At 36.7% G+C, this 144,179-nt stretch overlaps 1 protein-coding gene across 2 annotated transcripts; it reads right to left on the reverse strand.

Annotated features, from left to right (window-relative positions):
* Positions 1 to 44,951: 44,951 nt before the first annotated feature.
* LOC145664412 (uncharacterized) lies at positions 44,952 to 118,202 on the reverse strand. Of its 2 annotated transcripts, none has more exons than XM_081731093.1 (5): positions 117,821 to 118,202; positions 106,002 to 106,415; positions 93,701 to 94,132; positions 60,066 to 60,506; positions 44,952 to 46,615 (listed from the first exon to the last, which is right to left on the reverse strand). In XM_081731093.1, the coding sequence occupies exons 1-5, from the start codon at positions 117,849 to 117,851 to the stop codon at positions 45,582 to 45,584; spliced, it is 2,352 nt and encodes a 783-aa protein (XP_081587219.1). In that variant the 5' UTR covers positions 117,852 to 118,202; the 3' UTR covers positions 44,952 to 45,581. The 2 variants fall into 2 exon arrangements, with proteins under 2 accessions (XP_081587219.1, XP_081587218.1); XM_081731092.1 differs by having other exon boundaries at positions 106,002 to 106,418; positions 117,821 to 118,201.
* Between the last annotated feature and the right edge of the window lie 25,977 nt (positions 118,203 to 144,179).

The following is a 144,179-nucleotide window of genomic DNA, read 5'->3' on the forward strand; positions in this document are numbered from 1 at the left end:
ATCGCACGCATATGAATGTAGGACTGGAGGGGGGGGGTAAATGTGATTTCCAGATTCCATTTCGGGACCCGATTTTTTTTTTTTTTTTTTTTTTAATGAAAGTATATTCTTTCTCTAGATTTAAATTAAATACGCACCTCCGATTTGGATGTGTGGCGGTGTTATGATTCACTAGTCACTGCAATACATCAGATGCACTGTCTTGCACAGTACTTGCACAAAAGAAAATATTGTATCGACGATGACATTCATTTTAACGAAAGAGTGTACAATTTGCCCTAATCATTTATATTTTGAATAATAATTGCGGGACAGCAGTTGAAAGAAAAAACGACAGACTCGGTCTACGCAAAAATAATGTAAAATAAAGTAGATAAAAAAAAGTATACATGCATGAAGAATAATACAAAATGTCAACAAATAACAAAAGACATTATTATATTTCTATGTACATTTCTTGGTAGCTTAAAAATAATACAATAATTAATTATGAAGTTATGTTTAATAGTAGGGTCTATACGGCACACTTTGTTCCAAATGGGCCAAAATATAGGGAAGCAATCTTTACATATAGCTTTCATTTTTGTTTATATCAGGATATAATTTAGCAAATGGAAAATTGAAAAGAAAAAATATAATATTCAAACAGAACTCCAAAGATGTTTTAGTCGTTCCGTGATTATTCCCCGTGGTAGTGATTGCCTGAACATGACTTTCCCCCGAAATAACAATGTTATGGTTTTTACCTTAAAAGAACTGGCCTGCTCACTCAAAGGCACAGATCAAGTACTGGAGAATGAAATGGATACACTTCCTAATATATAATACTAATTCTCACTACATTTAAACCTTGTACTGTACTACTGACAGTAACCCAGAGCGACGGTTTGAAGTTAAACTACAGCAGTAACATATAAAGAAATGAATTGTGAATATAAATCCTATATAAATACCTATTGCAGTATTCCTTAAACATATAAATCACTACGAAGGTAAATGCACAATTTATTCAATAAAATACAGCAAATAATGTAATAACAAAAATATCAATACTAAACTTTCTCCTATCCAAAACTCAACAGAAATTTTGTCGGATCTAGCACGAAATGTGTATAAATTTTACAGGAATTAAAATATGAATTAAAATTATATAGAATCACAATATAAGCCATTATAATGTATAACTAGTTAAAAAAAAGTTACAAAGCCTACAACAAATGAACGAAAGATCAGAAAAGTAAAACCAAAGTGATGAGTCCATTCATTACTGCACACAAACTATATTTCCTTTAACATACTGACTGGAGATATTTGACAATATCAGATACTTAAAAAAAATGAAAATTAAAATTTAATTTTGGAAAATTCTCACCTTTAAACGAAATTACCAATGGAGAATAAAGTACGTATAACTTGTTTTTCTTTCATTTCAGATACAATATGGACCCCGTTTGGTATGATTAACACGCTTACCTTTGGTGCACGTGATCCCGGAAATTGAAATATTTGAGATTTATGTCCCACGGTTATGCCGGCTAGGCCAAAGGAGACAGTGATGATGAAAAATGAATGAAATGGTGGAATGAAGAAAATGGGAGGAAACGGAGAGAACCCCGAGAAGACCCACGCACACGGTGTTTGTCCACCACAGAGTTCACTTGGCGGGAGCAGGGTTTGAACCCGGGACCCTCTGAACCAGAGGTGAACGCTCTGCGTGGTCTCCGGTTCAATTTCCGGTGGGGATATAGTTGAACGAAAAAAGTGGTTCGGATTCCACTATAATCAGTAGGTCCACGCCTCCTTTAGCTGTTCTGGCACAAACATGGACGTTAAACAAATATCATATGTATAATATATAACTGTTTATTAAAAATATAATATAGCCTACATACCGTTACACATTTTTTACGATTGTAGTTGTTCCTTTTTGTTTAAGTTAAAGATTTTTAAAAAGCAATTTCAAAAACATTTTCGAGTTCGTTCATCTTTCTTGATTTTGTTTGCGATTCAGATACATCCAAGGAGTTCAACTTTAGACTCAGACTCATAACGTTTTGAGGAAAACCCACGAGTTGAAAATAATTACGGGCAAAAACCACGACGGGCGGAAACCACACAATGACCTTAGTTACCTGCAGTCTATCTTTGTGAAAGTTACAGTTAAAGTTGTGAAAGTACACAAACTCAAATCTACGTCCTTTCTTGTTCCTGGCAAATCTGTCGATGACACGATCGTGATTTACGTTTGTCTCGGTGTGTGTATAGTAGTGTCAGGTCGCTAAGTCGATCTGCACCCATCCGGGACCGTACCCATGTCTTCAACCTTTTTAGTGTTGAAAATGTCCTTACGTCTGATACTCTATATAGGGTATTTTGTCCGTATACATCTCTTTTGCAGTGGTATGATTGAGTATGTAAAGTTAAAAAAGCATTAGATCAGACTAGGAATAGGGGGTTGGAAATATGCTCTATTAGGCAATTTCTTAAATCCAGTTGTTAGAAACATAGTATAATTATAGCTATGCTTATAACAACAATAAAATTATACTATACAAGCCTTCGCCTTGGTGGGGCTTCGTCCCCAGACCCCCAATTTGCTCGGTATATGGCCTCGCACAATATAGCAAATGCTCCTACGTTCTATTGTGGCACAATATTTTGCGTTTTTCCTTCTGTCTCTTTCATATAGAATTGGACTTAGCTTCCCTTCTACGTTAAGTGGCAAAAAACGCTGAAATACATGTTTAATTATTTTAAATGACACTTAAACTAACAACTTTCATGTCTCTAACCGTAAGGGATCCCGAGATATGGGCATCTTATAATTTCCATCAATAATAATAATTTCCATCCCTTTTCTTCCTTTTAAGTAAAATATCAAAAACGCTTAAATACGTATTAAATTATTTTGAGTGAGAAGTCCATACAGCAAATTTCATGTTTCTAACCTTCAAAAATTCTTAGATTTTGATATCTTATTATAATAATTGCAATCCTCGTTTCCTTTTCTTTTCACTTTTTTTTTCCATTTTACTCAAGTATCAAAAATCGTTGAAACGCATGCCAAATTATTTAAAATGAGAAATCAAAATACCAAATTTCAAATCTGCATCCTTAGGGTATTCGGAGAGAAGGCCACTCCCTTCCGTTCTTCGAATTCCCAAGAAATCCTTCCTTAGTGATATCTACGTCACAAATCTTATCTACTGTCCGAATTCCAAGTTTCTAGCTTGAGCGGTTTGGCCTCTGTGAAAATCAGTTATCCACTGAGGACTTCGTCTTTTATGTAACAGCTTCTTCTGTTATTTCCCAGGAAAACATGAAATGCCATTAAAAGTCACAATGATCCCTGGTCCCTTCCTAATATTACCGTGTTCGAACCCCAAAAGTCACGGCTCTCTTTATTGATCTAGTAGCTAGCGAACGTATCTTTGATCTTTCATGCATGAGGTTCTGTGGTTTGATTCCCGGTGAGTTAGCATCGAACGCACTACAGTGGTTCAAATCCAACTTTAAACACTAGTTCTCGTTCTGTAAAGCATCGCATTTGACAAACGAAGTAGATACATATCAATCAACCACACGAAAAGTCTCAGAGAGCGCTCAAGATTCTATATTTCTTTTTATTCAAGGTAAAGGTACATGAAGTTTCGGGACTCGAATTCCATTTCCATATCCTTTTTCTAGGACACAATTTTAAAATATTCCTTTTTAGTTCCAAGTTTTACCCTAGTTCCTACAGTTGTTTGTCACACAGAATTAATCGGTCGGGAAAAGACCATATTTGTATTTTCCAACGATAAATGCTGGAAGTTAAAAAACATACCTTTGGGGGGCGGTCGCCACCTCCGCCCTCCCCCTTGAATCCGCCAATGGCCCCCATCAACTTGAAAATTTCAAATGGGAATATAGGTCGAGTGATACATTGTTTAATAGATCATGGAAAACCAAACATCTTAGTACAAAATTTGTTTTGATTACAGGAAAGCCTGTTTCAAAATGGCCGCTGAAAATGGTCGCTGAAAAAGTTTAATCCTCTTCGTGCATGTCTACAATTTTATATAACAGTTACAGTTATTAAGAAAGAAATTTACATTACACTTGCTCGATCGTCACCTACTGATATTCTCGTACTGACAGACCCATTACATTCATAAATTTATATTACAATTTAGTTTGAAAGTGAGATATTTACGAAATACATAAAAGAAACCAACTAAATTTCGATTTATTAAAATTTAAGCATCGATATCTACTTAGTAACATTCGTGGACACTTGGGATGTTCACAATATCACCAAATAAATTTGATGTTAATCATTCATACGGGGCGTTATTGACCGAACTGGAATTAGTGATAGGATTTACATTTAATTGCCTTGAAATACACCACCATTACGTAGAATGTCAATGTGTATTTGCATAGAAGTAGGTGGGCCACATATTATTATTATTTAATGTGGGTTGCCGTAACAACAAGTTTGAGAACCACTAGTATACAGTATATAAATGAGATACTGCACAAAATTATAATCAACTATTAAACTTTTAATTTAACTATGATATGTTCAAAGATAAGACACATCAATCGACAGATCACATCGAGATTAACAAAATGACATGCTTGAAACTGAATTATCATATGAAATTTTAGAAAAAACTGAAACTAATTTTTATAGCGTTAAAATGTAAGTCAGCTAATATTTTTATTCTGGTAAAAAAAAGTTTCCTTTTTTACGAATATTATTAATTAATTTTGATTAAGAGTTCAGAAAAAGACTCATAAAGTGCTTCATGCGGAGTATTGTGCCGTATGGAAACATGGACATTACGCAAAAATGATGAAAAACTACTGGAAGCTTTCGAAATATGTGCAGAAGAATGGAGAGAATTAACTGCGGAAAACGAATGAGAGGATGTTAGAAATGGTGGGCGAGAAAAGAACAATTTTAGATATTATAATATTAAGAAAAGGTAGAGAAATTCGTTGGGACATCCGCTAAGAATGAATAGTATCATGAGGACGTTTTAGAGTATTGTGGCAGGAAAGAGAGGAAGGGGCCGAAGGAGACTACAATTAATGGACGATATCAAAACAAAGAAATCGTACGTGAAGACGAAGAGATTACCGGAAGACCGTGAAGAATGGAAGTTTCTCAATTGCAGTAAGTGACTTCCCAATAAATGGCAAAATACCTATAATGATGATGATTAATTTATATCCTGTATAAGAAAAATAATACGAACTAATAAATAGTAGATGTTATCTATTGTTTCTCTTAACAATGAAGCAGATACTACTTGAAAGAAACTAACTGAGACTTTTCAGCTTCATACCCTAAAATCTTCATTTCGTGGAGAATGATTTTGAAAAAAATGGTGGAATATCAATATTTATGGCAATGCTGATCATTACTGGAAATACTACTTACCTCGTTGAATATCTAATCCAATAAAATACCTTACTCGCCTACCCACAAGGTCAGTTGCTTCATATGGATATGATGAAAGGGCTTCCCATAACATTAAGCTGTTTTGGTTCTTCCCGTAAACGAAATTTATATGCATGACTAATAGGAATAGAGAAAGCAACGTTGTCATTATTTACTTTTCCATATATCCTACAAGAAGTTTGTATTTATATTGATATAGTAAGGACTCCTTAATAATTTAAAATGTAGGCTATATTGATCGCAGCTTCCTAATTTATGCTTTAAGTGGATTCACGCAGTAACTGCACTAATTTCAGCAAAATTTCAATACAAAAATGTAAAAATAAAGTTATGTTAAAAATGACAAAGAATTACTTGATAATTAGGGCCTTTTCGTAATCACTTTTATTCATGATTGCTTCCCTAGTTTTCTATCAGAAAATCAGAAGTTGTGTACAAAGAAAAAGTAATCAAAATTGTGTTTGCTTAACATTTCACACATATATTTCAAACATAACATTTCACTAAAAGTGAGATGTTAATAACTATAATTTTTATAATGACTTCGTTTATCAATAATTTCCGATCTGAGAAGCTGCACTCTACAAAATAGTTTTTCATGCCTTTAGAATGAGTTTTATGATATTTGTTTTCTTTTCAGTTTCGAAAGAAGAAAATAGAATTATATTCAAATACCACTCTTTGATTTATTAAAGAATAATAATTTCTAATTCAGCATATTAAGTTAATTTCTTTTCTTATTCAATACAAAATAGTAGACTACAGATGTTTGTACGTAATGTTATTCTGAGCTCATTCGTGGCTAAGCGGTTAGCGTACGCGCCTTGGCGCGGGAGACCCGGGTTCGATTCCCGGCGGGAGCTCATGTGGTTTGGATTCCACGTTAATCAGTAGGTCCCGTCTCATATAGCATCGCTGTTGAAAGAAACGATAAACTCAAAATCAACTCAACTCAGTAATGCCATTTTGATGGCTACGTTGATCCCTTCGACTTCAATCAAGTTTACCTTTTTTGATTGAAAATCTATTTCTGTTTGTAACCCATTTTTGCAATTTTATATGTAATAAAATTGTTTATGTTTTTTTATGTACATCCAGATAGACAGTAATTATAATAATAATAATAATAATAATAATAATAATAATAATAATAATAATAATAATAATAATAATAATAATAATAATATGTGAAAAAAGAAGTTACCAATAAATTTTGTATTACTACGATCCCTAATATGATGTAACACTTTTTCTTATAGGAAAAGAAGTTTTCCAGGACAAAAACAAAAATTTCCAAATGGGGATCATGGCAGTTAACAAGTGGAGTTCATATTTAAAGTAAGGCCTATCCTTATTAGTAGCACCTAATTTAGGGTGCCTATCTTTCGTTGAACACAATCAACGTTATAATTGTCCGTGCAAGAATTTCTTTCATTTTGAATGTGGGTTTCCTTACCATGTTTATCATTATATTCTATATATTAAAATGCTAAGTTTATATGTTTGTCTCCAAAGAAAAGTTTATATGTTTGTCACCAATCCTTTGGACAATAAGATCTCGAAAACCACAAGTGCTAGAAACGTGTCGTTTTTGGTGTTTGATTTAAAAATTTTGAGTGGTTTGTCCAATTCTTATTTAATATTTGCAAAAAAAAAAAAAAACGTGGCCGTTATTTCTTTATTACTTTTAGGGGTACACTGGAAGTGTTGAAATTTTTTTTAAAACAAACTGTAAATTATGCGCTGTGTAGATGGCGCAGGTTCAGCTAGTCTATCTATTAAAATGCCATGATAGCAACAAAAGCGCCTGAGCTCAAACCTTTGATTTATGGTTATTTGTGATTACACGTTTAATAAAGACAAATATTTTAAAGTATGTGTACTTTAAATAAATTATTTAAATAGATCCGTTTTTCATAAAGTTTATCCATTTTAAATTATTGTTCAAAGCCTTTGTATTTTAATAAATTTTCAACAAAATCAATGCAAATGAATTGTGCTGCCACCTTTGGAGTTCTCTTAAAGTATACGTTTGTGGACGTTTATATGTTTGTGGCCAATCCTTTCGACAATGAGATTTCGGAAACTACAGGTTCTAGAAAGATGACATTTTCGCTGATCGATTGCAAATTTTATGTAGATTGTCCAGTTCTAATTGAATATTTAAAAAACATGACCATTATTTCTTTATTACATTTTTACGGGTACACTGGAAGTGTTGCAATTAGAAAAAAACTAAAGCATCATATCCTACGCATTATACACTCCAACACCACATAATTGTATAGGGGGTTACATACCTCTCAGGAGTTTGTTTAATGGCCAAATTATAATGAAAAAGGAAGGATAACTATTTCTCCAGTCTAAGATGAATGTTTGGAGAGTTTTGCCCTATGAACACTGTTTATCACTGACATTATAATTAATTGTGTATGTAATGTATTTGCTTATTACATACTGCATGCACGAAGAAAGAAAACACTGATCATACCTGAATTAGAAACTCCAACACGAAGTAGGCTCAAATCTTGCAAACGGTGCGAGAAATTGAAGAAGTCTACCCTTTATGGTACCCCTTGCCGATTTTTATCAAGATGACTTTCACTTGTGGCTGTAAAGGGACATGTACAGATGTTGTAAGGAATAACAAGGAGGTCCATGCTTGTATGTGAATGATGGGCTGTGTAGAGACCACAAGTTCAGCTAGTCTATATATTAAAATGCTAGGTTTATATGTTTGTCTCCAATCTTTCGACAATGAGATCTCGGAAACCACAAATGCTAGAAATGTGCCGTTTTCCCTGGTCGATTTCCAAATTTTGTGTAGATTGTCCAGTGCTCATTCAAATTTTCAAAAATCGTGTCGCTATTGTTCTATTCAACATTTTAGAGGCCATTTTGAGCCCGTAAGATTAACAGTGTTGCAGGCTGAAACTAAGGGTGTTAGGCAACCAGTAGAGAAGTTACGTATGGCGGGTTGACGGACATTGCAGGCGTTTCACTTAAATCTGAATGACAAAACCTTAAATCTGAATGCTGGCAACTCCAACGGCCTCAAGAGACGCAATGAGGCGTACTTGGACGGATATGGATTTATGAGGAAAAATCCGCTTGATATCGTGTTACAGTACTCCTACAAATTTGCTACAAACTCACTCCAACATCTATACGTAGCAATTCACTTCCTTTGTGAGTCTCCTATCCTTTACTTGACTGATTAAGAAGACATGCACAATGGGAAGGAGATTTATGGTCATAAAAGAACGATGCGCTGTGTAGACAGCGCAGGTTCAGCTAGTCTATATATTAAAATGCTTGCTTTATGTGTTTGTGATCAAGAAAAGTTTATATGTTTGGGGCCAATCTTTTCGACAATGAGATCTCGAAAACCACAAATGCTGGAAACGTGCTGTTTTCGCTGGTGGATTCCAAATTTTGTGTAATTTGCCAGTTCTCATTCAAATTTTCAAAAAACGTATCTTTATTTTTCTATTCCACATTTTAGGCTTAATTTTGGCCCTGTTAGTTTAATACAGGGTGGCCCAAAAGTAGGTATACACCCCTGCATTGATCAAGTGTAACATTCTAGTTTATGGGTCTATTTGCTTCGGCTCTTCAGAGCTTAAGATGTAAGTAACAACACATTAAGAGCAAATAATAAGAAAAGATATAAAATGCAATGAGCTGACCAGTACGGCAGGGGCGTCATTTCAGACTTCGCTTGAGGGGGGCAAGAGCACCACAGACATAAGACTTTCATGTTTTGTACTAGCATGTGTAGACAATCGATTAAAGTATATGTATTCATCAAGCTCTTGGTGGGGGGGCAATTGCCCCTTCCTTCCCCCCTAAATGATGCCTCTGTAGTACGGTACTGTACACCTACTTTTGGGCCAACCTGTATTACAACTAGTTGATACCCTTGTGAAAATCAATCAGTACAGGAACTACGTATAGCGGGTTGATGAACATTTCAGGTGCTTTGCTTTAATCTGAATGACAAAAGCCATTGCAAGCTGGCTACTTCGAAGGCTTTGGACTCAAAAGAGGCGTACTTGGATATGGAATTATAAGAAAAAAATATCTGCATTTTGTATTATCTATCACTTATCTAAGTTTGCCAAGACTCGCCCCAACATTCTATATATTAAAATAGTACATTTATAAGTTTGTCTATGGCAATTTGCTCCCTTTGAGAGTCTTCCTCTTCTTTACTTGTATCTGTAAAGGGACTTGCACAGATATAGTGAGAAGTGGGAAGTAGATTTACCTCATACTAGAACTGTGCAAGTGTAAATAGCGCAGATTCAGCTAGTCTTCACTTAAAAGTGTCAATCACTCTGTTTTAACGCGAAAAATTCAAACATTTAAGGGAATTAATTCAAGCCCGTATTTATATATTGTTCACCTCTGTGCTCTAGATAACACTAGTCAACAAGATTTTGGCACAGAAATGAAAATACCTGATTCTAATCTATAGAACTTTTCACGTAGAATTCGAATCTGCAATCAGTTTTTCTCCATCACCCTCAGTTTCCCCGTGACAGAGGGATTTTCGGAAAATTTTCCCTCAAATTTCCTTTTTTCTGGTTTTTTTTTTTTTTTTTTTTTTTTTTACAATTTTTGTACCTGTAGCTCGGGTACCCTTAGGTATGTAAACACACAAATTGTATTTATGTTAGCTTGATTTATACTTAGTAAGCCCTCTAAGTTTCATAAGAATCACATTATTCTTTCTAGAGAAATAAACATATTTATATAAAAATATGCTATGTGTACTGTTCATTTTACCATATTCATTAGTGCAGATAAAATCACATATAACTTCCACGAAAATTACATTATAAGCACGGTTTATACCTCATTGGACTTCCAATAAAACATATTTTCAATTATGTGTACACCATGTCTCCATTTTTGTATGAGGGAATTTCTAGAGGGATTTTGTGGGAAATTCCCTCCAAAAAGTAGTTTACAAGTTTTTTTGTCACAACTTGCTATTTGTATATAGCGATACAGAAACAGGAACTGCACTAAAACATAGTTTTATGTCTATTTAATAAATAATGTTAATTTCATGTGAATCCCATTATTCTGTCTAGAGATATAAACTATTGTATCTATTTATAGGTAATAAAGAATATACTATGCAAGACTTTTACCAAACACAAAAATCTAACGTTGACGTATTATTGTCGGCACATAGATGGATACTCAAATACAAGCACAAATACACGCATTCTTTCTGTGGAAAATAAGTCACTTTTTAATATTTTGATCTGGCGACATTGCATAAAAAAATTGATGACTCACGTAGCCTGATGACTGTTAGTAGCGTTGAGTGACGGTCCAAGCTGGACGTGTTTCAGATGTGGCCGCGTGTAAGTTGAAGTGTTTGTGCATTGTGGAGTTCGAATAGATTGTGTTGTGTGGTGATGCACTGAGTTAGTTTACGTTTGTGCTGCTTCATGATTGATGGAGTGTAGATTCGTATGTGTATGTGTGTGTGATATCTTGATACAGGATACAAGATGCCGAGGAAGTGTGTAAATCACCCGGACAATTTCTGTTATGTATGTGGGGAGCTGACATTTAAATCGCAACGTCAATGTTTTACTCCACTTATGAGGAAGTGTTATCAGTTATATTTTGGTTACTATGTAAGAGACTAAGATAATTGGGATCTTCACTACATTTGTTGTACTTGAATGAAACGTCTGACTAGGTGGGCAAATGGTGAACGAAACATGAACTTCGCAGTACCGATGATCTGAAGGGAACCAAAAGATCATTCTTCAGACTGCTACTTTTGTATGACACCAAGGAATAAAAGGAATAACCTGTAAATCTAAGCACACAATACAGTATCCTAATTTGCTATCAGCAATTAGGACAGCTCCACACAGTGCAAAATTACCTGTACCAGTACCTTCTGCTCATCTTACGGTAAATGAGGATTACGTACTTGAGGCAACTACTGAAGTTCCAAGTGAAGAAGGTGATCCTTCTTATGTAGGAAGCACATCTACATTGGATCCCCATCTGATAACTCAGGGTGAACTAAATGACCTCGTACGGGATTTAAAACTCTTCAAGATACAGGCAGAACTTCTTGCTTCTAGACTTAAAGGCTGGAATCTGCTCCATCGTGACACTAAAGTGTGTATTTTTCGAAACCGTCATACTATTCTCAAAGTAGAGTTTCAAAACTACTATGCTCAAGAAAATGATTTAGTGTATTGTAATAATGCCTGTGCTGTGATGGATACACTCGGACATGCACATATAAGTACAGGGTGGAGATTGTATATTGAGTCTTCCAAAACTAGTTTGAAGGCTGTCCTTTTGCACAATGGCAACAATTTCCTTCAGTGCCTTTGGCTTATGCAACTAATATGAAGGATTCCTATGAAAACATCAAAATACTGTTAGAAAGAATTCAGTATGAGAAATACAAGTGGACCGTTTGCTGTTATTTAAAAGTTATTTCTTTGTTAATGGTTTTGCAGCTTGGTTATACGAAATATTGTTGTTTCCTCTGCGAATGGGACAGCAGGAACAAAGCGGAACATTACGTCAAGAAGGAATGGCCAAAGCGTGTATTAACTCCTGGACAGAAGAATGTTGTTTATTCCTCACTGGTGAGCCTGATAAGATTATTCTACCTTCTCTTCACATAAAGTTAAGGCTCTTCAAAAACTTTGTTAAGGCAATGGACAAAAGTAGTGCAGGATTTTGTTACCTCAAGGAAAAATGTCCTCGGGTTAGTGACGCTAAAATCAAGGAAGGTATTTTTGTAGGACCCAAATAAAATGTTTGATTCGTGACGAAAAATTTGAGGATCTCTTAACTCCGGTTGAGAAAGCAGCTTGGTGTTCATTTAAATGCTTAACAGAGATTGTTTTTAGGAAACCAGACAGCCCCAAATTACCGTGAAATTGTGAGTGATTTCCTGCAATCATTCAAAGAAATGGGCTGCAACATGTCCCTTAAGGTTCACTTTCTAGACTCCCACCTGGATTTATTTCCTGAAAACCTTGATGCTGTTAGTGATGAGCATGGGGAACGTTTTCATCAGGACATTTCCTCCATGGAGTAGAGATACCAGGGACAGTGGAGTTCACAAATGCTAGTTGATTACTGTTGGACACTCAAAAGAGATGTTCCAGAAGCCAAACACAGAAGAAAGTCGACAACTAAAACTTTTTAGTTAAGGTAAGTAAGTGTTCATTTATTGAGAAAATACCACTCACTTCCTTTTTATTATTTATTAAGTAGACATAAAATTATGTTTTAGTGCAGTTCCTTTTTCTGTAACACTATATACAAATAGCAAGTTAAGACCAAAAAATCTTATAAGCTACTTTTTGGAGGGAATTTCCCACAAAATCCCTCTAGAAATTCCCTCATACAAAAAATGGTGACACGATGTATACATCATTGAAAATATGTTTTATTGGAAGTCCAATGAGGTATAAATCGTGCTTATATTGTAATTTTCGTGGAAGTTATATGTGATTTTACCTGCACAAATGAATATGGTAAAATGAACAGTACACATAGCATATTTTTATATAAATATGTTTATTTCTCTAGAAATAATAATGCGATTCTTATGAAACTTAGAGGGGTTACTAAGTATAAATCAAGCTAACATATATTATAATTTGTGTGTTTATATACTTAAGGGTACCCGAGCTACAGGTATGAAAATGGTAAAAAAAAAAAAAAAAAAAAAGAAAGAAAGGAAAGAAAAGAAAGAAATTTGAGGGGAAATTTCCCGAAAATCCCTCTGTCAGGGGAAAACTGAGGGTGATGGAGAAAAACTTATTGCAGATTCGAATTTTAGATGAAAAGTTCTACTAGAATCAGGTATTTTCTTCCGTGTGCCAGAGAGAAAGTATGTTTTTGTCGACTAGTGTAATTTGCCGCCCCCCGCACAAATTCCCTCCTCCCCCCAAAAGACGAATATTGAATTCATAATTTTGGGAGTCACTGAGATAAATATTGACAGTTTCAATCCAATTCAACTTCAAGGTCATACTCCACTCCTCAGGGAGGGAGCAAGATTTTAAAAGTAATCGAAGACGACAGATATTAGTGTTGAATTCATAGTTTTCGAGGTCGCTAAGTTCAAAGATAACAGTTTTCATGATATTCAAGTTCATCCTCACTACTTGGGGTGGGAGTAGGAAAGAATGACATTTTTAAAAATAATCAGATAAGTTAGCTAATTAGTAACTACTGTAATTAGAGCCAATTAAACACATTAACGTATTTTCTTGTCCTTGGAGGGACTTTGCGGGTTGCTAGTTTTAAATATTACTTTGTTTGAATCCTTAAAAAAATCAAAATTTTGCCGCCCTGTGCTCGAGCACAGAATAGCACTTACCTAAATACGGGCCTGAGTCAAATACATTCTTGATTTGTGCTACTCGTAGTGATAACATTATATGGATATCGTATGACAACAGTATTAATAATTAATTCAGTTTCAAAATTCATCAGAACAACATTGCTTCTGATAAATTATGTGTAAACAAAAAGTAATTTGAACCGTAAAAATTTGGAATTCAGTTGAAATAAAGCACGTAGTTGTGCCATTACATTTCTCTGATCAATTTGATTTGAAGAAATGAACATACCCAATTGTCAAAGATCCTATCATGTTATTCACTGAGGAAAACCAACTTGTGTACTACCAGTGTATTTCTGGTTCTTTTCAAAATAAAATGCGGTTTCGGTCAAAAATTATATAAAAAAGCAATACTTCTCACGTAAGACAATACCTGAGAGTCGACGCAGGAAATCAACAAGCCTTCAGAAGTAGTCCGAAGATATAGTCTGCTAACTGTCTACCAGAAATCTCGTACGCCAGGTAACGATGCAGCTGGAAGATGACGTGCTTCCATTCCTTTTTCCACAGTGTTCTAGATGAATTCAATGGGATTTAACTACAACCTTCTTGGTGGCCATTTCAGCAAGAAGGCATTGCAACATTTCTCGAACCAGATGGTAACGAACTCGGGTCTGTGACAGGAGCAGTTGTCGTAGAAGTGTTAAAATTTGCTCTAAAGCTAACGGACAGCAGTCACCAAACTGAACGAAAAATTACAATCGTAATTCTCAAACAAAACTACAGGGACAAATTGAATTATCCCAAAAGGAGAATAAGGAGCTTACGGAAACCTTCACCGAAAATTTATTGGCCGTCCAGTTATTACCGAAAAACATAAGGAAATCGAATTCATAAAAGATCAAAGAAAAAATACATTCCTTGTGTGACCAAAGGACAAAAAGAAGGAAAATATTAGATATAAGGGTAGTCCCAAAAGTATCCAACCTAACAAAGAAAAAACAAAAAAATTGAAAAAAAACTATCTCTATTTCTCAACATAGTCTGTTTTTAGCTCGATACTTTTCACAGCGATATTCAATAACTTCGTTACCCTGTTTATGGTGTAAACTGTCAAGCTTCTCAAAATAGCCATTAACCGGACTCCATCTCTTCATTGTTGGCAAATGTTTTACCACTAAGCCATTTTTTCATGTTTGCGAAGAGGAACCAATCCAAGGAGGCTAACTCTGGCATATATGGTGCGTGAGGAAGTAATTCGAACTTTACCTCATTGATTTTTGCCTTCGCAATAATGGATGTGTGCATTGTCTTCATGACACACTTTCTTTTTCACCAAATGCGGTCGCTTTTCTTGATTTGATCACTCAAACGCTACAATATTTTTTCATAATGCCCGCCGTTGATTCTTTTTCCTTTTTGAAGATAATGAATGAAACTTATCCCCCGCGCTTCCCAAAAAATTGTCACCATGACCTTGTCAGTAGATGGTACTGTTTGCCGATTTTCTTTGGAGCTATTCTCCCCTTTCAGTCCATTGTTTTAACCGTTCCATTGTCTTAGGTGTGAAGTGATGGACCCATGTTTCATCCACGGTTTATGAATTGACGCAAGAACTCAGCTTTATTGCTGTGAAATACCACCAAACACTCGATTCAAACATCCTCACGACGCTGTTTTTGTTCCATTGTGAGCAAACGCAGCAACCATATTGCGCACAGCTTCTCATGTCGAAATTTTCAGTCAATATGCGACGCACAGCAATGTTTGAAGTGCCTACCATGACTGCTAACTCGTGTAATTTCAATCAATTGTCATCCAACACCATTTGTGGATTTTATTCATCATATTTGACGTGGTCACATTGTTTGATCGATCATTGTGATGTTCGTCTTTGTAGCTAGTACGGCCTCGTTACTCTATGTGTTGAGTGTTTAGTGTTTCATTTTCCTACTTATGTGTGTAAACTATAATGCGACTACAAAAAAGAGAAGAATAAAATCAAAAGATTAAGAAGCAACAGTAATTAAGAAGAAACCTAAAAAGAAATAACTATTCACTACGCCTTTCGTCCTAAATTACATTATTATTAATTTTTTATTAGCTTAAAGGAGAAGTTCGACTTAGAAATGCATTTTTTACAAATTATTTCCATTTATAGAGTCGAAAATTCTAAAAGGAATAGTGTTTCTTTGATCGCAATACGTTCAGTCGTTAGCGAGTAACAAAAGAAAAAGATTTTGTGATGACGTCATACGTGGGCAAGCTGCGAGAGCAGACTTCCATACACACAATGCCAAGTATTTTGTTTGTGAGTGGTGCGGTGGCATGATCTAAAGTGCGATTTCCTTTTCCAGAACTGATTGCAAAAACTTAGAAATGTCATCTTCATGTAGAAAATAATAATATCTCTTGGTGGGCTACACAAAACTTTTTATAATATTATAAAACGTAGTTTTTCCTACAAAGCATAAGTTCGGCGTTTTACAAAAGAAACTAAAAATTTCGAAACCAATACCATTTAAATGGATGGCAGTCGAGATTATTACAACACCCAAGTACCTTTTCTTTAATTATGGTTCCGATTCCCAAATATAAGTATGTTCATTTTCATGTTTTGTTGCAATTTTATAATGGTGACCTTATAATTTTGTGCTTCAAGGTATGTACAGGAGCGTGGCATATGCATATGCGGCAAAAATGAAATAACATCTTTACAGTTTCAACGAATTCAAAGAATACTTTACCGGTTAAATTTGTTTTATTTGCATTGCTCTCTGCGGAACAACTCTCGTAACCCGTTTCATCATTGTCACTTGGTACAGAAAAATTGAGCGATGAATCAATGTCCTGAGGAACACTGTCATCGTCATTAATTCGTTCTACAAGCCGGTATATTTCACTCCCTAATTCACATTATATAGCAATTGTATTTACATTTATTTCTAAAACAGTGCCTTTGGAATCATGAGTGATACCGTCGCTATTAATCTCTAATGCCCCATAATGACGGTCTTGCCTACAAACCGTTAATTGCGTCTTGTACTATTTTTTACGTAGGTAATTGGATATACATCGACGCTTGTTCGATGGCTCGGATTCTAAACCTTTCATTAATATACTTGGAACAGCATTCTTTCTCAGTTTGCGGGTAAATGATTCTGGCATTAGTTTTTCTTTCGGTAAACATGACTGCTCGAAGTCAGACTCTTCAAGATGTTTGGAACAAACACGAGTGTTTTTATTTGGCACACATTTTTCCTATTGATTTTCTTGAGCTATAATTTATATCGATCTGGTGATTTCTCAGGATTTGGAAACGAAAAAAAAAAGATACTTTATGTCCCTGAGCTTTTATCACATGACGCACGAGAATAATAACCGAAAACACAGCACGCGTTAGGCATTTTTACGTCACTTCACAGACACAGCACGTGCCGTACTAGCACGTGTTTTCTATTTAGCACCAGTGTGTATTTCAGAAAAAATGTTCCCCGAGGCACACTTAGTATTCGGAGGAGTACATATTATTTTCACATGGTACTATTCTATTTATTATTATATTATAGGCGTATTATTTTGATCTCCTCCGCTGAGGTACTCTCCGAGCTCCGGGAGACAGTGCCCCACCCGAAAACAAGTATGGAAGAAACACTGCTTCGCACAACACTACGAAATCACGGCTCTCTCTCTTTTCTAAAAAAAATCCTAATGCTGTAGGGAAAACAAGTAACAAAAACGTCCCTCAAGAGTTCAACACAAAGAACGACAGCTAACGAACCCAAAACAATCTATTTAAACACACTGCATTAAATTTATCAGCTGCTCAGAAGTGAGTGGTGCTGACTCACATTGAATTCCTAATAGACCACGTGTGACGTCAGCATTTGCGATTCATCGAAAACAAACGCCTATAGAACCTGAATGAATTGACCTATCAAGATTTTTAGAAATACATGTCTCTTATTTTTTTAAACTCTTTCTATTGCACCAAACTTGTTTTTAACTCGAACTGTTCCTTTAATTTCAGCTGATGGTAAAGAAAGGAATCCTGAAGAATTCAACCAATGACAACATTATTGGATAACAAATAAAGGAGAGTTTATTTTATGTATTGTTTTACACGGTTTTTGTAAAACGGTGGATATCCCAATCACGGAGATCATGGATACCTACCGTTTTGAATCATGGATATCCCAATCACGGAGATTATTAACTTCCACTGTGCAAAAACATAGGCGGAGCTAGGAATTGTCTGCTGCGGGGGCAATGGGGAGCAGACCTTTTGGTCGATCTCGGAGGTCTTGGTAGTGAATAGTGCATACAAAATTTATATTTATATATTTTCAATATCAAATTTTGCTCATTTGCATATAGGGAAATGATCTAATTTGCCAGTATCAATATTTTATATATATATATATATATATATATATATATATATATATATATATATATATATATATATATATATATATATATATATATATATATATATATATATATATATATATACAGGGTGACCGCGTAACTATGTTACAAAATTTAAGGGATGATTCCTGACACGGAAACAAGAAAAAAAGTTCAAATAAACTTTTGTCCAACGTACATAATTTCGAAGCTACAAGGTGCCGAAAGCGTGGGAAAATGACATTCAAAGCTCTATAGGTCGACTATGGTGAATGATAGAACTAATGCGGCATGGTCACGTCAAAGACACCGAAGCTGCTGTATTCAAAAATGCTTAGGTCGAGATCGTGCAATTCGTGCACAAGGGATTCCCCAAAGGAGCGTAGGGATTCCCGGATAATCTGTCAAGAAAGATGGGTCGAAAAGGATACGGATGAATAGCTGTCAAAACTGCTAGCAATAATGCGTCTGTACTAAGTCGATATCTCGCACAAACACAAAATGGTGAACAGTTTTATACGTGCCATGTGTGGTTGCATAACGCGCACTAAATAAGACATGAAAGGAAACATGAATGGAAAATGTGAATAATTTGGTACAAATGGTAAATACATGATAGTACACTGTCCTGTTCATTGTACTTACAGACGCGTTTAATAAAGGGAATAATCATGAAACGTACTAAAATGTTGTACAAACATCACACTAACAATGTTTTCTTACATGTAGTTTTGTCATTGAAAGCAAGTAAAACTAAGGGGAAAAACCGGGGGATATGGGTGCTTTCATTCAGGCAGAAATCTTATTTTATTTGATGATACGAGCCGAGGATTTACAAGAGGATTTTTCCGCCATCCCATGTTAATTTGACCACTGCCAGAGAACAACAGTAAAATATCTGTTTCTTATCATTAGCCGTAATGTGCGTTACCCGAACATTGAAAAAGAACAAGGAGAAACAATTTATCAGCACGTTTGTTTTAGACGCTGCTTCCGATCTTTTGCAGGACTGATTCCGAGATTTTGTCTAGAATGCTTATCATTTCGTCATATTGTTATCGTTTAGAAGATATTTTGTTTTCACAGACGCTGTTATCACCCGAAGTACGCCAGAGTTTGCAGGTTCGATCACAAGCATTTGTTCTTCCTTCTGTCGTAGAAAACAATCGAAGGTAAGGAAAGTACTGTATAAGACAACCCTACTAGAAGGCGTTGTGGAAGGTGGAAGGTCATTCTTCATGTGGTTTGTTCGTAGCGTACGAGTTCCTTAGTGCAGTTTGTGCTTTGCTTGTTCGAATGTGAGATCAAATGGAGTATTCGATAGCAGAACTTGCGGACATGATATTTGTATACGGTCAAGCAAATGGCAACAGTCGAGTAGCTGATAGGTTATATCGACTGAAGTATCCACAAAGAAGACGTCCAGCCCATACTATGTTTGCCAGACTTTTTCAACGCTTACGAGACACGGGGAATTTACAACCTCAATACTACGACCAAGGAAAACGAAGAATCACAAGGACTCCGGACTTTGAAGAACAAGTGCTTGATGGTTTGCCCAAGACCCAACAGTAAGTACCCGGAAAGTAGCACGTGAAAGGGGAGTAGCATAAGATACTGTTTCGAAAGTAGTACACGAGCAACAGTTACATCCCTATAACCCGCAGAGGGTTCAGGCCTTACGTCCAACTGACTTTCAACCTCGCGTTCGGTTTTGTGAGTGGTTTCTCCAACGCTCTGTAATTGATCCGCAGTTTGCTTCCTACTTGCTTTTCACCGACGAAGCTTGTTTTACGAAAGACGGGATATTTATTAGTCACAATAGTCATGTATGGGCAGACGAAAATCCTTATGTAATTGTGGAAAGGGGCCACCAAGACCGATTCGCCACAAATATGTGGGCGGGTATTATCAGTGATCATATAATAGGTCCATATTTACTACCACCACGATTAACTGCACCAGTGTATACGAGATTCCTGCGAGACATACTTCCAGAGTTATTAAAGGATGTCCCTCTCGGTGTTCGTCAACGGATGTGGTTTCAACATGATGGCGCCCCAGTTCACTTTTCAGCTAGTACGCGAGAGTATTTGAATCAAACGTTTCGTGACAGATGGATTGGAAGAGGCGGTCCTTGTAATTGGCCTGCACGTTCCCCAAATTTGGCTCCACTTGATTTTTTCTTGTGGGGTCATGTCAAAACACTTGTCTATGAAACGCCTATAAACAACGCAGAAGAACTATTAGCACGAATACTCGCTGCCTGTGATACTATAAGAACATATCCTGGGTTGTTACAGCGGATGCGTCAGAACTTACTGCGACGCTGTAACGCCTTTGTTGAAGTAGAGGGACGCCATGTCCATCACCTATTGTAGGATAATTGGGAGATTTGTCTCGTTTACAGGTAATTGATGATGTTCTTGGCTGCATTCAATCCTGCTGAAAAATGTTGATTGAAGACATTATTCCCATTCTTGTGACTTTTTTTTAGGAAACAACCTCTTTTGCATTATGGTTGTTTCGCTCAGTTTTGTTTATTTGTTTTCAATGACAACAATACATGGAAGAAAGACTTTAATAGTGTGATCCTTTTACAACATTTTAGTACGTTTCATGACTATTATCTTTTATTAAAACCGATTGTTCAATGATAGGACAGCTTAATATCATGTATTTACCATTTGTACCAAATTATTCACATTTTCCATTCATGTTTCCTTTCATGTCTTATTTAGTGTGCGTTATGCAACCACACATGGCACGTATAAAACTGTTCACCATTTTGTGTTTGTGCGAGATATCGACTTAGTACAGACGCATTATTGCTAGCAGTTTTGACAGCTATTCATCCGTATCCTTTTCGACCCATCTTTCTTGACAGATTATCCGGGAATCCCTACGCTCCTTTGGGGAATCCCTTGTGCACGAATTGCACGATCTCGACCTAACCATTTTTGAATACAGCAGCTTCGGTGTCTTTGACGTGACCATGCCGCATTAGTTCTATCATTCACCATAGTCGACCTATAGAGCTTTGAATGTCATTTTCCCACGCTTTCGGCACCTTGTAGCTTCGAAATTATGTACGTTGGACAAAAATATATTTGAACTTTTTTTTTCTTGTTTCTGTGTCAGGAATCATCCCTTAAATTTTGTAACATAGTTACGCGGTCACCCTGTATATACATATATATATATTTAAAAAAGAGTTAGTTGTGAAAGTATTATTCTATATTTAGGTAGTTTTCATATATGTGTAATTTTGTATATATTTTGTAATTGGGGAAGGACTTAAATATGTTATTGTTAAATCAATCAAATATCTCAATATCAAATATATCAAATACCGCAATATAGATAGAATATTAGAAAATTACTGTATTTATTAATTATTATATTGAATCATATTAAAATGTATAGAGCTTCAAATTCTCTCAGAAAGCCACAGCGTAGGAGCTGAGTTTTCAAAAAAAAAAAAAAAAAAAAGTTTCAAAGACAGAGTCTGTTTTCTAAGGCAGCTGTACTCTTGCATTGGAGCCAGGGCCTAAAATTGAGTGGAGTACTCCACACTTTGTGGAACTGTAGGAAGGGAGTGTGGAACTGTAATTCTTAAAGTGTGGAGTGGTGTTAATGTGAGTACCTTACTTTTCTCGGATTATGCATTTAAACGCGTTTAGTGTGTCAAACTATGTCTTACTGATTCAATACATTCATTATGCAATGGGTTACTCAATTTCATATAACTGCCAGTATATGACATTAAGCCAGAGTTATACGTATAGGTGTCTCCTAGATGGCAGAGAAAATCATTGCCAATTTTGAGCTGAAGGAACTTTTTAACTATATTTAGTTTTCAAACGTTTTCGGTTGCATTCATATAGTTTTAAAATATGCAACTAACTGCACGTTTATCTGTTGTTTCAATAGGACATTACACTTTTCCGATATAATGAAATGTGTTGTTTTGTAGATAAAAATTACACGATTCTTTGAACCCGTTATAGAAATATGTACTACCAGATATAACATACATCAATAACCGCCAAAAATTTAGCCGAAGCACAGCGTTACGAAAATCAGTAGAAAGAGTAATGTTTCCCAGAGTGACTTCGATAGTTACTGATGGTGAAAACATGAATACAGGAGAACACAAAGGAATATGGAAATTGTTAACTGATGAAAGAGTTGCTTCAGGTGAAACGTTACCTCTGTTGAAAATTTGGTGTGCTGCCCATCGCATTAATTTAGCATGGAAAGATGTCACCACGAGTGTCCAAGAAGTTTCATCTCTCATATAAGCAGCATCTGGACTGTGTGCTTTCTATCACTCTTCAGAGCAGCGAACGAAAAGTTTGACGATGGTAGCTTCAGAAAATAACTTAGAAGTTTTGCACTACCCAGATTATTTTGACGTCAGGTGGACAAAATTTTCATTCAGTATGCTCACTATTCTCCTAAAAAATTGGTATCCAAGCTGCCTTTACTTGAAAAGGGAAAGTCATGTATGTAATGAAGCCAATGGTCATCTGCGTAAATGGATAGAAGTAGATCGCCTTCATCTTCTGTGTCTTGTAACAGACGCTCTATATGTTTTCAAGAACTGCCAGCAGAAGTTCGAGAGTGATGAAATGTTTCTTTTGAACAGAAAACAAATAGAAATAGAACTGTAGCACAATTGGAGAGTGTGGAAGAGAAACCTCTGTTAAGCGAGTGGGAAAAAACGTTTTTAACACTCTCAGCCCTAACCCTGTTTGAGTAAATTTCATCCCGGGACCAGACTGCAGTTTGCTATGAACACTGTCAGCCCATGTGTATCTATTTGATACACGTGGTCCATCAGTAAACCCTCACTGTGTATCAAAAAGATACACATGGGGCTGAAAGTGTTAAACGAACGTGTGCAAGAGAATGTCAACGGAGAAATATGGTACTCATTACATGGTATTCAACTTCATCGTAACACACGTCGCAATAAAATCCCATAACAAGTATGTCAGTGAGAAAAAAGATTTTACTGTAGTACGCTACGAAGTCCTGGATTCCATAATTAACTTTGTTAGTCAGCGTTTGCTGTATGAAGACAGTATTGTTGCTTTGGAGCCTTTGCGTGTCTTGCAAGAGGATGTAACTGATGATGCCCTAAGAGAATGCCACAAAGTCTTGATACAGATCTTTTGCAGTTCGCAATGCAATATAGAAAGGCATCATCGTGCAGTATGTTGAAAGGTCTGGACGCTAAAGGCCCTCTCATGAAAATCTGTGGAAATCAGTCATTTCATGCTCTGTCAACAAGTCTAGCCCGAGTTGTTGCTTCGATACCATCTTCTTCCGATGTTGAAAGACTTATAAGTGACTATATACATATTGAAAACAAATAACAGACTGTCTTTAGCTCCCACTACTGTGAAAAATTACCTTCACGTTAATATAAATATGGGTCCGTTGCAAGATTTTAGCCCAACCCCTGCTGTTACGAAAAAGCTGACCAGAAAGGAAAGGCGTTTTGAAGTTGGTAGGAAGTCAAAGGAATAGCCCTGGTATAACGGTGTATTTGCTGCGGCAGAAAACAGAATGAGACAGAGTGATGATCATGGAAAAATGACAGTGAAATTCTTATGTAAGTGACTTTTTTCTTCCAGTGTGACTATTTTTCTTGCCGGCTTGTTTCCTGTATTTTATGGTTTAATACAATACAATTAAATATGTATTCTAATGTGCCTTTAATTTTTTTTTTTTTTTGCTCTGGATGCCAAAATTTTCCTTAATAATAATAATAATAATAATAATAATAATAATAATAATAATATTTTTTTTTTTTTTTTGGTCGCAGGTAAACATGATGTACTGGACAGAACACTGATTATATGTCTAAACAAATGCTGACTAAACTAGTTTTTCTATACTATATAAATTTTTTGCCAGTGTGGAGCTGTGATTTCGTTGAATTTTAGGCCCTGATTGGAGCATATGGAGCAGAGTTACTATCCGTAATGAGCAACTTATAAGTACTTGTTTCTGCATCCTGTGTACATAGGTAACTTAGAAAAATATAGCTGATAATATTACTATAGGAGAATACAATGGGAAAAGTCTTCGTGTCGCATATAGCTATTGTTGGAAAGGTACCAAAAAAAAGTTCAGAGCTACATGCGAAAACACCGAAAACAATGAAGTGTGATTTTTTAAGGAAATGACCAGTTTTCGGATGGACGAAGGGGATAGTGTTACTTGGCAACGATTTTAACCGCCAAGAAAAACGAGCCTCTAAATTTAAACGACACGGATCCTTGGTTTAGAAACATGAGAGAGGGAAAAGTATTCTCAGATACCTTCATCCCTGTAATGTAAATAAGCTTCCACAAGTAATTGATATTTGTAAAAAAAAAAAAAATCTTGAAATTGTCGTATTTATAGTATATAGCGTAGGTTAGGCCGTATCTTGTAGTATATTTATATTTCAAATAAAAAGGCTTATTTCAAAATAGTGGTAGTAATCTCCAGCAGTTTCCATGGGGAGGTTACATGCTACAAGGAATAGCGGAAATATGGCCGAGCTTACTAGAGGTGTTGTGAAAAGCAAACACAACATAACAAAATTTTATTTAAATTCATTGATATACACATTGACAGTTCTCCATCTCTTAACTATGTGTGTAAACATGTATATAGTTAATTTTAGTAATGTGTTATAAGTTACCTGCTACTTAGTTTACCATTAAACAGCAAAAACTGTCACAATTACCCATGGCCGGCGCTAGCAGTTTTGCCGCCCTGGGCGGTACTTTCATATGCCGCCCCTTTAATCCGCAAACTTTAATTGGACAGAAGACGTTCAAGTGTCACGAAAAAGTAATATGCCCCATCTAAAAACATGTACAAAATGGAAAAGTAAATAAAAAATGAACTATTTCTCTCGAATGCTTACATAATATTTAAACGACTCCATACATGACACAATATTCAGTATGCTCGATTTCGCTGTATATTGGTCATGTACAGCAGCGCATACAGAAAATAAAATAAAAGAAGTATGCTTTAGTCACGACTAAGAATTTTAATTTTTAAGTTTATTTTATACCAAAGGGTGTTCCCAATAGAGTATGCAGCATGAAGATAATATAGTAAATAAGATATTAAGGCAAAACTAAATGATTAGACTAAATCTTATAATGTACTAGAACAGAATAGACAGATATAAATTTAACACACCTTAATTGAAAGAAACTTTTCTTGTTTGTTATGAGCAAATTCCTTTATCACATTCACGTAGTCCAATGTTGCAGCCAATTCGTGTACTGTTGATATCATCGCTAGACAACTCAAGCATGTTTCAGACATGAAAGAACGTGGTTTTTAATAAGCTTAAGTTTCGAAAAACTTCTTTCTCCACTTGCCACTGTTACCGGTAAGGTTAACAAAATCCTAAGTGCAACACTGACAATTGGAGCAAAGTCATGTTCCTTAATTAATTTTAAAGTCTCTTTTGGTGAACATTTAGGCTTAATTATAGCGGATAACTCTTCTTTCAGTTCGTCTTTCAAATCACTGGGGTTAATATCGTTAGATTATTCGGGTGTTAAAATGTTGGCAAGTTTAGTACACTTTTCAGACAAAAGTTCAGGTGGCATATCTTTAAGATTACTTATATCGTAAAGAAAATCTAAGTACTCGCTGTGATCTTTAAGTTACTCAAACCTTTCTCTTAAAGCTAACACAATCACGTCTAGAACTTTGTAATAAAAATCGATCTTGTATCTTATTTGTATATCTTCAATAGCTTCATCCTCTGTCTCACTGAAACTGTCCCTTCTTCTTTCGACTTCGAGCATGCACTGTATTACCTACTCGTGGATCATCCATATCTAATGCTGATACCAACACCATCGCATCAACTAAGTAAGATTGAAACTTTGGATCATTTCTTCTCCTCTCAAAGTGCTCAAATACTTTTTCAAGAAACCCGACTGCATCCAACACATGAGAATCAATGCTTTGGAAACTTTTGCTTGCTATGTTTATGTGGAGTAAAAAGACATACCAGATAACGAGTGAACAAAGGAAAGTAGCCACGCAGCTGGTTTGCTATACACAGCATCGTGAGTGACCATTCTATCTGTTCTATTGTCGTTACTTATTTGAAGTAAGGCACCATAAATTTCCCCTATTTGATATCTAAGTTGAGTCAGAGCACCAATTCGGCTCTACCACCCTATGGTGCTTAATGGTTTTAAAGTGAGACTGCTAATATGTTCCTAAGTAGTCATAAACTTTTTTAACTATACAAGAAATGAAACGGTGTAATGAGATGCTCTGGCTGCATCACTGAGACAAGATGTAGTGAATGACTGCAGCAACGAGCATAGAAGGCTCGAGAATTTACTTCTAAAATTCTCTTCTGAATATCTGAATGTTTGCCTTTCATATTGGAACCATTTTCGTATCCTTGGCCCCTCATTTCTTCGATAGGAATGTTCATTTCCTTTAGCTGTTTTAATTATTACTTCTTTGAGTTCTAGACTAGTGATGTCTGTTACCGGTACGAAACCAAGAAAGTGTTTACAAATTTTTACAAGGTATTCTCCATTGCTGTATGTAATTTGTTCAAAACGAACGATTATTGTCAATTGCTCAGTAAATTGATTAATAACTCGCTGCTAGAACCTAAATATCCCTAGAAGCTGTAGTCCAGAACGGCCTCAAGTGGGAATGTACCTTTTGAATACTTGAAGTGAAGCGTTAGAACATTGCTGAATAGAAAAAATATAAAAGAAACTTTGAGTGTCTTATCCACCCTAGCTGTAAATCTTATCTACGCCACTGCAAGGGAAATATTGAACGAAATACCTGTGGATAGTAGTTTGATAATTGAAAATAAAGGAAAATGCTCCGAATTTCCTAAGAATTTCCGAATGTGAGTGAAGTAAGTTCAATTACATTCTCAGGTGAACACAATTTTATTTCTCCATGTGGGTCTATTACGAAGCATTATATTTTGATAGTATACTTTCCCTTTTCAAATTTTGCCGCCCATTAGACTTGCCGCCCTGGGCGATGGTACGGCTCGACCCCCCCTCGCGCCGGCCCTGCACCAAAGAAAAGCAGACACTCATGCATTTGGAAACCTTCTGTATACCCACACCAGGAGGCAGCACTGTATGGAACAAGGAAATTACGTGCTGGAACTAAAATTTAAAAATGTATGTGTAGTGTTTTAATATTATCAGTGTTTTATTAAAAAGTTATAGATCCTAATATACATCGTTAAAAAGCTCAAACTTGTGTGAAAACAGTAAAAGTGTCAATTTTTAAATCAAATCCCACATAGAAGTTTGATTAGTTAAAAAAAAAAATAGTGAGTGTTGTAATTAGGTCACGCAGGGCAAGGACCTGTGGTTACAAACCCCCTCTCACCTGATCTTCCCCGCCATAAAAATTAACAAAGCTTTGAGGCGAGCCCAAGAATTTCAAACAACAAGGGTGCGTCTTAAATACAAGGACTGGGAAGGAGTGAGGAAATTCTACTTTTAAACGTAAAACGGTGAACTTCGAGTGGCGTTTTGAACGAGTTGTGCCTGTGGAAACAGCCATTATGCGCTGTGTGTATATACGAGTACAGCTAGATACATTAACTTTATCTGTTGTACGTCTGTACACCAGTTCGACTACGAAGAAAGAGTCATCTTCCTTTGTATTATAAAGGGGATAAAGTTAGCTAGTCGTAATAAGGCCACCTAACGCAGGCTGCATCGCGATAGTTAGAAAAGCTCGCGATCTCTTGAAAACGGCACAAATTAAAAAGATGTCCGCCGAAGTATGAAGTGTGGGAACGCAAACACATTCCCAAATCCATAGTCTCTTGCTGCAAGAAAGACTTGTTAGCGCAGCAAGACGGCTGAGTAGTAGCAGTTTGTATTCGAAATCTTAGTGATATATGACTACAATCAACAGGCAGCCATCTCGCCGAACGGAAGAGGCGTGACCTCCGTGGGAGCAACAGAACATGGAATCATCGCAGGAACGCTAAGGACCAAACCTAGGACCAGGAATTGCATTAGTGGAAGTTTATAAAATAACGTGCACAAACATTATAGCAAGAAAAAAGGCTTAACGAAGTAAAAATTTTAATAATTTAAAATATTTTTTGTAAACAATCAATTGTATCGCATTCTTTCGTGTGTGAGTATATTAAAGTTTATTTATCCCAATGGAATTGCTGTTACGTTTTTCTCCAGGGGGTCCTCTGAAGTACGTAATAACATTTTCAATATCATGTTTTCTTTCCAACTGTCTGGAGTTGCAGCAAGCCAACAAGGCATGATAACCGCTAACACATGTGTTGGTATGTGAGTAATAATACTGTCCAAAACCTTAAGTTAAAACCACATAGCGCCTAAAATCTAAAATTTCTATTCACTTTATCAAAATTATAATAAATTCATTTTATTCAATTAATCACTTTATCAATTTTGCTCTACCAACTACTTTTGCTCTACCAAATTTGTCTAATTAATTAAATTTATTTCCATAATATTTAAATTAATTATTTTGCATATGCTTTCATATGTAAATTATTTGGCCTTCAGCCATTCATAACTCTCTCCCTTAAAACGAGCCATTACTCACCCCTTTTACAGTAGGTGTTTTTTTTTTTTTTTTTTTTTTTTTTTTTGTAGGTGGCATTTTTATTTTTTGTCAAAAAGTTGGGGACACTGGCCTCATAACTCCACCCATGTGCAAAGGTTATACTAAGCTCAGAGGTAGTGAATCATCACTCATGTAACAGCGAGGAAATGTCAATCCCAAATGGTGATTTTACGTGTACTATATGCTCCGCTCCGGGATGGAGTACAGGATTACGTTGATGTTTTCGCGATACCTCTGTACAAGTTGATAGATTGGGCTGGAACGCAAGGCTGGTTTCCAGGAGTTCCCAAGTTGGATTTGCTTTTGCCGGGCTGTCTTCATAGCCTATGATTTGGAAACATGGATTTAATCCTAAATGGAAGGTGAGCTTACCTTATAACACTCGAATGCCAACATTGCTTGCACTGTAAGATATCTGGCTTGCTAGGGGAGTCCTTTCAAACAGTAGATATAACTAATAGATACTCAGAACTTGGCCCAATCGCGAAATGGGTGTATCCCATTACCTACTTGTGATAAAGGTTTAAATACTTTGTTCAGCAGAAAGTTGGGTATGAATGATGGTAATAGAACCCAACTTATCGGTCCCGTCAGAGTTTTCGTTTGGGATCTGGCCTCAGTGCCCCGTGAATCAGCCCCCCCTGATCAACCATCTCATCTCACAGTGCCTGAGTTTCACCTTGAAGAAATTCTACAGCTTAGGTAACGAAGGTGTAACTAACAGGTTGCAATGAAGTCATAACCTAACAAGGTAGTCACCGACAATACAGACCGTAGGCAAGCAGAAAGAAGAAATAATACTCGGTATCCCTTCATAATTTCCTCCCTTATAACGGAAATTAACTTTGGTGAGAGGAGAGAAAGTCTTTAATTGTCCGATATCCCTCTACTTGCATTGCAATTACGTCTTACAAAGTGAACATTACAACCTACCGAGGAAAAGTATGTATCTTCTCCCAATTGGGAGACAAATACGTGTCATTGTGTCTGAAAATGTACTTGGTACCTCAGAATATAAATTAGGGGTGTGCAGGATGCTTGCCGACTCTACCAGGAGAGGTAAGTTCTATCTCCCAAACGGGCAACTAGAACATGTCATTGAGTCTGCGAGTGTAGTAGTACCTCAGCAAGGAATTTTGAACATGATCGAAGTGGGGAGAGCTGGGACTGGAAGTTTCCTTTTGAAATTCTAGTGGTGTATCTCAGAAATTATTTGCACTCTGTCGGAACGTGCTCATCGTGTGTGATTCAGTACCTGACGATAACTTTGAGCGTAAGAAGAGGGATGTGGGTTTGCCTTAATGCTTCCGAGATTGAAGAACCTTAACACTGGAGACATCTGTAAACTTCCCCTTGCTAGTAAAGTTTCATCCGCCAGTCGGTATTACTGGGAGACTGACTTCAGCATTTCACGCAATGATTGCATCCCATTACCTTACTTGTGGAACAGGTTTACAACGACTCACCTACGCGGATGATCAGAAATTGAGCTAGTTAGAGAGCTCAACACTGGTTGGTACGACCAGGACAGGCTAACATAAGGTTTGCAGAGTCCTTCGTGTACCAGGCTTATCATGATATATCTCATTGTCCAGTGCTGGAAATTCAACATTGAAAAACTTCAAGGTTTATAAGCTATCAGGTACCCACCGAGGTAAATACTTGTGCTCAATACAGAAGAGTTCTATCTTGTTCACCCGGCTAGTACGTCCGACATGGCACTGAACATACCCCACCGCTAGAGAGGCTTGTTGAGTCTCACAAATGGACGGCTAGCACGTTTCGTTCGGTCCAGTAGTGCACGTGATACCCCAGGACGTAATTTGAGACAGGCAAGATTGACATTAAAGTCCCTCCGGAATTCCAGGGCCTCCCAGAAACAGTGGTCTCTGTCGGTTTGTGATCGCACCGTGCAAGCCGGTACTTTGCAGTGCCTGGACGTCTCTTAGCATCTAAAAGGGTGTGAGAGTTGTTTGTCTTAACGCTCCGGAGCCGGTGTTAGAGATGTTCCTAGACTCCCAGTCACTAGGGAAATTCCTTCAACCAACAGTGTATAACAATGAGACTAGGTCACGGATTAGTCCCGCAATGGGCGTATCCCATTGCCATACTATTGACGTGTTTGTGAATGCCCTTGAAATCGTAGGAGATTGGTAATTAGCTTTGGTATTGGGTTCATTAGTTGTGTATCCTGCCAGTGAGAAACTGGAAACAGTTATCCTCACCATTTCACTTCTGTTGAGTTCTGTCAAGTGTTTAAAGATCGTTGAAGAAACCAGAATACTTAACTAGAAACAGATTTACACCCGACGTGATGATATTTCAATGTGAAGGAGGTCAAGGCAAAGATGAGGAAAGGCCGAAGTAGGTTTTTGCCCAGTGTTTGACATCAAGATTGTTGTCTTTTGGTTCGGGACGACCCAGAAAATGAAATGAAATGTTTGATTTTTACGTTTCACTGTTATGTCGCGCAGGCTAAAGGAAAGTGGTGATAAGAATGCATAAAATGGTAGAATAAAGAAAGTGGGAAGAAACAAGAGAACCCAAAGAAAACCCACGCACACGGTGTTTGTCCAGTATTATAAACGTTGCAATAAAGATGCGTTAAATTAAATATCGTACGAACTATTGAGTAAGAACTGTGGTTTCGTAAAGACCAATAATAATAATAATAATAATAATAATAATAATAATAATAATAATAATAATAATAATAATAATAATACTGGACTACAATGGTATGCAGAAGTCTTGGGAACATATAAACTCATGAGAATAGGATATTATTAGTAGTAGTATAGTATTAGTATCAATGTTATTGAAAATTTGAAAATTCAGAACTGTATCTAAAGTTGCTGTTAAGAGTCAGACAGAAACTCGTATGACCAACGAGCAAAAAGAAGGGGGAGGTGGGCCGTGAATTATGCAAGATTTATGAAGAGGGCGACAGATAATATTGGGAACGAAACTGAAGATGCATATGGCTTTTAAGATCACTGAAACACATTGAATCATATCTTTATTGTTTCCAAGATGCATATTGTTTTAAGTCGGAACCTATTTCTACTTCAAACGTGTAGTACTAACTTTATTTGAAAATATTTTTTTCTCGCCTCAATTACGGAGGTAATTATAATACCATAACAGGATGATAAACTTGGTCAGCTCCAGCTTCTGATATCATTGTAGTTCTAACTTTTCTCAGTTCTGCTATCGATAGCAAAGTGCGCATCGAAGCAGCAAGAAAATTAAAACGTTTATTTCATTAAGTTTTCCCAACTAATTTTAGTGAAAAGGACGCTAGTTGGAAACAGTGAGATCCGTCTTATCATCAACCCCGACTTGGAGACGGCAAAATTAACTTTATTTTTATATGTGTGTGCGTAAAAGAATAACTCTATGATCGGAAAGTTGCTGAGAGACTTTTTCTACCTCAATTCCCATGAGAACGAAAATTGACAAGCCACCTCATTTGCCTAAGTGACATCTAAACTAATTTTTGATTGAACAATTTTTGGACATCGACCAATAGTGGACAATGTTATATTGGGTGAGTGGTTGTTAGTCACGGGACCGAGGGTGACCAGGAAAAGCACAAGTCAGTCGGTCGGCGAACATCGAAACCTCCGTCACGGAGGGAACTCAGGAGAAGCGATTGGGACAACGAACATTGAAACCTCCACAACGGAGAAGATGTGTAGAGCCCGACAAACGAATAGTGGACGATTAATTTAAGTGGTTTAGCCGAACGACAAGTTAAGACGAACATTATTTTGGTGGTTTTAAATATAAGTTATTTGTGATTGTACGAAAGGAAAAGTATCTCTCTTGGTTATCAGGTAGTATCTCTCTTGGTCATCAGGTTGAAGACACTTGTCAGTGGTCTTAGAGTGCAAAGAATTTTTGTTGGAAGAATACCAAATCGTCAGAGGACCATTTCATCATACATCTCAACAGGACACGTTATTCTAGGGAATTTTACCTGGATGAAGCTGTAAGTAAAGTGACAATTTTCTTCTGAGACAGGAATATTCAGTAAATTATCTCTCGCGAGAGCTATGTTTCTTCAATTGTGTTAAAATCTAAGATAATTCAAATAGCCAGCACGCCTACTACGAATTTGTTAAAAAAAAAAAAAGTAAAATGTAAAATTTATTACACATATTATTTTGTGAATAAGCCACTTGAGCCGAAAGTTAAATTTACATATTTTGTTTAATCGATCTTTAAGTAAAGAAAAGGAAAAGATTTTAGTTAGGACACCGGAGGTTATTTAATATTTTCACGGCCGTATAATTAAGTAGTTCCTGTTGTAAAATGTCAATGTATTTCTTATTGTGTTCTGATCGAGATTACTTAACTAAAGCAGTTATAGAAATATGTAATTTAGATAATTTTGAGATTGAAATATGAACATTTAAATGTATATGTTACCGGCGTAATCATTTAACATTTAATCTGACAATCCTTCGTATCGCGAGGACTAGGTTGTGGTACGTGCTTCTGATAATTTGCAGGAGCAGTGAGCTATCCCTCGCACCAAGTCCAAAAGGTAAAAAGAGGACTTATAGTGTTAATTATTACACACAGATAGCTCGAACACGACTGACCACGTTGCGTACCAACTCACAAATTCTCTCAAGTTCGAGTGACAGTTGGCAAAGCATGTTATGTATCTTGGTGAAGGGAGATGATTAGGAGATTTACACGTTAATGCATATTGGTTATTGAGTGCAAGGATAAATAGAAGCGACCTTCCACACCAGCGATAACAGTTCTTTTCTGTATACACTTCTCACGGTGTTGTTTTTATAGCTGTTTCTTTGCTTGCATCTGGTTCTATTTGACTTTAATATCTTTATCAAACGTGCGTAGACACCCTCTCTTTTGCTCTTACCACAGTATTTCCTTGCTCATCACTACCCACAAATACGGTTTACTTTCATAGATTTTAATACATTCTTCCAAACACGAAAGCAACATTGCTATTCCCTAGAAAGACAATGGGAAATACTCGCAACCACACACACGCTTCGGCCGGTGCTGTACAGTTAAAACTGCAGTTATTCAGAATCGAATTTCGCTTCCATCAAATCGGCCTAGAAGAGGAAAGATTGCGTAGTTTTCGCCACGCAAGTTTCGGAAATCCAGAAAGGAATAACTGTTCCGGCCGGAACGTCTGTAGCGACCTGCAAAGAGGAAAAATTATGCAAATTTTGCCCACACACGTTTAGGGAAGCCGGAGAGGACTAACTGCACAGTTATTCCTTTCTGGATTTACTGAACGTGTGTGAGCAAGATCCTTTTTTCCGATCGAATTCAGAAATCCTCAAGGGAATAACTATACAGTTATTCCTTTCTGGATTTCCAGAATGTGTGGCTACCTTAAATCCTGATCGGGAAGGAAAAAAACTCACACCTCAACTGGTAGTGAGAAATTAGGCTTATGGAATATACCTGATACACTGGTGGCAACGTCACCAACATCTCAACCACCAGTGTGTTTATCATCACTATCAAGCACATAAAATGATAAAAGGAAAGACTATGTCGGCAGAAAGTGAATATTCTCCAAGTAGATATTAATTGGTGAGCGGTCACACAATTGCTTCAATTCCTCAATGTTAAGAGCTTATACCATTAATGTTCCATTAAAGCAGCATCATAATGGAAAGATTACTGTTTAAGCCTGACTTTGCCACTTAAGCTAATTACCGTTCACTTACTATTCATCAGTTCATCTTTCAGCATATACCAGTAAAATGGAATGTTATGTGAACTGATTAAGATTTTGATTTCCTATGAGAGAGGGTAGTCACTGACGGCGATCTGTATGACGAGTGGCGATGAGATGACATCAGCTTTAGACCACCTGTAGTGTACGCAAATTCGCAAATTATTCTTTGCTTTTTCTTTTTTCGCATTTTTAAACTGCAACAGAATTAGTATTTCATTTACTTCTTTTAAAATACAAATCCGTGTTAAATGTTTTTGTTCTCTGTTAGTCAGAAGAAAGGACTCCTCCTCTTCCCATGTCTCGCTTCTTATCTCCCCTACTTGACCTTCGGATTCAACTCTGGTAGATTATAACATCCCCCTGTAACAGGGAGATGTCTGCCTCTGTGTCTAGTATATGTGTAATCTTTGTATTAGTTATATTATTATTATTATAATTATTAAACTTTTAACGAAGTCCATATAATCTGTGTGTTTAAAATCTTTTCGTTTTTGCTTCTAAAAAGGTTCTTTTTCTGTCCTCAAACTGCAGATGATTATATATGTTATCTTAACAGGATCTAAAGATAAATTACAGGAAGATCCTTGGTTCAAACATATATAAAATATTTTTTGTTTAATACTTAAAACCTTTTACGTTTTACATTTTTAAATGAAATTATGTATGATTATTGTATATCTCGATGTATACCACTCTTCCAGAGTTTGGGGACAACACATACAATTACACGGAGTACATATACACGGATGCGCACCAACATAATTTTATTTTCTCATTTAGCGCCGCCCAGGCACCCTGTTGTAAACTAATCTTGGTGTTAGGAGCATGACGTGTTCCAATCGCTATTTTCTCCGCCCCACGGAGAAGCACTTTTCTCAGCTGACTTTGCTCTGTGTCGTGCGCACACCAATCAGCTTTCTTTTCACGCTTCGGAAACTTTCATACTACCACGCATGTTTAATCTCTGACCTCACGGTCTGAGTGCAATGTCTGCACACGACACAATGATGTACCCGACACGTAAATTGGTGCCGTTTGCAAATCCGATCGAGCCCCTTAAAAGCTCGCGTTTTTGGGTCGATCGTCGGATAACGTCCCTGTCCTGGTCCCTCAAAGTCGTGCTATGTAGACGGAGTCAGCAATGTCTTAGGTACGATAGCCCAGGATTTCCGAGCAAGTTCCTAGTTGTCCTCGCCGTCACTCTGCCTCACACTCTCGGCTTCTCCGGAAGTCTCCCTACTCTCTTGGTTACCATCCATACCTTATCCCAGTGGCTAACTTGGCACTCTTGTTTCTGAAAGCTTGACACCCAGGGGTCTGGCCATAATTGCTGGTCGGCTTAGGAAACTGACAGTCAAAGTTACCTCCTTCGAACTTGGCAATCTACTTCTGCAAGCTTAGCTCCAGCCGGGGCCTGTGCACCCAGAAACTGCTGGCGAGCTGAGGAAGTTGAAGGTCGAAGTTCTGTCACTCCCCTATTTGATGTGCGTTTTGACAGACTCTAGGTTCATTGCCTAGCTGGCCTAAACACACTGATACGATCGAATAGTAACACCTGTACACCTACACCCTCTCTGGTAAGCTCCCCTATTTGATGTTTGTTTAGATAGACTCTAGGTTCATTGCCTAGCTGGATAAACAGACCGGTAGATCAAATAGTTACACCTGTGCACCTACCCTTCCACTAGGACTGACTCGTGCCCTCCCAGTCTAGTGAAGTTTTGTTTTATCTTTTGAGTTTTTCTCTGTGCAAGTATTTATCGATTGGAACAAGTCATGTAAGTCTTATAAAAACTTTCTATAGACACATAGTTACACTTAATGCCCCAGCTCGTGGATTTGTAATATAATTAGGGCCAATAAACTGCAGGCTTACTGCAAGGAACTTTATTTTTTAGTTTTGCTTTCAAGTGATATCCCAAGGGTTGGTAACTATCAAGTTTTCGTCGAGATAACGAATTGCACCGTTCTCTATTAGAAGTTAAGTCTGGGCCGAGGCCAACGCCACCTTGTAAAACTAGAATCTTCAGATTGGTTGTTAGCTGAGTTCCTGTTCCAGTATAACTTTGCCGCTCGAGTTATAATTTGTGATTTTGCAGAAACTTTGTTGACCAATTAAGAATATTTTGGTTAATTACTAAAGTCTCTTGTGTGGGTGCCGGTCTACGCAAACACATACAGCCGGCCTACCACACACCACTGTGAATGATTCGCGCGTTCAGAGCACAAGAGAAGTAACTTCTTCTTTTTTTATTTTGGATATATTTTATCTTTAAGATCTCTATCTGAAGCTCCTTTCCGAGCTTAAAATGTTCATATCCAGGTATTATAAATTTAACTCTTCCAATGTAAAAAATAGTGTTAACTTCTCTATGTATCTAAGAGTTTCGTACAAACTTTGTCTCTTCCCTCACAACTTTGGTAACTAGATTTAATTTCCTTAAACAAACGAACCAATTGTGTGCTGAATGAAATTGTGAGTGGAGTTTTCGGTTCTGCAATCTTAGATTCTGCAAACGCTGCCCGGTGGAACTTCAGTTGCCTGGGTTGAAACAAATTTCCGCGAAGCTGCAACTACAGATCCAAACAGAACGGGAGGTCGGCTTGGAATATTGTCCTTAGAGCGATATTTCACACCAGCAGCAGAATTCTTTTCCATTACCATGACTTCTCGCATTTGTTTCTCTTAAAGACTGGAGAGATCTTAGGCAAAGCAGAATGATCGCCCTTACACTTTACACAACGGGACTTGGTCGTTATACATAGCTCCACACCATGATATCCTTGGCCAAAATTATATTTTTTTTTTTTTAAAAAGTAGCAATTCAGGACATGCTTTATTCCCATAGCGCTAATGCTTAAAACAACGAAGAAGACTCGGTATTAGTTGAACTTTCAAATAATAACAATCAGCCTTCATGAATTCCAGGAACATAGAACGGAAATAAAAATTAGTGACTATATTGAAAGCAGTTCACCTGTGCTTTTACTTTTAATTTGACACACTTCGAGGTGATGTTTGTCTTAGGCCATGTATTTCTAATCCTATGAAAAATGAATCAACGAAGGCAGTACACGGTTCAGTTCAGTATAGAATGTGAAATATTAAGAAGCTGAGGAAGGACATGAGCATATTCAATGAATTTGAATCAGCAAATATGAATAATAAGAATAATATCAAGGTCTATCTCTATGGTCTATGAAACCAGGAGGTTCAATGTCGCGTTCACTAAAGCTCTCAGCTGAATTTGGTCCTTAGCCAACTGGATATTCCACTTTGTATTACTATTTCTATAAGATACATCTTAACACTGTCCTTGCATCTGCGCCTAGGTCTTCATAAGGGTCGTTTTCGGATTGGATTTCCAGTAAACCTTGAAAGTGTTCTACTTTCTTCCATTCTGGCTACATGACCTGCCCACCTCAGCCTCCTAGACTTGATGACATTAACAATGTTTAGTAAACGATATACAAAATTAAGTTCTGCTATTCCCGATTTCCATTCCTCTTGAATCCGAATATTCGTTCCAGGATTTTATTCTCAAATACTTTCAGGCTGAGTTTTTTCCTTAGAGTAAGCGACTATGTTTCGCAATCATACAGCACAACATGCATTATTATTGTTTTGTATATTTTAAGCTTCAAATTCCTCGATAGAATTCACAACGACAGAAGATTTTGAACTAAATAATAATAACGAATTCCCTGCTTTCAGTTGACATTTAATTTCTTTGTGGATATGGTTTTGGTCTGTTAATATTGATCCGGTCTGCTAGATATTTGAAAGTATGCACTTTGCCGAAAGTATTATTTGATATTTTGACGCGTCCAAAATTTGCAGCACTACGATCCCGGAGAACTTCCATGTATTTAGTTTTCTCTGCAGTCACTTCTAAACCCATGTACCTGCAAATCATCTCTGTATTTCTTTCTATTGTGAACGTCTAAATAAAAGTAATAAAATCGTTCCGTAAAAAATAAAAAACAGTCACATTTGTTCCTTTTCCTTTTAAGCTTATAGTTTTAACATCTTTCGGCGCAGCACAAGCTTGTTTCTAAAGATACGGAAAAGGCTGAGAAAAGATAATTATTTCTTCTTTTGGAATCTGGCTTGATTCTTTCAGGTATCTTCATATCTTTTGTTGATAGCTATTTAAAAAAAAGAAAGAAAAACTGACTTTCTGTGAAATATAGCAATTTCCCTGGCTTTCGGCATATTTTCAAGCATTCCCTGACATTTCAAGATTCATTTTAATTTCTGTAATTTTCAAGGTCAGTGTGTGCTCTGTAATTTTCAAGGCCAGAGTGAACCATAACATCACAACAAAATTATTGTACAAGTTTCCTACAGCTGATAGTAATTGTTTATGAGGAGAGTAATTGTTGATGTTTTTACCTGAATCATTAAGCTTAAGACAGATATATTGCCTACGTGTATCATAATAGTACGTAAAATTGAAAGAAACTAGCTCAGTTCCTTCCCATACATCCCATAGAAAATGCACAAAGTGTTTCTATCAGAGCATACATTCAACTCCTACACTAAAAACCAAAGATCTCTCTAAGACAGAAAGCAATGAGTTACAGCTCAAAGGGAACGTTTCTTTCAGAACGCATACTGTATCGATAAAAATAAGCCATTTCTTTCTTAATTTTAAGAAAAAAAGAAAGAGAAAACGGAAGAGAAGCGCTAGAATAAAGTGCACCTATTTGAAAAAAAAATTACATTCTTACCTATATGCCGGTAACAATAAAATAATAATAAAAAACGGAAACAAAACGTTCATAAAGCACGAATAATAATAATAATAATAATAATAATAATAATAATAATAATAATAATAATAATAATAATAATAATAATAATAATAATAATAATAAGAAGAAGAAGAAGAAGAAGAAGAAGAAGAAGAAGAAGATGATGATGATGATGATGATGATGATGATGATGATGATGATGATGATGATGATGATGATGATGATGATGATGATGATGATGATGATGATGATGATGATGATGATGATGATGATGATGATGATGATGTTGATGTTGATGTTGATGTTGATGTTGATGTTGTTGTTGTTGTTGTTGTTGTTGTTGTTGTTACGATACTCAAGCACATAAAATTAGATCGCGTCTGCCGAAACATACCATATCCTGAAAACTAGTGAAAAATATGCATATGCCTACTGATCAAGCTTTATTTCCTTGATAAGTACTGGCATAGATAGCTTCTATTACTTCTCGAATTACATTTAGAATGAGCCGAATAAATATATAAAGAAGAAAATGAAGGAAAAAGGGTACAATAATACACTGCAGCGCACTTATTACATAGCACTAACAATCCAAACAACAAACGTATTTCCATGTTAAGAGCCTGACATACTGAAAATAATACAAAATTTACTACTTTTGTTGTTGTTTATTCATAGGTGAAAGGAGATAATGAAATACAACTTAACACAATCATAGATAATGTTATTCTACAACACAGAAAATATGAACCTGAAGAATTCTCAGTGTTGCTATCCACAGAAATTACAGTGTTGACAGAATAACGATTCCCCCAAAATCTAAGTTAAAACAGTTAAAAGAACTCAACTTAGTATCCTATGAACTACTTCTTAAATAACATTATTATTTAATTTTAATCACTGTATGTTAAAAACTATTTTGTTTATTACAAACTTAAATGCAACTATTGTTTAAAAAGTAGCTCACAGGACCAAAATAACATGATACGCAATCAAATGTATCGTTCCTTTTGTCGCTGACTTAACTTAGATTTTGGGGGAATTGCTATTCTGGCAACACTGTAATTTCTATGGATGCCAACACTGAAAATCCTTCAGGTTCCTATTTTCTGTTGTAGAGTAACATTATCTATGATTGTGTTAAGTTGCATTTCATTATCTCCTTTCACTTATGAAAAACAAGCAAAAGAAAAATGGTGAATTTTGTACAGGGTGCGGCACCGGCCCGTCGTAATATTCTGGTATATTGTGTTTTTGGCAACACTTAAATAATCTACCTTCCTACCAAGAGATGGCGTGTCGAGGTCGGGTCGACTTACGTGACCTGCAGCAGTCACGTGCAGCCGCAGCCAGTGAAACTTGTCGAAACCAGTTGAGAAAAAGGCCTCGTTGCGTTAAGCCGGGTGAGTGTCAGTGTGTGATAATGCCGTATTCGATACCCGAGCGTGTTGCCATTGTTGAAGGGTTCATTCTCACTGGATCTTTTGTGAAAACAAAGAATTTGTTTCGGGAGAAATTTCCAGGACGTTCTGTGCCAGCAAAAAGCACCATTCAGGAATTGATTGAAAAATGGCGGCGTACAGGATCGGTTCAAAATGCTCCCAGGAACAGACGACCATCTGTCTGCACACCTGAATTAAAGATGCAGGTGGAGGAGATAATGACAAGAAGTCCTCGAAAGTCAACCAGGAGATTGAGTCAACAGGTTCATGCGAGTGAGAGAAGTTGCAGACGTGTTTTAAGGAGACTGAAGTTAAAACCGTACCGGATAAGTGTTGTGCAAGAACTGAAGGAGCCTGACCTGCAGAAGAGGGTGCATTTCTGTTCATGGCTGTTGAGCAATGTTGCCAGTGGTTTCTTGGATCCACTAATACTCATCATGAGTGACGAGGCGTGGTTCCACCTGTCTGGGTACGTAAATTCCCAAAACAACCGGTATTGGTCGACAGAAAATCCACACGTAATCCATCAGGTACCCTTGCATGATGAGAAGATTGGTGTTTGGTGTGCCATTTCCGCCACACGCGTTATTGGGCACATATTCTTTGAGACGACAGTGAACAGTGACGTGTATATGGGAATCCTGGAGGAGTTTTATACACACTTGACCGAAGTGGAGCGTCAGTTATGTTACTTTCAGCAGGACGGTGCAACATGCCACACATCAGCTGCATCATTGTCCCTTGTGCATGAGATGTTTACACCAGAGAGAACAATCAGCAAAGGCTTGTGGCCTCCTCGGTCACCAGACTTGTCCACGTGTGACTTTTACTTATGGGGACTGTTAAAGGGAAGAGTATACGAAACAAATCCACATACAATTGAAGAACTCAAGACCAGGATCCAGGATGTCACCAATAGCATTACAACACAAGAACTGACAAGGGTATATATGAATCTCCTCAATCGTGCTCACGTGTGTGTTGAAGTGGGCGGAGGACACTTACAGCACCTGTTGTGAAGGCTGCTGTGAAGGTGAGTAGTCATATTCAATACATTACATTTCATTTATGTGTTGTAGTTAATCATATTCAATACATTACATTTCATTTTATGTGTTCACTTTACGGGCCGGTTTTACGTGCCGCACCCTGTATTACTTTCAGTGTCAGGCTCTTAAAAATTAGAACGACTTTGTTCTGAATTACCGTCGAGTGTATACGGTCCTTAGAGCACAAAAGATCTAATGTTCAATTTCACAAATTTATAATAAAGCGAAAATGAAGTTCATATTTTCTGAAAATTCAATTTGGAAGTATATATATATATATATACGAGGGTCTCTACGAAAGTTTTGAGATGTGAAATAACTTACATACTTAAAATCAATTTAACACTTACATTTTCTCAAAGTATTCACCATTACACTGTAGACACTTTTGCATCCTCGAAAACCACTTTTGGAAGCAGTGTTGCCAGTCTTTTTCTTCAAGTGTTGAAAGTTCTTTCTCGTAAGCCACTACAACTTCTTTAGGGCTGCAAAATCTCTTCCCACGCATGCGATCTTTCATCCTGGGGAACAGAAAAAAATCACACGGGACCAGGTCAGAGCTATACGGCGGATGAGTCATAAGTTTGACCTCCGTAGATTCTAAAAACTGAATTGTGATGTTGGCCGTGTGTACGGACGCGTTGTCATGATGAAGCAGGATCCCACGCAATCCAGTTCTTGGACGCCGTTCCCGAAGCTTCTGGAACACTTTTGTTAGGCAAACAGTGGTGTACCACTGAGCAGTAACAGTCCTTTGTTCTTCGTGGAACAGTTGCAACATGGCCAGATTTGGAGAAGAAAGCTGCGACCATCTCCTTCCCCACACTTCGCGGTCGCTTCACTTTCGTGGGTGGATTTTCGTCTGGAAAGATCCAAACTGTAGACTGGCGTTTATTTTCAGGGTCAAATTGATAGATCCAAGTCTCATCACCAGTAACAATGTCAAAGACACGTCGAGAACTGCCTCCATCAAATCTTGCAAACATTTCTTCACACCATTCCACACGCATGCGCTTCTGCTGTTCGGTCAAAGTGTGAGGCATCCAACGAGATGAAACCTTCCTGAGCCGAAGATGATCATGAAGAATTTTTGTTACTGCTGGTGATCCAATGTTCACTGTAGATTCAATGTCCTTCAAAGTTGTTCGAGGATTTTCTCGAATCATTTGTTCCACAGCGGCAATGTTTTCATCTGACACAGCTGTTGCCGGACGTCCAGCTCTCTCTTCATCTCTAAGCAATGTCCGGCCTCTTCTGAATTCACCAAACCACCGAAAAATTGTAGCACGGGAAGGAGCAAGGTTCCCAAATGCCCCCTGCAAACGGCCAAGATTTTGTGTCTCGTTCAAACCACTTCTGAAATCGTAAAGGATCATTGCCCGAAAATGTTCCCTTTCGAGCTCCATTCTAGACAGCCGAATACTGCTCACATCAACAAACAAGTGAAGGCGATACGGCCACGCCGATAAGCGAGGGGAGTTGAAACTTGCTTCGCTTCTTCGCTCTGGATACCACTACCGAATGCAATTGTTGGAATTCAAATACTGTGCCACAACAATGCGCACAATATATATATACATAAACTATGTCGTAAAAAATTGAACACTGAATCTTTGTGCTCTTAGGACAAATACTATTTATGCTTTGATCCCAAAGTCTTCAATGTAATTTTATTTTTAACAAGGATTTACACAATCTTTGTGAAACTATAAACAAGTATTTACTTATATATTTATTTACTTCTGAATACATAAACAGATGCTATAGGCATTGCTGTAAATATACACACTGGTATTTATAAAAACTAATATAATAACGTCTCTCAAACTGATATGAAGAGAAGACAAAATAAAATCAATTTACACAATTTTCGGAATGTTTCAATTTACACAAGTAAGACTTATTTAATTAATTTCTTTTCTAAATAAACGATATCACCTCTTGCTCAAATTATTATAATTATTTACTAACGATATTTATCATCAAGTTATAAAAAAATAGGAATATATTTGGATCTTCTCATTAATCTACTGCTCTTCGACAAGACACTTAAAACGGGAACAAACTCGAGCAATTTTATTCTCCGCACAGAATTATCAGGAAAAGCATTTTCCAGCATACAAAACTGCAAGAAAAATCTTAAGTTTTTCACTGTTTATCACAATGTCACAGACCTTAGTGTTTATCTAAAAATTTCAATATCACAATCCCATTTGCAGCACAGGAATCATATGCCTATTCTTGCAAAGAATACTATAAAACTAAACTTGAGCAAGGCACGGTATTTAATCGATGATTATATCAAATGTAACAACACTGTGTTGTTCGTTATTCATAACGAGTAAGTTTATGTGATAACAAGGTGAAAGCAAAAGTCATTAGTATCAATAAAATGAGTACGATAAAAACACTAAATTAACAAGAATTTTCATCATTATGCTTGCGAGGAGTGCTTTCACACACATTCATGGAAATATTCAAATGGTTGCGTTGTTTCAACGAAACACTAGGAACATTAAACGAGGGTCAACTGACGAAACATTCACTCTTTTTTTTTTCCTAACTTCTATGAGTTGATGGTACTCTTTGCACTCGGCAAGCACCCTTTGTTCTTGACATATAGCCATGTTCATATCTGCCAGAGATTCTACTACTACATAAATATCTGGAGGGCCACAAGGCCATAAATTTGAATAAATAGATATGCAAAAATCTTGAATTTTAACTCTCTGTGTTTAAACTTCAAGCTATTTGGTTGTAACAACATAACCATTTTAAAATCCATGGTGTTGTGAGTACACAGCATTCACTAAATCTGACAAACAAATAATTTCGGTGATACGAAAATACAAACATTGTCCAAACTAAACAATACTACGCAACTCGTAAAGTCAAAAGACAGTAAATTTTATTTCACTTCTATATAATAATTTGTAGAAATATAATATAAAAACAAATTATTTATCCACATCTTACCATATGTATTAGAAACAGCACGTTATGTATATTAATATACGATCTTTCTTTAAAGTGGACTTTCCTGTAGACTCGTAGCTCGTTCCTTTGTGCTTACATTTGAAGGTTGGTCTCGACAGGATTTACTGCATATGCTACTTTCATAACTACTGATTATGTAACAAGCTCATCGCCATGGAAAAATATTTTGTCACGATTATAACTATTTATGGTAAATTTTAACTATAACTATTCTTATAAAAGTCAACATCATAATTACTTTCCATCCAATTTGAAAGATACTTTAAATATAGAAGTTTAACGGATAAAACAGTAACAACTATCACATCTATGCAAAAATATTCTGTATATTTCAAATAGCACCTTAATATTTTTGGAATCTGAACACAATTCCAACAACAAAAATGAACATGATTAGTAAGATTTCAACTTCTATAAGCAAACAAATTTTCTCCATCTCTCTTTTATATTTCCTATATTATATATTAACAGTAATATTATATTTCAATTGAAAGTATATTTGGTAACGTTTTCATTTAATTGCAGAAGCAAAGATATGTAAGAAAATTGTTAAGAAAACACATTGTGCATCAGGATCCTTTAGCAAAACATAGAACGAGAAATCAGATTTCCCTATATAATCACATATTACGCACAAGTTAACTCATTTTATTACACTGACAAAAAATTGATCTTGAAAATCAAAATATCTGCAAGATTAATTTTAATGGTTAAATTTAAACTTGAAAAATTACCAATACACAGTTTCTATGCTCGTTATTGACCTTCTACAATAAGGACATTCATTATTGACATTTTGCAATTTTTCAGTACACTCTTTACAGCAGACGAAGTGACTGCAAGGTATAAACAAACGACATCGCTCTCTTTCTAAACAGATCACACACATTTGTCGCTGCTTAATATTGTTATCTTCTTCTAGACGCTCATTTTCAGACTGAGTTAATATTTCATCTAAAAATTGGGCGCATCCTACCCTTATCGCTTCTACATTTTCTGTTTCAGATTCGGATATAAACTCCTCTGAAACATCTGCACACTCATCCTGAACGAGAATTACATTTTCAACCGTTTCTTGTTCTACTTGAGTAGTAAGTGCACCCTCTTCATTACTAGGCTCACTATTAGTTTGTACTACACTTACTTCTTCTGTTTGCGTCATACTGTCAACCAAATTTCTTCCACTAAAATGTGCTTCATGCTCACTGTTATCGGATTGTTGTTCTTCTATCCATGCGTTCCATATTGCTGGACTTGGTCTACTCACATCTGGCACCTTACAGCTTTCAACATCTTGATCGTCGGTATCAGTTCTACTCGTACTAGCACACACACTACTTGCTTCGGCACTCGCAGTCTCTGAAGATGAGTTGCTAATATTGAAATCCTCTTTACCACTATCACAAGTAGCTCTACTAGTTCCTTCACCTAAATTAGCTGCAGCAGACTCAACCCATGCTTCCTGTGCAGTTGTTAAACCCTCTTCGGAATCTTCACTGACTCGTAAGTGAATAAGGTCCCTATCTACATTCCTTAGGACTTCTGTCGCTCCTTCATTTAATCTACTGGAATTCTGATCGTTCTGGCTTGCTTCTCCTTCTCTTACCAAATTGCTTAATTGTTCCTCTGAACCAACCAGTTCATTTGTTGTATTATTCACTTCAGCAGTACCTTCACAAGGATATCCTACTTGAGAGCTTGCAGTACTCCACGTATCAGGAGTCTGGTCCAAGGTCTCCACCAAATCCTGGAACTCTCCCTGCTCTGAAAGGACGAAAACAACTCTAAATTAGCATATAATTAATTATTCCATATTGCATCGTAGTATTTTTTCAAAGGTAACTGAAATATAAAGATATCTTACAAAATAAAGCCATATACTTAATCTTTTTTAATTATATACTAATGAACGGAACGAAATCAAATAACTTTTAACTATTGCGTTTATACATCAGCGTTTTTAAGAGGTATCGCAGTTTGCTACAAAAAAATCATAAAAATTTTATGCAAACGAAAAAAAAAAACTGAATAGCAAAATGCGATGCATGATCATAACTTACTACTGAATGTATTTTTGCAACAAAAAACAGTAAATCATTTATACACATTTCCGAGAATAGTTCTCTTTAGCTGAAGTTCAGTGATAAATGTCTTCTCAAAAATCTGACACTTTCTTTCAGGTTTGCAATAACGCGAACTAATCCACTACAAACCACATTACTGGCGTCTGGCGAACTGACGACAAACAGCACATATGCACTTCGACATTTTATCGCATCTGGAAATAAAGCATCTCAATGAGCTTCACTTACCCCACATTTAGGGATGCAAAATCCCAGAAACTACACTATCAACAGAAACACGGAACTTCAGCTGTAGCTATTCTTTTTTACTGTTCTACGTCTTCAGAGCTGTTTTAAACTCTGGTGTGGGTGTGTGGTTCACAAAAGAGAGAAAAAGTCGTTTCATAGCATTTGCCTAGAAATATCTATTGACATGGGGAAAATGTAATATTCCGAAAGAAATTTAAAAAAAAAAAATCAAAACGAGACACATTTGGCTACAATGTCAATTAGAAAACGAACATTTATATAAAATTATTTTGTTTCTGTCACCAAAATTCTTGGTAGAATTCATAATTTCATATCTCCGTTTCTTGACTGCATTATAAATTCAGTACTTGTATGGACACGCGCAAAATCAGTTACCAGCTTTGACAATCTGTAGAATGACAAAGTTAGTACTTTTTTTGTAAAAACTGATTGTCATTATTTCTTCTTTACTTTGCTCGTCACTATTACACTTGTTTGTGATATGCAAAAATTGTTTATTTTTATTAGTCTATAGTAAAAATAAATAAATAATTACAATATTTTCTTTCATTTCCGAAGAAGCTAACTTCATAAAGTGTTATGCAAATTTATAAGCATGTAACCTAATCTCAATACAATTGGATATATATATATATATATATATATATATATATATATATATATATATATATATATATATATATATGTGTGTGTGTGTGTGTGTGTGCGCGTTTATTCATATTTTATAAAATAGTAATAGAAGCAATTACACAATATTTACTGGTCGCTCAACGCATACATAAATTCACTTAAAACCAATAAAATGTGAAAATTCGCATATAAATACTATGAAATTCAAAAATGTTTGAAAACATCCTTTAGTAATTGTTTTCTAAAGGTTTCACCAATGTATATATTTCTTCAATATTTAAGTTTGCGAAAGTATATTCAACACAGCAAACAAAAAATGCTTTGGCTGAGAATGGATTTACTTGGGGTGTGGAAATTTCTTTCTGTGCTGCTCTACAACTTGGAGAGAAATTAGGCCTGATCTTCTTGATTGGTCAGTTTTCAATTGTAGTTTCCAATCAATGCAATTCCTCGTTTTGCTAGATCATTTACAACAAGCAGAGCTTTCATACGCTCTCGAACCTGAAGGAAAGTATCGCTCGTTTTACATGTTTCAAAGTTTTCTAATAATAATAATTTTAAAAAAAATCCGTGGAGATCTCGCGCGCTTTAAACAGCTTTCTGGTGTTCCTGGAAATGAACCGCTAACGGCTTTATTCTTCGTGGTCTCATATCTTAAACGAATGAGTTTTTCTCCTTCACATCTATCCTTAAATAACGCTACGATTATATCTTCTTCGCTGCTGCGGGAACTCCAGGATTAAAAAAAAAAAATTAAAAAAAAAATTACCAATAAGTGGTTTGCTCAAATAACACAGATGTCGTGAGAAACTGTGTTTTGCTGCTTCTGCAATTTGTGCATTAACCTTCTTGTAGGAATGAATGTGTTTTAGGAGATTCAGGTCATTCTTTGAAGCTGAAACTGCATGAGGAGAGGCATACCATACCATCAAATACATTGGCTGTTGAAGTCGCGAAGCCCGTTCAGCTCACGAGATGTAAGGTGAAACTGTGACCAGAAAAGATATATCTCAGGCAATAAATCAATTTCGCCATTAATAGTTCACAATCGTAGGCTCCAGGAACGTAGATTGCGATACCTCCTGGAAGAACTTCGGCAAAAAATACGAAAGCAAGTTGAAAAAGTTCTGTTATCATCTCTGGGTTGGTAGTGAGTCGGTTGCCGCTTGAAGAAAGATATTAGTTCATACTTTACTGCGGTCAAAACCTCTGCGACAACCTCGTTCTGGATTCCGATGTCGAACTTCAGCTTGTCAACTGACGGCCATGCCTCAGAGAAACGTTGAAAGAGTTTTATGTGTGAACCCATTGAAGCACCGAAAATCATGTCGAACACTCTCACCACGATTAGTTCCATTATGTGATGCCTGCATGGGACTCTGATCAGATCCTTCTACATTTTCTGTTCCAGCAGGATACAAGCTCTATTTTGTGACCCCGAGCACACATGTGGTTAAGTTTCATCCTCCAGCAATTTAAAAACAGCTTCCGAGTGGGTGGCACCACTTCCATTTGGAATAGCAGCACTCTTAAGTTTCGTGTCACCATTCCCAGAAACGAGAACTCAATTGCAAATATAGTTCAAAGAATTCAGGACGATGATATTTGCTTTTATAATACATGTTGGACAGTTGGTAATAATTGTTGGGTAACAGGTTTCGTACGCATTTTCCGTCGATCCTCTCCAAAATGTATTTCAAGAAAATAACCTCCTCTAAGATATAGCGTCCCTCAGCAAGTTCTCCTTGGAAGGAACAGAAATATAGCGATAAGAATCTTAATAGAATTTCACATTGTATCTTGTTTTCAAATGTCAAATAATTGTAATAAATACTAGATTTGAGAAGAAATCTCAAGTAAAATGAGAAAGTCAAATGACGTCATAAGCGCCCAGTGTAATACACACGTCACGCACCCTATAATAATAATAATAATAATAATAATAATAAGAAGAAGAAGAAGAAGAAGAAGAATTTTATTGTCGTTAAGCTATATATAGCAATAGACAGTCAAAATGTGATACAATATTGATACGTAAGTATAAATAAATAATGATCTATAACTAAATTAATGATGAAATGACATTACAAAATAAACTACAATAACAATATGCATTTTAAATACAAGCTCAATACGAGATTACAAAATACGTTACACTTCTATTGAACAATTAAAATACTCCTGTAAAGAATAAAAGGGCGTTGCAACTAACCAATTATATAACTTACTTTTAAATCTATCTATATGTTCATCTTTTAGTGATGCAGGCAAATTGTTATACAGTTTTATTCCAATTGTCTCATAACTATTTAATGATTTGGAAAGTCGTTGATATGGGACATTTATGAATTTACTGCTTCTAGTATTATACGAATGGATGTCTTGCCTGAGTTGTAAATTTTGGTGATTAGTTTTTATATAGAGGAGTACTGTGTAAATGTATAGATTGATTATTGTCATAATTTTAATATTGATAAACAAAGGTCTGCAATGAGCTAATTTGTCTACAATTAAAATAATTCTGATGGCCTTTTTCTGTATTAAAAGAATGCTATTTACATGATAATTGTTACCCCAAAATAATATACCATACAAAATTATACTCTGAAAGAAAAAAAAAAAAAAAAAAACAAAGTAAGCCGATCTGACATAGTTATCAGGAACAGGATTTTTTAATTGTTTTAGCAGATATATTACTCTTGAGAGTCTTCCAGAAATATAATTAATATGCTGTTCCGACGATAACTTGTCAGTATATATATACCTAGAAACTTCACACATGTTGAGTTATTCTCGACAGGCACTTCTTTTAGACTAAAAGTCATATGTTGAGTTTTATTCTCGTTAAGTAAAAAACCATTAGCCTTAAACCAAATCACAACCTGATCCCATGTATTTTCAGTTATAGAATTAAGTATACTAAGATCAGGACTAGTATTTAGGAAGGTTGTATCGTCAGCATATAATATAGAGTAAGCAGATAAAAAGTAAGGCAGATCATTTATCATTAGTAAAAATAAAATTGACCCAAGTACTGAACCTTGGGGTACTCCGTATTTAACTGATGCAATACCAGATTTATTGTTATTTACAAAAACAACTTGTTTACGGTTTTCTAAGTAAGACTTGAATAATCTAAAACTTAAATCCTTGATACAGTAGTACGCTAATTTTTTAAGGAGAATTGTGTGTTCAACACAATCAAAGGCTTTACCTAAATCACAAAATGTTGCCTGAACAAAATCCTTGTTTTCAAAGCCACTAATAACCTTCTTTACTAACGAATCGATCGCTCCAACAGTAGATCTACCCTATACAAATTCAAACTGTGAATCACTAATTACGTTATAGTTATCAAGATAATCACATAACTGTATATGTATCACAGTTTCAAGAATTTTTGAAAAAAGTGGTACCAGAGAAATTGATCGATAACTAGATGGACAATTTTCGGGTCCCTTTTTATATACAGGCACAACTCGTGATAATTTTAAAAGAGACTTCTAAACCTTACCTCACGAGATATATATAAGACCTCTAAACATATCACCACCAAACTTTATAATATGTCGTTAATACATCCGGAGGTCATATGCTGTAAGTGTGAAAACTGTACATCAAAGAGATAAAGTTGGGCTGATCCAAGATAACATATGCTGAGTTTCGCATGTAATGCTTAAGTAACGTAAATGTAGCTATAAGTTTGAGTGCGTTGAGCGATCTTTAAATATCAAAATATTTTCATGAAATTTTGCATTCATGCTTAAATAACCAAAAGGAATAAATTTAGGGGGTGAGACTCTGTTAAAATAAATTTCGAAATTTTCCCATATAACTGCTTGTCACCCTAATATATATTTATTGGCATTTTGGTGGAATCATTTTATATTTTGGTGGCAGGAAAGTACACCGTTATACAAGAAGTGAAGTGTTATACAAAAGTGTCTCCGTAAACTGCGAAGATATATATCTTTGCAGTTTGGGGAGAGCCTTTTTATAACACTCCACTTCTTGTATACTTTCCTGCCACCAAAATATAAAATGATTCCACCAAAATGCCAATAAATATATATTAGGGTGACAAGCAGTTATATGGGAAAATTTCGAAATTTATTTTAACAGAGTCTCACCCCCTAAATTTATTCCTTTTGGTTATTTAAGCATGAATGCAAAATTTCATGAAAATATTTTGATATTTAAAGATCGCTCAACGCACTCAAACTTATAGCTACATTTTCAAGATTTTTTTTTCTACGTCCATACTTCTCAGTTATTCTACACCAATCGATTGAAAGAAGAAAAATCAAGCTTTAAGATCAAATCTAAAAATGAGAGAGGTATATAAAGAAAGAAAAAATATATATATAGATCAAAAGGAAACCTTTTTCTGCGCAACCAGCTTTTATCTGATATCCATAGCATCTAACTATTTTCAATTTAATTTGAACTATAAGCATGTGGTACGATTCCAATAACGAAACTTCTGTTTATGTGCAGAAAATTTTCTATGTCATTTGATGGATTTATCTTAGCTTAGTTACTAAATTTATTAATTGTGGCAAATAACAAGTTTCTAACCCATGAGTGAAGAATAATTGAAAGAATTAGTTGGGTCGAGCGGAAAACGAATGAGAGGGTGTTAGAAATGGCGGGTGAGAAAAGAAAATGAAATGAAATGAAATCTTTAAGTTTAACGTCCCACGGCTATGCCGGTTAGGCTAAAGGAGACGGTGATGATGAGTAATGAATGAAAATGGTGGAATGAAGAAAGTGGGAGGAAACGGGAGAACCCCGGGAAAACCCACGCACACGGTGTTTGTCCACCACAAAGTTCACTTGGCGGGGGCTGGGATCGAACCCGGGACCCCAAACACCAGAGGTGAACGCTCTACCACTGAGCCACCGCAATGAAAATTTTATCCGTTTAATCTGCCTCAAAACCGAAATCCGGGATTGTTTACATTTTGCAAAAATCGAACATAGCCCTAGTATTTTTCACGTATTTCTGTTCTTAATACTTCTTACACGGAATTTTACTTGTTATGGCTTCTATTGTTATCTGAAGTAGGTTATTATACTCATAATGAACCATAGCATATTCGATAATAGTTTATATTTACGTAATATTACAGTATGATATCGGTATATAGTTATTTACAATTATCACTACATGGCCATACAACCCTAACAGGTTACTTAAACATATTCACACATTATTACATACGTACAGGATAACTGTACAGAATGATCAAAACGAAAACGGTTGCTTTATCAGTATGCATACTTCTACATATGAATCTCGATTTGTGCAAAGAGTACAAAGATCACCAAAAATACCAAAGTGCAAGAATATATCGGGTTAGTGCATCTACGTTTAAATAAGTAGTTCAATTTTCCGAGTTGAGAAATGCCCGTCGTAAAATTCTTCTCAGCATGTCAGGGAAAAAAAAAATTGTTAATGTTAAAAGAAGTGAAAGGATTCTTTTCTTATTTAAAATTCCGTCATAGGTCTGCTCTCTTTTCATCCGAACAATCAAACAGTTTCGTACAGGATAAATCGCGGCTCACAACTTCTCTCCCATTTAAATCTAAACAAATGGAATTTCTATGTACTCTAGTAACGACATATGATCCACTATACACCGGCATATATTTCTGAGTGACCTGTTTATAAGAATTCGAGACAGGAAATGTGTTCGAACCATTACCAAATTACATTTATGAATTTGTACTGCTCTTATGTCTTTTGAGTGCAACTTTGGTTTACTCTTCTTCAACATTCGAGGAACTAGTTACGTCTTTTAGATTAAATATTCCGTCTAGATTTCAGCCTCATAAGTAATAAGCACAAGATGTATTGACGATCCAAACAGATAAAGCTAGTGCAGCCATAAGAGCCAGAAGGGAGTTGGACTCTATAGTAGCCCATGGTTGTCCATTGAACTAAAAACGTTGGCACCAGCGATCCCAGTTAAGTATCTCATTAATCGGATCCACTTTAATTTTAGGTCAGATAACTGTTATTAAGTAACCTCAAACTGATCACTGGTCTAATACCACTGGACGACTTCCATACATAGCGTATCGATTCCGATAACGTTTTGGGCCTGAATGTGTCTGGAAAACTTGGCACGTCTGTTGTTTTTGAACCGGTTTCTAACAGTGCGTCAGATCCATGATAAATTTGCTGAAGAAACCGGTGATGCGGCTTGAGAAGAAGAATGGGCTTCGAAGTAATTTGACGTAAAGTGCGGCCAAGAATTTAAATACCTGGTATGGTTTATAGATAATTGGTTTATATGTAGTATATTACATAAGATTAGCAGAAATACACGTCAAGAAAATCCCTAAACGTTGTATTTCCTATGCATTCCTAAGTTAACTTTACAGGTTCATAACTCACGAACTCATTGGCAACTGACGCTGGAAATCGATATGCATCTTCTTTAGGACTGGCTCTTTCAGGACATGTGTTGCATTCCGCCATTAGGGATTCAAATGACCGAAGTGTCAAACTTGTGAAAATAACTGACAGAGCATTCAGAAGAATGTATACATAATATGTTTCCGCTTTCCTGAGAATATGAAGTTAAGTGAACGTTGGATTCACGCTATCCATGATCAAATTGTACCATTTCAGGAGTCACACGAAATATGATAAAGAGCGTGGGAAGAATAAAGATGGTAATTTCCGTGAATATATAAATGGGAACAGATCATTTAGTTTGAAAATTTTTCCAAGTCTTTCATCTTATGTGGGACACGAATTACTTTTTTAAAAAATCGAAAGGGGAAACGATATTAATAATCTCCGAAGAAAATAACGAAAGGCAAGATAAGTACGACGATGAAATCAAAGATATAAAAAGAAAAAAACTTTGTATACTATAAGTAAAGTGAACAAAACGAACTGTTTCCTTGCAAAATGATCTACATTATTTTTGTGCAAATTGCTTTTTACGAATGAGCCAAAAACTAATTACTGTATTAGAAAATTCAAATTGTTATATGGAAGAGATTTATGTGTGTGTATTAGTAATTGAGCTTTCCACTTTTCAATTTACATTTAATTTTGTTTTAAAATGGAGGTACCGCGAAATCCGAATTTTAAATTTAAAAAAAATATTAGTCAGCAGCTCTGTGATGCTTTGCTGTTTATTTATTTGCTCAAGAAAACAGCACAAATTTTATGAACTCCATAAAAACAATGTACAGACAGGAATGTTGTTCTGCTTGTAAAACAAGACTCTATTCGCGTAGCGCTCGCAATGGACACACGGAAGTACGGGAATGGTCAGAGCCTTCCTATAAGAAAACTATGGATGAGCTCCAACACATTTCACTAACATTAGTTACGCCTCCTTCATCAATTTCAATTACTGTAAGGTTGGTTCGTCGACTAGGTACTAAATGACGTATTACATTCCGTGAAATGACCTTAATCGATTTTCAAGGTGGCAAAAGTCCTCCAATCAAAATATTAACAAAGAATTGTGCAAACTAAAATATTGAAAAATACACAAAAATATTATGAAATTATAATATACAATAAATTATAATTAGGACCACTTTCAGTTTTTACAATTAATATTCAACGTCTAGCCATCATTGTTTGTAAAGTCTTTCAACTTATACATGGAGGTATAAACTAGTTTGAATCGCAAGCAATAAAAATTTTAATTACAAGAGAGAATGCGGACACTCTCAGGATTATACATGATCAAAATATATTAGTGAGACGAAACAATAGAGCTTTGTATAAAATACACGATGGCACTTCCTTTACATGATTAGAGTAAAAGTGATGACAGAGGAAAGTGTACTTGAAAAAAGGATGATGTGTATGTTGCTCCTTATCAACTCGGTTTAATGTATGTTAGAGAGAAATACTAAAGAACAGTTTAATGTTGTACGAAGGTAAAAAGAAGGTGTTTTGACAGGAAGTAGTCTTTGCAGGAAGTGTAGCTTTTTCTTGCGGAATCTAAACGGAAAATTTACATTATCTTAAAAAACTGTAACGAAAAGTTGTGAAGAATATGGATGAAAATAAATACTAAAAAGATGGAAGCAATGGGATTCGAAGTGGATGAAAGTAGAACAGATAAACTTGGTAGTATTGATGGTTAAAATCTGAAATGTAAACGGGAAATATGAAAGGATTAGTTGAAAATCTCCTCTCCTGATAGGAAACAGGATGTGTGTCTAGCTAGTATTTCATGTGTGTTCAACACAGTCCTCTTGCACTTAAATATACTCTTCTTAGTACGCTCTAATATTCTTACCGGGCGCCTTACCATTCAGATACATCATCAACAACAACATTGTCACTGGGAAAATCATTGCCCTTCAGGTGTGCCTTTACGGCAGGAAAGAGACAGTAATCTAAAGGAACCAAGGAGAGCAAATAAGGAGAATGTTGAACAAGCTCGATGCCTGTTATGAAGCTGACTCAGTGCATGGTGAGTAGTGTGGCAAGGTACCCTAGTTTGAAAAAAAAAAAAAAAAAAAAAATTCAATATGGCTGAATTTGTTTTGTCACGTTGTCATACCTACAACAGATGCAAGTACTAGTTGGCATTAACGGTTTCTCCTTGAAAAGAATCGACCAGGAGAATGTTTTAGTCTTGGAAAATCGATCGTATAGCTTTCCCGACGCAAGGCTTGCAACGAACTGTCTTGACCGCTGCTTTATCGAAATAATGGCGATATTTACTCTCTGGCTCAAACCTAATCAAAAATCCTCTCAATCTACATGCATAGTTACCCATTTTGCGCATGCTGAGGTACTCGTAAATGATGCCACGCATACCTAGAAGTGCTGCAACAGTTTCCTGTTATACAGCAATATTCTATCGGCGTCTCGTAAGCTTCTGCGATGTTTTTGTTTGTGGAAGTACAGGGCGCCCTTCACGCAGCTACTCACTAAAGGACCGTCATCCACCTTTAAATTCATTCATCTATCATTTCAAGACAGTTTTTATTTTATTTTTTAGTTAAGGCGAATCACCACCCGAAAGTCAGTACATATTGTAGCTCATTCCCTTAACTACTGCGCAATCAAACATTACATATTATAATTATTGTACTATAAGATAAAGTTATGTTTCAGCTACAACACAAGACACTGATTCATTTGGTTGTGTCTTCTGATATCGAAAAAGGTAACAAATAAAATAAAATATTTGATTCGTTTTACAATGAGCACACAAGATGGCACTTGCTGTTAGATCTTACTAGAAGTGCTCAATTTTATGAAGTGTTTATTTGAATCTGTAAAATCTTTAAAGTAACGATCTTATTACGAAATAGATATATTGTTTGACCGTTTTTCGTGTTATATTTCACATTTCATTTAAATAATAATATACATTTAAGGAAATAGATTTTGAGAAGAAACTTGAGCAGAACGTCATAATGCGTTGTTGCCAAATTTCTACGTTTAATTCCTGGATTCTAGCGTTGCAGTTTGAGAAGCGGGACTGTGAATTCCGGTAAGGGTCGAAAACTAATTTCTCCAGTAAGTATCTACGCAGAATTCCATGATAACTTCCTTTATTATCTGGCATAAGTAAACACTCGACACTATCTGGCAACGCCACATTATACAAGCAGCGTTTGGCATAGCACCGAGAACACCTAGTGATCCACCTTAACATCTTACAGGTCTGTGCTTTAAGCTAATAATGACAATGAAATATGATAAAACAACACACAACATCCGAGTGGGATTCGAATCATGTGAGAAGTATTGAAACTACTAGTACATTGGCTTACACCGCTCGATCACGCAAAATAGCGATCTCTCAATCAAATATGTCGGAGTAGAATCCCTATTTTACAACCACATAAAGCTATCTGGCCGTGAAGTCTTTTATGGAACACGTAACGAATCACTACACTATCAGGAGGCATTGCTTACTTATGATTAACTTTTTAATCATGCCCTACAATTCCATGGTCAAAGATTGATCTATATATTACAACGTAACATACGAGAGCCAATACATATAAAGGTTGCTCTTTGTCATACATAATTACTCATACTACAGAGGCTGTTCAGTCTACATTTGGCCAATTTCAACTTACCTAAAAATTTAGAAGAATCCATGGCGCCAGGTCCGTAAATGGTCGATGTGTTTCCCTTGGTTCCTAACAATAGCCCGACAGCGTAATTTCCACTGTAATAGGCTTCTCTGAAGAACTGGGAGGGAAATCTTGTCACATTCCTTTGCACAGCTTTCCAAAGACCTTCCACACTGCCGTGTCGTGACAAAACGCTGTAACTTTGGCGCAGCAGTTTTGCGAAAAAGAGCCGTAAAGTTTTCATCCGAAAATGTGATCTGTATCGTGTAGAACCAGTGTAACTAGGCAATAATGGTCAACCAATCAATTTTAACCAAATTTAATCACACAACATGCATTTACGTAACATTACATGTAACCACGTGTTTCCAAAGTCAAGATACACTGGTTCTACACGGTACAGATCACATTTTCGGATGAAAACTTTACGGCTCTTTTTCGCAAAACTGCTCCGCCAAAGTTACAGCGTTTTGTCCCGACACGGCAGCACAGTTGTCACACGCTGTTTTCCCAAAGCCCGCTTCAGCAATCCAAATCCATAATAGTTCATACGACTTGCATCTGGAGATTTAACGGGTATCTCATTGAAAGGTATCACGTGTATTCCAATTGCCTCATGCATCTCCCTGTAGAATGCGAGGAATGATCGTGAGGTATGTAATGAGGCCTTCTCCATGTGAATGCGCACCAGATTGGCGTCATTTCCGTACATTGTTGGAATCTCATGCTCGTAGATCGGCCGCATGATCTGCTCCTGAAAATACTGCTAATTTATTTTACAGTTCTTCGCCACCCTACGAATCTTCAGTTTACCTCGGTCGACCATGAGCCCTTTTGGGAAGGATTCTTTACAGACACGGACCCACCTTCTTAAGTTCTTGGCGTCTTTCTCTCGGTACATGATGGCTTTCGGTTTGCCGCAGTCGAAAGCCGCGGTTTGCGCTTCATTGAGCGTTACGACATACATCCACCTTTGTTTTGCCAGATGCCGTTCGTACAGCTTCCGGGCGTTACACTTTCGTTCCTTTTGGTGGGCATCCGTGAGAAGATGGCCGCGAGCTTTCATGGCTTTTTCCAGCTTGAGTTGATGGTGTAACGTCCAGCTCACAGTCCTCAAAGACACTCAAGACGATTAGCCATACACCTTTGTGTAGGCGGATTTTCTTGCATTGCCATTTTGCGAAGTTTCCTCTGCATGGTAGAGGTGGCCTTGGTGCATTCCCGCTTCCTAGATAACTTCGTTGATGATCCCAATGGTGAAGTTTCGTTGCCCTTGTACTTTTTAATAACATTTTTTATTCCACTTAAACTGATGCTGCAACCATTCTTCTTACACTGTTTTCTAATGAGAGAAACACTAAAGTGGGCGTCATAAAGAGCCGCAACATAGCCTTTCCAAAACCGGCTTAGTTTGGGCGGCATTTTGGTCACAGAGCAGAAACCCACACACTTGGAAACAAATTTAACACAACACTCACAACAATGGTTCTGTTTAATGCGTTATTGTCGTCCGCGCGGAAAAACAACTCCGTTCCCAGGAAGACACTGCACAACACTGCAGGACGCCACGAGCCAGGTCGGGCGAGTCCATTCTGCCCGAGAGGGGGAAGGAACGAAATCGGCCAGACCGGCTGAACAACCTCTGTACTCCCTTCCCAGTCACGACAGAAATCATCCAACTGATTTAAGAAAAACCCAGAATAGGAGTGGTGATGTATTATAGGGAGTAGGGACGTGGAAACTGCCACAAACGATTAAAGGCCTCTGAATGTGGATATAGAGATGAATGGAAAAGATCCAAGTTAAATTTTCAACTGCCCCATACCTTTTCATCCTTAAATTTCAAGCACTACTCAGTATCGCAAATCAAAGCTAAGGGGATAGCGTACCCACCTTTGGCGTGGGAGACCCGGGTTCGATTCCCGGCGGCAGCTCATGTGGTTCGGATTCCATGTTAATCAGTAGGTCCCGTCTTATATAACCCCGCTTCTGAAAGAGACGTTAAACTCAAAATCAACTCAACTCAGTATCGCATATTCTGGCATAGCTTATACGAGCAAAAATAGATAGTTGGCGTTGGAAATAGATAGTCTATATATCATAAACAGCTATTGCCATTATTCTTATTAATAATAATGAGAAGAAAAGTAATAACACCGGAATATTACCTGTACGTATTTCCTCGAATTTCATCTCATCACTAATTTGAACTAGTCCTCTAACGGTGAAATACTTAACAGGGATTGGATTAGGATCTTGATACTGTAGAACTGGATCGAAGTTTCCTTCTAATCCAAGATTAATCAAGCCATCCATTGCAGTCAACCAGATTCCTCGGTAACCTTCTTCGTTCAGCATATATTCTATATTCATCCAATTTCCCTCATCGCGATCTTCACTCCGGTGAATTGAAGATAATGACAATGGTTGTCCACCTATCACTATCTCATAATGTGGTTCATTCACAGAAACAGTTTCATTCTCTGATAATATTAACAAAATATCACTTTCAGTCTTGAACTTCATATCAACGTAATATCCACTACGCTTTAATAGTCTGAAATACTTCTGAACATCAAAATTGCTCGTCTTCACGATTCTTTCTGGAGCTGAAAATGAAATAATGTACTATACAGAACTTCAGTAATGAATTTACTTTAAAAACAAAAATCTTAATAATATATCACAAAATCTAAAAAAATAAAACTGTAAGTAATAATAATAAAACAGCTCAATTCTATGACAAGGTTAATCTTGAAAACACATGCAATAAATGATGGCAGTAACGTATATAAAGATGATCACTTATCGAGTGTATATCCTTAGGGCATGACTTAAATTGGTTTTTACAATTTTCATTTTCTTTCCTGAGTGATAATTTAATAATATTACGTAAATTTTTCCGGTACTTACGGTTACCAATATGTTATAGGCTGTGCTTACTATCTTACTCTATAAGTAATATACAAGGTTGTTCGCTGTATATCCAACAATTTTCGATTCAGTGTTGCCACCTAGCGTATCATGCTCGAACTACGGGTTTGCAGTGTTGTGTCTGACCTTGTAGGTACATGAGTGTTATCAAATGGTGCCGAAAATCAACCGGTATTGGAAGGGTTACGAACAGCCCTTTTCCATGTTAAGTTTTCGTACGTTGTGAAACAGTGTCTCGAGAATGGGTTAACATTCGGGGTGACGAATGCGAAAGTTATTGTGGTCCGTTACACAGAACCACATTCCCCTCGCAAAACACTCACCCTCGAAAACCACCAAAAGAAGGGCTGCAAGCAAAGTAAGACCCGCAGTGCTAAGGGGATCCGTCGATTGGTGTGCCAAGAAAATCCTCCGACTCAACGTGATATGGGTCACAGTCACAGACTCCACCTCGCACTGTCAACTATGAGCAAAACAATTCGCAAGTGTGTGCGGAAGGCCCGTGTATACCACCTGCTAGTGCGTCACATTGCTGAATGTACGACGAACTGCAGGAAACTGTATGAAAAGTACATGGCGGGTTCCAAATAGAAGAAAGTTACCACAATAGATGAATCATATATGTCCTCTCACTGCTGGTGGTCAATTCGGGCGATCACATACCGTGACATTGCCGGCAAGGGGCGCAGCAACTTTGCTCGTCAGCGCAGTAAGTTTGTCTCGTGGGCTTATGGTTGTTACGGGATTCGGCTCTGAGAATTAAGTTGATAATACACAAGGTGGACAAAAACGTGAAGGTGAATGCAATATATTTCCAAGAATCTGTCTTGACACCTATCTATCACAGAGATATACCACAATTGTATTGAATGGACGAGAACCAGGTGATGATACATATGACAAGGCTTCGAGCCATACCGTCAGAACATCACTGCGTTTTTATCAGAAAATGGCAGAGGAATTAGAAATTCGTGTCATTTTATTTGAAGACATTCCTGTGAAAAGCTCAAATGCTAGTCCATTGGATTTTTTCGCATTTTGAACTGTTGAAACGACATGTTCAACATCGCCGCCCGCGCACCCTGGATGGTCTATGAAAAGCCTGCAGGGAGGAGTGAGACAGAACTCGAATGCCTGAATGCCTGTCCTGTGCCTGAGCTTGCTGCAATGGAAAAAGCTAGACCGTGTGAAGTCCACAATGCTGAGGTCCAACAGAATATGATCGATGGTGCCAGTATGGTATTGTTTAAAAGTCGGATATAAAGGAACATACATACATACATACATATTATATATATAAATACAAACTAAAATTTTAATTCATGTAATTCAAACGTATTATATCTTATCCAAACATGTATATGTACCTTTTATACAACTGGTAATAATGCCGTCCTAATTCTCATCAAAATTTTCTTTATCGATATTCAGTAATGGATTTTTTGCCTATGTCGTAAGCTTCAAATATATCTATCTATCTATATATATATATCTATCTATCTATCTATCTATCTATCTATATATATATATATATATATATATATATATATATATATATATATATATATGGCGAGAGAGAGAAGTAGCACATATGTGTTTGGTAATTTGAAAGTGCTTTGATAAACCTGATATAGCCTCTTTGTCCTCTTAAGGTTTCTTTGTGTGATATTTAGGTGATATTTAGTCTAGTGCTAATATTTCTTTTTATTGTTCTTGGTTATAGCCTCACGCCTCTGAAAATATGGAAACCACATACTTAGGAGCTAGAATAATGGAGAAAGTCGGACACAAAGCCTTTTAGTGAGTTTCTTCTCACTCGCTTCTAGCTAATCTTTCAGATATCGTAAAACACCCCCTCCCCCATAAAAAAAAGCGTAACCTAAAAGTGAGTCTAAAAATCCCCTAAGAATATGGAAAGGTCATTAATATAAAGTTATTTTGCACAGGAAGATACTTCAAACTAAACTAAAAGAACACATAAGCAGGGTTTGTACAAAATAACTTTTATCTTTTCACTCTCTTCCCTAATTTTCAGGTGCCAAACCAGTGTTGGGCAAAATCAATTGAAATCAATTGCAATTGATCAATCAATTGAAAATAATTGCTCTGAAAATTAATTGCAATTGATTTCAATTTGCAATTGACAATTAATTTCAATTGCAATTGAATTCAATCATAAAATTTGCAATTAAATTTTCGTCAATTGTTAATTGGTCACCAGGCAATTGAAACTTTTAATTGTTAATTGTCAATTGCAAAGAATGAAATTGAAACATTTAATTGTTAATCACAATTGACAATTGAAACTTGTAATTGTTAATTGCAATTGAAGTCAGCAATTAAAAATGGACATGAGAAGATTTAGCCTTCGGCGAGCACACTATCCGATGAAAGGGAAGGAAGAAAGGATTGGGAAAGGAAGGAAACGGCCTGTGACCAGGTACCATTCCGACATTTTCTTGGTATGAATGAGAGAAACCCAGGAAAGACCTCACTCACGATGGCTGGCGTGAACAAGCTGTTATACTATTTTGACCGAGTGTCCGCACCGGGAATCGAACCCGGGACAGCTCGCACTAAAGGCGAGATCGTTGGAGACTACTCTACCCGCGGCCACACAGATTTGAAATAAGATACGTATATGAAAGCTTAATACTGACCAACCCTTTTCCTCCTGGAAAGAAAGCCAGAAAGGGCGACCGTCACACACTATGATATGCTTAAGGTTCAATCCCCCTCGACAGGCCGCTGTCATACATACAGTTTAGCGACAAAATATTGACTACTAAAACAGCGTCCGATAAAAGCAGCGACCAAGCTTGATTAGCAAAACACACTTTCAATACGAAAGGTTTTTAAATTAGGGTATAATTTAATTTCACAGGTGAGTTTCCTCTGAATAGTTGTAATGTTCCCTCCCAGATATATGACCTACGATTATAAATGTCTTACCATTTCTGAATAGTGCACAGTGAAATTTATCAATTGTTTCTTGTAACTAATATGGAAGTCTGATACCAATATTGAAAAACAGCAAGTGAGTTTCATATCAGTGTGAAACTATGGTAGACATCCAAACTATGCTAATGCAATATTCACACTTGAAGTAGCATATTTGTAACTACAGGTTTCAATCTATCTTCTAATATAAATAAAATAAAGAGTTTGTTTTGTGTCTGTCTGTATATGTGCGGCCTGGGGACCAGACGAGTGAACCGAAAGTTGCCAAAATTTGGTCACGGGTACCTTGGTCCAGGCCGCAGATCAAGACGAAGAGGTTTTTTTTTTCAAATTTCGAACCAGGGGGTCTCAGGATGGACGTTTACCGGGACCGGCCTGGGGACCATTCAAGTTGACCGAGAGTTACCAAATTTTAGTCATGGATACCTTGGTCCAGGCCCCAGACTAAACCGAAGCGGTTTTCTTTTTTTTAATTCGAACCAGGGGGTCTCAGGGGGGCGTTTACCGTGACATGTAAAAGTAGTAGAAAATGGCCGATATTAGCGTTGAATTCATAGTTTTCGCGGTTGCAGAGATCAATGGTGAAACTCCGATCGCATTAACTTCCAAATTCACCCTATTCGGCTGCGGGCCGGAGGTCATCGTGGGAGGGATACCGTAACATGTAAAAGTAATCCAAAATGACATATATTAGTGTCAAATCCATAGTTTTCGCGGTCGCTGAGATCAATGGTGATATTTCCATTAGCGATGACTGAAATTCAGCCACCATTGTATGCGGGCCGGAGGTCACCTGCCGGGGGGTGGGGGTACCGAAACATGTAAAAATAATGGAAAATGAACGATATTTGTGAAATCTATAGTTTCCAGGGTCGTTGAGCTCAATGATGAAATTCTATATCGCGTTTACTTTCAAATTGAGCTCTATTAGCTAAGAAACGGGGGCCATAATAGAGGGGTTATCGAGAATTGTAAAAATAATATAAAATAACCGATATTAGTGTCAAATCCATAGTTTTCTCGGTCACTGAGATAAACGGTGATACTCGTACGGACGTTGACTTCCAAGTACAACCCCCATCGGCTGGGGAACAGAGGCGTTGTCTTTTTTCAAAATTGAAATAAAGAGATCTCAGGGTGCGTTTAACGGGATATGTAAGGGTAGTAGAAAATGACAGATTTTTTTCTTTCGTTGTTCAGTTTGTTTACATAGATGTTGTATGCGGGCCGCGGGTCACCTGCGGGGGTTACCAAGACATGTAAAAATATTCGAAACTGACAGGCATTAATGTGAAATGTATAGTTTTCGGGGTAGCTGAGCTCAATGGTGAAACTCAAGATCGTGTTTACTTTCAAATTTAGCTCTATCAGCTAAGGAAGGGGGCCATAATACAGGAGTAATGAGACATGTAAAAATAACCCAAACTAACTGATATTAGTGTCAAATCCATAGTTTTCACAGTTGCTGAGATGAATGATGATACTTTCACATACGTTGACTTTCAAATACAGTCCCCGTTGTCTGGCTGCCAGAGGCGTTGTTTTAAAAAAATGGAACCAGGGGATCTCAGAGGGCGTTTACCGGGAAATGTAAAAGTAGTAGAAAATGACAGATATTAATGTCGCATTCATAGTTTCCGCGATATCAGCTGGGGCTCAGAGGCGATTTTTTCAAAATTCGAACCAGGGGGTCTCAGGGAGGTGTTTACCTCGACATGTAAAAGTAGTAGAAAATGACCAATATTTGTGTCGAATCCATATGTATCGGGATTGCTCAGATGTATAGTGACACCCCGATAGTGTTTACGTTCAAACTCAGCCTCCATCCGTTAAGGAGAAAATTCTTTTCTTTAAGCATACCCATAACTGGATTTATCACTTGTTTCTTTGGTTAATAGTTATTTGGTAGGTTTTATTTGATGTTATTCATATTATTTTGTTCTGCAACCGTATAATTTATCTGCACTTGCAAGCAGAAATTGACTTGGTCAAATGTCCAGACTTTTGTTCTTTAGTTATGCCAGACCTGATCACAAGAATATCTATGCATAACTTTAGTGCTTGCTCTCACAAAATAGATCCAATTTTAGAAATGTTTCTTAATTGTCCTTTCGTTGTTCAGTTTGTTTACATAGATATTATTTTATCTGAGCCGTGTGCTAGTAAATAAGATAATGAAGTTGTACAGATGTGGTACTTGAATCATTCCATTGTAGTAATGATAGATTTTTATTGGTACGAATATCACTCTTTCATGTTTTAGAAACAATTGAAATAAGCCAGGGGCGGATCCAGGATGGACTTCTGGGGGGGGGCGGTGGGTTGTAATACTGGTAGTTAGAGCTACTTTTAAGAGTATCAAACTCGGGGATGAGTTTTATTTATATCTAAAATAAAAAAAGTTTCCTCTTCTGGAGGGGCGATCGCCCCCGAAATAAGCACAGTAACACCATTTATATCTACACAACCACACAAACATCCAAATTGTTTATATAATCTGCAAGCAATCCTACAACAATGATGAACAAGGATTAATCTCCCGTTTTCGATTATTTATCTTAATCCGCTGATTTATCGAAATAATCTTGAGATCAGTGTTGGCGCAACACATTATCCTCACTTTGATGATTAACTTTAGGTTTATCCCTATCCACAGATTAATCCTCGGTTGGTGCAACTGAGCATGAATCGATCGCAACAAAAAGACTTTTCGCTATATTACCGCTTATTTCTATGTGGATCAACATTAAAACCGGAAATGGTTGATTTGTACCACTTCTGATTTGAATAGAGGGTAAGCAGAGGAGATGGAACTTATTCTAGGGACGCTGAATCGATTGCACAACGCGCAAAACGCCCATATATAACGACTATCCTTCTGTCTGTTGACACGTATCAGAGCAAAAACGGTAAGAGACATCGAGAAACCTGTTTTGCAATCGATTCAGCGTCCCTAGAATAAGCTCCATCTCCTCTGCTTAACACCATCGATTGCAAAACAGGTTTCTCGATGTCTCTTACCGTTTTTGCTCTGATACGTGTCAACAGACAGGATAGTCGTTATATATGGGCGTTTTGCGCGTTGTGCAATCGATTCAGCGTCCCTAGAATAAGTTCCATCTCCTCTGCTTACCCTCTATTCAAATCAGAAGTGGTACAAATCAACCATTTCCGGTTTCAACGTTGATAGGATAGTTCGGCAGTCCAATAAGACGAAACGTTTTTTCGTGCAAAAGAATGCTTTATTGTGAAAAGGACAAGCATCTAGTAATAATAGTATAACAAGCACAGTATAAGATACATGAGAAAAGAATAAATGACAAACTGATATAATGTATACGTGTAGAACAGAAAGATGCAAATCGACTGTCTCTCACATGTTTACATAAAAGTAAAGGAAATAGCACCTGCAATCGCCAGTTGTATATTCCTGATTATGACAAGTAGAAAAACATAATAAAACTGAAACAAACAATGAGTAATGATACAAATTATCATAAAGTTATGGACATTCTAATCCCTGCGCAGCTCTTGTTAAATTTGCTTTAAGTACCACACGTTGTTCAAACAATTGGTCCGAAAGTTTATGCGACTTTGGAAGATTTAGCACTGTGGCATATGAGAACATTCTTTCCACAGGAGCAGAAGAAGGTAAAGGTGTATTGTACTTCGAGAAGATATTCTTTATTTCCGGATATCTCTGTATTAATTCTACGGCCTGAGATTCTTCAGCAAAAAGTGAAGTATTAAAAGCTCCGCTTTTGATCTTGGTGAAAGTGTGCATGTATTATCATTGTCTGAATCAGAGTCGAAAACGAAGAATTCCTGCTCCTTCTTCTTGCATTTTTGTTGCTCGCTTCTTGTGTTCGTAATAGGATCAGAAGTAATGTCTTTTGCTATTACGGAGGTAAGTAGCTCCTTACATTTAGCCTGTAATGATGGTGAAAGACATGATAACCATCTATTCTTGAATCTTGGTAAGCAAAACGCAGCAATTGCAGCATTTTCTGCTTGCACAGAGGATATTTGGAAGAATTCGCTAAAGCGTTCCTTAACAAAGTTACAAAGAGCTGTGGCGATGGAAGTACTTTTTTTTTTTTTTTTTTTTTTTAAGTTTACGTTGTAGAGCAAGAAGACATGGTAAAAGAAGGCCATAAAATAAGTCATTTTCACCTTGTAAAATATCTAATGCTTCTGCTACGGGACCAGTACACAAAATAAATTCTTTAATGTATTGAAACTCGCATTCCCTGATTGGATTTGTAGGGCACTGCTGTTTTCCTTAATCCCTTCTATTTGTCGTAGGGCAACAAAGAGACTATTCCATCGCGTAGCTCCTGGACGACTAAGATTATGTCCCAACAAAAGTTGTATTTGCTCAGCTGTTTTTGGACGATTAGCCAGCTTCCATAATATATTGCATTTCTTCATAACGTTGTCATCCATATCAGATAAAGTCTTGTAAGTAAGGTTTTGGAAAACTCTATTAATATCGGTTGTAGTACACAAACTTAATGTATGCGCAGCACATCTTAAAAGAAGAGGTAACTCAATATTTGGAGGCATTGTCGCCAAAGAAGAGATATCAAGCATTTCGTTGGTATCATTTGTATCATAACTTTCAGTGTCACTTCCCGTACATTGGGTATCTGCAGAGTCACTCTCATCTGTCACTTGTACACAATCTGGATGGATGCCAAATTCTTTGAACGCTTTGACAAAATTGCTGGCATTGTCTGTGATTATTGCAACAAGTTTGTTTTTGGTGAGTCCAAATTCATCATGAATTTCATTCATTAATGTCGCGATCCTGTCGTAGCTATGCGTGCCCTTAAACCGAACAAAAGATACAGCCAGTGATTTTCGTTGTAACGTATTATCAATCCAATGTGCAGTAACTCCCAGGAAACTTCTCTTACGCCCGTACCAAATATCAGATATTGTACAAACATACTTGACATCTGTGAGTACTGTCTTTGCTTGTGCAGTATGATTCACGTAAAACTCAGATATTTTGCGACCTAAAGTTTGACGACTCATCACCTTTAATACTGGGCTGCCCATGTGCACGTGTGTACAAATATTTCGAAAATATGGATCTTCAATAACTCTCACAGGTATCATTGAATGGACAAAAAAATGTACAATGTCAGTATTGAGTGTTTCTTGAGAAGTACTATTTTTGTTCACACTAGCTGTGAGTTTTGCTATATTATGCTTTCCTTGTTGTGTTTTACACTTTTTATATTTATTCAAATATGATTGGTATTCCTGGACTGCAACATCACCGTGCTTTCGTTTCAGATGACATAAAATTGGATGTACAGTTAGTATAGCCTTTTATTGTTACAGGTTTTGGGTAACATTTAACACACTTGCCAACAACAACATTTGCAGTACAGCTTCAGACACACATGAGAAGAATATTCCATCAAGCATTGCCATACTCATATAGTTTTTTTCTTGTACTTTGGACAAACCGCTTGGTCCGGCTGATTCATTATTTGAATCATTAGAAAAATCTTCATCCACAATGGAACATTCACTTATTGTTGGTTCACACATATTCAAACATGTCCGTCAGCACAAGCACAATGTATCTAATGTGCCAAGAAGTAGTGGACCTTTATTATCAGCATATGTTCCCAGACTTAACAGCCAACTCTACAGCCTGCAGAAGAAATATGATGATATATGTGAGAATTATACCATAACATTATTTTTATATATGTATATGCTCTCTTTATTATTATTATTAGATCCGAAATCATTATCAATAGCTGATAGAAGGGCTATTGGATCAGTTTCTGCCAAATACTAGCAACAGTGACGCTAGTGTTCCGGTATTATAAAATTCGGAAGAATAGACCTTTCTATTCTTCTAGTGTTTAAATTATCTTTGATATTTTGTTTAATTCCTATTTGTTTGTTATGTACCACAATTTCTGTAGAATTTTTTTTTTCTTTCTTTCTTTCGAGGAATACATATAGAACTGCCGCGTGAATACTTTCGGACATTTATTCTTTTATGAATTTAAATTTAGTTTTAACACCGAAATAATGCATCAAGCGTCCTCATTTAGCTTTTGGGGATGAAATACCATCTAACAGAACTGTGTACAATTGATTTTCTGAATTCTAGCGTGGTCACACTTTTTTCAGTAGTGTATGTCTTGAAGATCACTCATATAGGTGCATCGTTTCCAACAATGATGCTGTGCGTGAGTTAATTGACAGAGGTTGGCATGTGACATACCGTGAGATTCAGGCATCCTTCAATATTCATATGAAACAATACATATACAAAGCGTTTACGTGGTCACCTGAACGTACGGACGCTTCCATACCATACTTCACCGAAATTCAACAACAAAGCTTATATCAATTGGTGTGAAGAAATGCTCACAAATACAACCCAGGTAAATCAAATTTGGTATACTACATCGTTACAGAGGACGAAACTTGGATCTATTCACACGAACCTGAAACTAAACAGCAATCCATTGTTTGCATTACACCGGACATGTGGCAGCAATAACTTTAGAAAATCAAAGGACTGTAAATGCTGAGCGGAATACACTAATTTGTTTGACATCAATGAATTATGTAAAACAAATCCAAATCATCGAATCATTCTTCATCGGGACAATGCCAGATCCCAATCAACATTTAAAACTGTTGAATTTTGTTCATTAAAAATGTCAACTTAATGACTGATTGCCCGTAATCACCTATTTAATCACTTAATGACTTCTTCTTGTCACATGAACATGAAACTCAAGGTGTGTGGTGAGCGATTTCTGTTTCCTAAAGCAGCTGTGAACACATTTCGAACAGCACTTTCTGGGGTGTCAGAATAGGCAAAAAGGAGAAAAGCTCTCATAATGGGTTTGATTATGTGCAAAAGTGCATCGATCTTAAACGTGACTAATTTGAAAATGAATAAAGCAATATCTAGACTTTCACTTGTCTTTTTTTTTTTTTTTTTTTTTCATATTGATTGCAGAAACCTTTCCATCAGCCTTCATATTTCATAGAGGCATACATCTACTATACATACTGTAGAATTTTGGCACTATCACTCAATACACTACTGCTTGTTATATTATCAGACATCTACGATTTTCAATCATTGCCCTATCTAATTCTGTTTATTTAATATACATTCTTCTAAAAAATCAAAAACGACGAAGAAAAGAGTTCTGTGAAGTTACATGACTTCCTATCGACGCCTACCAAATTTGTGTGATATGAACTAAAGTGGGGATGCGGCACTAGTCCTAAAGGCAGAACACCTGAAGTCTTCTGAACCTCAAATATATTAGTCTTAAAAGGCTGAAGTCCTCAACGGCACAAATTCAAAAAGGCAAAATATTTGAACTTAAAGACTTGTGCCCATGGTTTCTGGACTTACGCTGACTAGGACCTATGAACGTTACCCACTAGAGTAAGTACTCTAGGGTTGACAAGGGGCAACGTATAATATGGTAACTACCACCAGCTGCAATCTGTTCTGCAGTGATGTACTATAAAGTGCATATTATAGGTAAGAACAACACGTATCTCACACACAATATGACAGAAGATGGCTAATTATAATTATGTACTTATCCAATGACATTATCATAATTTGGGTTCATAGATCTGTAATTAATGATTTAAATAGGGCATAAGTATATCATATAATCTATCCTATTGCTACGTAACATTCACAATTACAATTAGCCCTGATGAGTGATGGGTGCTGTATACGTTCACAATACGTTGCGACGTACAAAATCATTACAGTTAAGTGATAATAATAATAATAATAATAATATGGCCACCTTCAGATGTCGATGTTATTCTTTCTGCTTTCTTCAAACTAAACATAGGCTATGACTACACGTTAAAAGCTATTAAGAATCAGGGAACAATGCTTTCAGTTACTGTTACATTGCAATACTAACAGACTATAACGGTAATGTGGTCAATAATGATGCGTACCAGTACCGATTTATTTGAGATCTACAAATTATTTGGCATAAGGAAACTACGGTCATTTGTCTCGTCCTTAGAACGTCCACAAGATTCCAATGACAAATCACCATGAGTTTATCTTGCTCAGGGACTTACAGGTCAAAGATCTACTGGCAGAACACTCTCCATATTTGACCAGGACACAAACGTGCTATGTAAGGAATATAATCTCACACTTGCCATTTTTGAGTTGTTTTCCGTAAATAATTAAATAATGAGATATATTAAATTTAACACAGCCTCATATAAAATACTACACTAGCACAAATTGAACTTACAAGGAACTTATCAGATTACGTGGTGCATTTAAGACAAAAGGACAAAAATGTATCATGTCATGTCAAGGGTTGCCACATAAACTTCTGTCATGTAAATGCCTGAAATATCATATAAACCTTTTCAAATGCAATTATTACGAAACGTGTATTCAATTACGGGTCCGAAAACTATGGACTTGACACTAATATCGGTCATTTCCGATCATTTTTATGGATCTCCTCCCTCCCTTTTCCCCAAGTTGCGGGGCCGAATTTGGATTTAAACGGCATTGGAAGTGTTACTGTTCATCTAAGTGACAACTATGGATTCGACAATAATATCGGTCATTTTCGATCATTTTTTATGCCGTAAGACGGAGTTACTTTGCACCAGAGCTAAGGAATTTTAAAGAAAATCACATGTAACTTACAAATGTAATGATTTTGAACAATAAATATATATATATAAGGAAAACATTCGCGAAGTGCACTAGTAAACATTCAGTATGACCATAGTTATTGAAATATAAACTTTGGTGCAAAGTTACCCCATAGGTGGGGATACTTTGCACAACATAGAAAAAAAGTGTATTCAACATACAAACATAATGTTTTCCCTTGAGTCTTTATACATGTCACTTCCTACAGAAAACTGCATGCAGTCTACAAATATTGATATTAGAATTTTCTAGTATGGGCACAGGAACCACATTCTGATAGTTTAGCATATGCCCCACAAAAATGCCAACTCAGGAACAGAAAAATCCCCGTGAACTGATTTGACTTGGTTCCTCCTTATGTTAAAGAATATCATTCCAAACGTAATCAGTGGAATATTTGCGGGGTTTGGGGCTTTGAGCCTCAAGCCCACTCAAACCGCATGATTTATTTATTTACTTATTTTAAAAGATCTAATGTTAGTCATTTCTATTTATAAGCTTCAAACCCCCCTCCCGGAGAGACTAGTGATTTCTAGAATAAACTAAGTTTTCTGAGTGAAGCCCTTCTCAAACTATTTTTCTGAATCCGCCACTATTCGTAATGTATTTTCCAACAAGAAATTAATTCCGGCATCGAGTTCCTTTGTGGCTAAGCGGTTAGCATACGCGCCTTTGGCGTGGGAGGCCCGGGTTCGATTCCCGGCGGGAACTCACGTGGTTCGGATTCCACGTTAATCAATAAGTCCCGTCTCATATAGCCTCGCTGCTGAACGGGACGTTAAACCCCAAATCAACTCAACTTAACTCCATTCCGGCATCTACTTAAATAAGAAATTTACCTAAAATTAGATGGCAGGAGATACCATCAGCAGTAGTAATTTCGTATCTAAGGGATTACTTTGGACCGGTGCAAAGTAACCCCGATTAGAGGCTGAAATCACCTTCTAATTTTATTTTTATGACTTTAAAACGTTTCACACTTCAATATCAACTATTGCTTCAAAGACCCATTATACACAGTATTATTCTACGAAACAACCTTAACTTTGATGGACATTCTTGTAGGTGATATGTTTCAAATTTTGTCGGCCTTTACAGTGACTGCTTTCCGTACCTCTACAGCAACAAACCCTCCGGGTAATTAGAACTGATGTTAATCGCCAACATTATAGCGAAAATACAGTTAGATGTTCTATCTTACAGTCGCAGTTGAAACTTTCTCTTTACCGACAGAGGACTGTACAACTCTTTTCATATTTTGTGCAAAGTTACCCCTGAAGAGCAAAGTACGGTATATGTCTTACGGTACATATATCTCCCTTTTCCCCAAGTTGCGGGGCTGAATTCAGGGCCTACTGCAACCCAGGGGTCCACCAGGAAGGTCTACTGACATGTACGTACTGCCCCCTCCCCCAACAATAAAAGGATATCCGGGAGTGTCACTCGGATCAAGTATGCTGAAAAGTCTTAAAAGGCAGATTTAAAACCTTTTTAAGGCAGTAATTTTTCACCTGACACTGGCTTATCTGACGTAAGGCCCAATCTCCCATTTCTCTAAAGATATAAACATTTTCCTCTCTTTTTAAAAAAAGAAAAGTCGAGTTGAGTTTTCATTTTTGCTCCAGGACTCCGTGACCAAGGTGGCCCCCCAAAATTTTAAAAATTACTGAAAACATTTTCACCATAAAAGTTTAAAAAGCATGACATGGGTCACTCCTATATAATTCATGGACCCTTTTTAAACATGTTGAGAAAGGGCCCATAATAAAAGTTTTTGATGGGAGTTCCCTTGTATTTTCCCGCTCCAGGGCCTCCAATGGACTTAGTCCGGCCCTGTATATTTTCTATACGGAAAACAACCGTGCTATAAACTGTAAGTTATTATTTACTTTCAAATTATGGCATCATTTGAGATTTCAATTTAGCTGAATACTTCAAAATTAGCAAATTTACAAAGCAGAATGGGAAATGAGGAACCTTACAAGGGTTGAATTACGAAAAATGTGGAAGGCTGTTTTCGCAGCATCATGGGCTGGCAACGTTGGTCTGGGACTAGCTGACTGTATTGCCCTTACTCAATGTGTTATCGTCCTCCGTTCAGTTACTCCCGTATGCGAGGAGTGCAAGACTTGTGCATTTTTGTACATTTGTGCCGCTATTTACGATATGAGTTTGAGAGCCCACTAAAAAATTCACCCTCCAGGGCCTACCGGGAAATTTCCCGGTTTCCCGCCAGGCCAGTACGGCCCTGGCTGAATTTGGATTTAAACAGCATCGGAAGTGTCATTGTTCATCTCAGTGACCCCAAAAACTATGAATTCGACACTAATATCGGTCATTTTCGATCATTTTAAAATATTTCGCTCTCCCCTACGTTGCACCATCAAAGTGAAATGATAAAAAACATCCCAGGCCCGAACCTCATCTATTTGTCAAATTTAATCGAGATCGGTCTCATGGTTCAAGAGTTATTAAGTTTTCTTTATTTTTATATATCTCCCCCTCCTCCTCCCCTCTCCTACGGTGTACCATCAAAGTGAAATGATAAAAACACTCCCCGGCTCGAACTTTATCTATGTTGAAAATTTGATCGAGATCGGTCAGGTGGTTCAAGAGTTCTTAAGTCACAAACATAGTGACTTTCATTTTTATACAGTACTAGCAGCGTTCACCCCGCTTCGCTGCGGTCACCCCGGAACGCAATAAACTTTGTTACTTAGATAATTTTTACTTTTTCGCTTTCAAATTGCAGTAAATGTTAACATTATAGCGCCTGTCATTTATGTTAACCCGCCGAGTGACCCGCTTCGCTGCGGTCACCCCGGAACGCAATAAACTTTGTTACTTAGATAATTTTTACTTTTTCGCTTTCAAATTGCAGTAAATGTTAAAATTATAGCGCCTGTCATTTATGTTAACCCGCCGAGTCACATGGTCATGCGGGTTGCATATAAATACGTTTATTTTTACCTATGATGAACTAATAACAAAGGATTTGTACGTATGGACACTTGAATGGTCAATTATCTCAAGACACTGGTAATTAAAAATTAAAGTGATATGATAAAAACCATCTAGGGTCCAAATCCTAACAACCCCCCAAAAATGAAAGAAATTGGTTCAGCCGTATTAGCGTGATGAGTTCACAAAGGATTTGTGCGTTCTCTTTTATATATATAGATGCAGATTCATTCCTTTTTCTGTACAATAGAAGGCTGGGATAAATAAATACCCAGGATAAACCGTGTAATCAGCTACTTTCCAATATTTTATAAACAAAGTAATCCAACCAACATACTACCAGCACTAACTGCCATAATCCTCACCTGTCCTGTTCTTGCCATGCACGGGATATAAATTAGAGTCCAAAAGAAACGTAGTTAATTCTTTCACGAACGACCGAACAGTCCTTGCTCGCACACAAATACGTGTCACAACTCACAAGAAAAACTTCCTAGAGCCGTCAGATGGCAGACATGCAAACGCAAAACCACAAGGATGTCTACAACTTGTAACCGAGCGGGGCGTCATTTGGGAAGGGCAAGGGAGAAATTAAGACCCTAAGTTCGAAAAACACATGTTTTTAAATAAGTTGTATACTAATATACTAACGAAAAACATGAAACCCTTATGAGGGTGGGCAATCTTGCTTTCCGCTGGCAAAATCTGAAATGACACTACTGCTTGTTATTTAAGGCAAAGGTTGCTCTCTAAGACATACGGGTTGTTGTCAATAATCGTGTTTTTTAAACCTCCACACCTCTTGATACAATTTTCCTTTAGAGGTCCAGTGCTCTTTTATGCTGTTACTTTCTGAAATGATCGTTCTTCGCACTAGGAGAATAGGTTCTGGCAAGGGTGCCCATGTATTGGTTTCCAGAGGGGGGCAAGTATAAACATTTCAAATATAGTTTCAAATTTTGCCGTAACTATTCTAAAAATTCTATTGGGTTTACGATTTCCTCTAAGAAAGGGGGGGGGGAAGCGCCCCACATTGTCCCCCTGATAAGCGCCCATAGATTCAGAGAAAATATTTGAATCGCTTTTCACCTTAAATACCCATTTCAATAACAGTTAATGATAAAAAATCGTAAATTTCACCCTCTCCCACTATCATGCCGAAGGGGCTGAACTTATACTTGAACGGAATCGACAGTGTCACTATTCATCTCAGTGACCCCAAAAACTAAGGATTAAACACTAACATAAGTTCTCTTTGATAATTTTAAATGTGAGCTCTTTAAATCCCAATACCTGTTCACCCTCTCATCCCGATAACATGACAAAAGCCTAAATTAGGACATGGTCCACTTTTGTACCAAAAATCAACGAATTCAGTGTAGCAGTCTTTAGACGAGATTGCTCGCTAAACATCGCTACATTCATATTTATTTATGTAGAAAAAGCCAATCTGCCCTTTAAAGCGGAAATTTTCAAATTGCTGGAAGATAAATCCCATTATTTTTAGTGATGAAATTGTATACCGAGCTTCATCTTTTCAACTTGAGGAGCTTGTGAGATTTTACGCATAAATGCTTGAATCATGTTGCGTCCTTAAGACAAGTTCTTAACTTAACGAATGTAACAAATGTAATAAAAATCTAAGTTTGGCTAAAATTTACTCATGTACTAAAAATCATCAAAATAAGTCTAGCAGTGTAGGACAATCTCAATCTCTCTCTCTTTCTTTCTCTCTCTCTCTCTCTCTCTGTATTTTACGCATAAATGCTTGAATCATGTTGCGTCCTTAAGAGTCTTCATCCCGGCGAAATTAAAATACCGCTAATTTTACAGTAATTATGTGATATCTTCAAATAGATAAAATATAATCGAAATGTGGAACAAGAGCGCCCTAGACAATATTATTTTACATGAGAAACCGTTATCACGACTCACTTATCTGCTTTCGATTTCGAGACATTTTGAAAATAGGCATTTATTTTCGCGTTTCTAAACAGCTGGAAACGGAAAGCCGCTAGGTGACTTGCGATAACGGTACCTCACGCAAAATAATATTGTCTAGGGCGCTCTTGTTCCATATTTCAATTATCTTTTATCTATTTGAAGATATCACATAATTACTTTAAAATTAGCGGTATTTTAATTTCGGCGGGATGAAGACTCTTAAGACAAGTTCTTAACTTAACGAATGTAACAAATGTAATAAAAACCTAAGTTTGGCCAAAATTTACTAATGTACTAAAAATCATCAAAATAAGTCTAGCAGTGTAGGACGCTCTCTCTCTCTCTCTCTCTCTCTCTCTATATATATATATATATATATATATATATATATATATATAGTTAGCATACGCGCCTTTGGCGTGGGAGACCCGGGTTCGATTCCCGGCGGGAGCTCATGTGGTTCAGATTCCACGTTAATCAGTAGGTCCATGTCTCATATAGCCTCGCTGCTGAAAGGGAGGCTAAACTGAAATCAACTCAACTCAATATATATATATATATATATATATATATATATATATATATATATATATGGGTGGTCCATAAATATCAATTTTCAGATCGGGCTCGTCTCACCCCCTAAAATGGTTCCATATGGGACTAAATTACGCCAGGAGAAAAATTAGCTTCATTGAATAATATTAAATGGTGCCCCAAGCGCCCTAAAAGTTTGAATCCGATTACAGTACATAGTATATGGGAAAAATCTGGAATAAACTCGTAATTTAGAAACGGCTAAAGGTAATGCAAAGATACCCTGGATAATAGAAATAGAGGAAGAAACATATCTAATTTTGTATAGTACTGCCATTGCGGCCATCTTGAAATGCGCCATCTCGGATTCAGATCAAAATTTTTAAATAGGAAGAGGGTCATGTGACATATCGTTTTGAGGTATTGTTTTACCAGAAGCACAACTCTGGCTCTATTTTAAAGATAGTTTTCGTCATGTAAGAATTATTACTTGTGAAAAGATTTCTCCTTTTCAGATTAATAATTCTTACACGACTAAAAGTAAAGACATGAGTTTGGCGTGAAAAGAACGAAAGGGATATGCACGGCTTCAAACCAAAGAGGAACGCGAAAGAAAATGCACTTCTGAACTTTTTTTGTTTGAACTTAATACGCCAAAAGACATGGAGCAGTTCAAGTAATGAAGAGGAAAACCTAGTTGAGAATGTTAGAGAAAATGTAAATACGAATGTGTGTGTGCCCAGACCGTCCAAGAGATGTAAAAGGGGGAAAACTAATTTAGTTACTCAAAGACTGGTGTTGCTCTTAATCGATAAAAGAGCACTCATAGAGCAGCAATACATATTCTGACAGCGACGGCAGAGGCATTAGGCCATAATGTAGAGGAATTAGCAATAAATGGGTCTTTCATTCACCGATGCTGAGAGAAAACCTGTAGTGAAGTTGCACAGAACTACAAGAAACACTTTCAGAGTGCATCAAGTGCGTTAGTTGTGCATTGGAACGGAAAACTACTGCTGACTTTGACTGGCAGAGAGACTGCCGGCAGGTTATCAATAATTATTACAGGAGATGGTCATGAGGGCTAATTGGCGTTCCCATTTTGTCGTCATCAAGAGAAGAACATATTGATTTTACTATAGTACATTCGCTTGAAGAATGGAACTTGGTAAAGTTCGTGCAGGCAGTTTATTGTGACACTACTCCTTGCAATATGGATCTTGTCAACGGTGCCTGCATTCTGCTAGAGCAGTAGCTCCAAAATAATCTTCTATACCTTCCTTGTAGACACCACATTTATGAATTAGTTTTAAAATATGTATTTGATAACTGTTGTGTTTCGTTTGCATCTGGACCGGACGTTCTCCTATTGACGTGTTTTCAGAACGAGTGGTCTAGAATAGATTGCACTAACTTTATTCCAGGAATTGATGATGATGTAACAAAAAATATTTCCGATATAAGAAATGGAGTGTTGAATTTTGCTATCAAACTTGTAGAAGCAGGACACTGCAGAGAAGATTACAGGGAATTTTTAGAACTGACCATCATATTCTTGGGTGGCATACTCCTTGAGGAGCTTTCTTTCGTCTGCCTGGAGCAATTCGCCATGTAAGGTGGATGGGAAAAGCAAGCTACTATTTAAAATATTTCTCTTTCGCCAACAATTTCGTTTAACGAAGCAAATAGAAACGGGTCTTCGGAGAGTATGCACTTTCTGATCCGACTATATGTTCACGGTTGGCTAAAATATGATCAAACACCCCAATCACCATTACAAGATCTACAATTTTTGAAAGATTTGTACAGTTAAAGACAAATAGATGCTGACTTATCTGAAGTGACTCTTTCTAAATTTTCACGCCGACTCTGGTACTTGACGGAGGAACACGTAGCATTGGGGTTTTTTGATGATGGAGTTGCCATAATGGAAAAGCAAAAAATGGTTGAAAGAATTAAAACTATAAGCGGAAACCGTGAAGCAACAAAGAGGCTTGACGCAAGAGATGATACCATAAATATTCTTATGAAAGGAGAAATCAGTGATTTTGTTACAACAAATTTTCCTCGAGATATTTAAAATACCCAAAGGGTTTCTTGAATGTGACCCGACTTCATGGCCAAATAACAATGACTATCTTCAAGGAAAGACAATAGTTTAATTCATCCACATAAGAAACGATGTGCAGAAAAGGGAGTGTAACTAATAGAAGATTACAACAACGTTCTTACGAAAAATAAGGAGCACAAACAGTTTCTTTTGAAGATAATAAAGGCCCACAGACAATCTTTTCCTATATGCGACAAAGTGAACTATGTAGCAAATAAGATTCATAACTTACCAGAAAGATACTACATAAATAAGGGATATTTCAACTTCTTCCACGCTATAATTTTTCCTTTTCCTCATAATGGTCTATGAATCATCTTGATGGAAAAAAAAATTATTTGTAGTGCAAAGCGAAACAAGCAGTTTGTTTCAGTTTATGTAAAAGACTTCCAAAATTCTTACATATCTGTGTTCCATAACTGCAATAAGATAACATTACATGAAGCATTTTGTTTTTCACACGTAATAACTCTTACATGAATATAGGTAACTTGAAAATAATACCCCGCGGTGGCTCAGTGTTAGAGCGTTCACCTCTGGTGCTTGGGGTCCCCGGTTCGATCGCAGCCCCCGCCAAGTGAACTTTATGGTGGACAAACACCGTGTGCGTGGGTTTTCTCGGGGTTCTCCCGTTTCCTCCCACTTTCTTCATTTTATTCATTTCTCATAATCACAGTCTCCTTTAGCCTAACCGGCATAATCGTGGGACGTAAAACTCACAGATTTCATTTTCATTTGAAAATAATACCGTATTTGTGCATCTGGTGAAATGCTACCTCAAAAAGATATGTCACATGACTCTCTTCCTATTTAAAAATTTTAACCTGAATTCAAGATGGCCGCCATGATAACATATACAAGATTAGGTTGGTCTCTTCCTCTAGTTCCATTATCCAAGATATCTTTTCATTCCCTTGAGCCGTTTCTAAATTAAGAGAGTTTATTCCAGCTTTTCCCCATACACTATGTATTGTAAACGCATTCAAAATTTTAAGTCGTTTGGAGCACTATTTATCAATGGATCTAATTTTTCTCCTGGCTTAATTTGGTTCCATATGGAACCATTTTAGGGCATGAGTCCCAAGAAATTCCTAAATTTATTTTTCCCCATATAAATTTGGACCACCCTAATATATATTAGGGTGGTCCATAAATATCAATTTTCAGATCGGGCTGGTCTCACCTCCGATATATATATATATATATCATATATAATATAAGGATGGTTAATATCGGAATTTTTAATTTTCGAAATCCGGAAAGTTAAACCGGAAAAATTCCGATGTCGGGAAAATTCCGAAATTCGGAAACATCCAAATTTTTCCGAATTCTGGAATTTTCCTGATATCTGAATTTTCTGAATTCCGAATTTTTCGAAATTCCGGAATATTTTCGTACTCCCGATCTTTCGAAATCCAGAAAGTGAAATATCAGCCGGACTCCGGAAAATTTTGGCCATTCCTTATATATGAATACAGCTGTAAAATTTAATGTATACATAACTATGGGGTTACCCATCAACGAAAATCAATTGCAAATGATCAATCAATTGAAAGTAATTGCAGTGGAAACCAATTGCAATGGAATTAATTGCTAATTGATTTGAATTGCAATTGAATGTCTGAATTCAATTGCAATTACTTTTCACAGCAATTACTTTCAATCAATTGATTAATTGCAATTGATTCCCATTTATTAATGGCCAACTACAATTGAACGAGTGAGTTGAAAAAGGTACACATTCCAAAAAATAGGCAAGCTAAACTGGGATGGTTATATTCATTTTATATGTACCTACACCGCTTGAGAGGAACAAGGAACCCATTCATTAATTTTAGGTCATCTTTACTGAAGTCTACGGGAACGTATGTGTGAAAAATCGAAGATATTTCTGGATTTTTTTCATGTTTCCACCCAGTGTTTGGAAGTTGAGGTTTTTGGAATATGTTCCTTTTTCAACTCACCCATTCAATTAACAATTGACAATTACTTAATTCAATTGTTAATTGCAATTAACAATTAAATTTACAGATTAATTGTTAATTCAATTTAAATTTGCCCAACATTGTGCCAAACCAACCATTTTCGCTGATCAGTGGCACTTAAGATAACGGTTACTAATGAAAAATGCCTGGAAGAGGTAAAAAAAAATCTTTGGTAAATAGCAGTGGATAGGAAACTCGTACACTAACGAAAAAAGAATCCTATTTGAGCTACTGGATAAAGTTTGTAAGACATCTTCAAGTTAGTACACGTTAATGGAATACATTTTTTTTTAGATGTAGAAACTGGCCACCCTTCTTCCCAATAAGCAGCTGTAACTTTAACCTCAATTTTATTCCAAAATCACATATGCAGGTCCATTTGACCTTTTCTAGCATTACGTTAAATTGTCAAACACAAAAACAAAATTTCACATTTGTTAAAGTTCCTTACAAGTATTTTGTTCATAAATGGGACAATACTATAACAAATAGTGTAGCTACATTGGACAAGTACTCTCTGAGAACTTTTTGCTATTTATTGTCTGAAAACCTGTATTAAAAAGGCATAATCATCTCTACATGTAAACATGAATTGTAACTATGTTTGGAGTTAACAGTCTAAAAGTCACATAATTTCAGCAGCTGTAGATCTCTTCAATATTTTGTATTTCAACTGAAAAAATGAAATTAAATTTTTAGTTTAAGGTCTAATGATTATGCCCTTTATGCTAAAGAAACGAATGATTAATAAAACTTAAGATTGTGAAAGTAAAGTTTTAGTGTTGCGCAATAGGAATCGAATCCGTGATCACGTGGGCGCTAGCCACTATACCACACGGGAGAGCTGATATTTTATACTGCCGCAGGTATACATTTGTTTCACTGCCACTTGAAACAGCACTGTGTTCACCATGGAGTTTTCAAAAGACTGTACAGTACGGGACACGTCTGGATGGTACAGCCATATGGAAATTTACGGCAAGAGTGCTCCACCAGTTGAGTCCAAAGCATTTGCCGGGAAGTATTGCAACCGAATTAGCTTTAAATGTAAGTGGGTGGCATAACCGCCAGGCACTGAAAATTCCCGTACACTTATGTGAAATTCCCACTACCGTCTACAGCATCATTTCTCGAAAATGAGATGAATCTTAGACGTGTAGTTCTTATTCCAAACATACTACTTGATATTCGTCCTATTCGTGAAAATAAAGTGCAACAAAAAAGTCCAATCCTGTTGCGGCTGGAATGAACACTCTTTCAGTCGTTTGATCTGAAATGACTCTGCAGAACCTGAATATATATTGTGTCACTTCAGGGGAGGGGGGTAGGAAGAGCAAATGCTCCCCTCCTTCAGTATGAAAAAATATACTTTTAATCAAATGCTTAGCGAGATGAGCCCATTGGTATAGCGCTTTTATGATTTGAAGTTTTGCTCCCAAGTCATCTTATGCCATAGCTGACGACATAGGAGAACGGAAGATGCAAATATGATGGAGAGCATCAGATGATTACGGAGGGAGAGAAAAATTTTAAGATATGGGGGAACGAAGAATGAAAAAAGTTTTCAACTTCCCTGGACCGGATTCGATCCATAAACCTCACGATTACCAAGCAACGCCTTTGCTCACTCATCCACGGAGCCACACAGAACGATAGACAGTCATACGTCAGGCACAAAGCGTTCGTTACGACCAGTGATTTATTTGTAGGGGGGTGGGAAATTCCCAGACTCTAGTTATTTTTCCCCCGGCACTAACTTAATTACTGTTGTCCCAGCCTGAGAAGAATATTTTCCCCCTCTCTAGAAAATTTCCTAACAATTTTCATACATTTTTAGCAACACAAAACATTTATTCATGGCTGTTCTGCATAATTCTACTTACACAAAACAATTACGTCCAATTCTATGAATTTTTGTACCAAGTAAACAGGAGTGCTGAGTATGAAATTCTATATCCCGCGAATAGTTTTGCTACCCAAACTAAATTTTCTATTTGGAACAGGGGGAAGCACACACGCGGGGCTTAGGGAGCAGATTGCGCCCATAAGATTTGTTTTGGGGATTAGGGGACATAAATTTACATTCAAATGGCAACATCAAACTTTTAATTATACCATAATTTTACTTTTAAGAGCGCCAAATGCGTAGAACGAATGCATTCTTTTTGGCTTGGAAGAATAAAATTATGGCTGAAGGTGCAAGTGAACAGACTGATTATGATCAGTAACAATGGATGCTAGAACAGTTTTACGCTTGTAAAATTCTACTTCATTTTTTCGCTTGACAAGAAATAAATAAACAAATATTTACAGAATATCAAATCACACCTTGAACTGTAACCATGTTTCTTTCTACTGAAGTCCTACCTGATAAATGAAAAAATAAAAATAAAAAAGTAGGGGCACGAGGATTCGAACACGGGTCGCGGGAACGGGATTTCTGCACGGATCCAATGAGCAACGGAATAAGATACACAAAACATCTACGCTATAAATATATGGCAATAACTGTAAGCTTCACGTTGTGAAAGAACATTTTTTTCCTTTTATGAAGTTTTACGATATTTCTATAGTGTCTTGTGCGAACTGCAAATAGATAGATCATGAAGTTAACCATTTGGTTAAAGACTGAGCTTTAAAAACTTAAAACATTTAATTAAATCGCGATGTGGTAGCAAGGAATGTGTACGATTTCATTCTCATAGTAAGGGGTAAAAGATAGTCCCGCGGAAAACATGCATTTTCTTATGTGACAGAAAATACATCACTTGGTAGCAGGGGCGTAGCCAGGGTTTGGTTTCAGGGGAGCCGCTGGCTAAACGTTCATTTGGGGGATGTCCAGGGCTCCACTCCGGGAAAAAGTTTGAACAAAACCGAGGCCTTATGTTCCAGCTCCTGGTTACGCCACTGCTTGGTAGCATCCATTGTTTTGTGTAAGTAAAATTATGCAGAACAGCCATAAATAAATGTTTTGTGTTGCTAAAAATGTATGAAAATTGTTAGGAATTTTCTAGAGAGGTAGAAAATATTCTTCGCTGGCTGCGACAACAGTAATTTAGTGCCAAGGAAAGAAAAATTAGAGACGGGGAATTTTCCTAGCTTCCCCCTTACAAATAAATCACTAGTCATAACGTACGCTTTGTGCCTGACGTATGACTGTCTATCGTTCTGTGTAGTTCCGTGGATGAGTGAGCAAAGCCGTTGCTTGGTGATCGTGAGGTTTATGGATCGAATCCGGTTCAGGGAAGTTGAAATTTATTTTCATTCTTCTTTCCCTATATCTTAAGATGTTTCTCTCCGTAATCATCTGATGCTCTCAACTGAGTTCTCCACTTGAATTCAACAATTGGTAGTGGGATGCTCTCAGGTTCGGGTGAGCTTTTACATGTCTACTTACAAAATCAAAATTTGCGACAAAATATGGATGCTATCTGATCATTTTGTCTCTAATTCAAAATTTGCACATGTAAGTGCATTTCTCCTTTATCATATTTGCATTTCTCGTTCTTTAATGACGTCAGCTATGACAAGATGGCCTGGGAGCAAAACTTCAAATCATAAAAGCGTCATACCAATGGGCCTACCCTCCTGAAGTGGTAGAATATTTATTCAGGCTTTGCAAAGTCATTTCAGATCAAACGAGTGAAAGAGTGTTCATTCCACAGAAACAGGATTGGACTTTAATTTTTTGTTGCCTTTTATCTTCACGAATAGGACATATACCAAGTAATATGTTTGTCATAAGAACTGCGCGTCTGAGATTAATGTCATTTTGGAGAAATGATGCTGTAAACGGTAGTGGGAATTTCGCCCAAGTGCACGTGAATTTTCAGTGCCTAGCGATTATGCCACCCGCCTTCCTTTAGAGCTAATTCGGTTGCAATACTTCCCGGCAAATGCTTCAGACTCAACTGGTGGAGCACTTTTGCCGTATATCTCCATATGGCTGTACCATCCAGAAGTGACCCTAACTGTATAAAATGGACTTTGTATCGCATGGATCCATGTTGGAAGCAGAGCACAATACTGAGTGGCCAGTATTACTATCGTTTGCTCTAGTAACACCTGATTAAAAACGATTAGATATAAGAGTTTCCCTCTCAAAACGCATCTTAAAACTTAAAAATTTGTTTTGCACATAGAGTGACTTTTAACAGCCAACACTCCATGTTACAAGAAAAAACTTTTCTATACACTGCTTTGATAGGGTTACTCTCAACGGGTGTTAACCATATTGCTCATTCGAGGTTTCACTCCAGTTTGCACCATGCATTTTATTATGATTGTTACTCCCATTATCAACTCTTTCCCGTCAAATTTCTAAAAATCCTTCTGTAATGCATTATGTTACAAATCCTACGCGCTGTCAAAATTAAAGGTTTAGCCTGGGCATTAATCAGTCAGTCAGTCAGTCACTTAGAACTTCTTCTTTTATATACAGAGATTAGTTGATACCTGAAAATGCAGTATGAAACCATATGTTACATAGATAACGTAAGACGTCACCACCTTAATTTCACGATATATTGAAATTTCAGTTCAAACAAAACAAAACAAAAAAAAAAATCCTGCAAGAAAATGCTAACAACAGAATACGTTACAACACAGTGGAGCATTTTTTACCCTCAGTTTGCTTCAATGGGGTCCCAGTTTGAATGATCGGCTTACCTCAACAAATAAGCAAAACGAAAAAAAAAATCATCTACTAAACTAACTTTTCACTGATTTCCAGTTTAAGTACCATTTTTCCCCTGGCTTTTTCAAATCATTTAGTTTTTCCTGACTTTCCAGGATTTCCTTAATTTCTACATTTGTAAGAACCCTGCATAAGAGAATTTCAAGAGAATAAAGAAGCTACATCACGTTTATTAAAGCACCTTCAAGTTACCACACACTCGCTACAGGATTTGAAAGTTTTACACCGTGCTACTAAAAAACGAAAGAAATATATTTAAAGCGTATTATGGAAGGCCAAACAATTCAATACTAAATACTGATAAAAGAAACCTTGATCGGGATTGGGACAGTATTATTACCAATTATAGGTCGACAGAGCGGTGAGAGGGTCGTGGCCACAAGTGAAACTAACACCGAAACATCCCTTGCCAGAAGGTTTACCAACTACAGTATAACTAACTAACTAACTCTATGGCCTATGGAACCCGGAGGTTCAATGCCGCGTTCACAAAAGCTCTCCACTGACTTCTATCCTTAGCTAACTGCATCCAGTTTCTACTTTGTATTCCAATCTCAGCGAGATCCATCTTAATATTGTCCACCCATCTGCGCCTAGGTCTTCCTAATGGTCGTTTTCCGATCGGTCTTCCAGTCAAGACTCTGAAAGCGTTTCTACTTTCTTCCATTCTAGCTACATGACCCGCCCACCTAAGCCTCCTAGACTTGACAACCCTAACAATGTTGGGCAAACCATATAAATTATGTAGTTCCTCGTTATGAAGTTTCCCCCATTCCCCATTCCCGTTCCTCTTGGGTCCGAATATTCGTCTCAGGATCTTGTTCTCAAATACTTTCAGTCTATGTTCTTCCCTCAGAGTAAGTGACCATGTTTCGCAACCATACAGAACAACAGGCATGATTATCGTTTTGTATATTTTAAGCTTCAAATTCCTCGACAGAATTCGCGACGATAAGAGATTTTGAACCGAATAGTAACACGAATTCCCTGCTTTTAGTCGACATTTAATTTCTCCGTGAATATGATTTTCCTCTGTTAATATTGATCCTAGATATTTGAAACTATCCACTTTGTCAAAAGTATTATTTAATATTTTAACGCGCGTCCATAATTTGCTGTATTCCGGTCCCGACGCACTTCCATGTATTTAGTTTTCTCTGCATTTACTTCTAAACCCATGTCCCTGCAAGCATTTAATAAGATATCTGCATTTCTTTCTATTGTTCTCCTATCATCCCCTATTAAATTCATCATCAGCATATGCCATAACCTGGTGAATACCGTTCAACTGTAGGCCCTGGTTGCTATCTTTGATTTCCCTTATAGCGTATTCCAGAACGAAGTTAAATAATAATGGCGACAACGCATCTCATTGTTTCAGGCCATTTTCGACCGTGAAAGCTCGTGGACAAAAATTTTCCTACCCGCACTTTACTTTGGGATTCGTTTAAACATATCTTAATTAATCTAATTAGCTTTCTCAGTATCCCAAGTTCTGTAAGAACGTTGTATAATGTTTCTCTCTTAACCGAGTCGTACGCCTTTCTAAAATCAATAAATAGTTGATGTACCGGGGTATTGTATTCATTCCCACATTTTTCGAGTATTTGGCGAATGGTAAATATTTGGTCGATAGTTGATAGATTTCGTCGAAATCCGCACTGATAATCTCCAATAATTTCATCTGCGTATGGGGTCAGTCTTGCTAATAGGATATTTGAAAGGATTTTATAGGATGTTGACAGAAGAGAAATGCCTCGATAATTATTACAATCAGTTTTGTCGCCTTTCTTGTGAATTGGAACAATGATTGATCCTTTTCACTCTTGTGGCAATTCTTCCTTGTTCCAGATAAGGAGAATGAGTTTGTGTCTTGTTCCACAATTTTTCGCCTCCAGCTAAAATTAACCCAGCCGGAATTTCATCTACACCCGGAGATTTGTGTTTCTTTAATTTCTTTATAGCGGTTTCTACTTCTATTCGGTTGGGTTCTGGAATATACGGTTCTGCGATGTGTATCTCCTTTTCTCCACGCACACTAGTTTTTCGTTGCGTGTTAAGCAAATCGTCAAAGAAATCTTTCCATCTATTTAATATGTTATCTATATCAGTGAGAACTGTACCGTCAGATTTCTTTAATATATAAGCACGAGGTTGATAACCTTTCTTAAATTCGTTGATTCCCTTATACATGTCCCGGATGTTTTTATTTTTACTATTATCTTCAAGTTCCTTAATTTTGGCTTTCAGAAATCACGTTTCTTCGTTCTAAAAGTTTTGGAGGTTTCCCGTCTGATGTCTGCGAAATTTTGTGTAGTTATTTCACTCGGATTTTGTAGCCAGCGTAATTTTGCCTGTTTTCTCTTCTCTGCTAGTTTTATGCATTCCTGGTCGAACCATGGTTTGTTCCTACGTATTTCCGCGTGTCCCAATTTTTCTTTTGCTGAAATTTTAATGCTATCTCTAATTTCAATCCGGGTATCCTCAACACTAGTGCACTCCGAATCTTCTAAAGCCGAGAATCTATTTGAAATCTGGCATTCCTCTCTTACCTGGCTCTCTTCTAATTTCTTTAAATTGAATCTCTCCGTTTTCGGACAATAAATATTACCTTTATTGAACGATAACCTCTGTCGTATTATCGCTGCTACCAGGTAGTGGTCAGTGTCACAATCAGCCCCTCTAAACGACCGGACATCAATTGTGCTAGATTGCCTTCTATCTATTAAAACGTGATTAATTTGATTATGTATTTTTCCGTCTGGTGATGTCCAAGTGTATTTATGAACGTCGCGATGTGGGAATTTTGTACTCTTCAAGATTAGGTTTTTGGATGTTGCAAAATTCCGTTGTCATTACTTTTCTTATGCAGACTTTCGTTCCCTATAATCGGTTTGAAAATGTCCTCTCGTCCTACCTTCGCATTGAAATCTCCTAATAGAATTTTCATATGGTATCGCGGTAGTTGGTCAAATATCCGTTCCACTCCTTCATAAAAACTGTCTTTTATATCGTCATTCTTATCTTCAGTTAGAGCATGTACATTTACAACAATAATATCACACCACCATCCCTTAAGAGTAATAAAAGAGAGTCTGTCAGTAACAAATTCAACCCGTTTAATTGCTGGTAATATACGTTTATGAACGAATAACCCTGTTCCTAACTGGTGATTTTTATTTCCTTCCCCGTAAAAGAACGTAAAATTTCCGGAATTCACAGATCCATTTCCTTCCCACCTAACTTCCTGGACTCCCACTACGTCTATCCTGTATTTCTCTAACTCACTCGTTACAGATTTTAACACGCCTGCCCTATAAAGACTCCTAATATTCCATGTTCCAAATTTCATGTCCATTTTCTTTTGTTGAGGTCATGCCAAGTTATCAGTCCTTGTCCGAGGCTTTTGTGAATATTTCTGAACAAGTGCTTTTTTTTTACAGGATGAGGTTGTTAGCCCTATCCAAACCCCCAAGCTGGAGGACCACTCCTAGTCGGCTGTCCGCGACTGCTTATTCAGTATATTTGCAGCTAACCTCTATATCTAGAGGCCTTCTCCTCGATCCGCAACCTGAGGACGCGCCATGCCGTGGTGACAGGAACCCACGTTACACGGACCAACTACAGAATATCTTTCAATAATCTGCGTCCTGAGTAAAATACCATCCGCGCATTTTTGTTTGATCGAATGTCGTGTGAAATGTGAGAGAATTTTGAAATATTATTCAGTAGATTATTAACTTAATAATGTTGTGCAATGTTATTTAATATTGTGTTTAGAGGGAATTTGATAAATTTAGTCGGATAACTGGTAATTGATGGACAATTGGACTATTGGATTATTCGCCAGTAATATTGATTTATAATCCGTGGTTCGCGGAACAATAGTTCTTAATACAAATAGACGATCTTAGGATTTGAATGCGAGATTTCAGCAATTTTAAAACCAGAATGCTAAATGCTAAATTTTACTTGTTCTACCAAGTACATACATCTAGTGCACAAAACACAACTCGATACCGATTACGAACACTAATGAAAATGAGATATTTACGCAGAGTTCACTAAGACCACACGACCCGTTCCGTTTAATCACTCGTGTAGTTCCATGCTCTGTCACTAGTATGACAATTGTGTAAACCGATTGATCGTACTGGAATTTCGAATGTTTCCACGAAAAGTATGACAAGGAATTGTCCGATGTTTCTAGTTCACCAAAATCTGCGGGGTGCATGCATTGACCTCATCACCTGATCATTCCTTTTAACTTTTGCTTCATGTATTATCTACCTCAGATATCTTCTTTGTTTCCGGCAACGAACCAGAAAGAAAAAAATCAGTCGGCAATCAAAGCAGTAAAGTCTGAAAGGTTTACAAAAATGATACATTGTAGTGTAACATTACACTTGCGTTGGACAGAAGCATTTTTCGAAAGCTGTTTATTATAAAGAAATTAATTCCAGTTTACTATGGCAACATACAGCTAGCTACGTATAAATTCTTACGATGACCTTGACGAGAAATGTTCGCGGATCCCTGGGCAAGAAAAGCTTGTAACGCCTCCCGGTTTCTTTTCGTAGGTAATAATAATAATTAATTCTCGAAATCAATTAATCTCAACGATGTTATTAGTGCTAAACAAATGAAAAATTTGTTTGCTTTCATTATTGCAATGTTAAAGTAAGGTCACTACCTGTCGCCTATGTTAGTGGCCTAATATTATAAGAATAGATGATAAGTTTGTTTCAAGCGATCATTATATAAACAAATCCGAATTCACAATTGCTTGTATTTACATTGAATTGATGAGTCTTTATAAAATCAGTGTCAAATTGTGTTTAGGGTCGTTGGCTTTGTGAGGCCTCTGAAAGTGTGAGGCCCTGCATCATAACTATTAAATAATAATAATAAATGATTTTATTATTTTCAAATGGTTATGCCGTCTTGTTTAATATTAGAAGAAAGCACAAGTTTTTATTATTACTGAAATAATAATTCTTTCTGTTCGTATCCCGATCGTTTAAGAAAGATAAGATAAAGAGCACTAACAACATGTATTATCTACTATCGATACTGCCTCTCCCTCTCGATTACTTTCTGGTTTTGTCTAGCACGTTTAGTTTCCTAACGCTTTAAGCCGTTGGCAATTCTGTAAAAACACTGTCTGCTACCTTGTAAACAATCAATACTAGCGACCTCAGGAAAAGGGAGCAAGCGCTTAGTTACTCTGTATATCAACAAAACAAACCGAAAAGAAAAATCATAAAACTTCATTATACATACACTGTATAATGTTTAGATGGACATAGCACGTTCTGAATTACATGAATTAAAATTTTAGGTTTGGATATAGTTACAACAATTGGAATTATAATTTGACCTGGCTACTTGGCGCACTATGCGATTGAAATAAATTGTCCGTTGAGGGAATACGACTACGTTTGGATTAAGAAGAACAATCGGATGGGAAACCTAAAACACACATACAAAAGAGTAAAATAAATAGGTAGTGTACTATTCTATGACATACAAACATATTATGTACATAGTAAAATAATACGAGCAACCTATAACATATTAGGAAGGGTAGGTAACCATAAGTACCGGAAAAAGTTACGTAATATTATTAAATTACCACTGTTGAAACACACATGAAAAATGAACATCGTGTTGTAAACAATATTTAAGCCATTATGTGCCCTGACGATCAGTGCCTAGGTATCACATTCGACATATTAAAATATACATAGGCAGTTCATTTAAATATGCAATGTGCTCATTCGTGGCCAAGTGGCTAATGCAGGTGGTTCTGTGACTGCGGTTCCTGGTAAGGTACTTATCTCGGACACATATCCAAACACTAGTTCGAATCCCACTTTAAGCAGCTGGACCCGTCTCATATAGCCTTGGTGCTAAAACAATCCAATCAGTAACAGTGCTTCCACTTCAATCGACTCTTGCACAACAAAGTTACACACAGCTCGCGGTAGAGAAGTGAAGCAAGCACTGATAGATACCAGGAGCCGACGCGAGGTATGTGTAACTTTGTTGTGCAAGAGTCGGTTGAAGTGGAAGCACTATTACGGTGATATATTTCGTGTTTCTATTCCGAAATGGACACAATCGAAGTAGCCGAAGAACGACAGAAGCGGAAGGGACGCAAGAGAAAGGAAAATTGTGAACTCTGGCAAAGGATTGTATGAAGGGGTCCTCACCTTGAGGGCCCTAAAATGGTGGGAAAAACATGTGCGAAAAACACGTTTTCAGTTTTATTTCTTTCTGACAATGTTGCCATCACTTTCACGCCCCCAAAAAATATATGTTGTACCTAAGGGTATAACAAATTTAACCAAAAAATCAGGGGCGTGTCTCCCCCAAAATTATTTCTATATTTTTTTGAAATTTTCAACACGCAAAAAAATAAAGAAAATACGCATCGATGGTTTCGAAAAAAATTATACATTTACATCTAGATAGTATCTTTAATCTGCGAAACTTTCAAAATTTTTCAACCACTCCCACCAAAATTTAAAAAATATTCAATTTTGAGCATGTATGATACGATAATTCGGTGAGGGGAGGGGGTATGGGGTCAAAATTTCTTTTGAGGTAGTTTTAAGTCAAGGGTAACTTTTTGGGCCGATTACACTATCTTAGTAGGAAAGACTCTTTATACTTACAAATTTAGATTCAACAGTAGGAAAATATGAAACGTGCAATCCTTATAATTCCAATCAATCAATTAAATCTGTAATAATGCACGAAAATTTCGTTTGAGATCAACATTTTATTGCACCTCAGGATCATTTGATTCTATGCTTGCAAAATTATAAAATATTAAAACCATTAAGTTTGTATTTTCATATATTACTTAGTAGGACAATCACAGCAGATCTTAATAAAAGAAGCTAGAAGCTTTTATATTTCAGAGCAACAATAAAATAATAATAAAAATTACATACTTGCTCCCGGATCTAAAAATCCTCTGTATGTTGATGGCGGATTAGTATTCTGAAAACTGTAACAAGTGATGTCTATTGGGGATGGATCTTCATACTGCATAAATGCTTCTTCCTCCATATTACGATAAACTTGTACTATCCCATTAGAAATTTCTATTTTGAAGTTTGTGAACTCCCAGTCCGATATTTGTCCTTCTACATCAGTCACAAGTTCAGTATCTCTGAACAATCTATATGACGTATTGTTATCAGCACCTACCACTAATTCATATCCTTCGTCTGTGTATGAATCAGGCGTTCTCCGTAAGCTAACCCCTGCTGTAGTACCTGACTTCACTTCAAATCCCAATTCGTAAGATCCATTAGGCGCAACAGTCAATGGGAAAAAATCTTCATACTCAAAATCACCACGCTTTTCGTAACTACCATAACCTAAAAGAAAATGAATATATATGAATACGGCCATAAACTTATAATCGGTTTCAATAACGAAAATAAACATAAAACTATAGTGAAATGCATCCAAGTTACACATTGAAAATCTAATGTACTTAGGGCGAGTTCAATTAACACCTTAATTATCCTCATTATCAACACTTCCGTAACAAATTATGAAAAATGCAGCTCTTACAATGTGTATTTAACATGTGAAGAAAGTTAAAAATAAATCTATTAAAAATGGAATAAAGAAGAAAAGGAATGTATACGAACTATGTAGTGATAGTTGACCGTTGTGAAAAGGAGTAACTTCAACAATCCAAACAAAAAAAAAAAAAAAAATGTACTTAGAGGTATAATACAATATACACGATTCTTCAAAATGATTGTCGAGATTACAACAAAGTACTGTATTTTACATAATAGACATAAATATATATACGAATACCTAGTTATATAATAAATACTGTCCAAGTTTGAATGTGAATAACACAGAGAGTATTAACACCAAGGCAATTTATTTTGGTCATGTTTTACATTGAGATGTTGTACACCTGACGCACGAATCATTTTTCGAAATGGCTCCCCTTGGCCTTGATGCAGGCACGAAGTCTGTCCGGCCACTGGTCAATGACATTATGCAACACATCCATGGGAAAATTGTTCTTTGCTCGGTTCAAGGATTGTTTCAGACTGTCGACAGATGGATGTTGTTTATGGGAGAGCTTTGCCTGAAGGACTGCCCAAAGTTTTTAGTCCAATGGGTTAAGGTCCGGGCTGCTAGAAGGGCAATCAGCGGTAGAAATGAAGTCGGGGACATTTCGTGCCAGCCACTCCTGGGTTGTTTTCGCTTTATGGTCCGGAGGGGAATCCTGCTGGAATGTCCACCTTTCTCCAGAGAACATGGCAGCAGACAGTGGTTTCACCATAGATGTTAGCACTGTGTCCTGGTACACCTTGGCACATGTTTTAACACCTTGTTCCCAAAAATGCAGCTGGGTTGTGCCTGAGTAGCTCACTCCCCACTAAACCCAAAAATGCAGCTGGGTTGTGCCTGAGTAGCTCACTCCCCACTAAACCATCACCAAGGCAGGATGATGTGCCCTCTGAACCCTTGTAGCTGCCTCAGCAGCTGCAGTAGATGACGTGGCACACACGCGGTCATTTTGGGCGTTGTAGGCCTGCTCAATTGTGAACACCTTTTCGTCAGTAAACAGAATCTTTCTGTGCAGATTGTTGGCGTAACGCCGCAACAGTCTCTTTGATTTAAGGACCCTCTGAGACATTAATGTTTGGGTCAGAAAGTGACCAGTCCGCCTCTTAGGGTAGATGTAGGTCACTCCTGAGCACACGAGACATGGAATTTCTGCTGATGTTCATCTCAGCAGCCATCAAACTTTGTGTTCGAACAGGATTTCTTCGAATTCTTGCTGCGACTGCTTTCTGGACCTGCGGGATACGTACCGTTCGTGGTCTGCCACTCTTTGCGCGGTCAGCTGCCGTTTCAGTCTCGGTGTATCGCTGTATGGCGAGATACACGAATCTCTTGCTGATTTGTAGGAGTTTCAGGAGATTGAAAATCTCACCTGTTGTCTTTCCGACCTAGTGTAGTGCAATTACTGCTACACGATTTTCGTAATCGCCCCATGGCAGCAGCCATCAAACTTTGTGCCACTCCGGATGCCTACAGCGCCACTCCAAACTTTGTGACAGTATTTATGATATAACTCGGTACATGCAAAATGTTAGAAAACTGACGAAAATTGTTTGTAAATTATTATTAATGTTCAATATGATTTCTGGCAATTCTGCAGACATCTAGCAGATAGAAATCTGCACGGGCTCGGATCGAGCCTGAGGGCTTAGACCCGGCCCGGTCCGCAGACCGAGCTTCGGCTTACAAAGTATAAATAATTTCGGGCTCGGACCATGAAATTTTAAATATATAACCATATTTCTCGGGCCTAACTTTGTACCGAACAACGATATTTATCGAACCGATCTTTCTGGAGAACTTTAAAGCGCACACAAATTTGTAACTTAAAAGCATCGTGCAATAGAGAGGAAGCTATCAGTGGGGTAAACAGAAAAACTAAAAGTACAGAAATAAACATGTTTAGCTTGTCTGTGAATGAGAACACTGTTTCTTACACTGAATTAAAGGGACAAAAGCATTCAAAATAAACTGTCTTTTTTTCTTCCTTCACGACAATCAGTTTATATTTTATTGTAGTATTATTATTTCTTTCTTTTGTTGATATCGGAAACATTTCTTTCAGAAACTTTCTACAAAAAGTTGTAACATATCAATACAGTGATTGAGAAATGAAAAATATCTTTTTCATACCCTCCCCCTTTTTCATGTATTTTTTTCGGTGCTTGTGTACTTCAGGATATCAATTTTACATAAAATTGTAATTTGAAACAGTCCATAACCCTGAAAAATATATTTAATTATGATTAAATACGTTAAGAACTGAAAATAAAATGTTTTAGATGTTCTATTAAATTTTATTGCATTTAAGCATCAGCACTTTGCCGAGAAACAGCATTCTCAGTTAATAAATAAATGTAAAAGAGCTGTTTCTTTTGGGTAATAATAGTAAATGTTATCGTTCACAGTACTCTTTCTAATTATCAAGCTGAAATAACCAACAGAAAATTTTAATTGTATTCATTTTTTTTTTCTTCGTCTTTTCTCTCGTCACACCTGGTGGATGGAAGGGTTTGATTGGATTAAATTACAGCTTCCAGATATTTAGAAGCCGGGAAATGAGATGAAGAAGCGACTTTTTCTGATGTTTTGTGGGTGAGGATGTTTCGACGAGTTTGTAGTAAAAATTTGCAGTTTTAAAGTTTTGGAATAAATAGTGCATCGACAATATATATATATAAAAAAAAATGATTACGTAAATATTCGGACTGTAAGTACGATAATATATGTAATAGGAATGCAAACTTTCAGATAACAAGAATTAAAAGATATTGAGATTGGCAATTGATACTTCGTTGAGTGGATGAATAGGTAGCCATTTTGGGAAAGTTAGGTAACACAAATAATGATTGCTGGAATATAAAATTTTCTATATTTTCTCTCGCTCACGGCTGATTCTTGCATATTTAAAAGGGATAAAACAAATTTTAGTTTTTGATTTGAATCAGAATTTAAAGTGGCAAAGGGTACGTGAGATGTGTGACAGTGTAGCCATGAGAGGCTAAACCGGTCGTAAGTGCTAAAGAGTGTACAATGTAGTTTGCTATAGCTTTTCTTTTTCCTAGGGACCGTCAGTTCCTAAGTGAGTTCTGTTTTGTAATATCAGAATATTATAGGATAAATCATAAGGTCTTAGTCTACACTCTCTCTCCGTTACTCTTTGTTGGGGTGCACACTAAAGGTTATGTTGATATATATATATAGTGCCGGGTTATTTGCGTGTTATTAACAACTTCGAAACTCGAACTTCTGTTTTTTTTTTTTTTTTTTTCTTCTTCTTACTGTGAGTTTTCATGCATGTTCCTTCGCATGCACGATGTTTCTTTGTCTCGTGGGAGTGGCGACGAACAGCATCATGGGTAATGAAATTATTGTGTTGGGATATGAACTCCTGTGATTCAATGAGGGAATCTAGGCTTTCGAACGTTTTAATGCCGACTTATTGCTTTTATATTGGAGCATTCTTTTCGCGGGACAGAGTGAGAGTGGAGAGTGCTTGGCGTGGACAATGAAATTTCACATTTTATTCCAAAAATTATAAATTTTAATCAGAAACTATTGCAAATGAAACTGCTTTGCTGTTTTTGGTTAGTAAAGGATTTGTCCGTAATTGAGATGTGGCGCTGTTAAGGTTAGTCAAAATCCATGAAATAGTGTCGTCAGAAAGAAGTACAATTTTACGTTCACAGGGAGCATAATTTTCAGTTCTTACGAAACTTACAAAAATAGATGGTAGTGTTGTCGAACCCAATTTGGAAGATAGGACAAGATCTTTGAGTTAAAAGTTCACCTCCCCTTCTTTATTTTTGTCCCTCGCGAAGAATGGGGCAGAGGATGTGGGATGTCGTTTATCTGCGACCTTCGTAGGAATTTTCTTTTTCGATACTTCCATCCCTCTAAATAACCTGAAACCACTGACCACTGTCTAGTAATCTGCAGCTTGTGCGGAAGAGGAGTTTGAAGCTAACCGATCCATTTCTTGTAAAGAACGATGAATAGCGAAAATGTCCGAGCTCATTTTATCATCACACGAGCTCGGTCCTAAAGGCTAAAACATATTTCGGACTTGAGTCGGGTCTCACATTATAAATTCACGGGCCGGGGAGGGCCCGGGCTAAAAATTCCGGCCCGTGCAGACCTCTACTAGCAGGTATTTCATTTCTTACCATATATGGTCTAGCATATCATGTGTAACAGCATGGACGGCATTGGTTATGTGTGCCTTTAGTTCGTCAATTGTACGCAATAATAGGGGGTAGGGGGTAGTAAGTTGCATCTTCATAGTAGCCCCAGAGGATAAAATCGCAAGACCTGGGGAGTGTAGCGGCAATGACAGAAGTTTGTCACCATCATCACTCCCGCACCCAATCCAATGATGAGATAGTTTTCTATTCAAGAATGATTTCACCTTACTGTCGAAACGTGGTGGGGCTCCATCCAACTGCATGATGCAGGTGTTACTATCTTCGTCCAGTTGAGGAAATAGCCACTTGGTCAACATATCAAGAAAACCGTTTCCTCTATGAAAAACAAGAAACCGTACACCTTTTCTCTTGACAGCGCAAAACACACTCACTTTAGGAGAATCCAGAAGTAATTCAATAAATGTGTAAGGATTTTCCGTTTACCAAATACGTACGTTGTGTGTGTTTACTTTTCCACTTGCGTGGAATGTCGCCTCGTCTATAAAGAGCAAGTTCTCGGAAAATGCCATCCTAAGAAATAAGCATTACATACCATTGCAGAACTTCTCCCGTGCATGACGGTCGTGAGATGTTAACATTTAAAAGAGACTCATTCGGTATGGGTTCATGAAGTTTACATAGAATACACCATAAGTCGTAAGTAGAATTTCAAGTTCCCGGATTCAGCAGAAATCGATTTCTTCGGACTCCGTGTACGTTGCACAAATTCACTCTAAAACATTTTCAGAGACTGAAGGTCTACGACTGCCTTTACCCTTGCATATGTAATACTTTTCCTTGAACTATGCGTACCGCCTTTTAATCGTATTATCAGACGTCTCATATTTTCTATAACGTGGACGACAAACGGTACCACCGGACTAGACTTTCTCACTCCAATTCCTTAAACTAAATCATGCTATGCTACAACTAATGAAAGATTTTCTTGTGAAACACGAACAAAATTGTAAGACATTTTCCGAAAATCTCGCCTAGGGAAAACTACCCTTTTTGAAATACGAGCAAAATCGCCTGTGTCGCTGAGAAAATCGTCCTGAAAAACTCACTCAAAGATAAATTATCCGTTCTCGATTTTTTTAATCAGAGAAATGACTTACACTACAGTATGAGGATAATAATGATATTATTAATGATTAACTTATGAAATATAAACAATATCGTCAGAGCAGTTTCTGAGAAATAACTTCTGATTTTCACCTTTCTGTAGATTACCCTTATTTCTGCGAGTAAGACGAAAATTTGAAAAATTTCCTCGGAGAAACATAAAAACTTACGTTTAAAATTTGGTTCGGAGACGTTGAACAGTATGCCCTCTAGGCGAGTGTACAACAGGACGAACGGACGAACAGATGTCAAAATATTATTTTCTCGGTATCTATGGGCTACGAAACACGTAAATTCGTTGAAATCTCGAAATCGATTTTTTCACTATCATTATGCTTTTCTTTTCTCCATTCGTCAGTTAAAAGTAGAGATATCATTGCACAATTTGCAAGCCTTTTCACTAACAGTATCAGCCATACTACACAACTACAAAACTGCCGCGTAGAGGCAGAATCTGGAAACAAAAGTATCGAAACTAATAACAAACACACACACTTGTTTAGTTATGTTACACATACGTGTATTTCCGTTCACTAAGTCTACCACCCAGATCAAATGTAACAATGGCGAAATCTGACAACCACTTTGAAAAACCCTGTGTTTCAAGTCAAAAAAAAAAAAAAAAAAAGTTAATTAAATTAGTTAGTTAAATCAAACCTGCTAATAAAAAGTTAATTTTGATTTTACGCACCGGTATCCATACATAAAGTCGTGTATTCATAGGGTAAATTTAACCAGTTTCTTGGATTGAAAGAGTATATTTCAGTTTTAGTACCACCCTCAGGTACTTGCATGTAGTTATTTCTTTATTTCAAGAAATATTTATTCGAAAGTGCAACGAATTTGGTCTGCTGAATTTGTCCCCTCCTGAATAGTGGTACCGTGAGAGCTCCATACATATCATCTGTAGTCAGTACGAAACCCAGATGTACGTTTGATTCAATCCCAACTACATTTTCTTAGTCACAACTTATTTTTCTGCAGATGAGAGTTTAGTTCATCAATTTTTCTATACTCTTCATACTTTAAAAAGGGTTATTTTCTCATGTATATTTGAGAAACAATTTATCGTAAAGTATTTAATTCGGTTTGTACATTCAACTGGATAGCCAAGTGACATATGATAAAATGTAACTACAATTAATGCATTTGTTTCATTTATATGCAGAGTTGGCAAAAGCCATGGTTTTTATTTTAAAAAACAAAAAAAAAACGGTTTTTTTTTTAACCAGGTTTATTTGGTTTAAATAATTTGCTCTATATATTCATATCATATATGGACAGAAATAAGTTTGTTTCGCCTTGATGTTATTATGCAACAGCCGGGTTATGCTGGAAGGGGTCACATAAGCTTAAAGCGGAATAAAAACTGCTTCTCGAGTTACATCCGAGAGAAATTGTCCTCCATTTGAACTCAGAACCAGGACTAATTGGCCACAAATGCGATACGTCTGCCGACTCACTCACGAAGGAATCCTGATAAAAATACGTTGTACTGATCTTTACATGCTTCTTAATATAACTGTCAAGAGTCATTTCAGAAGGACAAAAAGATACACAGTTGCACAAGTGAAACCATTATACAGAATTACATATGGACAATTTCAAAGTACTACGGAGTACAGAAGAACTAATTTAGTTCAAGTTAGTTAACAACGACTTTTATTGGTCCAAATTAAAGAAATACAACGACTTAATTTGCATATCAGTAAGAAAAGTGTATAAAGATACGAATTATTTGAGTCCACTTTGGCTCAGACTTATTTATACATAAATATATACCAAAGATACTTCTCATTTCACTAAATGCCTCTCGTGGGGTCTGTATGACACCCCCCCCCCCCCCCCCGCACACACACACACAAAAGTACGGCATTTCGATGTATTTTATCAATAGTAAACATTGAAACGAAACAATATTTAGAATTTTTCTTTGATTGCAATTATACAACAATAATAACTACAAAAAAATCACAAAACAAACATTTATAAACTTATATAAAAAAAAAAAGTTGCTTTTGTAGTATAATCTTTTTAAGTAATGAATGGGGAATTTAGGTCTGAATATAATACGAATAATATACGGGAGTGAAACGTGATAACCCTCAAAAGTGTGTTCATCAAGATTTTACAAACACTTATACTTTTGCGAAAATTTTTCGTTTTTTGGTTTAAACCATGGTTTAAACCAGCCAACCCTGTTTATATGTGACTAAAATTGACTCCACCTTTCTTTTTTCCGACAAAATCTAACGTAAAACAAAATCACGAATACAAGATCTAACTTTCTAATTTTTCTTGTAAGTATTTGGGTAATGGTACAACCCACACCGTCATTAAATTACAAAAATAAAGAAAACTATCTTTCTATTCATTTTGTCAGAAAGATCTCGGGTAAAAACTAAGAGCAAACATGACAATGCATTGTCTCGATTATTATTATTATTTCATTTTAATGTTTTGTACTTCTTCCCCTCCTTGTTTCCCTATATAACAATTACATAGAGAAAAGAACCTAGCTTATAAAACTGAAACTTGTGCCTCAAGGCTTTTAATATATATAATACATATATATCTAACTCGTAAATTTATTTATACTGTCAAGGAATGTTAATATTTTATTCTTATTAATTAGAAATATTGTGTATTTTAATTTTCAGTTGTAAAAATATCAAAGTTTATTTGTTTTGGTTTTGGTATTTGTAATTTCATAAAATATAGTCTGCAAATGTTGTTAATGTTATAAATTGTCTGAAATGATCTTACGTGAATGTAAGTTATGCAAAATGCAGGGTGCTAATATGACGCTCAATTTTCAGAGGAATTAGTTAACTAAGATTTCTTGAGAGAAATCTCATACGCACGTGTATGATTTTGACTCGAATTTTGGTAGCCATGTGCTGTAATGCAAGCATCTTTGTTGTATAAATACTTCCGTCTATTTTGTCACAGGAAGTTAAAGTCGAAGAACAAGAATCAACGTTAAAGTGGAAGTTGGTTAAAATTAGAGTCGCCGTCAGAGCAACATTTTGAGTAACAACGGTTATAATCACAATCTTTAGTACATCGCAGTTAGTTATTAAAGACCTTGTATTCATAAAGATTCAAACAGACTGTTAATAAATACATCAAAAATTGCTGCATTGTGTTCAGTGAAATTTCTTGAATTTGCTTCTCATCGTCATCTGCCTTTCAAGTATTACCCAGTTCACCTTTACCCTTTTATACTGAAAATTAACATACACTTTAACTTACATATCCGACATTTCGCTACATGAACATGCACTTACCCACATCAAATATAATTAGAGATGCAAGGGCTCGAAAAAAAAAACGGCTGTTTTGGAAAAAAAACGTTTTTTTCTGCTTTGGTTTGGAATTTTTTTTCAACATTCTGCTTTAAATTGATAAAGTAGACTTTGTTTCGCTTCTCTATAACACAAAAACTCATTTAATTAGTGGTTGATGCCGATAATAATATAAAACCTCGAAAATAAACCATGAATTTCGAAAAGATATTTCAAACAATTTAAATTTTTAACATATTTCCATTATGAATTCTAAAGAATTAACCAATGTATATAATAAGAATTTTTTAACTTCTTATATACAAAAGTAAGCAGGGTTGGCAAGAACCATGGTTGTTTTTGAAAAAGCCAAAAACCCTTTCTTGGGGGAGGGGTTAAGCCGGTTTTTTTTTTGTTTGTTTGTTTGTTTAAACCGGGTTTTTGGGTTTAAGTATTTTGCTGTACGTATTTATATTACATATTGACAGAAAGAAGTTTGTTTCGCCTTGGCGTTATGCAACATCAGGGTTATGCTGGAAGGGGTCACATAAGCTTAAAGAAATCCGGTCAGGAAATTTCTTAAATTGGGAAACTCCCGCCTTAGCCATCGGGAAAATCCCGTCATTACTTTGCTTTGCATGTAAAATTTAAGGTCAGTGTATCATAATCAGTACGCTAAAACTGAGGTATTAACAAATTTAGTATGCAGATATCATTGAAAGTCCAAGCTAATGTTGGAAGCTACGTAGGCAGTCGATAAATTTTGCCAATTTCTATCAATATATTTAAGCAACCCTGGCTTGTTTATAAAACAACAGGCATTCAGGTAAGCACAAATATACAATTTGGTTTCGTTTCGTATGTTTAGGCTTAACATCCTTACGTAATTCCGAGGTTATCAAGAAGAAGACTTTCGCTTAAAGAACATCCGAACCACTACTTGGTTCGTTCGACCGAGAATTGAACATGAGACACCTTGATTAAAAGGTGAAAAGGAAATAACACTAATGCAGATGGTTTGATATTTGGAAATGTTACCATGAAGTTCACACGATTCACAATTTTCGTTCTTTTTATGTTTTATTTATTATTATTATTATTATTCTTTTTTGGTTTAAACATTTTTTTAAACCAGCTGGTATAAATTAGCCAATAATGAAAGTAAATACTTCTTTTTTAAAAAAATACACAAATAACTAGCAAAATTGTATATAGTATTTTTACTTCAAAATATTCCATACCTTCTTTTTGAAACAGAATAAAATAAAACATAAGAGAAATACTTACATTTATATGATACGCTTAAAGGTCGCATATTTAGAGCTTTGTTTTGGGTGGTTCTGTATATTCTTGAAATTCTACAGTCAAGTTTTATATAACCACCATCATGGTTTACCCAGTCCTCAAGGTTTCTGAATTTTTAACAAGAGGAATTCAACATATGAAGGGTATGAGGCAAGAACATGGTAACCCACAATTTTACTATTATAAGAAATTAGAGGTTTTCTGGTGCACAATTCATTTTCAAAGTCGAAAAGATGATTTTTCACGTAAGACTACACATGAAGGATTAAACGAAGCGGTATGCGTTGCTTTCCATCTGGTGCTGCATAACTCAGCATTGTTGGTTACCATGTTCTTACCTCACACCCTTCATATCTTTACGGACCCCCCCCCCCCAAAAAAAAAAAAAGTACGCAACATATTTAAGTTAAACCAAACACAACTGCACAACAAACATGACTGAGTGAACGAAATATCTATTAGTTATGCCTTTACTCTCAAACTTTAAGCTTCCCTCAAATAAAAATTAGGACTTTTTAGAAAAACTAAATATTATAAAGAAAAACCCTTCCCAAAATACTTTTCTAAATCCGCCACTGAGTCTCAGTGTAAAATGATCTTCAAAGTTGTATCCGGAAGATTATTGCAAAATATATAAACAAAACGAAATATTAGTTATGCCTGTACTCATAAACTTCAAGCACCTCCCAAATAAAATTAGGACTTTTTAAAAAACGAAACAATCAGAGACACCCCTTTCAAAGTACTTATCTAAATCCGCTACTGATTATTTGTATAAATTGGTATTCAAGGTTGTATCCAGAAAACTACTGCTAAAAATAATTGCACAGCTACAGTATAACAGAAATGTGAAAGTACGGTTTGAAGAATATATTGAAAAACGTACGCTTTGACGGATATATAGAAAAACATAAGTTTAACTTTTGCGATAGAAGCTAGATTACTAAGCTCTTAGAAATGAAACACGGATGACAAACTGGAATGATCCAGAGAAGAAAAAAATGTTGATAACTCAAAAGTTAAAATAAAGTTAAATAACCTCTAAAATTGCCCTCAAATACTACGTTCTTTATGTTTGCTTTAATTCGTAAAACGTGCTCCATCCATCTTGGTGGTGAATTCCAGAGAGAATATGGCATTAAGGTCATGGAAATCTTATCTAACTATAGAGTATACCATAAGAAAGCTATTTAGATAGAAAAATCATGAAAATGAAAAAAGCCAAAATTTCCAAAATTCTAGGTTTTTTTCCCAAAAAAGCCGGCTTTTTATGTGAAAAAAAACATCAATTCAAAAAAGCCGGTTTTTTGCATTTCTAAATATAAAATACATGTTAACTATGATACTACTCTCATTTACACACACAATTGTCTTGCCAGCTCAAAACAGTGGTGAATAATCTCTAAAAGTACCTCAAAGCACATCATAGGTGCGTTTATCAAACATTAACAATAGGTAATTTAAAATGTACCTTAAGCTAATGAAAACAATCTGGATTTGCTTAAAGTGCTCTATTATTAATAATACTACATTTCTAACTCAATTTTAAAAAAGTAAAACCCAAGTAGACAATATTCTTATACTCCCAATGCTTGCTACCTCTTAATTCAAGCTTCCCTATGTTCGATTAACTCAGAAAAAGTATGTCCCTTCACTGAGAATCGAACCCAGGATCAAGTGCATTAACCATTAGTTTACACTGAGACAATAATTTATATTATACACATAAGAAAAAAAAAAATACTTACATCCACACCCATCAGGAAATCTCCACAAACCGTTACGTCCTGTTGTATGGAATGAAAAGTAGCTAACACCTATGGGATTAGGATCTTTCCACACTAAAAATGGTTTTGCATCTCCACTTTTACCTACAATTATAAGTCCGCTTAGTAGATAAATCCAAAACCCTCGAAATTCAGTTCCGCACAAAATATCTTCAGTCAGACAAAATGCTTGAAAGAAATTATGTGGAAGTCGACGAATTGCAGAATATTTATTGTTGTCTTCTCCAATGGCAATTTCATATGCAACTTCAGTTTCAAGTGGATACTCACTTTGTGTCAATCTTATAAGTGCATCGCCGGTAGCTTTCACTTCAAAACTTAGTCTGCAGCATTCGGCAAACAACGGAAAAACGTGGTTATATTCTGCTCCACCTTCTGCTATATACATATGAAGAAAATTGATAATCAAATCAATGACTGTTTAAAACATTCTGTGCAATCACATCCAAAAACAATACATCTATTCTCTTTTAAGAACATAATAGGTAAAGAGAAGTAAAGATAAACGTAACAGAGATAAATAAAACGCAATTTTAAATGTTATAATTCAATACAAAGATATATAACTATTGAATCGCCAACATTTAATTAGAAAAAATGACCATTACTTTAAGAAAGCCTGCCAACAGATAAAACATTTCAGTACTTTAAAAAACAATATCACGCATGAAATTTACGTAAGAAGGCGATCCACACAGCTCAAGAGAATAATTACAAATCAGTAATTAAATTAGTTCATGGAAAATAAAATCTATGTAACATTTTACTACAGTCCGGGAACTATGCAAGCTACGAAATAAAATGAGAGCTTTAGTTTTACGTACTTGTTCTGTAACCAAATGAAAACTAGGCCCCGACAAAAGGACAATTTAAATAATGTATACCAAAGAACGTCGAAAGATATAATACAGGCTTCAATCAATAAATATTTTCCCATCTCTATGGCAACGCACAAGAACTCCTTACCACGTTTAAGCTTCTCAATCAAAAATTGGTCAGACGCACGCATAAGCACGTTTGTGAAAACAGTTCTTACACAATGAAATACACGATTCTCTGTTGCCGTTCCTATATTTCATTTCTTACTACCTTCACTGCATGCGCAAGAGATGTATAGCTACTTTTCAACTTTAAGAAAGAAGTAGAGACCAGCCTGACGGGTACACTCCAGCGCACAACGATTAAACTCTAGAGACTAATGCTACCAATTTATTTAAAATAATAATTAATTTTAAAAATTGAATATTTATGAAGCAAGAAACTTGAGAAATGTCAACATGCAAATTTGGCATAATTCTAAAGTTTAAAAAGTACGTACTATTTTTGTTGGTTAGTTGAGTTGGGATTTTGCGTCCCGTTTAGCGGCAAGGCTGTATGAGATATGGACACACAATTTAACGTGGGATCCGAACCACATGAGCTCCCGCCGGGTGTCGCACTATTTTTGTACACCACATACTTTATATTGTATGAATTGAGTCTGAAACTTTTTCTTCGTAGTTTTAGTGCTATGTTATCTAAACCAAGTGACACTGCCAAATGTAATAACGCGGAAACAAAAGATGAAAATAATATGAAGAGCACATCGCAAATTAAAAGAACTAAGATAAAACCTGTGTTAAAAGGAAGACAATTCTGTTAAAAAGTATACCTACATATCAGCAATTGGTCCGACCTGTGCCTTTACAAAGTCATTTTTATCACGAATTCACTGACTATTATTATAGACTATCTTCTTCACTATTAACTTCCCAGATTTTAAACATGAATTAGAATGTATGTACGAGAATGGAAACCAATCGCTGAAGCATCAAAAGGCACGTTAAATCCCATCAATAGTCGTTTACATAACTTGTATAATAATCTGTTACTAAGAAGTGCACAAAATTTATCTGATAAGCAGATCTAGAATTTAACAAGAAATATGAAGATTTACTTTCATCGAAATTGAACCTGATACTGGCGCAGATGGAAACGTTCAAGATTTAGATACGACAAAGATGTAATGTGAATATATACAAGGTGTATCAAAAGTACCCTGATATAGGGTAACTCTGTTATTATCAGAGTTACAACAAAATGTTAATAGGGGAAATCGTCTCCAAATATGATGTTTTCAATCTACAGTGAAGGATTTTTTCTTTTTTTTTTAAATCGGACAAGCGGTTTAGGTTGTACACTCTTTATGCGCTCAACGTTAAATGAAAATGCGACGTTGCCATTTACCTGGATCCACCACATAAAGGAAATGGGGGCTGCTATCGACACGTTAGTGTAAAAGACAGTTACTTCATTCACGTATGTTGTGGGTCCAGGTAAATGGCAACGTTCATTTTCATTTACCATTGAGCAGTAAAGAGTGTACAGCCCAAAAATTCCTTCGCTTTAGATTAAAAATATTATATTTGGGGACGGTTTCCTCTCTTGTATTTTGTTGTAAGTCTGATAATAACAGAGTTATCCAATGTCAAGGGACTTTTGAGACACCCTGTATATCCCCTGAAAGGATATCCGAAAAGGAAACAGACTACAACCAATAGCTTACTTCAGGAAGTTTACCTAAGAATAATGATCATTATTTCTCTCGAGAAGGGATAAAAAGAAAAAAATCAGAGAAACTGGTGCCGATGAACTATTAAGACCATACTTCTGTAAAACCGATACAACAATTTTATTCACATTTTGTATGTGTATTTCGTTTAAAAAAAAAAAAAAAAAAAAAAAAAAAAAAACAATATAGTATAATTTATTCTTACTTTGAAGCAACAACAGGAGTGAAGAAAGTTTTAGTTGTGAAAAAACTCAAACGCAAAAATCAAACGGATTTGTACATTTCATGACATATGTTGACAAGAGAAACCTAAAGACTAGCCTATTGTACTGAGATGAAATTTAAACTTACAAGATATTTCGAATTTTCCACCATAAACAAAAAGTTCAGGATTACCACCAAAGGGTAAAAGGTAAAACTTCAGTAGGAAGGAAAAACCATAACAACATTAGTAACAAAAACAGCTGGATCTACCATTGTATTCTTGTATTAGCAACGTTATATATAAAATACGATGCACATAAAACACGACATCAGATCAACTTTTAACACCTCTGATTAATACAGAAAGTTAAGTTGATTTTGAGTTTAACGTCCCTTTTCAGCAGCGAGGCTTATGAGACGTGGACCTACTGATTAACGTGGAATCCGAACCACATGAGCTCCCGCCGGGAATCGAACCCGGGTCTCCTGCGCCAAAGGCGCGTACGCTAAACGCTTAGCCACGGAGGAGCTCTAATACAGAAAGGAATTTAACAGGTTATTAAAAGTTATATGGAATATTAATTTAGCATCTTGTCCAATCCACCATGAAAGTTTACCAAATCTCCATCTCATTAACTCCGTAAAAGACCACTGCTGAAATATCTTGTTGAAGGAAGCATGTTTTACACCTACTGAGCTGGGAACTGCTTTCACATCTACCTTATTCGCATGATTTAACAACTATCTTTTCTTCCCAGTCAGCGTGGTGTGTGGTTGAAGAACTTAAAAATCACATAATACAACGTGCTGTAGATAAATGATAAAATTAACTGTGCAAAAGTACGTTCTGTTTTGGGCATACACGTAACGAGTAAAATGTATGTTGACCATAGTGACAAGAGTTATGAAACATTTACAACTGAAATTTCAAACTTTTATAGCCCGGTTGTTATGACCAAACAAATTCACACGGTTCTTATACAATTTGTTCACAAAAGTACGCTTTAATGTTTATATATGAGACATTTTCCATAATACAAGGTCAACATATTTATATCAACTTACAATACTACGACGCTTACTACTCCATCGAAGTCGAAAGGAAGTCAAACGGAAGGTTGTGCGCATTTCTTGTAAAAATTATACTAGTTTGGAGATTGCGATAAGATTCCTTTTTTCGCATTAAATCACTAGTTTTATTTTCTCTTGCTGTTTGCAAATGCTGAAATTACTGCCTCATACAAATACGATGTGATACAAAGAATTAAATCCGTAAAGCTCTGTTACCTATTTCATCATATTTCCACTTCTGGTTCACAAATAAAATTGATTTTCGAGCCCTTGTTATCTTCCAGGCAAGTGTGTGCACAGTTGGAAGTCAATATTTTATTATAATGGACTGACAGAAAACATTACAATGAAAAACATGTCTATCATGAACTTGTTAGAGATGTTAGTACCAAACATCAAAAATAATAGTTAAAAATTTTTACCAGCGTACAATTCTTTACAACGAGATGAAACAAACCTGCAAACCAGCACAATCATCGAGATATTAAGAAGTGGAAGACAACAAACAATGGATACACGACTCCAAAATTCGGTCAAAGTTTCAGAAAGTTACTTTGTAAGAAGTACGCTTATTAGAGAATGAAGTAAAGAGAGGTTTCAATGAGCTGCCAACGAATGTACCTCTGCTAAAACAGACAGAATTCTACATCACTGATTTACAATAGTGTACACATCATTAGAAGACAGTGTAAATCAATCATCCCATGCAATAGAATCATAATAGATACGGCAGAATTTTCTTTGAAGGTACATGCTTCCAGCAAGGATAAGACCTACTGCGGAAAACATTTTGACTCTCTTTTACAAGGTATTCTTCTTGCTAAGAAAATGATAATATTCACAGAAATAAGCAAAACATGAAATGATTTTTTAGTTTAACGGCTCACGATCATGCTCTTTACGCTAGAGACGGATGAATCAATGAAAGTGAATCACTATAAAATCAATTTCTTTCTGTTCTCTCACCGGGAATCGAACCCGGGACCATGTGCACCAAAGCTACACGCGGTAGTCTCGGGAAGGGCTAAGAAATAAGCAAATTGTACACAACAAGTTCTTCAATAGGATTTCATTTCGAATCTATCGTTTAAAGGTAAAAATGATGGTTTATGGCAGTTAGATAGAGCCACTATCGGATTATACTTAATATTTACTATTATTTTACAATTTTCCCGTTGGGAAGGCGTATCCTCATAAACACACAACAAAGAAATAGGAACGACAAGACCAACATCTAGTACAGGCCAAAACACAATTTCATACTTATGTTGATAAACATCTATGTTAGTTACATTATTCTTCACAGATTTTACAACGGAAAAATATATTGAACTTTTCAACTACATTATATTGAAAAATCGTAACCACAGAAGTATTCAAAATTTCTTGTGAATGATTTTTTTTTTTTTTTTTTTTTTTTTTTTTTTTTTTTTTTTTTTTTACCTCAGCATATGGTAGTTATTGGATTTCATTATCTGAAACTGGAGACACCTGCTACTGCGTTTAAGCAAAACGTAACCTTTACTGTTGGTCCACAAACTGAATCAACTTGTCTAAGAAATAATATGATTTTCCAGTATCTTTGGTAGAGGGTGAGCACGCAGAACAAATAATATTAAGTATCTGAACATGATACAGCTTTTCCTTCACAAGGCCAGTAAAAGGATAACACCGGTCCAAAAGTGTGCACAAACTTCACTTCAACATTATTTCCTCTACATCTTTAAATAATGATAACCCAAGAAACCAGTGGTTATCTTAACACATACAGCATACGAATTAGTGTTGATGCCCGCGATCCTTATTGAAGAAGATGATTTTTTACGCAGTAAAATGAAAAATTGAACTGAAATCAGTATCGCCACTGATTCGCTTTTCCAAATTGAGGTTTGGCTTAGAAGAGAGAAATAATGTTATGATCGTGTTCCAGGAATTGTTTCTGCATTAAAGAAAACGGTTTTGTAGCTTTTTGCAAGTATCTATGAGAGTTTCTGTTTTCAGCAAGCTGAAATGTATACGTTCAATGCGAGAAGTACAGAAGGTAAAAACTTTCGATGTATTAAAAAAACAGACTGTCTTTAGTCAGCAGGCGTTTAATTGTCCCACCAATACCATAACCCAGAGATTTACCATCGTTAGTAGCAAAAAATGACCATGATGCACTTCAGAAGAAACCTCAGAATGGGTACATAAACCAATAAAGTTCTTGAATTGCGCAGTGCATCCATCACTAAAGTAACCTACATTTATAGATTTTGGAAACTGTTCTTATATAAAGCAAGTTATTGCTTTCTGAGTCTCATACATACATGACACATCATGACCTAGGTCATCTGATACAATACACAAACTGGAAATAGTCAGGTCAGGTCTGAAGATCCAGGAAGACGTGTATATAGTATTGCTGGAGGTAGGGCAAAGGAATTAATAGATCAATGATATCTTTGAGCTTCGTCTTGAATAACTTTTACTAAAGTACAGAAGATCGACGGTTTTCTCACGCTAGTTTTCTTTCTATCCTTTAAGAAAATGCACGTGGCACAAACTTTTCAAGTTTCCGTATCAAAATTCCACATACTCGTCCAGTATGACAGTAGTTCTCACTAATTCTGTTCTGTCCGGCGATACCCATTGATATTAAAACCTTCAAAATTTTCAAGCAAAATCCGCCTAAATTTTCGCTGGAAGGACACCCGAAACAATGTCTTAATATGCAGTTGCAACTGCCCACAGAACGACCACATGATGGATCAAGTCCTGCTATAAATCTCTTCTATATGGCATACACACAGTTGGAGAATAACAATTTTATGTATTGTACACATGGAGATGGAATATGTCCCACAACAACCTGCTAATACATATCACTTAGGCGGTATCATGCAAAATTTAGAAAATTCAATTTTGATATACGGATGTTGATGTTTCAATATGGAATAGAGTTCTTTTACATTCCCAAGTAATGATCTCTTCTCCAATTTAAGAAATTCTCACTGTTTTTGCACGCAGAATTCTAGAATATTCATCATCAAGACAAACGTTTACTGTTTAAATTACAACATCACTCAACTATTCACCCTTTCTCACTTCAGGAATACCTAAAATTCCTTTCTTCTTCAGAACATTCTTTGCTTATCGGACGGCATTAAATTCATCGATAAGTTGTTCTCTACTCCAGGACGAGGCCACAAAGTTAACAGCTGTAAATTTTTCTTCGCGTGATTTGACTCTGGAGTTTCGTTTATTAAATCAAGAAGTTTATCCATGCCATGACCCTTTTGTTTCAAATCTTTAGGAATCTTACGAATATCTTGTTCAAAAGAAGGTTCTGGTTCCAAAACTTTGCTTACTTCACTTTTCAGAGAAGTTGCTCAATCAGTCTTTCTTCCACCAGATATAGGTTTGCTATGTAACAGAATGGCATTGGAATTTTACAGGTAATTCTTCTAATGCTATAAATGATACATTAAGATGCTTTATATCCGTGTTCACATTTGCTAACTTCGCCTACGAATTTATATTCAAAGGATTTGCCAAGTTCGTTTCTGCATTTATCACATATCTTTTGGGCAGGAACAGTCCTTAGAGTGTCAATGCTTTTGTTAATTTTACAATCAATACATACATTTCTCAAAGCTTTGGTAACTGGTCTCTTGTGGCATTTAAATGGGGCAAAATAACTTGTCTGATATGTTTACAGTTTCTTAAGTAATATGTCTTGTGATATTCACAAACACTTTTTAACAAATCAGAACTGATTCCATTCCTTTGGTACAACACTTCTTTTTCGGATGCACTTATAGCAGCAATATAATGTAATTTCACCAGCCATGTGTAGCCACTTTTGTGGAATTCAATTTCTCTTTTCTTTTCCACATTGCACTGTTGAAATTCACTTCTTGACATCGCTATAGAGTAATTTCTTACTTGACTGCCGCCACTCCAATAAGCATTCAGTCTTACGCACTAAACTTAACTACGTATCCATAGTGCAAGATCAGGCAAGACTTGACATGTTCCTATTGGCATTCTTCAGACAAGATTTTTCAAGTCAACTTTGCAGTTCAAGACATAAGTAGCATATTCGCGATAATTCAGCGGTTTTCAATTCGTAACTAGTCCTGCATTAGATTGAATATCTTATTGTGAATACAATTCATTCACAGGCAAAAATTCGTTAATATCATAGAACGAAATTTACTCCCATTCCACAGTTGCACATTAGGAAAATCATCTCTCTCAGTTAAGCCTCAGCTTATCTTAAACGCTTCAAAAACTACAGAATAATTCAAAAACTAAGATGAATTTAACACTTCAGACGGAGAAAAAAATTATTCATGTGTTAATGGAACGAACATTTGTCTGTGTGTATATTTAACCATATCTTACATATTTAACACTACAAACACATACTGGTACATCAACAAAATATATTAAATAAATGTATGCTCTTCAACTAATATAAATTTTGCATTCTGACCACGAGCTTTTACTTCAGTTTGTGAGGTAATCTTATATTGGTGAGACTTTTATCTAGCACTGGTTCTCCGTAATTGTCATATAAGCTTCATTTCTACCCTCATTTGAATGATAATGTAATACAGATTTGTAATATAAATTCAATTTTGAAATTAAACTCACAATACTAACTGAAATGCTCACTCTTCTTACGGGGCGAACAGGGTTTATACAAAATATCTGGAAGTAAATTAATGTGAAAGTGAAATAAATAGCAAAGAGCCTAGGATAGCTGACATGCATGAAAAAAGGGGGGATGGAGATTTTGAAGGTTGAAAATAAAGAAAGAACTAAAATAAATAAGGAAGAACTTCGTTTCCGGTGTTGGCCTTGTCGATCCCGGAACAATCGATATGCCCATTCTTGCTTTAACCTGGACTTGGAATGTCGCCGGGACTGTCATGAATCCACTTCGCAACTCCAAAATCTATGGGTTGGACACTAATCTCGATCGTTTTGAACATCTTATTTTAATCTATTCTCATCCCCCACCTCCTAGCCGATGGAGGCTGAGTTTGGACTTGAGGAGGTAATCCATTTACGTGACCCTGAAACTATGTATTCAACGGCAATATTGGTCATTTTTGTTTATTTTTACATGTCGGCCCCTAAGGCTTGTACGGGTGTATTACTCCCAAACTATTGCAATTTATACGTGTACGAAGTTAGGCTGAAATTGCTCCAGGTTTCTAGAGTTATGCTCTTTACGTATACATGTAGAAAGAGAGAGTTCGGAAAGGAAACAAAAATATGATTACAAAATTTCGAAATCAATGATTCAATTTTTGATTATCCCTCTTTTCTGGGTCCTAACCCACTTCAACACCAACAAAATGTACACTTAATGATTAACTGAGACTGTGTGACTGCATCAACGCAATATAGTATGCCAATGCTTTACTCGCACTAATGGAAACACTTTACGGACAATATTCAAAGCTCGTTCATAGGCCCGTCTGTGTTAAACAAGAATTTTTAACAAAACTACTCAAAACAACACTAGTTTTATTCACAGTCACTTTGAACATACCTACAGCTTTAATTATACATATATATATATATAATGTGTGTGTGTGTGTATGTAAGATGACCTTGAGAAAGAGCAGGATTCCTGAAATTCTTAAACATTGGTCTCCTATTTCTCACAAATGATTAGGACTGAAGAAGAAAGGATTTCCATGTCTTCATATCTTAACACTGTTAACAAGTACACGAAATTTCGTTAAAATATGAAGTTTCATTCAAGAGATTTCGTTCCGGTTCTATTCTGAACAATTCAATTCAAGAGCATTCAACAGCCAATAAGCATTCGATTTCATTGCAGGGAAAGACAATAATAAACAAACAACAAACATTGTCTACTAAACTGCCGAATAGTTTATCGTAAGTGTGCAAACAAACTGAAACTACAGAAAAGGACAGTAACATCTAACCAAACCTAATTTAATACATTTTGGACGGCATTTAGTTATGTCCTTCAGAGCTGTACAACACATACTCCACAGTCAAATAAAATTTTAACTGTGCCTTGTCTGTACATATACAAAAGTATCATATATGTGTAAAGAGAAATGAAAGTAGTTTTCTTCATGTTGACGATGTAATTCATACAACACACGACAAAAGAATAACATATTCACAGCATACCAAAACTATGCGTGCACCAAAAGAAGTGTTCTTCCTATGTCCGCTAAGTTGTTTAATAAGCTCCCAAGTTATTTAAAGGATATCAAAAACATACAGAATTTCAAAAATGAATTATTTAATCTTTTGTGTAACAAAATATATTATCATACTAATGAATACTTGGGTGACAGTTTGTAAAATAATGTAATATCAATTATATTGAAATGTCTTCTTATTATTTGACAAGTCCTATGTACTGGTCTCTGACCAATAATGTACGACATGGATGAATAAATGAATATAAAGTTTTTCCACTATCCTCGTTGATGCATATACCTAACACCGCTAAGGCGCCCACTCCTTACGGAGGCGACCCCTCGCTGCCACTCGGTTCCCCTGCTGCGCTCTGCCCTGACTCGGTTAGATAGCATTCTTGCTTTTAGTAGCCACCTAGCACAACACAAGTTGGTTGCGTTCTCTGCACTACATTTTATACCATACATCCACACTGTATTTCGAACAATAATTACGACCAAGTGAGCCAGGGTCACAACCTATTATTGGGGGGGGAGAGACTAAATAATAATCCTTTTTTTTTTTTTTTTTTTTTTTTCGTGTGGCCCGGCGATACAGTAGTAATGCCTGAATTAGATTACGGCTAACTACATGCATCATTGTATTCATATTCCTTCTTGTGCGCTTCCGGTAAGTACACTCATGTCCAAAATGACTGTCTCATATTCATAAATAAGTTGTAGGAGTATAATTTGATAATGATTTCGCCCGATATTTTATTATAATGTTAGTATGTGTATAATCGGCAAAGACATGTATGTGGCAAATTTCATGCCTAAAGAGCAGTACTTAAATAAGGTCAATATAACGAAAAGAAAAATTCTTGTCTATTTAGCAACATTTCCTTCAATCTGATTTTTGTATTTATAATTCTTTCCCTATGAAATTTGCCACAAATATACATTTCCCATTACACACATAGTAACAGTATTAAAAGTACCCTACAAAATCACTATCAAATTATATTCCCACAAGACAGTTACAGATATGCGACAATCACTTTGCACATGACTGTACATATAACATATAGTCTCTACAGCATTTCACATTTCTCATTTCTACAAAACGTATTTCTATTCGCATCTTAAATTAATCACAAATCAATTACGCTCCCCTTAGTTCACATTATTTTTCCTGTAAATCTTCTATTTTTTACCTATTTTTGGCCCCCTTCATCTAAACATAGCCCGTAGATTTTGGACAATAGTTTGCATAATATAACGCTGTATTTAAGCCCGAACAGCTTCAACCCTCCTAAAGTCAATCTGGACACAGAAGTGAAACTCCTCCGTTAAGATATTATGTTTAACGGTCATAAGAGTATATTTTATGCTAAAAGAATGAAATATATAGTAACGTAATGAACGGTCTCAGATTCTTAACCTGTACGGAAGGTTCTTCGAACGTCCAACGCCTATATAAAAATGCAGCTGTTCTCAAAAATTCATACTATTACTGAAGATATTTTAATCATTACACCATGTTTCTACTTCTTTTGATAAAATTATCGAGTCTGCGCTCGCTATATAAATGTCTCCCAATAAAAATCCTCATGACATTTACGAGTATTTGCAGCACGAAAATGCGTTGGAAAAGTAGTAATATTTGTAAACAATTAACCTAGTGTATCTTTTTTTTTTAAAAAAAAAAAAAAAGGAAAAATCACCCGTTTATAGCAAACAAATGGTAATTATCTGTTTACTTATTATATATAGTAAGTTGTAAGTTAAATTACCTTTCCTTTCATTTCCAGTTCGAGAATCCATTTTTTTCAGACACCTCTTGTGTCTACCCTTTCGATATCAATTTTTACCGTGGATTAACTTCACACAATTTTTACCGTAGATTAACTTCATATCTCAGTTCTCTCGGTACGACTTTACTACTTCACTGCTTTTTATCATTGCCTTTCGTTGAGCGTACCAGATGTTAAAGTTACTTCATTCACTTGACTCGGACTATCTGCATCAACTTCAGATAAGATAGAAAGCAAACGCAAGTGACTTAATGCATGACCGTCGATATTCTTTTGGTAGTAGCAGCGGGAAACTCCCTCTTTCAGCTGTGTGACTGTTTATCTATTTGTTCTTGACTTCTTCTTAAGGATCATTTGGGTCAAGTAGTTTGTGCAGACTACTGCTGACCAATTGAACAACTATGTTTATTAATCAGTAATTGTAAATTGTATTAGCACATTTTATATATGCTAAAGTTATGTTAACAAAAATTCAACAAGATAGTTCTGTTTTATTTTCATGGGCATAATAGTGGGAAAACAAAAGACAATTACCCAAGTCTCTTGCTACAAATATACAGTAATGTTCTTAATGGTGGCTCGGAGCTTTATTACCCTCGAGAACTATGAAATTCCCCTATTATCCTCAGCCTTGCTTATCCTAGCTTATAAGTATTTTCGCAGTACAACTTTCAACCTCCCTTACTGAAATTCTACCCGTGGGAAGTTGGAAATCATCACCTCTATTTCTAAAGATACGGGAAGTCAATGCTGGGTAATGGTAACCATCGGCGCAAATGTTTTCAACATTGGGACTAGGGGAGACAGGTAAGACCATTTCCATATATATATTAAGCGATGTTCAAAATATTTATAAAGTAGAGAAACAATGTTGTGGAGGATCAGGGGAGCAGAATTGTTTTTAACATTGGGAGGCGGGCTGATTTGAGGCAGACTTGTTCTGGGAAGACATGAATTTCATCTCATTTTCTTTTATAGTAACCGGATACAAATCATCACATTTCTCCCCCAAAAAACATATTTCAAATCGGATTATCCGGGAGACAGTAACCCCCAGTTCCAAGATTGGATAAGACATGTTCCCCTCAAACTCCGGGATTTGCGCCAGTCGTGGTAACAAGGATGTTATAAAATAGAGGATCTGCCCATATCTATCTTCATCCTGTTAACTGAATAAAGCCAAAACAACAATGGAGCATCGTCTGAGCCGGCACGTCTGATTGGCTACTCTCGTGTCCGCCTTGATTGTTGGCTCGAAACATTGTGATCTTAGTGGCACGGAGCGGGCAAAGTAGGTGAGGTAAACTGTGAAGTATGGCTTCACGATTTTGTTGTATGGGCAGATCCTCTATTTTACAACATCCTTGGATGGTGACCAATGTAGGGGAGGTAGGGCATATCAGACACTTTAAGGTTGAAATTGAAATAGTAACGTTGCTATCAATGGAAAGTCGATCATTTTGCAATACAATATACTTTATCCTTTCTTCTACAAATGTAAAGAGGTATAAGGCGTGACCGTTTTACCAAACAAATTGTATGTCCAAATAAATTGGTCTATTGTGAATGATCGTTTTACCCCAACCCCCTGGGTAAAATGACCCCATGCTTGGAACATACATATATTAACACAAATTATATTGTTTCGATAAGAAAATGCCAGTTAATAAAACAATTACTTGTACAATGAGTGGAAAACTATAAAAACGAAAATAATACTAAAATAAAATTAAATGGAAAAGAAAATACAAAGTGGAATAGAGGGGCTATCAAAAAATATCGAGACTAGGTCTCTAACATGCCAAAAGATGACAAAACAAGGACACACGCTCGATCACAGGAAGCACTGACCTTCATACTATTCACAGGATAATATGTTACCCTGCTCAATTCGACACGAGGTATTTTGATCCCCTGTACAATTGTAAGGGGCCTTTTGCCCCAATCCCGATATAACTTTCAAAAACTGTTTCTGTCTGTGTATGAGAAATGTCTCAATGATGAGTGATGGTGAGCGATCAAAACAATAGTGAGTTAAAGATGATAGGTATTATTATTATTATTATTATTATTATTATTATTATTATTATTATTATTATTATTATTATTATTATTATTATTATTAACATACTGAAAAGAGGAAGATAGAAGTCACTGTCGGTATAAAGCATTGTGTTTCATACGCTCATATAAGAAACAAAAATATAGTTCCAAGAAAGAGTAAGACAACTAATACACTATTATAAATAATCGTCCACGGGAAACCGTGTTGGAATTGAAATTCGGAGAAGTGATCAAACAAATGGTTCCGCTATCGTCTCAGGACTGATTCCATTGAGATAACCGATTGTTGAAGAGTCTGCAGATTGAATATAAAGTTAAAATTGTATTTACCATACAGCGTTGTATGTTCTACTGTAAAGTTTGATGAATGGCGGGAATGTAAGACTAATGAATCAGTGATTATATGTTCGAATTGTTCGTAATGGAAAAATAACACTGTCTGCCGTAATATATTTCTGTTGTTTTGTAATTTTGACAGGTTTCCTTGTCGTTAAGTGGACAGCCATAGATGTGTAAAGATAAAGTTCTTCTGTCATCGATAACGTTGATTTGAGTTGACAGCTTGACGTAGAATTATTGAAAATTAGACCATAAAGACAATCAATCCGTTTGCTGGGATTTCGCTTGAGCTTGAATTTTGCAGAGCGAAAACATTTCATGGCTCTGATAAAGAAACAAATCGAGTTCATAAATACAAACTGGTCCAAATAGCCAAGGTTGATCAAGGTGACCAGAATTTTTACTTGCAAAAACGGGACGCATACGAATCGGCGACGGGGGGTAAATATCTTACTTCCAGGTTGCATTTTGGGACTCACTAGTGTTTTCAATTATAAAATACACAAGTAAGGTTATCGCTTCTAACTTAAGTACTAACCAACAGTAGCCCTACTCCTAACTACTAATAAACTACTTACCTCATTATTGAACATCCGTTATTCTTTACTATATCATCTAGCGTAACTTTCACTGATATTTTTTGGGATGACTTGATCCTCTTTAACAGTTCTTTGTTTGCATTCAACAGTTTGTAGAAATTAATACAAGACTGATCAAAATTAATCTTGCTGATCAGCACAGCTTTCAAAGTATCTATAGACAGTTGAGTTTTCTCACTTGTCTACAAAACATTCATGTGCGAGAATACACGTTCAGTTGGATCATTAGTCCCGGGTAAACAGAGAAGGAACTCCACAACTTTTAGAAGATTTGAGTACCGTACGTTAGAACAGAAATGGGAAAATACTTCAACCCAGAACTTGTCAGGAGATACTATGTTTGAGTTCCACTTAGTCAATATTTCTGGTGTCAAGTGTTCTTTTAAATACATGCAGTCGTCATAAAGATCAGTATCATCAATCTGAACGAAATGACTATTTTCCTGAATAAAGTCTACAGTTTTTGTATATCCTGCCAACATGGTACACCTTTAAGCGTAATCTAACTAAATTGTTTCAAAGGTTTCAAGAGCTTTTATCCACTTATCTAAATATTCAACTGCAGTTTGATAGAAAGTATGAACATACTGGCGAATCTTAGCTCCTTCAGAAATAAATCTCCCCCTATCCAAATTCTCAAGAGTTTTCCTTGCAGCTACTGAAATGAAGCAATCTTGAGATTTTGAAGCTGAATTTTTCTTTAAATTATATAAAACAGAAATTACCTCAAAAACTGTAAATGTTTGACCTTGTATTTTTTCTACTGCGGAATGGAAAGTTGATGGCTGATGAAGTAAAGCTATGCTTGGAACATTCAGAAGTTCCAGACACAGCTGAACCTTCCCAGTGTTGGTACGGAAGAGTGTAGAATTTGCATTGACCATTTATATTTTGAATAATAATTACGGGACACCTGGGTCACTTTTGCTTAAAAACGGGACATTTATGCGTCCCGTTTGAGAATCGGAAAAAAAACGGGACAGCGGTTGAAAAGAAGGGACTGTCCCGGCTAATACGGGACGTCTGGTCACCTTGAGGTTGATGCTTGTAAGCGAAGATAGGCTGTACCTGTAAGGAAACCATTATTGTAGATTTTATACAAAATGATATATATATATATATATATATATATATATATATATATATATATATATATATATATATATATATATTTGTATTAGACTGGATAATTATGTCCAAATTTGCAGTAGAAAATCAAAGGAAATTAAGTGTGCTCTGGAACATTGATAGAATATAGCAAAGTCTTGTCCGATCAATGAACTTATGCAGTTAGGATTATTTTGTATTATTTTATATATTAAAGCAGATTTCATCCAAATATCATCATCTATCTATTAAAATGCTACAATAGCAATAAAAATGCTTTTTTTATTTTACCGGCTAGCCAAAGTGGCTAGCAACCTTTAAGAGGGTTACGCCCTCTGTGAGGTGAGTGAGAGAAAGGACTTTAGGTGCAGAAGACAATGGGTGGTCTATGTGCTTTATTGAACTTAATAATATCAAATGTTACCATAAATAACAAAACAACAAAATGAAAATAACTAAATGGGATGTAAGGAACTTTGATCCTTACCATTATGAAAGGAATGAAACATATATTCATATATAGTAAGTGTTAACTATAACAAATAATTAATGTAAAAGGTGAGATTCAATAACAATATACAAGAAAAGAAAATGAAAAGTAATGGAAATTTGATAAGCTTATGAGGATGAAGAATGAGGCGAGGTACGAAGCACAGGACAACACATGGGTTTTGTTAATCAGACAAATGAAATTATCTTCTGCCTAGGGGCAGCTCTAGGCGATGATGAAGAACAGGGGAAGCCCAAATGAGTAGACAAAGGTAATTACTGTGGAGGATATGATGGATGAATGAGTGGAAGATGGTCGTGAATAATGTAGTCAGAGATGATAAAAAACGAATGATCTCTCGCGGGTAAAATGTATTGATACAGCGTAAACAGGAGAGATAAAGGTGGATGATAATAACGATGTGGTGTGGGTTGCAACTCCAGGTATCGCATAGTGTCATAAAGTAAAGGGTGTTGGTTTTGGAAACGTTTGTTGATATAGGTGAGACGTAGTTTTTCGATGTAATACTGTAATGTAGGGAAAGTGATGCGTTGGTGTAGTTCCTGGGTGGGGCTAGGTAATTGGACACGGAAGGCTATGCGGAAAGCATGCCGTTCTAGGATCAGAAGCTTTTGATAGAATTTAGGTGAAGCGGATATCCACGCCGTGAATCCGTATGTTAAGATTGGCCGTAAGAAAACTTTGTATGTATTTAGAATTACTTGTGCCTTAAGTCCCCATGTCGTACCAGTTAAGCGTTTCAACAAATTGAGTCTATTGTAGGCTTTTGCAGTGATAGTTGCTAAGTGTTTGTTCCATGTTAGGTGACGGTCATAAGTAATCCCAAGATAGGTGGCTGTGTTACTGAGTCGTATAGGTTCGTCATCTACATGGAGTGCGATATTGCGAGGATTTCGACGGACTCTTGATCTTCGCCGGGGTGGTAGAAAGACAATAGCTTGAGTTTTAGCCGCATTTATGGTGAGTTTCCAACGAGTACACCATGAGGTGAAGCGATTGATTGCAATCTGTAGGCGTTTGCTTTGTCCGTGTCAGTATCTGCTGGTACGTCGCCGAGTAAGAGAGGGTATTTTGGTTTGGAGAACTTGCCACAAAGTGCATTGAAACGTTTCCAATATTTGCTGGGGTGGGTAGTGTCTGAGAGATTATTACAAGCTTTAATCCAGCAACGAAGTTTATAGGCCTTAATATAGTTATGGACCATACGCTGTAGTTGTCGGTGATGGCGTAATGCCTCTGGATTGCGAGTATGTACAAATTCTCAGTATGACTGACGTGAGCGTTTGATCAGTGTGAGGTATTGTGGAGGAAGGTGAGGTGTGTATGAAATAGATTTAGAGGTTGGGATGTATAAGTTACCTGCTTCTTGAATGGCAATGGTGATTTTGTCGACTGTAGTATGTAACTCTTCCTCGGTGCTGGGCTCCGTGAGATTTATGGTGCGAGTGGAAATGTGAGTGCGGTATCGTTCCCAATTAGCCTTATCAAATCGTAAACTAGTGCGTATTGGTAGTGCTGAACGAATAGAAGTTATTGCACGTGATTGGTATGTCAATTTAATAGGTGCATGGTCACTACCGAGGAGATCGAGAACTTCGACGGTGCAGTGAGGTATGAGATTACCAGAAGCTATAACAATTTCAGGGGTAGTGTCTGAAATTGGGCGAGTAGCTTTCGGAAGATAGGACAATAATGCCCGTAGTGTTAGTTGTGATGAAGTTCTGAAGAGTTGTTTTCTCGTGATTTGAGCGGCTGTGCATATTAAAGTCCGCCATGATAAGATACGAACGGTATGTATTCGAAATATATTGCACAAACTGATATGGAAGTGGATGGCCGGGTCTAATATATATAGTAACCAAGGTAAGAACTATAGTTTTAAAGTAGACTGTGGTAAGGAGGTATTCTGGCAGAGGCATCGTAGTATAGTGGTGCTGTCGATATGGTAAGGAAGGAGAGAAGCGAATTGCGACTCCCCCATTTGCTCTGAGTGCCGGAACGGGGTTTTCAGCATGAAGCATTGTATAGTGTGGTAAACGGCAGGAGCGAGATGAAGTAAGAAAAGTTTCGTTAAGTAAAAATGCGGTGACGTGGTGTTCAAGGAGGAGATGCTCAAATAATAGTTTGTTTTTTTGGCAGGGATCGGATGTTAAGAAAAATAAAGACTAGAGCCATAATAAGGAAGAATTTAATCTATGGACGAAGATTGAGATTTATGAAAGTGGACGGTATTGCCAGAATAGGTGGCAGTGAAAGTAACGTGAAAGGTAGTTTTGCCGCTAATATAATTTGCTGAAGGATATGAGGTCTGATAAAGGGGTGGATGTTTTGTAGTGCCAGTGTTAAGAAAGTAAGGAGCTGATCTAGATTAATAGGAGAATCGAGCGGATGCGGTGTGTTATCCGGTTAGGCCGGAGGCCTTAATGGAACGATCAACTCAGGACGTTCGGGAGCAGGTTCGGGTTTCGCTTTACACCTGTAGCTGTACGTTGGGTGTTGCTCATTACACGTAGCACATTTTGGAGGTTGTGCAAGATTATTACAGGCGCGCGTATTGTGAGGTCCGGCACAGTAACCACATTTACTGGTATTCTTGCAATCTGTCGTGTGGTGTGAGTTATATATCTGGCAACGTTCACATCGTACTGGCATAGGAGCAGTAGATCGTGAATGCTCTACACGGTGTGTTAGAATGGAGGCTCCGGATTCTAACAGCATATCAATCGTGTCTTGATGTGAAGTGAGCACACGGACCATATAAGTAGGTCCCCGGTCATTTCGAATTCTAATTACTTTGGTAATCGTGTGCCCTTCGAGAGTCAGTTCTTCTTGTATCTCTTCATCGGTGTAAGATGGATCAACTCCACGTATGACCACTGAAAATAGTACTGGTCTTCTCGGAGGCGGAGGTTGTTTCTGTCGAGGCGTGTTTAGGATTTCCAATTTTGCATGCTTGCCAAAAATGTCTATCGGTACCTTGTTCTTGATCGTGCTGTACAGTGCGAGGTCCGTTGTCTTCAGAATAATGCCATTCCTGGTGTGAATGATGTGAGCAATGGATGTCCGTGGTAGGTACTTCCGAAGTTGAACTGCGACCATCTTTGGAGTATTGAATTTCGAGTCGAAGTTTGTAAGAAGCATGGAATGAGTAGTAGCTGATTGTTGGTTGTCGGTGCGGGATGCTGAGTCTCCGATGTCCATTCTTCCAGAATCTGATTCTCTAGATGAATCTAGGTGGTGCTTCTTTGCAGGAGGAGATTGTTGCAGACGGTCGGCGTAGCTGATACTCTTGTCTGATGTCGGTGATCTTGACCGGATGGAGGCATGAGATATTACAGATGTTGTAGAGTCTCTCTAGCTCTAGCTCTATGGAATCTGTCCTTTGATGGTGATTCTTAGTAGGCTTCTGAGGACGAGCCGAAGATTGATCCTTGCGTGGCCTCGCCTTGGTAGAGCTCTCGGAGTGTCCATGAACGACTTGTGGAAGGCCTTGGTGTTTACCCTTGATCTCACGACCTCCGACTGAGCCTGTGTCTACCATAAGAAAATCCGTCCGTAGGCGGCTGCCCAAAGGTATTTATACGGCAGTGTATGTGAATGTGATGAGATGATATGATATGTTAGAAGGTTTGACTACCCGTTCGGATAGTAGTCAAGGTGCAGCAGTTCATTTGCCAAACCTGTTGTACCGGCCGCCCTTGACTAGATAAGTCTGCGAAACGGTACGCCACGGGATGACAAAGCAAAAAGCCGAGGATATGGAAAAGGAAGGAAAGCCAAAAATCGTCACCTCTTATCAGGTAACGCTTCAGAGCCTTGTCGAGACAAAGCTCTGGAAAGTATGAATAAAAATGCAGTCAGTCGTCTGTTTATAGCTAGTCATAATGACTAGCACCCTTTTAGAGGGTTACGCCCTCTCTTAGGGAAGAGTTTTGCGTAAATGGAAGATTTAAGGGATTTTGTGACGGTCTCAGAGAAGTTATTTATGATAATAATTGCTAAGGTCTTAAGGATCTTTCCGAACCTTAACTGGAGCAACTTATATATGAAAGTAATAATGGGTACCTAGTGAGAAGGCATATCATACAGAGATAGATTGTGAATGATGAGCATGAAGGATGAGGCGAGGCGTGCTATCACATCACAACACTAAAAATGTTAGTCCGACAGATGAAGTCATCTTCTCGCCTAGGAGCTGCTCTAGGCTTCAAAGTAGACAATGGGAGTCCTGTTAGTAGCAGATGGATTCAGCGTGCAAATGATGGAAATATGAGTGGAAGATGGTCATGAACTTGATAGTCTATGAGGAGTACCTGGTCTAAGGCGTCAGGAGGTAGAGTGTAGCAGTAGAGAGTATAGAGTAACCATAGCGGTAGAGGGTAATATCGAGATGGAGAAGGATGGAGAGCTAAGTGGTGCATAGTATTCAGAAGTAAAGGGTGTTGGGTTTTATAACGAGAGCATATGTATGTGAGACGTAAAATTTCAAGATGAAACTGCAGTGTAGGAAACTGAATTCGGTTGTACAAGTCTGCTGTGGGACTAGGCAGTTTGACTCGATATGCAATGCGGAAAGCATGTCGTTCTAACACTAATAACTTTTCAGAAATTTTGCGGGTGGCCGCAATCCATGCAACGTTTCCGTAAGTCAGCACAGGCCGTAAAAAGGCCTTGTATGTGTTCAGAATTGTGTTCGCTTTTAGTCCCCAGGACGTTCCGGTGAGCCTTTTTAATAAGTTAAGTCTATTGTATGCTTTAGTTGTGACTGTTTGAAGATGTTTCAAAGTGAGATGTTTATCGAATGTGAGCCCCAAGTAAGTTACAGTTGATCGTGCCTGAATGGGAGTTTGGTCTACTTGTAGTGAAAGGCAGTTAGGATTTCTTCTGACTCTTGATGTTCGTTTCGGAGGAATGAAGACAATGCCCTGCGTTTTTGTGGCGTTGATCGTTAGCTGCCATTTATCGCACCAGTGAAGAAAATTGTTAATTGCTAACTGTAGAGCAGTGTTGATGGATTGGATAGTAGGTCCTAAGGCAAGAAAGGCAGTGTCGTCGGCATATTGAAATAGGTGAATTTTATCAGGAAGTGGAGGCATATCGACAACATAGAGAAGATAGAGAAGTGGCGACAGAGCCGATCCTTGAGGTACTCCACAGTGAAGGAAAATAGGATGTGAGAGGCAGTTATTTATTGAAACATATGACAGACGGCCGATTAAAAAGTTGTATATCAGTCTTATATATGAAACAGAAAATCGAAGATGAGTTAATTTGTATATAAGTGCGATGTGCCATACCCTGTCAAATGCTTTCTCGAGGTCAAATAATACAAGACATGATGGTTTGACCGAGTTATAGTGTTGTGTAACCATGGTGGTTAAACGAAGTAGTTGATCGTTGATCGAATAACCTGGGTGAAATCCTGCTTGGTGTATGGGAAGTAACTGGCGTCTTTCTATGTATACATGCAGACGTCTTACTAGAATACGTTCTAGGATTTTACTAAAAGTAGACGTTAATTGAATTGGGCGGTAGGATGATAAGTTGGCAGGAGGTTTCTTTGGTTTTGGAAACATTAACGTCTTAGAAGTTTTCCAGGTGACAGGAAAATAGCCAGTTCGCAGAATGAATGTAAAAATCGTGGCTAACAGAGTAAGCACTATAAGCGGGCTTTCTTTTAAATGGCGATAGGTTATTGTATCAAAGCCAGATGCACTATTCCTTTTGTTGCGAACAACTGTACTGATATCTTGAACTGTGATTGGCTCTGTGAGAGGTTCATTTTGCGGAAGAGTATGAAGGGCATGAGGTTGTAATGAAGAAGAAGATGGATTGACTGTGTCAGCTGGATGTCTATATGAATATGTGGAACTAAGTGGTGTGAAGATGTCTTGGAGGAAATCAGCAAAAGCATCAGCTTTGGCGGAATCTGTTTGTATAGGTAAGTCACCATTTAATAATGGATATGGTGTTTTAGTATGTTTTCCGCAAAGAGCATTAAAACGTTTCCAGTACTTGCTAGGATGAGTGACGTCAGAGAGTGAATTACAGGTTTTAACCCAACACCTTAGCTTGTAAGCACAAATGTAATTCTTGACCATCCTCTGAAGTTGCCGGTGATGACGGAGTGATTCTGGATTTTTTGTACGTTGATAGTCACGATAAAACTGTCGAGAGCGAGTGATAAATGTGAGATATTCTGGTGGCAATGTTGGTCGATAAGGCGTTGATGTAGTTACTGGTATGTAGAGTGAACTTGCTTCTTGGATTGAAGTTGTGATGGTATGTATGTCATGATACAGATCGACTTCTGATGTAGGAGGTTTTAATGACTCTGTTGCTGCCGATAGATATGTTCGGTATTGTTCCCAGTTGGCTTTGTCAAAACGGACGCTAGTTCTCTGAGATTCTGGAGAGGGAGACGTAGTTTGAGTACGGAGGAGCAGTTTGATCGGAACATGGTCACTTCCTAATGGATCGAGAACATCAATATGGATTTGCGAAACGAGATTAGCAGAAGTAATGACAATATCTGGTGTGCTTTGTGATTCAGGCCTAGTGGGTTTTGGAAGATCATGAATGATACCAGTCGTGTGAGTTGTGACAAAGGTTTGAAAGGTAGTTCTGTCTCTGTGATCTGCTGTGCATGTTGAAATCGGCCATAATTATGAATCTCTTCTAATTATCGGAAATGTGTTGCACGAATGCAGTAGGTAGCGGTTTTCCAGGTCTGATATAAACAGTAGCAACAGTTATGGCTATATTACGGAAGTATAAAGTAATTATAAGATATTCAGGAAGATCTGGCAGCCTACAAAAGTGTCGTCGTCATGGGATACGAGGAGAAAATCCCACGGCTGTTCCTCCATTTGCACGCCTCCTAGGAAGAGTATTATCTTGTCGAATTAGTGTATATCCAGAAAAGTGACAAGTCATAGAGGGAGTGAGAAAGGTTTCGTTAAGGATAAACACTGCAGCTCTTTCCTCCAGTAACAGCGCTTCGAATAAAGATTTATTCTGCCAAATGGATCTAATATTGAGAAATATAAAGACTATATCCATGATGAGTAGGTTAGACTATAAAAATGCCTGAACACCAACTTCTAACTTTGGATTTCAAACCGCTAATTTACGGTTATTTGTGATTTCACGTTTAATACAGAAAATATTTTAAAGTGTGTGTACTTTAAAGAAATTATTTAAATACAACTTTTTTAATATAAAAGTTATGTTTTAAAACTATTGTTCAAAGCCTTTGTACTTTAATAAATTTTCTCCGAAATCAATGCAAATAAATTGTGCTGCCATCTTTTTAGTTCTTTTAAACTATATGTTTTTGGCCATTCCTTTCAACAATAAGATCTCGCAAACTACAAGCTCTAGAAAGATGACGTATTCACTGATCGATTGCAAATTTTGCATAGATTGTCCAGTTCTTATATATATATATATATATATATATATATATATATATATATATATATATATATATATATATATATATATATATAACATGACGATTATTTCTTTATTACATTTTTACGGGTACACTGGAAGCGTTGAAATTTAAAAAAAAAACTAAAGCATCATATCCTACGCATTATACATTCCAACACCACATAGTTGTATATAGGGGTTGTATATCTTCAGGCGCTTGTTTCGTGGAAAAATAATAATCAAAAAAGAAGGATAACCATTTCTCCAATCTAAGATGAATCTTTATTTTGGACTCTTTTGTCCAATGAACACCATATATAACTGACATAATTAATTGTGTATATAACGTATTTGCTTATTACATGCTGCATGCAAGAAGATAGAAAACACTGATCATGCATTAATTAAAAACTGCAAGTAGGCTCAAATCTTGCAAACGGTGCGACATATTGAAAAAATAATTGGAAAAATCTCCCCTTTATAGTATTATCATTTCCCGATTTTTATCACGACGTCTTTAACTTTTCTCTCTAAAGAGATACGTACAGATGTGAGGAATAGCAAAGAGATTCATGCTCATATATGAATGATGCGGAGTGTAGAGAAAGCAGGTTCAGCTAGTCTATATATTAAAATGTTAGGTTTATATGTTTGTCCGCAATCCTTTCGACAATGAGATCTCGAAAACCACAAGTACTAGGAACTTGCCGTTTGCACTGATCGATTCCAAATTTTGTGTACATTGTATAGTTCTCATTTAAATTTTTAAAAACCGTGTGGTTACTGTTCTGTTCAACATCTTAGGGGCCATTTTGAGCCCATATGGTTAACATTGTTTGCAGGCCGAAACTACGGTGCTGGGCAACTAGTAGGGAAATACGAATGGCGGGCTGACGCTCAATATAGGCGCTTTGCTTAAATCTGAATGGCAAAAACCATTGCGTGTTGGCAACTTCAAAGGCCTCGAGAGAAGTAATGAGGCGTATTCGGACGGATATAAATTTATTAGAAAAAAATTATCCACCTGATATCGTGTTACTTCTACAAATTTGCTACTTCAAATTTTTATACATAGCAATTCACTTCCTTGTGAGTCTCCTATCCTTTATTTGTGTGAGTAAGGAGACATGCACAGTTGGAAGGAGATTCATGATCATAACAGAACTATGCGCTGTGTAGACAGCTCAGGTTTAGCTAGTTAACTTTAATTTGTAATAAGCTATGGATTATGAGGTTCAAGTATTATTTGACAATTTAACAATCTTATTAAGAAAGGTTCATTTGTGGCTGAAGTACAGACAAACTGGAGAATTTTATGGTAACTAATTTTTCTACTGCTACTGTAAAGTTTATTACGAGATGCGCCAGTTGAAAATTGCTGTTTTTAATTTAATGTATCTAATTATGTAAGTAATTGCCTTGGGCTCTCATCTGATGGATAGTTGATTTTAATTTTTGAATTTAATATGAAGAGAATCCACTTAGTTCAAAATTAACTAATCCTAATATTGTATCAAAAATCATCCTCTTTGGTATTTTCCTAAACCCTGTTTGAAAATCAAAGGGAATTATATCGTTTACTTTTCGTATAAATTGTCTTTCTTTTTCGTGTAATATGGACATTAATTGCTCATAACCTAAATATAGTTAATTCTTTAATTTTACTGTGGAAAATCTAAATGCAACCTGCAAGATATGAACTCAGTTGCTTTACACTGAATAATTTGATTGAATTTATCGATTGGAAGTCCGAGTTGTCCTAATACAGTTTGTTCATATTTATTCTTCCTAAGGATTAACAGAGCAGGGAATAGCATAGTATTCATGGCGAAAGTGGTTCATGACGTTTGTGTTCTTCCCATAAAATATACATAGTGCACAATTATAGTTTTATGAGATTAATATCAGCTGGTCTTTTATATGTATCGTAAAGGAAAAAGAAGTTATCGAAAAGTATCCGAAATTTGCTTGAAGAGAACGGTATTAGAGAGAGTTTAAAAGAAAGGTAGTACAATGTTTTAAGTATTTGAAGAGGGTGCTGTATGAAATGTTTAAAAACGAATAAATATTATGAACTGTTATTTTGAAGTTCTGGTACGAAATGGTGATATACATTTAAGGTAAATAACATGTTGGAGAATGACCAGCGAGATGTCACATTTAGTGTGTATTCATGAGGTAAGTACGTTGTCATTCCTTCGTATTTCGGTATTAAATCTAAAATGATCTAATGTTTACAATGAATTTTGTTCATAGTGAAAAATTCTTGCGCTTTTCTTTTGGCCTGGTACGTGTGATATATGGTTGAGCAGTTTCAAGTTGCTTTTCCCATTATGTCGTTTCTTCTTTCTTCATTGTTGTGAATCTTGAAAAAAATCGTTTCAGACCATCACCAGATTAGTCCTTTGTCGGTGTTCTATAGGTGTCTGGTAGTTGAACCCGGTACAGATTGAGGTTAAGTTTACATGTTATTTTTCCTGGTCCGAAATATGACTGAGACCAAATTTGTGCAGTCCTTGTTTTTCTGAAAGGAAAGAAAACTAAGCCATTTTGGTTCGAATAAAATTCCGTTTATCTATGACGTTTGTCAAAGTATTGTTTTTGATGCTCATAAGCATGTTGTAGATGCACTTTCACGATATTTCTTGACGTGGCTAGTGATTATCTTTCGATTTGTATCTGTGGTGATGTTTTTAATTGGAATCGGCGAATGCCCTAGGTTTATAACAAAATAATAATAATAAAAAGCGGATTTCTTGGTTCCTGTTTGTAAATGTGTATTCAAGGCGAATGTTATGTGCGGTATCCATTGAGGGTATTTTGTTTGGCCTTCCTGAAGGAAGAATTTTAGAGAATTTTGAAAAACTTTTTTAATTCCTTTACTTTGCCTATGTAGACATGGTTGAAAGCTGAACAATACCTAAATTTGAAGTCACATATTTTCGTAATTTTTTCAGATGTTTTGCCTTATGATAATCATTTGTTTATCAACACTGATTACCCTAATGAACCACTTAATATATAACTAATGGAAATTATTTTTCCCACAATGTAACGAAAGTGAATCTGGGACACTACCGGCTAGAGTTGTAACTAATTGCATCGTCTGTTACTGGCAGTAGCTAACACGTTTCTTTGTTTATTATTATTATTATTATTAGCAGTATTACTATTTTCTTGATTGTTTTTATTTCTACGTTGACTATTGCAGCAATTGATCCTGTTTCGTTCATTCTGTTAACCTCGCATATCGTTTGGGCGACCATTTAAAATGAATCATTCATTTTGTTTGGATAACCTTATCATGTCATTGGTTTAGGCTGCAATTTGAACTATATATATATATATATATATATATATATATATATATATATATATATATATATATATATATACCAGTACATTTTTAAGAAAATCGCTACTGGGTATCCAGGCGTAACAGGACCCTTGACATACACAGCAAAGTTCAAATGATTTTTTTCAAGTGCATTTTTGTATAATGTACACTTTTGGCATAATAACATACAAAATTACGTATTTGTCAGACTTCTGCTAACCGTTTCATTTCCGATTAAACACATTGTCATCAATATGGGAGCGGACATTTTCTTTTTTACATTTTAGAGCAGATCCGCCTTCAGGTCGGTACTTAAAGATAAAACCGTACTGTGTTATCATAATTGAATAATTCCCTTTATTTATTTATTTATTTTTATATTCATATTTTTAAGTTGGACATGGACAGGACATAGACAAAGAAACGCGACTGGTAGAGATGGAGAGAATACAAAATACACAAACTACTCAACAAGGGAATAACAATACGTGAATTTGACTAAACATTTCCCAAACGAAATCATTTTATCTGTATACGTATGTATTCAATACTAAATATTACTACTAATACTTTATTTTTTAAGAAACAATAGAATCAAAATTTATCTTTATGGTTTAAACCTTATGAATGTTTTAAATCATAGCATGTAAGCTTTTTCGTAAGTGGTTCCACTTCTGCTATATTTTTAAATCTTTAATTCTCAATCTGTTTCACATTGTTTGGTTTCTCTCTTGTTCTAAAGTGTGTTATTCCACTTGTAACTGGTTAGTTTCTAGTATTATTTGCACACTTGAAATTTTAAGCTGTTTCATATTATTTGGTTTCTTACCTGCATTATGTATTAAATTATTTTAGGCTATTTGTTAATGATTATACGCTTGCACTTTAATGGTTAATGGTTATTTTTACACTTTAAAACTGAAGCTGTTTCACACTGTTTGGCGTGTTTTAAAGCATATTACCCCAGTTTTTATTAGTTATACTCCTGCTATTACTTTCACACTCTACATCTGAATGTGTTCTGCGTTGTTTGGTTTCTTATGTGTTTAGAATACAATGGAGTAAATTTATCATCTAGTTACCATAGGTTTGACGGAGTTTTCCATATCACTAGCAATCTTAACACCTGTATTACATTCACGGCAATTGATACGTAATCTACTATCACCAAATAAAGGTCATTAATTGATAATACATCGCTACATAGGCTTATGTGATATAAATGTGTTGATTTTGAATATAACAGATAATTCAATTCTGAAATAGGCTACTTCCTCACAAAGTCACTCTTTTTATAAATACCACTATCACTCTCCCGTCCGTTCTTTTGCTTCAAGAACACCGCTACAGCCGGTCTTTGGTCATAGTTTGCAGTACCCGTTCCATTTAGTGATATTCGTTCCATTTTGTCGTGTTTTCACTCATCGACAACGATGAATACTTCGAAGCTGATTATTGTGTGAAACAGCTCGTTCAACTAACATGCTGTGAGGCGATATTGCAAGTAAGGCAGCAAGAAATTTCTGCAGCATTCCTGAGGAGACTGGTAATAGTCTCTTCAGTCTCACAGAACATTGCATTCCTGCATCAGCACTATACACTAGTAATGGTACTTCTTCAATTCCTGGCCAGCTGTGGCATACATTTGAGACAAAAGTCTGTACTCCTTCTTTTCCAAATATTGCTTCTACTAATGGACGAGCAGCATTTATCATCGACTGTGCTGAAGATGCGAACAAAGTAATCTGAATGGAGCTGACAATGCCGTAATCTTTTATGTTCAGTCGAATACCAAGGAAGTTTAAGCAAGACTGCACTATTTCTCTTCGAACAGCTTCCCAGTGTCTGTTCTGACGAGTCACATGTGTATTATCAGTTGTACGGCACTGGCGTCTCTGTTCATTGTCATCCACGTCCTTGTTACCTACGTAGTCCTTTTTCCCACCAGAAAGGGATTCTCACATTAAAATGAGTTTCCTTAATGCTGCATCCCATGTTGTAAGAACATCAGGCAGTAGAAGATCAGACCGTGGAAGAATTTTCTGCATCTGCTGGAAGATACTGGTGATATCATACATGAGAACTGTTAGCTTAAACTGCATGGAATTTTCTGCCCACGGAACTCCTTTTCAATAGACAGGTTAGCTTAACCTCAAATATGTTCTAACACATGGACCTACATTATAGATGACAGAGGACAATCCTGGCTTTGACTTCACATAGCTACATTAATCATTCGGCGTGAGAAATTTTCACTAAAAAGCCATCTGCGTCGCCACTCTGAATCAGCAGCTCCTGCTTGCTATACATCTCACAGTTTTCGATCTAAGTTTGTCAGGTCAGAGACACAATTGGCTAACGTCGCAACGCAAAGTGTTCCCCAAAAGTGTAAAAGTTCTATTCACAATAGTTTATCAGAAATAATGAATCTTAATTGTAACGAACCAAAACAGTGTTGTAAGCAAAAAATAAGTAAAGATTTCATTTCATAAAAATTAAATATGCAAATAGCAAGTTATTTTCTTTGTTAGTTTCTCTCAGAGAGTATCCAAAAGTCATTTGGACCGTTACGTGTGAGAGTTCGGCTTCAACCTCCTTAGGCGGACTATTAACTTTTTCTGTATTAGAGTAGAATAAAAGCGCTAGCATTACGAGATAGACAAATGAGTACGCGAAACGAAGGAATAGCTGAAATTTCAAGAATGAAGCTATCCACAGAATACAAGCTAATACATATAGTCACAAAGCCAAAGTATATTGAAGTAATTTTAAATTTACAGTGATTCAAGTAGTTTATTATTCAAGTACTCTTCCAGTAATTTCAAGATTTATGAAGTGCACTGGGTATCCCAAACTGCTGGGCCTGGATATCCAAGTGCTGGACCTGGGTATCCATTTGGATACAAAAAGGTAGCTTAAAAAATGCCCTGATATATACAGGGTTACCCATTTTAATCTTTCCACGGAAATATCTCGAAAACGATTGAGTATAAATGAACTGAACAAAAACTCAAATAGGAAGTACCATGGGACAAATCGAATGGTGATGCCGTGGTGCCGCCCAAGGCCGCTCTTCAAAGAGGCCCAGCGCCTAACTTAAAAATTTTAAATAGAAACATAAAGCGAGTGACACCTTGTTCGATAGATCTTTAAAAACTAAAAAGCGATGTGGTAAAAGATTTTTTTATATTCTTCACCGTTTTCAAAATGGCCTCCAAGACATGATGCCTGTATCAGATAAAACGTCCAGTACCACTAATATGAAAACGGTTGAAGATAATAACGGATGAACAGAATAAAACTCCTATAGGAAATACAGATTATTTATCATTCCACGGCTCGAAAATGTTGAACTGAGAAGATGATTAGAGTAAAAGTGCCATAATGCAAAGGAGAGAATCTAATTCCTAGAAAATCATCGTTGCATCGTAAGTGGGTGAAATGGGACAGGAAGGAACGGTGAAATTGCAAATGAGAACCTTAGTTTTTGCAAATTGTATCTACACAACAAAATTACCTGAAATGTGTTTTTATAAGGGATAGAGGTCGGTAATGGAAAAAAGGAGGTAAAATCCTTGTTAAGTGGTATCTTCCATTTTGAATGCAGGCAATGATTTGTGCAAAAATGAATCAACTGAAATGCAAAACCAATTTGTCGTACAATGTAATTTTAGAACAATGTCTACAAACGTTGGTTATGCTCAAAAGTAGTCTGTGCAATATTGGTTCATTACAGTACCAATCACTTGTACATGCAAGTGTTTCAGACAAACCTTACCTATTGCAAGTAAAAGTGAGGTTCTCATTTCAGATTTTACCATTCATTCCCGCTTCACCCATTTACGGAGGGAGATCGAAAAGATAATTTTCTAAGAATTAGATTTCCCCTTTAGCATTATGTCACTTATGCTTTAGGAATCTTTTTCTCCATTGGATTATTCTCGAGGTGTAAAATGATAAATACCTTCTGTGATTTCCTATACGAGTTTTATCCTGTTCATTTATCTCCAACTGTTTTCATATTAGTGGTACTGGACGTTTTATCTGATACAGTCACCACGTCTTGGCGGCATTCTGAAAAAGGTGACCCATGTGAACAATATTTTGCCACAATGCTGTTTAGTGTCTGAAGATCTATCGAACGAGGTATCACTTGATCCATATTTTCGCTTAAAATTTCTCAGTTGGGCCTGGGCCCCCATGAAAGGCGGCCCTTGGGGTCACCGCGATAACATCATTCGATTTGCCCCATGGCTTTCCTATTTGAGTTTTTGTTTGGTTCATTTATGTCCAGCAGTTTTCATATTAGTGGTACTGGACGTTTATCTGATACAGGTAACATATCTTGGCGGCCATGTTGAATACGGTGATCGATATAAAAAATATTTTGTTATATCGCTTTTTAGTTTTTAAAGATCTATCGAACGAGGTATCACTCGAACCATGTTTCCATTTAACATTTAAAATTTGAGCCCCGGACCCCCTTGAAGAGCTTCTCTGGGGGTATTGTGACATCACCATTCAATTTGCACCATGCATTTCCTATTTGAGGTTTTGTTTGGTTCATTTATGTTCAACCGTTTTCATATTAGTGGTACTGGAAGTTTATCTGACACAGGTAACATATCTTGGTGGCCATGTTGAATACGGTGACCGATATGAAAAATCTTTTGCAACATCGCTTTTGAGTTTTTAAAGATCTAACGAACGAGGTATCACTGGCCCCATGTTTCCATTTAAAATTTTAAAGTTGGGTTCCGAGCCCCTTGAAGAGCGACCCTGGGGGCACCGCGACATCACCATCCGATTTGCCCCATGGCATTTCCTTTTTGAGTTTTTGTTCATTTATGTTCAACCGGTTTCGAGATATTTCCGTGGAAAGATTAAAATGGGCCACCCTGTATATACAGTGGTAAGAAACTATTTGAACAAATCAACAAATCACGATCTACAGACCACGCCAAAAAAGACACAGTTACTCTACAAATTAGATATTTTTCAATTTCGCATGTCTATCGAACGTGCTAGCATTTCACCGAAAATTGAAATAAAATTCGGAACTTCAAATGAACTATTACTTAAAGTACTTTAGACTTACTCCCATCTTAGAAATCACATAAAAAGTTTTACAACCAAAATTGAGCAATTTCAAAAGCTCTTTCCAGGAATTATAGATTTAAATGAGATCCTAAATATGATCATCTCTTTGAAAAACTCAAAGAGTACATCTGAAATACTCCGTCTCTCAACCATTTCAATAATAATTTGGAAATAAGGACTACCTCTGATCCATCCAGCCTTCAGATCGGTGGCCTCGTTGCTTCTAATGACCCTAGGACTGATATCAAAAGATTAGTCTCATATTATAATAGATTAAGTAAATCTGAACACGTGCCGTCTTACGCAAGGTCGTTTTGAAGTATCAGCGTCATACTAAAGGCCTGACTACTGCATGAAATATATGTTAGTCGAACTCTTTAGTATGGCACTAATCACACTTCAAAACGTCTCTGCATAAGGGCTTGAGCGTCTAAATGGCAGAAAGAATTATATACATTAATATACGTCTTACGAAAATTCTGCGACTTTTTACTGAATCGATAATTTAAATTATTTATACATGTAGCCCGACAAAACTGAAAACAGTGTTTCTTCCAGACCTTGTTTTTTTTTCGGGCCTCTGCCCCCGCAGCACTGAGAGTGCCCCCCAGAGCAGACCAAAATAATATTTCTACAATATAATAATAAATAGAATAGTATCAGCAGTTTATATTGTTTCTGAAAGAAACACTGGTTGAAAAATGTAAGGTCTAGCAGATATAAAATTTTCATAGTTGACTATCATTTTGAGATTTGTCATATACGAGGCAACCAATACACTGCCGACATCAATAGTCACTTAAAATACCGGAAAATATCTAAAGGAAGAAGAAGAAGAAGAAGAAAAGAATACGATAATTACAAGGATGTTATAAAATAGAGGATCTGCCCTTACGTATCTTCATCATATGAACTCAATGAAGCCAAAAAAACAACCGAATATCATCTGAGCTGGTACGTCTGATTTGCTACTCTCGTTTCCGACATGATTGTTGGCTCGAAACAGCGATCTTAGTGGCGCGGAGTGGGCAGAGTAGGTGTGGCAAAGCTGTGACGTATGGCTTCACGATTTTCTTATATGGGCAGAACCTTTATTTTATAACTTCCTTGGATAATTATCCGGACATTGTAAACCATAGACTAATTATATAGTATAAATAAGCTCTTCCCGCTGAAACTGTGGAGACCGTGGCGCCACAAATCAAGGAATTTGGGTACCACGAACTACTAAAAGCAAGAACGAATCAAATCATTCAGAGCGCTTGAAACTGATAGAATTAGCCAATGATACACTTAGCTAGTGCCAGTAGCAGACGATGTAGTTAGTTACAATTCTAGCCGGTAGTGTCGCAGAAACATTTTCGTTGCATTCTGGGAAAAAATAATTTCCATTATTTATATATTAAGTGGTTCATTAGGGTAATGAGTATTGTAAACTCTCGTGCTTTACGTTCTAATGTTTAGAGGATTCAAATCCTTCAAGTTGAACACAACCAGGGGCGGATTAAAGGGGAGTGAGGAGGGCGATCACCCCCCAAAAGCCCTCCAAAATATTAAAATTACAGACACTGTTGCTTGTAGTCTACCGCCACACGAACGAAAGTTTGGGATCGTTCTTGCGTTATTTCAAAAGAGTTTTAATTCTTTAAATTCTATTTAAAAACTGTGTCTGTCCAGCATGCCGCGTTTACGCTAACGATAACTCGAGTCATAATATAAGATAAATTTCAGGAAGAAGGACGATTTTACTTGAGGCCATAACATCAGGAAAACTATCCATGGCTGGTTCTTTCCCATGAGAGGGGTTTTTTTTTTTTTTTTTTTTTTTTTGTAAATATTGCTCATTTTTGCAACGGGTTTGGTTGGGGGCTATCGAATAAACATGCCTCTCCAAACTCTTGTGACTAAACCTTTGAAGAAATTCGCTACTTTCTACGGTATTTTAGAAACTCACAACAAGGCATAATAGTACGCTGTTGAGGTCGGAAAAACGTTTCTGAAAAATTACTGGGAACCAGTGAAACCAGTCGAGAATCAAATCAACTCGTCAAGAAGACAAGTAATGCTAAATCGTAACAAACTGAAATTAATGTAGAATGTGATATTCTCTGGAAGGCAAGGCATTGCTTTTCAAGGCCACAGGGAAGCTGCTTGTGAGGATAATTGGGCCTCAGATGGTGACGGTGTAGAAACTAAGTTCAACGAGGGCAATTTTCGAGAATTGGGCAAATTTAGAATGACTTGTGGTAACGATATCTTAAAGAATCACTGAAAGAAAGCGTCGAAAAGGACAATTTTTGTCAATAAAACCACACAAAATGCCTTCATTGAGGGTTGTGGATGAGAAATCACGTCTATAATATTATCAATCGAGTGCGGGAGGGTCAGTTTTATTCTATTATGTTTGATGAGACTACGAGCGTTTCGCACACATTTCAGCTGTCTTTGATTCTAAGGTACGAACACATGGGTGAAATAAGAGAAGACTGCTTCAGTTTCATTGATCCTCGATCAGGAGAGCTGAAACGTGAGGACGTTGGTTCGAGCTCGGAATCCGAAGACGCAGAACCGCCCGAACTCTCACTGACTGGAGGGAAAATTGGAAAAATTGCTCTATCTTTGCTACGAGACTTCTCACTCGACTCGAAAAACTGCGTTGGTATTGGTACAGATGGTTGCGCCGTCATGACCTCTCAAAGTAGCGAGGCAGTTCAGGAGATCCAGAAGGAGGCTTCAAACGCGCTGTACTGTTCATATTGCAATCACAGCCTCAACTTGTCCATCTTCAGGCCATCGTCAGTATAGTGGGTAAGGAAATGTCCGGGAACAATGAAAGAGATCATTGTGTTTTCCACCGCATCGTCAGAACGTAATACTGTACTTTAGCTTACGCTTGGTGGCCAATTGGAGACATTTTGTGAAACGAGATGGGTTGAACGGAACGACATGGTGTTACAATTTCACTTGAAATTTCAAAAAAAAAAAAAAAAAAAATAGTGAAGCTCTACAGTGTGTTCCAAGTGATCCAAGTTAGATACAGCCAAAGCACGGGCACTTTCTTCTGCCATGCACGACAGCGAGTTTATCGTAACTATTACTTGTCTTCAGGATGTTTTCACGATAACTCTCTCCTTCATCGACTTTTGCAGAAGACAGATTTAGACATGAACGCAGCGTCAGATGTCATTCAGGACACTATTGCAGCATTAAACAAGAAGCGTTCAAACAGCAAAGAAGAATTCAAGGTAATTTTCGAAGCAATATCCAGAATGGCTGCCAGTATCGACGTGCAGATTCGAACTCCTCATCTCACAAAAATACAAACACATCGTACTCACTTCAGGGCAGATGACACGACATCTTACTACTGAAGAATTGTCTACATTCCGTTGATAGAGTTGGTCGTAGAAGACCTCAAAATGCGTCTTGCGCCGGAAGTTTTAAACGTATACGGACTCAACATTCTATTGCCAACACGTGCAACTGACAAAACTCTGAGCAACACCTCCTCGTTCTAAAACTATCGGACTTTACAAAACTATCGGAACTGAAGAAAAAATGCTGTTTTCCCTCCTTAGTTCTGAATTTGCAATCTGTACTTATAAATGGAAGAGAATTAAAGAGGAAGGTGAAAGTCTATCACGGACTGCGTTGGAAGCTTGGCCACCAGTGACGAAGATCTTTGCGTGACTATCCGAAAACTGCTGTGCATACTTGTAACCCTGCATTCAAGTGTGGCCAGTGCAGAACGATCTTAATCCACATTGCACCGACTGAAAACGCGGTTGCGATCTCGTACTGGCGAAAAATGACTGAATGGAAAAAATGAAATTTTTGTGTTTTACGTCCCATGGTTATGCGGGCTAGGCTAAAGGAGACGGTGCTGATGAGCAATGAATGAAATGGTGGAATGGAGAAAGTAGGAGGACTAGCACTTTTGAATGTCACAGGAGCATTGTCGTAGATCGCGACAATATTATATCGACAGATACGCCTTGGGTGGTATTCACCAATAAGCGAGTTTTGGGTTGCAACTTGTCGTAAGTTCTTTTGTCCTTTTGTCTAATTCATTTTACTAAAATACAGAAACATTATGAGCGTTCTAAGAAATGTTTAATCTGATATTTTTCTATCGAAATATTTAGTAAAGCATAGCCACGACCAGGCCTGTAGACAGAATATCGTTTTGGGGGAGGGGAGAATTGTGATGAAAATTCCGTAGCAATTATATCTTTTACCCTCTTTTCCTGAATCCGTTTTACCTTTCTTTTTTTTTGGGGGGGGGTAATTTATGGGAACATATTCCACTCCACAACAAGCAGCCCCCCCCCAAGACGTTTGGTTTAATCCGCCAGTGAACACAACCACAGCCTTCTCTATGGTACATATACAGAAGGCTGTGATTAATACACAAGCAACTAACAGCAACCCAATTCGGATACATGAAGACCTACGGACCGTATTAAACAGATATCACATACCAAATTGGAAGTCTTTTCTAGCACATAAAATCAAGCCATGTATACAATGTCAGAAATTAAAGTCTCCCTCAGAAAAATCGAGCTGAGTTATCACATGATCCTGTGCACTTTGTAGGCAACGCTAGGGAATTCGACGCTTTGGGGACATTCCAGAGCAAGATGGGAGGACAAAACATCTTTCTGTGGCCACAGAGTTAGCTACTAGATACAGATGGTGATCAGAAAAATGGAAACACCTGAACGAAATTGCAACTTACCAGATTAATATGGTGTCGGGCCACCTTTCGTCTTCAGAACAGCCTTGATGCGACGTGGGATGGAGGCATAGAGGTCGTGAATGGTAGCAAGTGGAATTTTACACAATTCCTCGTGCAGGGCATCGGCCAGTTCTGTGAGAGAGGATGCAGGTGGAAATCGTCGCCGGAGTCGTGTTTCCAAGACGAACCACAGATGTTCAATTATGTTGAGATCTGGGGATTGGGCGGGCCAGGGGAGGTGTTAAACTTCATCCAGATCTTCCTCAAACCACGCCGCAACAACGCCAGCCGTGTGAATGGGTGCATTATCATCCTGGAAGATGGCGTCATTGTCCAGGAACAACTTCCGGACCATAGGATGCAAGTGGTCCCCTAAAATTGCGACATAATCGTTGGCAGTGATTCGTCCGCTAAGTGTGACCAGAGGACCCAATGAAAACCATGATATGGCGGCCCACAGCATCACCGAGCCGCCGCCATGTTTCACAGTTGGGCGGAGACACTGCAGATCATAAGCTTCTTTGGACGTTCTCCACACATAAACACGGCGCGTGGTTGGGAATAGGGTGAAGGATGACTCATCCGACCATATCACACGTTTCCAGTCCTCAACGGTCCAAGTTGCATGGTCGCGGCACCATTTGCGGCGTGCGAAAGCGTTATGGTCCCTGATGAGCGGTTTGGCCCGTGCAGCACGACCCCGTCAGTTCATGTCATGTAATTCGCGGCGGACTGTGATTGTCGAAACAGGGTGGGGGAGGTGCTGATTGAGTTCCTCCGTCACTTGCTCCGCAGTGGCACGACGGCTCTGCGTGACAATGCGCTTTAATACCCGGCGTGACCTGTCACTCATGATTTTCTTCCGCCCACTGTTCCGCTTCTCCGATGTGGTTTTCCCGTGTGTTGTGTAGGCCGTCATCACCTTCAACACTGTCCCACGCGACACACTTAACACAGTACCCACTGCCGTCACACTCACTCCACATAACCGCGCACCAACAATTTGCCCTCTTTGAAAATCTGAGAGGTCTCCCATTTTACACTACCTCCGTCTGCTGCAGCCATTGGACACTGCTGTTCCACTGCGCCTGACGTAGTATGGAGAC

Source organism: Thermobia domestica, chromosome 11 (genome assembly GCF_964235325.1).
Source record: "Thermobia domestica chromosome 11, izTheDome1.hap1.1, whole genome shotgun sequence".
NCBI lineage: Eukaryota > Metazoa > Arthropoda > Insecta > Zygentoma > Lepismatidae > Thermobia > Thermobia domestica.

What these genes read in the sequence shown, in the direction of transcription:
- LOC145664412 (XM_081731092.1), bottom strand. Translation starts at nt 117,851, where the DNA reads ATGGATTCTCGAACTGGAAATGAAAGGAAAG. An exon ending in ATTTCCTGATGGGTGTGGAT is followed by an intron (nt 94,133 to 106,001) that starts GTAAGTATTTTT and finishes ATTTTCTTTTAG; the next exon opens with GTTATGGTAGTTACGAAAAG. An exon ending in ATTCGAGGAAATACGTACAG is followed by an intron (nt 46,616 to 60,065) that starts GTAATATTCCGG and finishes TCGTCCTTTCAG; the next exon opens with AGCAGGGAGAGTTCCAGGAT.